This window comes from Carica papaya, chromosome 8 (genome assembly GCF_054855325.1).
Source record: "Carica papaya isolate Zhongbai chromosome 8, ASM5485532v1, whole genome shotgun sequence".
NCBI classification, from domain to species: Eukaryota; Viridiplantae; Streptophyta; class Magnoliopsida; order Brassicales; family Caricaceae; genus Carica; species Carica papaya.
The window spans coordinates 26,256,212-26,400,390 of NC_142316.1; the positions used below are offsets into that span (position 1 = coordinate 26,256,212).

Below are 144,179 nucleotides of genomic sequence, written 5' to 3' on the forward strand. Positions count from 1 at the left end.
TGATCGGAGCCAAATCACCAAAACACGAACCTCGCCGGAGAGCCGCTGCACCCGAGAGCACCGCCGCCGGTAAGCTTCAGTTTTTCGTAATTTTTTGGCCCCCCGAGGGTCCTAGGGTTGTTTTATCACAGAGACCGATGCAAGTGTGGCCGAATTCGACCGAAAACGGCCAAAAACGGCCAACCCAAGTTTCATTTGCAATATTGGCCGAAAGGGGCCCTGGGTCTAATTTGGGATTTTTTGGGACACGTGCAGGTACCAGTAGTGCGTTTTAGTTCCCCGGGAAAAATTCAAGAAAATTAGGGACAGCCTGCAAGCGCACTGTAGAGCCGTATTCGAACCCTGAAACAAGTAAGGACCCCTCACCCTATTTCCTATCACGGTATTAAAGTCCAATAAATGATAAAACGGTATTTCATGAATCAACAGATGTGTGAAATTGTTTAAAGTCGCTAATGGAGCTCGAGTCTGGTGTGCTTGTCTGTTAGCTGTTGTTTGGCCTATTTTACGGCTTTAAATGCAGTATGAGGTCTGATGTTTTCATTTCATAGTTTCGTGTGCATATATCACTGTTTTATTGATTATAGGTTGAATGACTGAGAACCCGATGTTGTATGTTGTCTTGTTTGGCATAAATTAATGGTTTGCTTGTTTGTGTGTGAATTGATGATGCTGACTGAGGAAAAGGAGAATGAGAGGTTATGTAAATTGATAATTGTATACTGTGGTCAGCATGACTAGATATCCTGGGAAATGGTGGACGGACCGGGTCCGTAGGGAACCCTACCGGGATTGTGGTCTCTCATACCGGACGGGGTATGGAGACCTTATGTGTTTTGGCGCCCACACCGGACGGGGTATGGGGACTGTGTAGCGCCCGGAGAAATTGAAGAGGGAAAAAAAAAAAAAAAAAAAACGCGCGTGCCAAGTCAGCAGCCACGTCAGCAGAACCAGTCAGCAGGCCTGGCCAACCAGGACCTGCCACGTGGCAAAACCACGTCGACCGGGGACGGGCCACGTTGGCGATCCGCGTGCGCGCGATCGGACGGAACAGATCAATCGCGCGCACGGACGGCCCAGATTTAATCGCACGGACGGCCTAGATTTAATCAAAAACGGACGGCCCAGATTAAATCAAAATGGACGGCTGAGATCAAAGGGCAAAAGGGTATAAATAAGACCCCCACACCAGACCCCAAACCCTAGCCGCCTGCCCTCGCCGGAGAAGACGAACCAGAAGCCGGCCGCCGCCACCCGCCGCCGCACCGGAGGAATTTTCGACCGCCGATCGAGGTAAATTTCATACCCCCGACTCGTTTTTCCACGCTGATTTTCCCAGTGGTCAAATCGGAGCCAAAATCCTGGCAAAATGGCTGGAAAACAGGGCCGAAAGCCAGCGGCGCCGCCGCGTCCCTTCTCAGTTTTTACCTCCGATGAGGCCCTTCCCGGCCTCCGTTTAATGCAATTTTTATATCACCGTGATCACCATTCTTTTCTCTACATGTTGATCAGAGCCGAATCACCAAAACACGAACTTCACCGGAGAGCCGCCGCACCCGAGAGCACTGCCGCCGGTAAGCTTCGGTTTTCCGTAAATTTTCAGCCCCCCGAGGGTCGTAGGGTTGTTTTATCGCAGGAACCAATGCGAGTGTGGCCAAATTCGGCCGGAAACGGCCGAAAACGGCCAACCCGAGGCGAACCGCCGCCGCAAGCGCCGTCGCCGTCGCCGGAGCACGGCGGAGCCGCCGTGCCGGAGTTGCGATATTGGCCGAAAGGGGCCCTGGGCCTAATTTGGGATTTTTTGGAACACGTGCAGGTACCAGTAGTGCGTTTCAGCTCCCCGAGAAAAATTCAGGGAAAATTAGGGACAGCCTGCAAGCGCATCGTGAAGCCGTGTTCGGACCCCGAAACGAGTAAGGACCCCTCACCCTATTTCCTATCACAGTTTAAAGTTCAATAAATGATAAAACGGTATTTCATGAATCAACGAATGTCTGAAATTGCTTAAGGTCGCTAATGGAGCCCGAGTCTAGTGTGTTTGTCGGTTAACTGTTATTTGGCCTGTTTACAGTTTTAAATGCAGTATGAGATTTGATGTTTTTATTTTATAGTTTCGTGTGCATATTCTACTGTTTTATTGATTATGGATTGAATGACCGGGATATTGATGCTGTATGTTGTCTGTTTGGCATAAATTATCGTTTTGCTTGTTTGTATGTGATTGATAATGCTGACTGAGGGAAAAAGAGAATGAAAGATTATGTAAATGGAAATTGTATAATGTGGTCAGCCTGACTAGATATCTTGGGAGATGGTGGACGGACCGGGTCCGTAGGGAACCCTACCGGGATTGTGGTCTCCCATACCGGACGGGGTATGGAGATCTTATGTGTTTTGGCGCCCATACCGAACGGGGTATGGGGACGGCCCGTTTCACCCTCATACCGGACGGGGTAATGAGGTCTATGGTTTGGCGTCCATACCGAACGGGGTATGGGGACGGCCCTGGAATATGATTTCAAGTGTTAAGGGTTAACGGGTAGTGAGACCCCTATGGATCCCCATAGATACTAGTGGGCTGGTAAATGAGGAAAATATGTTGTGTAACGATTGAATTACGAAAAGTTTGATAGGTATTATCTTATACAGTTCATATATGTGTTTTCATGATGATGATGATGTTATTGCTTTCGTATATTATTTTATGAATTTCACCGAGGTAAGTGAATGGTAAAGGTTTTATTATTAATAAAAGGATTTGTTGTAAATTATGCTCCATTGGTCTTTTTGTGTTTTCTACCCACCTTTACCTCCGTGATGGTGAGATATCATGATGTCTTTACTGGGCTAGTGTAGCTCATTCCTTATTTAATCATTTCAGATCAAGAGGACATTGTTCCAGAGCCGGTTCCGCAGGAGGACGACGAAGGGGACGCCTAAAGACTCCATAGTTATATTCGTAGCTTTTACTTTCAAGTTTTTCCTTTAGGTAGTTTGATCTTTTATATTTTGTGAGCATGTTTTTTTTTTTAGTGTAAGGGATGTTATTCAAATTTTGACTTCGCTTCCGCATTTGATATTTATAATATAAATTCCATTTTAAATTTCCGGGGCTGCTACAGACGGCCCGTTTCACCCTCATACCGGACGGGGTATTGAGGTTTATAGTTTTGGTGCCCATACCGGACGGGGTATTGGGACGGCCTTGGAATCTGATTACAAGTGTTAAGGGTTCACGGGTAGCGGGACTCCTATGGATCCCCATGGATACTAGTAGTCTGGTAAATGAGGAAGAATATGTTGTGCAATGATTGAATTGCAAAAGGTGTGATAAGTATTACGTTATACAGCTCGTATGATTTCATGATAATGATAATGTTACTGCTTTCGTATATTGTTTTATGAATTTCACCGAGGTAAGTGGATAGTAAAGGTTTTTATGTTAATAAACGAGTTTATTGTAAATTATGCTCCATTGGTCTTTTTGTGTTTTCTACCCACCTTTACCTCCATGACGGTGAGATAGTGTGATGTCTTTACTGGGTTGGTGTAGCTCATTCCTTATTTAATCATTTCAAATCAGGAAGACATTGTTCCCGAGCTCGTTCCGCAGGAAGACGGCGAAGGGGACGCCTGAAGACTCCGTAGTTATATTTATAGCTTTTATTTTCGAGTTTCTCTTTTAGTTAGTTTGTTCTTTTATACTTTGAGCACGTTTTTGGTTTTAGTGTAAGGGATGTTTATCAAATTTTTATTCCGCTTCCGCATTTGACCTTTTTAATACACATATTTCATTTCAAGATTTCGGGGCCGTTACAGTTGGTATCAGAGCCGCATTTCCTCGGACCCATCCCTTACACAATAGTGCCTTAGAGAAATACTCACCGATAGATCGTTACTCAACCATTCCTTGTGAATGCAGGTACATGGAAATGAGGAGAGGAAGACCCCCACTAAACCGAGCGGCCTAAGATAATTCGCTTCGGGAGGATTGAGACAGACTATTTGAGATGGTGAAAGCTCTCGTAGCTGCCCAGCAAAGGCGAGAGGAGAGAAGGGAGTTACCCGGACCTCCTCCGCTATCCCAGGTTGAGCCCCAGCTACAGCAGGCTGATCCCGAGCCACCCCAGCAGGAGCCTGCTCCTCTACAGTACCACCCGGCACCACAGCCGCGGTACGACCCGGTACCACAGCCACGGTACCACCAAGCACCGCCACAGCACATTCCAATACCCCCACCACATCAGCAGGTGCCACCACAGGGTCCCCCAGTTCACCCTAAGCCGGCCCCAGTCCCTCTACCTCGGGACCCCGCTCCTTCCTTGATCGACCCCAGCTTCATAGAGAGGTACAGAAGAATGAACCCTTCTACTTTTGCAGGGGGATCCTCTTTTGAAGAGGCCCAATACTGGCTGGCAGAGACTGAGAGAGCTTTCGAGACCTTGGGAGTAGTTCCTGAGCAGAGGGCTGCCATTGCCTCCTACATGCTGGTAGGGGAAGCAGTACACTAGTGGGAGCTCAAGCGGACCACCCTGCCTACACCAGCTACTTGGGAGCAGTTCTTAGCGGCCTTCCACGCAGAGTATCTCCCTAAACACATCCAACACCTAAAGGAAATGGAGTTTGCTCAATTGGTCCAAGGAAACATGACAGTGTCGGAGTATGCCCGTAAGTTCCTGGAGCTGGGCCGACATGCCCCGGAGACATTGATGGATGAGGGCTGAAAGGCCAGGAAATTCCAGTGGGGTCTCCGCCCGGAGATCAGACAGCACTTACTGGTAATGGAGCTCGAGACATATTCAGCAGTCCTAGCAAAGGCACAGATCATAGAAAGGAGCTTCGACACCCACCCTCAGCTAGCGGGGAGTTCCCGACCCTCAGCCCCGCTCCGCAGGCCAGCACCTCTCGCGCCTGTCCAACCCAGTAAAAGGCCCAGACCCGCCATCCATGCCCCTCCTCAGGCTACGGGGGCAGTACGAGGGAAGATCTGCCAACACTGTGGCAGGGATCACGGGGACCGACCCTGCTACCGCCTCAGCAACACCTGTCGCATATGCGGCAATGCCCAGCACTATGCAAGGGAATGCCCGAGGAACCAGAATCAAAGAAGGCCTCCAATCCAGGGCAGAGTTTACAACCTTACCCAGAAGGATGCCGATGCAGACCTGGACGTGGTACATGGTATGTATGCTATCTCTGGCCACATTGCTCATGTTTTGTTTGACACTGGTGCATCACATTCTTTTGTTTCACATGTTCTTGCTTCCAAAATTTGTGTATCACCTGATAGACTTGATTCATTATTGCTTGTATCTACTGCTGGGGGGGAGACATTGCTAGGAGAGGTTATCTACAAGGCATGTGCCGTGGAGATAGCAGATAGGAAACTGAGGGTAGACCTGATAGGGTTAGACACGGGGGATTTTGATGTAATCCTAAGAATGGATTGGCTAGCGACGTACCACGCCACCATAGACTGCTTTAACAAAAAGGTTGTATTTAATCCTCCCAATGAGGAGCCATTTACAAGTTAATAAAATCATTCAGTATTGATTTTCCCTTATGGCAAGTTTTCTTAATTCCCAGTGCTTTAATCTTGTATTTTCTCTAACTAGGTAAACCCAAGAAAGAAGTTTGTATCCAAGAAATTCCAGTAGTCCGAGACTTTCCAGACGTATTTCCGGATGAACTGCCCGGTCTACCAGTGGACAGAGAGGTCGAGTTCACCATAGACTTATAGCCAGGTACCCAGCCCATCTCGGTTGCTCCTTACCGAATGAGCCGCATTGAGATGGAAGAACTAAGGAAACAGATCTCTGAGTTACAAGACAGTGGTTTCATTAGACACAGCGTTTCCCCTTGGGGTGCCGGAGTTACTTTTGCAAGGAAGGGAGATGGAACGTTGAGACTGTGCATTGATTACAGAGGGATAAACAAGGTAACAATTAAGAACAAATATCCTCTTCCCCAAATTGATGACCTTTTTGATCAGTTGCAGGGTGCACAGGTCTTTTCTAAAATAGATCTACGATCAAGTTACCATCAGGTAAAGGTAAGAACAGAAGACATCCCCAAGACGGCATTCCGAACCAGGTACGGACACTATGAGTTCCTGGTCATGCCGTTTGGGCTAACCAACGCCCCGGCCATCTTTATGGATCTAATGAACAGGATCTTCAGAGAGTTCTTGGATCAATTTGTCATCGTGTTCATCGATGATATCTTAGTCTACTCAAAAAGTAGAGAAGAACATGCTCATCATCTGGCCCAAGTCCTACAGGTCCTCAGGGAAAAGAAGTTGTATGCAAAGTTGAGCAAGTGTGGATTCTGGCTCGAGCAAACCACCTTTCTGGGACATGTTATATCGAAGGAAGGGGTATCAGTGAACCCCGAAAAAGTTGAAGCGGTACTTGGTTGGGAAAGGCTGACAATAGTTAAAGAAATTCGCAACTTTCTGGGGATGGCAGGTTATTACTGCCGGTTCGTCGAAGGGTTCTCTAGCCCAGCAGCTCCTCTAACCCGACTCACAAAGAAGAATGCAAAGTTTGAATGGAATGAGGACTGCGAAAGGAGTTTTTCAGAATTGAAGAAGCGACTGACTACTGCACCCGTGCTGGCTCTACCGAGTGGATCAGGAGGGTATACAGTTTATAGTGATGCCTCCTATCTGGGCCTGGGTTGTGTCCTAATGCAGCATGGAAAGGTTATAGCATATGGGTCCAGACAGCTAAAGAATCATGAGAAGAACTATCCTACCCATGACTTGGAGCTTGCCGCAATCATACACGCCTTGAAAACCTGGCACCATTATTTGTATGGAGAGACCTTTCAGATCTATACCGATCATAAGAGTTTGAAGCACATCTTCACTCAGAAGGATCTCAACATGCGTCAGAGAAGGTGGATGGAACTCCTCAAAGACTATGATTGTGATATCCTATACCATCTAGGTAAGGGCAACGTAGTAGCCGATGCCCTCAGCAGGAAAAGTGCAGGCACCCTAGCCCATTTGATGGTTTCAGAATGCAGGTCAATTGGGGCCACGCAGCAGGTTCGACTGCGAGATCTGAAGAGGGCCACATGTTTGGGCCACCTAGCAGTCCAACCCGAGTTAATCCAACGTCCTCATACCCCATCTAGTATGAAGGTGAAGCGGGTCATCCCCATACCCCATTCGGTATGAAGGTGAAGCGGGCCGTCCCCATATCCCATCTGGTATAGGTGCCAAATTACCAAGTCTACATACCCTGTCTGATATGAGACAAAGTTCACGATAAGGTTCCCTATGAATCTAGTTCGTCCACCGTCTCGCAGGATAACTAGTGAGGCTGTTATCTTATCTGTTTACTTGATCACACTCCTTTCCTGTTTTTCCTTAGTCTTCATTACCAAATCAAACATAATCACATAAACAAATGAACATGTATCCGGTAATGCAATCATATCTTAAATCCAAAAATCAAACAGTGGTCAAGTAAGGCAGTAATACATGCATTTAAATCATAAAATAAATAAACCAAATACCATCATACTTTTAGACTGTAAAACAAATCAACAGAAATCAATAGAGAACAATGTCCGGTTCGGACTCCATTAGCAATCCGTAATTAATTATGCACATCTATTTAATTTGTATGAAATACCGTATTATTATTTATTCAAATTTCAATTCTATGATAGGAAATAGTGTGAGAGGTCCTTACTTGATTTGACATCAAAAAGCTAAACGGTTTACTACGCCTACGGGCGGTCCTTAGGTTCCTTGAATTTTTTTTTTGAGAACTGAAACACGCTTACAATACCTACAACTATCCCAACTAAACTAAAAATCAGTCCCAAGGCCTACTCGACCAATTTCAAAAATCCAGCACGGCGGCTCCGTCGTGCTCTGGTGGCAATCTATCTTGAGTTGGTTGTTTTCGGCCGTTTTCGACTGAATTCAGCTAAATTTGCATAGTTCCTGCGAGAAAACACACTTAGAGCCATCGATTGGCCGAAAAAATATAGAAAATCGAAACTCACCAGTGGCGGGGCTTTCTGGTGCGGCAGCTCCTCCGACTCACATTGCGGTTGGGTGTTTTGCTCCAGTCAACCTGTAGAGAAGAAAACAATGATCACAACGGTGAAAAAATTACACAAAACGGGAATCGGGAAGGGTCTCATCGAAGGCAATTTGCCAAATTTCCTGCGGCGCTGCCGCCGGGCTTCGGCGGTATTTTTCGACCAATTAACCGGTTCTTTCACTCCAATTTGGCCATGGGTGGGTTTAAAATTGAATTTTGTGCAATAGAGAAAATTTTTACCTTTTTTGGCGGTCGGCTCCCTGGCGGTTGGGTTGTCTTCTCCGGCGAGGGGTTCTGGCAGCTAGGGTTAGGGTTTGGGTGCGAATGGGATTATTTATACTCATCCACTTTTGATCTGGACTGTCCATAGCTTTTGATCTGGACCACCCAATTGCGATTAAATAGGGAGTGAATATGGGTCGTTCATCACGATTCAATCTAGGCCGTCCGTGCGCGATTTTAATATGGGTCGTCCGTGCACATGGGAATGGACCTCAGTCGTTCGATTGCTCGCACGCGGATTGCCCACGTGGCTCCCCCCACGTGGCCTCCTGCATCAGCGCCTCTGCCATCTGGCGCGTCCTAGTTGGTCGAGGCTGCTGACCGAGCATCTGACATGGCGCATTTTTTTTAAATTGTATTTTGACCTCGAGTTTTCGATTTTTCTTTCAAAATACCTCCAGAACCAAAATTTTTACCTTTTTTTTTCTAAAATTGTTGTCAATTTAATCCTTAACAAATTTTTACCCCTTTTTTTATTAAATTAAAATAAAATAAATTTAAATAAATAAATAACTATATTAAAAAAAATAAAAATAAAAATAAAAGCATATGTTGGGTGTTACAACTCTCCCCTCCCTTAAAAAAAATTTGGTCCCTCAAATTTGTCTCTCACTCTCAATCGAATAGTTGAGGATACTGGGTTTTAAAGTCTGATTCTAGCTCCCATGTAGCCTTCATCGGTGTGTGGTTCTGCCATATGACCTTTACAAAGGAGATTTTCCGATTGCGGAGTAACTTGCTCTTTCGATCCACAATGCTGACTGGTACTTCCTCGTAGGATAAATCTTCCTGGAGTGGAAGAGGCTCATGGGCTAAGACATAAAAGGGGTCCGGGTTGTACTTGCAAGCATGGACACATGAAACATATTATGGACCTTAGAAAGTTTTGGAGGTAATGCTAGTCTGTAGGCGACGATACCAATCCTGTCTAAGACTTCAAATGATCCAATAAATCGGGGGTTCAGTTTTCCCCTCCTGCGAACCTATTGATTCCCTTGAAAGGAGTGACCTTAAGGAACACCCGGCTGCATTCCTTAAATTCTAAATCTCTCCTCCGGGTGTCCACATAACTCTTCTGCTTGCTCTGAGCTGTCTGAATGTTCTTCACGTTCTTAACATTTTTGAATGTAGTCTCCTCTACCAGCTCTGGGCTGAACAGTTTTTTATCGGCCACTTCTTCCAAACAAATCGATGATCTGCATAGCCCATATAACACCTCATACGGAGCCATGCCAATACTCGTTTGGTAGCTATTGTTATAGGCGAACTCTATCAAGGGTAGATGGTCGTCCCAATGGCCCCCGGAGGTAAGAACACAAGCTCGAAGCATATCCTCAAGTGTACGAATTGTCCTTTCTGACTGTCCATCAGTCTGAGGATAGAATGCAGTACTGAGGGACAGCTTCGTTCCCATGGCTTGCTAAAAACTACTCCAAAACTGAGAAGTGAACTTGGGGTCCCTGTCGGACACCATTGTCACTAGGACTCCATGCAATCTGACTATTTTCCGGATATACATTCTTGCTAACTTGTCCAAGGGATCAGTCATCCTGATGGCCAATAAGTGGGAAGACTTGGTAAGTCGATTGACAATTATCCAGATGGCATCATGTCCTGAGCGTGCCTTAGGTAATCCTGTCACGAAGTCCATGGTGATATATTCCCACTTCCATTCTGAGATCGGTAATGGCTGAAGTAACCCGTCTGGGCGCTGATGCTCTGCCTTGACTTGCTGACATACCAAACACTTAGAAATAAAGTCAGCTATATCTCTTTTAATCCCATTCTACCAAAATCGGGGTCGCATACTTTGGTACATTTTAGTACTTCCGGGATGCATGGCAAACTTTGAGCTATGGGTCTCTGTCATGATATCTCTCTTTAACTCACTATCACCTGAAACACACACCTTGTCTTGGAATCGGAGCAACCTATCGGCGGAGACTCAAAATTCTGAGCTAACTCCCTGTCCTGCATCTTTCTTGAGGGCTACTAGGGTGGGATCGGCTGACTGAGTTTCTCTTATTCTCTAGATTAACTCATGCTGAACGGTCAAATGACCAAAACATATGACTCTCCTCAAGTCCTGAAGCCGAACCTATTGTGTAGCCCCAATTTGCCTGCATTCTGAAACCATTAAATGGGCTAATATACATGCACTTTTTCTATTGAGTGCATCGACTACCACGTTGCTCTTACCCGGATGATACAAGATGTCACAATCATAGTCCTTATGAAGTTTTATCCACCTTCTCTGACGCATGTTGAGATCTTTTTGAATGAATATGTGTTTCAAACTCTTGTGATCGGTATAGATCTGAAAGGTCTCTCCATATAAATAATAGCGCCAAGTCTTCAAAGTGTGTATGATTGCGGCAAACTCTAAGTCATGGGTGTGATAATTTTTCTCATGACTCTTTAACTGTCTGGACCCATAGGCTATAACCTTCCTATGCTGCATTAAAATACAACCTAGGCCTAGATAGGAGGCATCACTGTAAACTGTATATCCCCCCAATCCACTTGGTAAGGCCAGCACAGGTGCAGTAGTCAGTCGCTTCTTTAATTCTGAAAAACTTCTTTCACAGTCCTCATTCCACTCAAACTTGACATTCTTCTTTATGAGTCGGGTCAGGGGAGCAGCTAGACTAGAAAAGCCTTCAACAAACCTGCGGTAGTAGCCCATTATTCCTAGAAAGCTACGAATCTTTTAAACTGATGTCAATTTCTCCCAGCCGATCACCGCTTCAACCTTTTCAGGGTTTACTAATACTCCATCCTTTGATATGATGTGTCCCAGGAAGGTGGTCTGATCAAGTCAAAATCCACACTTACTCAACTTTGCATACAGCTTTTTTCTTCTGAGAACCTGCAAAATCTGAGGTAGATGGTGAGCATGTTTCTCTCTGCTTTTTGAATAAACCAGGATATCATCGATGAACACGATAAAAAATTGATCTAAGAATTATTTGAAGACTCTGTTCATCATATTCATGAAGATGGCTGGGGCGTTGGTTAGCCCAAATGGCATGACCAGGAACTCATAGTGTCCGTACCTGGTTCGAAAAACTGTCTTGGGGATGTCTTCTGTTTGGATTTTCACCTGATGGTAACCTGAATGCAGGTCTATTTTGGAGAAGACCTGCGCACCCTGCAACTGATCGAAAAGGTCATCAATCTTGGGAAGGGGATACTTGTTCTTGATTGTGACTCTGTTTAATCCTCTGTAATCAATACATAACCTCAACGTTCGATCTCCCTTTCTAGAAAAAGTGACTCCGGCACCCCAAGGGGACACATTATGTCTGATAAAACCACTGTCCTACAATTCAGTGATCTGTTTCCTCAGTTCCTCCATCTCAACGCGGCTCATTTGGTAAGGAGTAACCGAAATAGGCTGGGTGCCTGGCTGTAGATCTATGGTGAATTCGACTTCTCTGTCCACTAGTAGTATGGGTAGTTCATCCGAAAACACATCTGGGAGGTCTCGGACTACTAGAATCTCTTGAACATCATTCTCTTTCTTGGGTTTGCCTAGTTAGAGAAAACAGTAGGGTTAAAGTACTCGACGAATAAGAAAACTTGTCATCAAGGAATAAGTACTAAATGATTTTATTACAACCTTCTTACTAAAATAATCTATGGTGGCGTGATACGCTGCTAGCCAATTTATTCTTAAAATTACATCAAAATCCCCCGTGTCTAATTCTATTAGGTCCACACTCAATTTTCTATCTGTTATCTCTACGACACAAGCCCTGTAGATGACTTTTTCCAATAGTGTCATACTTTTAGCAGTAGACGCAAACAACATAAAATTAAGTTTATCAGGTAATACATTAAATTTTGATACAAAAACAGGTGCAACAAATGAATGCGATGCACCAGTGTCAATTAAAATATGAGCAAGATAGTTACAGATAGTGTACATACCCTGTACCACGTTCAGGTTAGCTTCAGCATCCTGCTGGGTGAGGTTGTAAACCCTACCCTGGATAGGAGATCTGCCTGATTTTGGTTCCTTGGGCACTGTCTCACATAATGTTGGGCACTACCACATATAAGATAGATGTTGTTGAAGCGGTAGCAGGGCCGGTCCCCATGATCTCTGCCGCAATGTTGACGGATCTTACCACGTCCTACCACTAGAGCCTGAGGGGGAGCCTGGATCACTGGCCTGGGTGTCTTGTTCTGTTGGACAAATGTAGTAGGTGCTGGTCTGCGGGGTGGAGTTGAGGGTCTGAGGTTCCCTACTGCCTGAGGGAGGGTGTGGAAGCTCCTCTCCACCAGCTGTGCCTTGGCCAAAACGACCGAATAAGTCCTGAGCTCCAGCATGAACAAATACTGCCTAATCTCTGGGCGGAGGCCCCACTGGAACCTCCTAGCCTTCCTGCCCTCATCCAATAATGTCTCAATGGAGTATCGGCCTAACTCCAGGTACTTACGAGCATATTCTGACAGACACAGTCATGTTCCCCTGGACCAACTGGACGAAGTCCATCTCATTCAGATGTCGGAGATGCTCTGGGAGGTACTCTATATGAAAGGCTGCTAGGAACTGTTCCCAAGTAACTGGAACAGGCAGGGTGGTCTGTTTGAGTTTCCACCAACGGTCTGCTTCTCCCACTAGCATTAGGTAGCAATGATGACCTTCTTCTCAGAAGTCACCCATAGGATCTTGAAGGCCTTCTCTATCTCTGCCAACTAGTACTCGACATCTTTAAAAGAGGATCCTCCTGCAAAAGTAAATAGGTTTAGTCTCTTGTGCCTCTCTATGTAGCCCGAGTCAATCGTGAGAGGAAATGGGTCCCGTGGAAAAGGGACTGGGCCAGGATGAGGATAGACAAGGAGGCCCTGTGGTGGTACTTGCTGATACGATGGGGGCACTAGATTACATTGTGGCGATGCCGAGCGATACTGTGCCTGGGGCACCGGATCATACTGCGGTGGTGTCGGGTGGTACTGTGGAGGAGCAGGATCGTACCGGGGTGGCTAGGGATCCTCTCGCTGCATTGGTGGCTCAACCTGTGGCAGTGGGGGAGGGTCAGGTGGCTCCCTTCTCTCCTCTCGGCCCTGTTAGGCAATAATGAGTCTCTCCAGCATCTCAAATATCCTGTCAACATCTTCCCTAAGCGAGCCATCCCGGGCTGCTCGATTTAATGGGGGTCTTCCTCTCCTCATCTCTCTGTACCTGCATTTCACAAGGAAGGGTTGAGTGATAATTCATTGGTTTGGTGTTTCTCTAAGTATTATTGTGTAAGGGATGGTTCTGAGGAACGCGGCTCTGGTACCAACTGTAACGGTCCCGAAAATCCAAAAGAAAATATATAATAATTTAAGTGCGGAAGCAAAATAAAAGGTTAAGGTTTACATCCCTTACACAAAACTTAAAAGTACTAAACAAACATCAAGTAATGAATTCTCTGAAAGAAACACGAGAAATGAGAAAAGTAAAAGAAAATATAAAGTATCTATCATCTACTCTCAATCTTCTTGCGGATCGGGCTCGGGAACCAGGTCTTCTTGATCTGAAATGGTTAAATAAGGGGTGAGCTACACTATCCCAGTAAGGACATCACACTATATCACCGACACAGAAGTAAAGGTTGGTAGAAAATAAAAAACAACCAATGGAACACTAAATTTAAGCCAATACATTTATTAAAAATAAAACCATTTACCCTTTTACTTATCATTGGGGAATTTATGAAACAAATTATAGAAGCAATAATATCATATAGATCATAACTTCATGCACAATCAACAACATAGAACATATCATAAATTCACATTTATTAACAATAAACTAAATTATAACTGTTTCTCGTTTCACTAGCCTACTAGTATCCATCGGGATCCATAAGGGTATTTTTACTACACGTGAACTATTTTCCTTAACAATCTCAATTACAGGGCCGTCTCCATACCTCGTCTGGTATGAGCACCAAGACATTAAATCTCAATACTCCGTCCGGTATGAGGGTGAAGCGGGCCATCCCCATACCCCGTTCGGTATGGACGCCAAATTACCAATTCTCCATACCTCGTCCGGTATGAGACAACGTTCACGGTAGGGTTCCCTTTGAATCTGGTCCATCCACCATCTCCTAGGATATCTAGTGAGGTTATCATCTTATCTGTTTACTTGATCACACCTCTTTCCTATTTTTCCTTAGTCTCCATTACCAAATCAAACAGTGGTCAAGTAAGACAGTAATACATGCATTTAAACCATAAAATAAATAAAACAGATATCATCATGCTTTTAGACTGTAAAACAAATCAACAGAAATCAATAGAGAACAACGTCCGGTTCGGGCTCCACTAGCAATTCGTAATTAATTATACACATCTATTTAATTTGTATGAAATACCGTATTATTATTTATTCAAACTTCAATTCTATGATAGGAAATAGGGTGAGGGGTTCTTACTTGATTTGACGCCGAAAAGCTAAATGGTTTACTGCACCTACGAGCGGTCCCTAGGTTCCCTGAAGTTTTTCTTGGGGAACTGAAACGTGCTTATGGTATCTACAACTGTCCCAAATAAACCAAAAATCAGTGCCAGGACCTACTCGGCTAATTTTGAAAATCCGACACGGCGGCTCCACCGTGCTCAGGTAACGGTGCCGCCGCTTGCGACAGTGATCCACCTCGGGTTGGCTGTTTTCGACCGTTTTCGGCTGAATTCAGCCAAATTTGCATCAGTTCCTGCGAGAAAATACACTTAGGGCCCTCGATTGGTCCGAAAAAAATGTAAAAAACCAAAACTCACTGGCGGCGAAGCTCTCCAGTGCAGCGGCTCCTCCAGCTCACGTTGTGGTTCGATTTTTTGCTCTTGTCAACATGTAGAGAACAAAACGGTGATCACAACGGTAAAAAATTTATGCGAAACGGGAATCAAGAAGGCCTCATCGGAGGCGGTTTGTGAAAGTTTCCGCGGCGGCGCCACCGGGCTTCGACGGCATTTTTCGGCCAATTAAGTAGTTTTTTCACTCCGATTTGGCCATGGGTGGGTTGAAAATTAAATTTCATGCAAGAGGGGAAATTTTTACCTTTTTTGGCAGTCGAAAAAGATTCTGGTGCAGCAGTGGGTGGCGGCAGTCGACTTCCCGGCGGCTGGGCTATCTTCTCTGACGAGGGGTTCTAGCGGCTAGGGTTAGGGTTTGGGTGTGGATGGGGTTATTTATACCCATCCGCTTTTGATCTCAGCCGTTCATCGCTTTTGATCTGGACCATCTGATCGCAATTAAATAGGGAGTGAATCTGGACCGTTTATTGTGATTTAATCTGGGCCGTCCATGCGCGCAGGAACGGACCTCAGCCGTTCGATCGCACGCACGCGGATCACCCACGTGGCTCCCTCAGTGTGGCCTCCCACGTCAGCGCCTCTGCCACCTGACGCATCCTAGTTTGTCAGGGCTACTGACCGGGCATCTAACATAGTTCAATTTTTTTAAATTATATTTTGACATCCAGTTTCTGATTTTTTTTTTCAAAAATACTCCAAGAACCCAAATTTTTACCCTTTTATCCAAAATTGTTTTTAATTTAATCCTTAACAAATTTTTACCCCTTTTTTTCATTAAATTAAAATAAAATAAATTTAAATAAATTAAATAAATAAATAACTATATTTAAAAAAAATAAAAATAAAAATAAAAATAAAAGTATATGTTGGGTGTTTCAATTTTAACATTATTTAAGGGGTAAAAAGAAGATGCACCTTATAATTCATAAAATAAGGTAGATTATTCATATATGCTAAGACACATAAATATTGAAAAAAGTAATATCTTTTCTAGATTTAAACAAAAATAATCTTTTTATATCTTGAAAGTCTTTTCTATACATTATTTTCTAGTTATATTTTTTATTTAAAAATTTATTAAGAATTATATTTTCAAAATATAATCTTTGATTTCGGAGAAATGACGTTTTTCAGTAGTACTTATTGTAACATCCTGAGTTCGAGAACAGTTAATTTCGAATTAAAGATATGTTTATTTTATTTACGTAATAAAAATATAATAAATAATAATAATAATAATATATATATATATAATAATCAAAATAATACTAAGAATAATAACAATGACAAAAAAAAATTATTTTTGGGCCACTTAGAAACAAATTTCGAAAATAGGGAAAATTTGTAAATGAAAAGGGGGCTCCCTTGAAAAGTATTTGGAAAAAATGGGGGACACTTTGCAAATTAAAGAAGATGGGCCATATCAATAGCGCGACGAATCGAGACGCACTGCGTGGCAAGTGTGTCAGCATACCCCCTCCCCCGCACAAGAAACCACGCTAGCAATCTGTGTACCTGAGGGATCAAAAGGCTTAGATCCGTTTCCATTCGCATAAACGGCTCGATCACGATCCCGCCCGAATTTGAACGAACGGCTCTGATCGCCCACGTGATAAATCTAACTATCGTGCGATCAACGATCCAGATTCGCATGATTAACAAATCGAACGATCTGAGATACACACGGGAGGGAAATTCGAACGCCCTAAATAAGCCAGATCGGACAGCCTCTGTCACTCCATGTGGCCCCGCGCGGACAACCCTGATTGAAGGAGAGGTATTTAAACCTCTTTTTGCCGACTCCCCAAAACCCTAGCCGACACCTAGATCGGAGAAGAAGAAGAAGGGCAGCGGGAGGAGAAGCTCAACCACTGGAGAGACGTCGACGCCATCGTGCCGGAGACCAAAACACGCCAGTGAGCACGAGTTTTCTTCCTATTCTCCCTATTTTCTTGCCCTAGGTCATTAAGACTAACTCTAATGCAAGAAAAATCAAGGAAGACCGCAACCTGAGAGAGAGAGAGAGGCGACAGAGCATAGTTGCGCTACTGCACTAGCGATCGGAAACTGCCTAATAAGGCTAAAATTTTTCTCTTTTCTTCGTAAAACACCCTCCTAACCACGATTTAAATAAATTTTCACCAGGAACTGGCCAAAATCAATTTGGTCGAGAGGGAGAAGTGCCAGAGAAGGAGGACTAGGAGTTAGAGCTCGACAGCGCTGTTGCGCCGGAACACCAACTTGACCACTCGGTGAGTTGTTTTTGCCTTTTTCATCGTTCTTTGCATATTTTCACTCCGTTTTGATGTGTGTTTCCAAATTTTACCAGGAAAACTCAAAAAATCCAAGAATCGAAAACTATCACGAACTGTATGAAAAAGGTGGTGTCCTAGACATTGACCCAGTGTAAGAATTCCTTACCTTTTTTCCTATTACGATTAAATTAAAGCTAAATCAATAATAAACGACAATTTTTAAATAGTTTGACAATTCTTTGATTAATTAAATACAGGTTATCAATGGAGCCAGTAATCGATTTGTCCAGTTCGTCTTTAGTTTATTTACGCTGCCTATACATTATTTTTGTCTCTATTTTTATTTGATTTTAATTTCTTATTTATATTTCATTTTACTTGGCTTTATTTACGCTTCATTTTCACTTTCTGCTTGTTAAAATCCCACCTTGAGATATTGTTTCATTCTATTGTTCATGTTATTACGACGTGCGGTGCTTTTATCCTATTATGATATTTTAATTCACTTTTATTTAATGGTTCTATTCCTTAGCAATTTCGGAGCATGAATTTGCTTTCTTATATTTTTGAAGTATGGATCTGCATGGCAAATATGCATGCGCAAACTAAGGTCATTAAATAAGAGGAATTACTAGGTGTCATGGAAAAGAGTGTACAAACTCGGTACATAGGGTGAACCCTACCGTTGATGTTACCCTCAATTGTACGGGGCTGGGAAGTCCCATACCGAATGGGGTGGGGAGTTTATATATTTCACTCATACTGGACGGAGTATTGATATGGTTTTTAGTTGTGGCACCCATTAGCAGACGGGGTATTGGGACGACCAATTTAATTACAAAGAAAGTATATGTATTCACATGTAACGGGGATCCCTATGGACACCTAGCAATACCGGTAGGAAAAAGTAAAATGATAGAGTAACAATGGGAATGGTAAGAAATCTGACTTTGGAAAAATAGTGAAGAATGTTATATGCCTATTGAAATGTATACTATTTCTATTTAAATTGTTATTCTGATTTTATCTTAATGTATGACACTTGAGAAGTTAATACTATTTATTACCTCTTTTGCTTTGTCAATTTCGATAAAGGTTAATAATATTTATTTTTAGTATTTTTCCCGTTTCAAGTTCTAAAGCATTCCCATAGCCCCCTATTTGGGCGTTTTAAGTAAACATGCAAGGAATGTAATATCTAAATAGTTAATTCTTCTACTAAATAAAGGAATTTAGTATTATTATGATTATTATTATTATTATCATTATCATGATTGGGGTCAAAACCCTTGAAATTCTTGTTAGGGGTTTTGGGCTTTTACAGTTATATATATATATTATATAGTTACGTCTTCATACTCATATTATCATTTATCATTATGTTGTTACAATTGCGTATTTGGATATTGGGTTACAATTGTTGTAATACCCGGTCCCGAAATTTGGTCCGGGATTAATTTTAAAAATTAAAATTAATATATAAAGATATAAATTTTAAATTTATAAATTTTTATTTGATGTAAAATTACAAAAACAATAAGTGGATGATAAAATTGAAAATAATTTTGAAAAAAATGGGTGAAAATTTGGGTTCAGGGGGTGTTTTTTTAAAAAAACATCGGGAACTGGGGGTTCAAAATATAATTTAAGAAAAATACGCCACGTAGGACTGCCCAGTCAGCATCCCCGACGAATCGGAGCGTGCCGCGTGGCTAGGCACGCTGACTCAATGCCATGCGGGAGGTCATGCTGGCAATCTGTGTGCCCCCGATCGGACGACTGGATTTGTTCCCGCGCGCATGGATGGTTTGGATCTGTTCCCTCCTCAGGCACGATTAGAAGGTTGCAATTAAACGCGATGAACGATCCAAATTTCTTCTCTCTTTAAACGCGATCGTACGATCCAGACCAAATTGGGATGAACGGTCCAGATTTATTCTTTTAAACGCGATCGGACGATCGAGATCAAACGCGATGAACGGTCCAGATTTAAGGGAGACGGATATAAATATCTCACTTCACACTGAACCCTAACCCTAGCTGCTGGCCCCCCGCCGGAAAAGAAGAAATAGTCGCTGGAGAAGGGAGCAGACCGCCACCCACTGCCATGCCGAAGCCACATCCGACCGCCAAAAAAGGTAAAAATTCTCTCATTCACTTTAAATTTAATTTTTGAACACCCCCATGGCTAAATCGGAGCAAAAAGACCGGTGGATGAGCCAGAAACCACGGGTAAAGTTTGGTGGCGTTGCTGTAGGAAAAATAAAAAATTACCTCCGATGAGCCCCTTTCCGATTCTCATTTCGTGCGATTTTTCTACCATTGTATTCACCATTCTGTTTTCTACAGATTGACCGAATAAAAATGCCCCAACCGCGAAAGTGAGTCAGCAGAGCCACCACATTAGAAAGTCCCGCCGCCAGTAAGTTTTTATTTTTCAATTTTTTTCGGCCAACTGAGGCCCCTTAACATGTTTTCTCGTATGGATGGTTTCCAAAACTGGCAGAAACTGGCTGAAAACGGCCAATCCGAAATTATCCATAAAAGAGTTTTAACACCAATTGTGGATTTTTTGGGGTGTCTTTAGGTACGTGAAGTGTGCTTCAATCTCCGCAGGAAAATTTAGGAAACCCGAGGATCGCCAGTAAGCACAGCTGAAAGTTTAGTATTTTAAACACCGATTCGGATTAGAATCCCCCACCTCATTCCCTATTATGGAATTGAAGTCTAATTATAATAATACGGTATTTTGCGTAATTTAAAAAATTTTGATAATTAATTACAGGTTACTAATGGAGCTGAAACCGGTTATTTATTATTGTTTGTCCTGTTTTAACTAATTGTTTAATTTTACAGTTTTAAATGTATGATAATACACTGGAATTGGTAAGATGATTCGGTTGTGTTTTCTTGATGCATGTATTACTTGTCTTGTGTGATTTATAGTTAAATTGTGAAACTGAAAATTAAATGTAAACGAAAAATTGCTTAGTCAAGTGAATGAATGATACGGTTGTCTTACTGGATATCCTGAGAGATGGTGGACATACTGGATAAATAGGGAACCTTACCGTGAATGTTACCTCATACCGAGCGGGGTATCGAGAAAAGATATTTTTTGCGCTCATGCTGGATGGGGTATGGGAACGGCCTGATTCACCCTCATACCGGATAGAGTATTGAGGGATGATACTTTTGGCACTCATACTTGACGGGGTATGGGTGACGCTCGGTTAGTTAACAAGTTTTGTTATGGGTTCACGCGTAGTGGGACATCCCTATGGACCTTTAGAGACACCAGTTAGCAAATAAAAAGAGAAAATTGTTGTTATGGCTAATTGAATATGAGATTATGATGTTGTTTGTGTTATTGCCTCTATAGGTCAATTTTTGAAAATCTCGCTACGATAAATATGCAATAAATGATTTTATTTATGATAAATGAATTTACTTAATTTAAGAGCTTTATTAGTTATTTTTATGATTTTTACCAACCTTTATTTCTGTATCGGTGAATAGTGTTATATTCTTACTGAGTTAGTGTAACTCACCCTTTCATTAACCATTTCAGATCAATAGGACCAAGATCCAGATCCTGATCAACAAGGGGATTGTGAATAGTTCACCACCCGGACTCCCTTCAAAGGCTAGTGAAGGTTGTCCTAGGATACCTAATTGCTTATTTTTCATTTATTTCTTGATTTTTTGCTTGTTCTTTTAGAAGGATCATTCTCATAACCTTATTGGGTATTCTAAATTATTGTGTAAGGAATGTAAACTCTAGCTCTATTATTTCGCTTCTCCATTTAATTTATGACTTTATTTCCTTTTAAGTCGCGGGTCGTTTCAGTTGATATCAAAGTCACATTCTTCGGAACTATTCTTTACATAAAATCCTTATGAAACACCAAAAATAATGAATTATCACTCAATCATTCATTGTAAACTGCAGGTACAGATATATGAGGAGAGGAAGACCCCCACTAAACTGAGCAGCTCGGGAGGGTTCGGTTCAAGAGGATAATGACTGACTATTTGAAATACTGGAGAGACTCATCACTACCCAATAGGCTTGGGAGGAAAGGAAGGAGCTACCTGATCCTCTCCCACTGCCACAGTTTGAGCTACCCCTGTAGTGGGAGGATCTTGAGCCACCCTGGTACGACCCTGCTCCTCTACAGTACCATCCAACACTACCATAGTATGGTTCGGTGCCCCAGCTGCATCACCTGACACGACCACAGTATAGCCCAGTGCCCCAACTGCATCACCCAGCACTACCACAGTACAATCCAGTGCCCCCACTATATCATCTAGTACCACCACAAGGCTATTTGGTCCATCCCTAGCACAATCTAGTCCCTCTTCCATAGCACCCAGTTCCTCCCATAATGGACCTAAGCTACATTGAGAGGTATAAAAGATTAAATCCATCTACTTTTGTAGGGGCATCCTTCTTTGAAGAGGTCGAGTACTAGTTAGCTGAGATAAAGAAGGCTTGCACTACTCTTTGAGTGATTTTCGAACAGAGAGTCATACTTACCACCAACATGTTGGTAGGAAAGGTAGGCCGCTAGTGGCAACTCAAGCAGGCCACCCTACTCGTTCTAGTCACTTGGGAACAATTTTTGATGGCCTTCAATGCAGAGTACCTCCCAGAGCATCTCTAACATCTGAAGGAAATGGAGTTTGTACATTTGGTCCAGGATAATATGATTATATTAGAATATGCCCGAAAGTTCCTAGAGTTGGACCGGTATTCCCCTGAGAGCATGATGGATGAAGGCAGAAAGGCAAGAAAGTTCGAGTGGAGCCTCCGTCCTGAGATTATACAGCAGCTGTATGTGTTTGAACTCAGTACTTACTCGGCTGTTCTAGTCAAGACACAGCTAGTGGAGAGGAACCTTCGCATTTTTCCTCCAGCAGTAGGGAACTCAAGCCCTCGTTTTCATACCGTAAACTAGCACCCATTGCACCTATTCAGCAGAACAAGAGACTTAAGCCAGTGACCCAGGCTCCTCCTCAGATTCCGACAATAGGACGCGGTAGGACTTATCAGCACTGCACAAAGATCATGGGGACCGACCCTACTATCACCTTAACAATACTTTCCGTATATGTGGGAGTGCCCAGTATTACGCGAGAGAGTGTCCGAGGAATTAGAACCAGACCAGACCTCCTATGCAGGGTAGAGCTTACGACCTCACTCAGCAAGATGCAGAAGCCAACTCAAACGTGATACATGGTACGCACACTATCTGTAATCATCTTGCACATGTTTTGATTGATACTAGTGCCTCACATTCATTTATTTCACATGTCTTTACACCAAACTTAAATGTATTATCTGAAAGACTTAATTTTGTGTTGTTTGTGTTTACTCCGTGGAGTAGGATACTACTGGGAGAGGTTATATACAAAGCCTGTATTATAGATGTAGCAGATAGAAAATTGAGTTTGGACCTAATAGAGATTGATACGGGAGACTTTGATGTAATCCTAGGAATGAACTGGCTAGCAACATATCACACCACCATAGATTATTTTCATAAGAAACTTGTATTCAACTCTCCTAATGAAGAGTCATTTACAAATTAATAAAAAATTTTAAACATTATTCCCTCATGGCAATTTTTCCTATTATTAAGTGATTTAACCCGACTGTTTTCTCTAACTAGGCAAACCTAAGAAAGAAATTTGTATTCGATAGATTTCGGTAGTCCAAAACTTCTCGGATGTGTTCCCAGATGAACTACCTAGACTGCCAGTGGACAGAGAAGTTGAATTCACCATAGATTTTCAGCCAGGCACCCAGCCTATTTTAGTTGTCCCTTACCGTATGAGTCGTGTTGAGATGGAGGAGCTGATGAAACAGATCAATGAATTGCAGGCTAGTGGATTCATCCGACATAGTGTGTCCCCTTGGGGTACCAGAGTCACATTTGCAAGGAAAGGGGATGAGACATTAAGGTTATGTATTAACTACAAAGGACTAAACATGGTCACGATCAAGAACAAGTACCCCCTTCCTAGGATCGATGACCTTTTTGATTAGTTACAGGATGCCCAGGTCTTCTCTAAGATAGACTTGCGTTCAGGTTACCATCAGATAAAGATCAAGGTAGAAGACATTCCCAAACTAACTTTTCGAACCAAGGACGGATACTATGAGTTCCTGGTCATGTCATTTGTACTAACCAATGCACCAGCCATCTTTATGGATTTGATGAACATGGATTTCAGACAATTACTTGATTAGTTTGTCGTTATATTTATCAATGATATCCTAGTCTATATAAAAAGTAGAGAGAAATACGTTCACCATTTGACTCAGGTTTTACAAGTTCTTTGAGAAAAGAAGTTGCATGCAAAGTTGAGTAAGTGTGGATTCTGGCTTGAGCAGACTACCTTCATAGGGCACATCATATCAAGGTATGAAGTGTTAGTGAACCTCGAAAAAGTTGAGGCAGTGCTTGGTTGGGAAAAATTAACTTCAGTCAAGGAGATTCGTAGCTTTATGGGGATGGGAGGTTATTACCACAGGTTTGTGGAAGGATTTTCTAGTCTAGCTGCTCATTTGAGTCGGCTCACAAAGAAGAACATCAAATTTGAGTGGAACAAGGACTGTGAAAGTAGTTTTTCAGAACTAAAGAAGTGGTTGACTACTGCACCTGTGTTGACTTTACCGAGCGGGACAAGTGGATATATAGTTTATAGTGATGCCTCCTACCTAGGGTTGGGTTGTGTTCTAATGCAACATGGAAAGGTCATAACCTATGGGTCCAGACAGTTGAAGAGTCATAAGAAAAACTAACCCACCCATGAGTTAGAACTCGACGTAATCATCCATGCCTTGAAGACTTGGCGCCATTACTTATATGGGGAGACCTTTCAGATCTATATCGACCATAAGAGCTTAAAATACATATTCACTCAAAAAGATCTCAACATGTGTCAAAGAAGATGGTTAGAACTCCTCAAGGATTACGATTATAATATCTTGTATCACCCGTGCAAGAGCAATGTGGTAGTCGACGCACTCAGTAAAAAAAGTATAGGTATATTAGCTCACCTAATAGTTTCAGAATATAGGGCAATAGAGGCCGCACAACAGGTATGACTTCAAGACCTGAAGAGGGTTACATGCTTGGCCCACTTGACTGTTCAACCTGAGTTGATTCAGAGAATAAAGGAAGCCCAATCTGTCGAGTCCACCTTAATAGCCCTCAAGAAAGATGCAGAACATGGAGTAAATTTAGAATTTCGAGTCTCTACCGATGGGTTGCTTAGATTTCAGGACATGGTATGTGTTCCATGTGACAGTGAGCTAAAAAAGAACATCATGACCGAGGCCCATCGCTCTTCCATGCATCTCAGAAGCATTAAGATGTATCAAAGTATACGACTCCGATTTTGGTAGAACGGGATGAAAAGAGATGTGGCTGACTTTATTTCCAAGTGTTTGGTATGTCAGCAAGTCAAGGCAGAGCATTAACGTCCAGGCGGGCTACTTGAGCCATTACCAATTCCAAAGCGGAAGTGGAAACACATCACAATGGATTTCATGACAAGATTTCCTAGGGCACGCTCGGGACATGATGTCATTTAGGTAATGTTGACTAGCTCACCAAGTCTTCTCACTTCTTGGCCATCAAGGTGACCAACCCCTTGGACAAGATAGCAAGAAGTATATCCGGGAGATAATCAGGTTACATGGAGTGTCAGTGACAGTAGTGTCTGACAGGGACCCCAGGTTCACTTCTTTGTTCTGGTCTAGTTTTCAGCAAGTCATGGGAACGAAACTGTCTCTTAGTACCGCATTCCACCCTCAGATCGACGGACAATCCGCACACTGGAGGATATGCTCCGAGCTTGTGTTCTTGATGTCAGGGGCCATTGGGATTATCATTTACCCTTAATAGAGTTCGCCTACAATAACAACTACCAAGAAAGTATTGGCATAGCTCCATACGAGGTGATATATGGCCGCCCATGCAGATCGCCGATCTGTTGGGAAGAGGTGGTTGATAGAAAATTGTTCGGTCCAGATCTTGTGGAAGAGACTACAGCCAACTAGTTAAAATCAGGAAGAACATCTAGACGGCTCAGAGTAGGCAGAAGAGTTATGCAGATACCTGGAGGAGGGATTTAGAATTTGAAAAAGGTGATCGAGTGTTCCTTAAGGTCACTCATTTCAAGAGAATCAGTATGTTTAGTAAGAGGGGGAAACTAAATCTCCGGTTTATTGGGCCATTTGAAATCTTAGACATAATTGACAATACTACCTACAGACTGGCACTACCTCCAAAATTATCTAGGGTCCATAATGTGTTTCATGTGTCCATACTACGCAAGTACAACCTGGATCTCTCTCACGTCTTGGCCCACGAGCTCCTTTCACTCCAGAAGGATCTATCCTACGAGGAGGTACCGGTGGGTATTATGAACCGAAAAAGCAGAGTACTCCACAACTGAAAAATTTTCTTGGTTAAGGTCTTATGACAGAATCACACACAGAGAAAGGCCGCATGGGAGCAAGAATCAAACTTTAAATACCAGTATCCCCAACTATTCGATTGAGTGAGAGAGAGACAAATTCGAGGGACTTAATTTTTTTTAAGGGGGGGAGAGTTGTAATACCTGGGCCCGAAATTTGGCCCATAATTAATTTTAAAAATTAAAATTAATATATAAAAATATAAATTTTAAATTTATAAATTTCTATTTAATCTAAAGTTAGGAAAAAAAATAGGCAGAGGATGAAATTAAAAATAATTTTGAGAAAAATGGGTGAAAATTTGGGGTCGGATGGTGTATTTGAAAGAAAAATCAAGAATTGGGGGGTCAAAACATAATTTAAAAAAATGTGTCACGTAGGATAGCCCAGTCAGCAGCCTGACAAACCAGAGCACACCGTGTGGCAAGACACGCTGACTCGGTGCCACACGAGAGGCCACACTAGCAATCTGCATGCCCGCAACCGGACGACCTAGATTTATTCCCATGCCCATGGAGGGTCCGGATATGTTCCCTCCTCAGGCACGATCGGACAGTCGCGATTAAATGTGATGAACAGTTTAGATTCGTTCTCTCTTTAAATGCGATTGTACGGTACAGATTAAATTGCAATGAGCGGTCCAGATTTATTTTCTCTTTAAACGCGATGAACGACCCATATTTAAGGAAGACGGGTATAAATATCTCACTTCACACCGAACCCTAACCCTAGCCGCCTCGCCGGATGAGAATAACTAGTTGCTAGAGAAGAGAGCCAACTGACGCCCGTCGCCATATCGGAGCTACCTCCGACCGCCAAAAAAGGTAAAAATTCTCTCATTCACTCGAAATTTGATTTTGAACATCCTCATGGCCAAATCGGAGTAAAAGGACTGGTGGATGAGTCGAAAATTGCGGGTAAAGCCCAGCGACGCCACTGCAGGAAAAATAAAAAATTGCCTCCGATGAGCCACTTCTCAATTTTCGTTTTGTGCAATTTTTCCACCATTGTATTCACCATTCTAATTTCTACTGGTTGACCAAAGAAAAACGCTCAACCGCGAAGGCAAGCCGGCAAAGCCGCCGTACTAAAAAGTCTTGCCATCGGTAAGTTTTTATTTTTCGACTTTTTTGGGTGAACCGAGGCCCCTTAACGTATTTTCTTGCAAAGATGGGTATCAAACCGACCGAAACCAGCCAAAACTCTTTAAAAATGGCCAGTCCGAGGCAAACCACCACTGCGGGTGGTGGTTTCGTCGCCGGAGCATGACGGTGCCGCCATGCTGAAATTTCAAAATTGGTCAGAAAAGAGTTTTAACACTAATTTTGGATTTTTTTTGTAGTATTTTTAGTTATATGAAGCGTGTTTTAATCTCCGTAAGAAAATTTAGGAAACCCGGGGATCGCTAGTAAGCACAGCTAAAAGCTTAGTGTTTCGGACATTGATTCGAGTAAGATTCCTTCACCTTATTTTTTGTTATAGAATTGAAGTCTAATTATAAATAATACGGTAGTTTGCGTAATTTAGAAATTTTCGATAATTAATTACAGGTTACTAATGGAGCCGGAACTGATTATGTATTACTATTTGTTTGATTTTACAGTTTTAAATGCATGATAATACACTAGAATTAGTAAGATGATTTGGTTGTGTTTTCTTGATGCATGTATTGCTTGTCTTGCGTGATTTACAGTTAAATTATAAAACTGAAAATTAAATGTAAATAGAAAATTACTTGGTCAAGTGAATGAATATAACAATTGTCTTACTGGATATCCTGAGAGATGGTGGACGAACTGGCTACATAGAAAACCCTACCGTGAACGTTACCTCATACCGGACGGGGTATTGAGAAAAGATATTTTTGGCGCTCATATCGGATAGGATATGGGAACGACCCGATTCACCCTCATACCGGACGGGGTATTGAGGAATAGTACTTTTTGGTGCCCATACCGGATGGGATATAGGGATGGCCGGTTAGTTGACAAGTTTTGTTATAGGTTCACGCGTAGTGGGACATCCCTATGGACCCCCAGGGACACCAGTAAGCAAATAAAAAGAGAAAGTTGTTGTTCTGACTAATTGAATATGAGATTATAATGTTATTTGTGTTATTGCCTCTATAGGTTGATTTTTAAAAATCTCGCTACGATAAGTATACAATAAATAATTTTACTTATGATAAATAAATTTACTTAATTTAAGAGCTCTATTAGTTATTTTTATGATTTTTACCAATATTCATTTCTGTATTGGTGAGCAATGTGATATTTTATTGGTTAAGGTAACTCACCTTTTTATTAACCATTTCAGATCGAGAGGATCAAGATCTAAATCTTGATCAATAAGGGACTTGTGAATAGTTCATCACCCGGACTCCCTTCAAAGGTTAGTGAAGGTTGTTCTAGGATACCTAATTACTTACTTTTCATTTATTTCTTGATTTTTCGCTTATTTTTTTAGAAGAGTCATTCCCGTAGCCTATTGGGTATTCTAAATTATTGTGTAAGGAATGTAAACCCTAATTCTATTATTTCGCTTACGCATTTAATTTATGATTTTATTTTGTTTTAAGTCGTGGGTCGTTTCAATTGGACTGGATTAGATACCAAATAGGGATTGTTTCAAGGATGAACCTTTTTTTACCCATATTAATTGGGTTAATTTGTTCTATTTTAAGAAAATCTCTGGGCCTTTTGGACTCCAAAATCAAGTAAGACGATAATGGTTTGAAATTTATTTATAAATTTATATTTAATATGATTAAAAAAAAAAGTGTTTAAATTAATATTATGATGAAAAATCATCGAATGTATGGAGTTTCATTTCAATTGTACATTATTAAAATTGATAGAATGTTCATCATTTACCGTGAGCCTCCATGTAAGCTTCCACATTGCCATGAATTCCCATGTGGTCTTCCATGTGACTTTGAGTTGCACCTTGATTATGAGATCTCATGTAACTTAGTGTAAGTTGCTCTCCCCTTACTCACATCATAAATTCCTATTATTTATCTATCATTGTACAAAAAAATTCATGTATACATTTTCTGGTTAAAAACTTGATATACCTTTGTCAATTTCATTATAGCTAAATTGATATAATAAATCTTTATCAATTGGCTCTCATGTAATAACTTAAAACTTAACGCTAAGTAAAGATTTATTACGTATATTAATTCAAAGCACAACAAACATAGAACAAGAAGATTTTATTATTACTTTATAATGGTGTATGATTTCTAAAATTTAATTTTTGAGAAAAGATGGTTAAATCAAACTCAACATTGGTACAGTATATTAATCCAAAACATAAGCAAATGTAGAATAACAAGATTTTATTTTTACTTTTATTACTTTTTGATGGTATATTATTTAAAAAATCTAACCTCACATAAAGGATGCCTAGGGCGAAGTCTACTAGGCATACTTACTGAGCGCATTGTTTTGTTCATTCCATTCAAGTTCTAATCTTTTTCATATCAAACTGAGGAAGATAGTTTGTAGAGCTAAATTAGGAATTTCATATTCTACTTTACATCAGGTGAGTTGTAGTTCAGTTGATGACTCTATAAAATTATGTTTAACTCAGATTGTAAATTAATATTTCATGTTGTACAAGAGATGAATAACTTTTGTTATATTTTATTTTTAAATTTTTGTGTCGTATTTTCTGATTTAGTTGTGTATGGCGGCGTGATTTTTCGTTAAAGATCTACGAGCCATCACATTATACGTTTTGTTATTTAAATAAAATTATTATGATAAGTTTAATAATTAGCATTATAGTAATTCTAAGTGTCATTGACAATAAAGCTTAATGGTGGAGTTGTAAATTGCCTTCGTAAATAAAACTATTATGTCCAGTTCAAAAAAAAAATAAATGGAGCGATATTCACATATTATACTAAATTCTGGGAAAATTTTTGTTTACAAGCTTTATCTAGAAATATTCATTATATCTAAAAAAAAAATAGATTTCTTTAATAAAAAAAGTTATATTAATTTTTTAACATATTGTAGTTACCCATCTAAAAAGAATTTAACCATCATAAATATTCATTTTTTTTTTTATAAAAATTATAGACGTGTTAAAACTACTGTAATTTTACTAATAAATTAGTTAATTAAATAATTAATTTTTTTTTAACCAAGTATTATAAATATATAATAAAATAATAAGTTTTACATTATTATTTATTTTTAATCGATTATAAAATCACAAAATGACTACCTTTTAAGTTTTTAGTAAAATTAAATTTATAATTTTTATATAAAATGCGAGACTTTTGACCATTAAAACTATCCTAATAATAGTTGATAGGAAGAAGCCGAGAAAGATGAGTCAGGAAAGTTATTAAAATAAGAATGGGCTGGACTTGGGATCTTATCACCATTCAACTCAACTTCTGTAGTTAATTCTCTCAGTCCAAAAGGTATCACTCCTCATGGGCACAAGTTGGAAAAGTAAAGCTGCGGTTGGTGAAGATGAGCAAACCGACAAAACCAGCACACATTTACAAAATTATATATATATATACATTACATGCTTTTTGAAAAATATATAAGTTCATAAAATACATTGTAATATAGAAACTTTTGTTTTTATTTTATATAAAATTTGATAAAAAGATAAAAGAGTCAAAAAAACTCAGCTGACCCAATTTATAAGAAGCTCCTATTATGCCCAGATACTCTGAATTTTCTTTTTCGCATTTTTCACGCCTTCTCTCCCCCACTCTGTTTCAACCACGTCCCGTCCACGCGCCTAATCTTCTCCTTTGTTTAAGATAAAAAAAAATTAAATTAAAACCACCAATTAAATATAATTAAAATATTTTAATTAATAAATTATATAAGTACTCTTGGATGTTAAAGGAAATAAAAAATAAAATGTGAAGCAGAGAAAATAGGAAATATTCCACACTGATTAGCTACCGGAAAAAAGGAAAGCAAAAGTCAAAAAAGGAAAGTAATATACTAATGGTACACAAGAAGAAATCAAAAAGATTACGATTGCAGAAACTCTAGACAGACGACAGTCGACCTTGCTTTTCACATACTACACCAACAAGTAAACAATTATATATGTATGCAATTGAACTGCATACATGTATATATATATGTGTGTGTGTGTGTGTGTATTTGTAAGGACTTAATCTTTGGCTTTTATCCATTTATCTTTGGTAGACGAATATTCTTCATATGAATCAAGAACCAATCTTCAGCTAATTAACAAATGTGTGTTTAAAAATATAATCTTGTGTATAAATATATATGTGTGGACTGTGTGTATATATATTTTTAACTTATTTTTATTCATTTTGACATTTATGTTTCCATAATCTTTGACATTCAAAATTTCAAACTCTTTAATGGGAGTAGTTTTAATATATTTTATTGTCTATGTTAACAATTATATTTGTTACTACATAATTAGCGAATCATCCAATTAATTTTATACATGAATATTTTGTTTTCTAATAAAAAAAAATTATTAGTTCAAAAATTATGTGATTTATGGAGATAATTTTTGTGCTTTTTCCTTCAAAAAGTCAATATTTACTTAGAGATTGACTAGTTGAAGTTGGTAATGATTTACTAAAGATGTTAAATCAAAATCTTTATATATAAAGAATAATTTCTACATATGTATTTATAGTGACAAAATATATTTTGTCCTAAGATGTATTATGGTTTTCTTGTAAATGTTATTATCTGCATCAAATTCTTATGGGTAATAAATTAGAAATAAAATCTTAAATGTATTAAATCTATGTGCATATATATATATATATATATCTGTTCATAAAATTGCTTGAGAAAATTTAAATAAAAAATTACCTTCCAACCAAATTTCTATTTTTCTGCAAGAACATATGTTAAGGTTGGTAAAGATATTTCTATTTGAATATATGGAGCACCTTGACTTTGACCGATTAAGCTGAAATGAACCTTTCTATTTAATTGATCGCAAGACAGACAAAGAAAGATTAATGTGCACCCATATATACGCGCTATATATATGTATATGTATATGTAATTGATAGCTAGCGAGGGCATTAGAATATATATATGTACATATATACAATTAGCAGAAAATAAAAATGTCTTATATGAATAATTAAAAAATAAAATAATAGTAAATTGCACGTCATGAAATTTTCTCTAACTTGCTTTATTAATGCATACGTCTCAACCAAATATTTCTTCTTGGTTTAGAGAAAATAAGTAGCAGAGAAAGAAAGAAAGAAATCAAGAAAGCAAGAAAGAAAGAAAGAAAGAAAGAAGGCCTTGCGTTTCTCATGAACCGTGGTGTCGTATTGGGTTTCTATTGCTGGGGCTGGGAGTTCCTAACTTCCCTCCTTCTCTTCTCCAGCTAAACTCTTCTTCTTCTTCTTCTTCTTCTTCTCCTTCTTTTTCTTCTTTACAAGCTTTTTTTTTTTCTTCTGTAGTTTTTCTTTTCCTGCGTTAATGGAGGTTATAAGCGATTGTGATCGGAATCTAATTGTAAGTCATAAAGGTTTAGTATTGGATCAGTACGTGATGAGAAAGTCAACACCGCCGCCGTTCTTGGTCAAAACGTATATGCTGGTGGAGGATCCGGAGACGGACGACGTCGTTTCATGGAACGGAGAAGGGACAGGGTTCGTGGTGTGGCAGCCGGCGGAGTTCGCCAGAGATCTCCTCCCCACTCTCTTCAAGCACAGCAACTTCTCCAGCTTCGTCCGCCAGCTCAACACTTATGTACGTATTTTTTATTCTCATTCCGTTATTATTTAATTAATCTTCCTAGCTGATTGCTAATTCATCGTGAAGATATCAGTGTCGATAATTTTTTTTTTTTATAAAATTTCTGGTGGGTATATAATTAATTAATTAGAAAAGGTACTAAGTCATGTCTAATTAACCAAACTTGGCTTGTACTTCTTACTGTCTATATTAATGGGTGATCTATATAATGAATTCTTTTTATTTTCATTGTAATTTCTGGTAATTAAAAGAAGTTTCATGGGTTGTCTGTTTTTCTTCCTTTTTCAAATATGAAAGCAAAAAGAGGAAAAGAAGAAGGAAGTCAGAAGTTTCATATATATATATATATATATATATGCGTGTGTATATGTAAATATATATGTAAACAGCTAGGTAGTGTTGAATTGGACCAAGTACACTCATACAGACACATACACATACATATAGCATTAATATTATTCAAAGTTTCATGGTATGAAAAGGTTGTTGAAAATTGGAATTGATGTTCATTTTCCAATACTAATTTGCAAAGTGATCCTCAACTTGGACTGAAGTCAATATATTTAAAACCAAAACTCCATTAAAACTAATAGAACCAAAAACAAAGTTCTCGTGACTCATTATTAATGGGTAATTATTAGTTCATACATAAAAGAGTTATATATACGTATACATGTATTTATGTTAATTTATGACATTAACATCCTTGATTCTAGTAGCTTCATTTTTACCTTATATCTACATATATGTGTATGGGTGATGTAAACGTTATACGTGTATATTTATATATGCGTGTTATAGGGATTTCGGAAAGTTGCAACAAGAAGATGGGAGTTCTGCAATGACATGTTTCAAAAGGGAAAAAAGGAGCTTCTATGCAACATTCGCAGAAGAAAGTCTTGGCCTAATAGCAACAAGCAAGTTTCTACTCCTCCACAAGAACAAAAACAAGAACATCATCATCAGGTTGATGATTTAGATCAACGGTCATCGTCCACTTCATCATCCGGCTACGTTATTCTGATGGATGAGAACAAACGTCTGAAGAACGAGAACGGAGCTCTAAGCTCGGAGCTGACCACGGTGAAAAGAAAGTGCAAGGAGCTTTTAGATTTGGTCAACCACTATTCACATTTTCATGATCATCATGATCATCATCATCATCATGATGTGATCATCGATGATGATGACGAAAATGATGGTGATATTGATGATGAGAGGCCATTAATGTTGTTTGGAGTGAGGCTGGAAATTCAAGGAGTTGATCATCAGAGGAAGAGAAAGATGAATATCAGAAAGAGATCAGCGGCTGAGATTTACCAAAACGCCACCAATGTCTTATTACCACAATCATGCAAATGATTATGCTATATCTCAATTTGATATTAAATTAAAAGTTGAGTGTTCTAATTAGTTTTACTTCAAATGATATTTAATAAATAATATATTAAAAACTGTAGTGTTAATGTTGTGTAATAGTTGGCAAACAAAGCTCTTGTTAGAATCAAACTTTTATCATAGAATTCTTGGTTGGGATAATGTGTGATTGAACACTATCTATTTATATATCTATTTGTCAAGTTTGTAATAATAAAGTTTAAATTATTGTTGTCCACGGCCATTTCTTTTTTCTTTTTTCGAACTTGTATAGTTTATGGGACGATGTGGATTGATGCATTTTGAAATCAATATCTAGAATTTCCATAGTAAAATGCTGTGTTTGATTTTAATATATTACATTTTTGTATTTTATTTATTATATATATATATATAATTTAATTACTATCTATTGCATTTGATGGTAATTAATGAATTCTTTTTATATTCAATTCTATAATGATAAACTTATATTTTCATAAATTCGAGTATTGTAAGAAAGAATTAATTGCTTGGTGATTGCACATATACTCACCACAAAATTGTACTTTGAGAAAGTCTTATTATAAAGTCTCATCAAGACTTGTGAATATGCATTTTGTTTTTAAGATTTTTTATATTTATATTGGGGAGAAAGGTTTTGTTCTACGAAATTGTTATTATGAGCTATGTTTTGGGGTTGTTATTATGATTGTGTTATCAGTTTTTCATATATTTTTATCAAACTTTATATTTTAATATTTTATAACATTCGTGAATGTATAATACATTCTATCAGATTTTGTTAATCTTTTTATAAATAATTAGTCTTGTACTATTTTATAATAATATTTTGTTATTTTTTATTAATAAATTTATTATTTTTTAAAATATTTATGTTATATTTTTATTATTTATTCAAATTAAGATTTGAACCAACCTCTAATTTAATGTTATTATAGTCCTATATTAGGATCTCGTATATAAATAGGTTAAGTTTCAATTAGATTTTAATTCTGTAAAATATATACCAAACATGAAAATTTGAATGAGAATAATATTGTAACTTTTTGTTAATTTAATGTTTAATTTAAATTAAACACTTTTATAATTTATGCTTTGACATATGAAAATATAAATCCATGATTGTCATGAAATTGAAGATATAATTAGTAGAATTGACTTGAGTATGCATCATATTGATAAATAATAACTATACGTACATATTAAATTAAAACTAAAAAATCAAACAAAAATAATGTGATATATTTAAACGGAATGCAATCTTTATGTTTAAATTCTTCATAAATAGAAATATTTGAATTTTATATAAACACAAATACATGAAGGTGCAAGTAAAACCATTCACTATGACCATCTAGTGAAAATACAAATTACTAGTATTAAATTAAAAGTAATTGTAATAAAAGTTGGCAAAAGTAATGGTGGGCATCATCTCATATATGAGATAATTTATTCTTTAAAATAATTTAAAATTTAAAGATAAAAAGTTTTGAAACTTCTCTCTCTCTCTCTCTCTCTCTCTCTCTCTTGTCTCTTTGTAAAAGAGCAAAATTTTCTTTGGTTTAATAATTACACCAAGTCTTAGATAATTGCCAAGAATGCATATGCATGCCAAATATATCTTGACAATAGACACATGACATTATAATATTATATCCATAGTCCATATATTGCTAAGCAACTATTATTTGAGCTTATAATTATCTTATAAAATTATGAAATGATGCATAGAGCATTATATATCTAAACTAATTATTAGGGGGTGTCAATTTTAAAACTGGAATCGACCACGTACGCCTAACTAAGTAAATCACAACCAGGTCTTCATCATAAAATTCAGCTAACTGTGATTACATACAGATTTCATGGGAGATGATTTAATAATTAATTTAGTCAAATTTATATTCAACGCTTTTCACACTGTATTTAAGCTAATGAAGATTTCTTTTCCTTTTTTTTTTTTTTTTTTTCAATTGCAACTAATAATAATGGATTCATTTAAGTTTTATGAACTTCAATTTTGGGGACCAAATATTTTTGCTAAAAAATAACAAGAAAAATTAAACTGTAACTCGATCAAGATAGAAGTAAGCAAATGTCGGCAAGTGAATAATGTAATTAGGAAGAGAAGAGAGAAATTCTGCAGTGACATGAAATGTCAGAATTTTTGAGATCGGGTAAGGAAGTTACGAGGCACCTTGAATGATTGATAAATAATTGACGTTTGAATTCCATCAAATTAAAATAACAACAAAACTACTCCTCTTCACTTCAAATTCATTGACCAAATAAATTTCATTTTTTCTTTGGTGGGTCCAAAAAGTTAGTAACAGGAGCTGCTTTCTGTCGGATTTTTGTTTGTCATGATCATGAACAAATACCATGTCAAGATATTCTTTCCACACACACATATATGTATGTGTACATACACAGACGTAAATATATAATAAAAAGCATTCAGTGTTTGGGTAACGTGTGCAATTGTACTTGCATAAGTTTCTTCGGTCGTTAGTACGCTAAGCAGGAACGTTAACAGGGGTTGTTGGCGACTCTTTGGGGCAATTGATTTCTCGCTTTCCAACAGTAGCGGACGGTCTTAATATACATTTTATATATATATATATATAAATATTTATGTATTCATAGGAAGACCAAACTTTCTCCTTCTCATTTTGGAAATCCCGACAATTGAGCATAAAGTACAGAAAGACAAATACGAAGTCAAACTAAGGAGATAAGGATGAGGTTACACGACTGCCACCTAGCCGAATGTATAAAGAATCAGTTGGCTTTGACATCAAAGTAGATGTATTCACAACCAATTTGTGCTTGATTCAATTAGAAGTTAAGTTCGACTTTGATTGGATCAACTTTACAATCCAATTAAATTCTGGAAGTTCATTTTTTCTAGTGAATTTAAATTGAAATGCCTTTAAAAAAATTTCACATCCAGCTAGAAATTCAAACTGTGCAACGTTCCTAGAAAATATAATTCAAGCTCTGAAATAGTCCACTGGAAGAAAATCGAGTCTTGACTTGGGTTTCGAGCAATAAAAAATTTCATTCTTACTTTTCTGCTCCACCAAAGAATGTCAACGAATATTTTGTAAAATTTGTTGACTTATTATATTCCAAGTTTGTTCTAGATCTAATCCCTTTTTGTCTCACCCAAGAAGCATTCAGAAGTTGAGGGATAAAATTCATGATTCATGCAATCAAGATTTCTACACAAAAATATGTAGACGAGGATATAACATATTCATCAAAGATTTCTATACCAAAATAAGTGGGTGGTCTTTGTCCCAAATAAACTCGGACCAGTGGTCCATTTTGTTTTGGGCCTAACATTAAGTACAATGGACTTGGGTCTAGTAAATTCTGGCCCTCCTAAATAATAGTTCTTCTTGTACGGTTGGCCTTCGGTCAAGGCTCATGACATCAGGTCCGAAAGTCAATTTCCTAGGCCTCACGCCAGCCCATTACTGATCCAACCACGCAACACACGCCCCATGAAATGAATCTTTTATCCCAGTGAGATTAGGCCCTGTTAATAGATTCTGGGTCAATGCACCCAGTAAGTTTGAGCTTCAAGATCATTGTGCATGTGCTGATGCAGTGGCAAGAAGTTATGGGTGATTGCAGGATCATGTCCGCTGTGCCGGCTCATGGCATGAGACTTAGACAATATGAATTTCAATGTTTTAGAACTTCGTAAGTCTGTAGATCCTATGCTTTCTATCATTTACAAGTGGTGAGAATGTTTTTGACAGACGGGAGAAGAAGGCAGCATTTGACGTTTGATTCCTGGCTCCCTTTTCTTGCTTCCCACAAATAATGGCTCGAAAAAAATTACAAGCCAATTACTTGGACAAGAAGATATCATGAGTTGGCTGCAAAATGGTTAAATATTGTTTCCAGAGTTGACTGGCTAATACTGTATTCTGCTATTCCCAATTGATTTCTGTAAAATTTTGAAAAAAAATCAGTTAAAGTAATCAATCACTGTAGAACAGTAAAAGAAGTGAACCAATGAAAAGATTTAGAGAAAATGAGAAATTCTGTGTTTTACCTGTTCCATTCTAGGCATCCAAAAGCATCTGCAAGTGAAAGGCCCTCTCCATATGGCAACTGAAATCAAATTGTAGATAGCTTAATAAAGAGACTGAAGAATAATATCTATATTTTCGTGTATGAACTTTTTAACCAACCGTGCTTTCATTTCCCATTGAATTTCTAATGAATTCTTACTTCTCATAGTAATCATAAAGTGAATCCAACAAACTATTCTGATTATGTATATTAAGGTTGATCTAGAATTTTGGGATTATGAATTGATTAGGAACTGAATGTGCTTTCATTTCCCATTTGATTTCTAATAAACTCTCACTTCTAATAGTAGTCATAATGTGAATCCAACAAATTATGTTCTGATTATGTATATTAAGGTTGACAAAAAATTTCAGGATTATGAATTGACTAAGAATTGAATGGAAAATGAACTGAGAAATGAGTAAAGCACATTTCTTCTTTTTACTTGCGGAGAAATGAAGCAAACTAAGATAAACTTGAATCACAATAGTTGATCGTGAAATAATAGAACTCTTAAGTTTCCCAGTTTAATTCGACATGAATATATTTTTAACCAGCAATAGTACTATAGAATTTCCTTGAAGACTGGAGTTATTCTAAGATATTTCAGCAGGAATCTAACGACAATTCTATGCAAATTTATTATATACAGCTGGAAGTTGTATTGTTTACCTCGTACTTAACACTCAATCCATTGCACCCCCGAAATATTGCACCAGAAAATGAAGATTGGATAAATGAACCTATTGTGGAAAACTTTTCCTTGGCTAGCCACCATTCTGAGAATAACGGCAATGGTATGCCACCTACACAAATCCAGATGGCAAGCAAAAACAGTGAAAAAATTACCCAAAAAGAAAAAGACAAGTCAATAAATGGTTCCAAACAAATTTCTATCTTTAAGGTATGACAGGAACAAAAATTAACACAAACCTTCTCGAATCAACTGCTCTGATAACTGTTCTCCAAACAGCCCATCACAGACAGGTGTTGAAGATATAAGTGTCTTTATTCTTTCTTCATTACCGAGCAAGCGTCCAATAATAGTTAGCATTTCTAGTGACAAACTAATTTCTGCTGCTGATGCATTGTCTGGTGTAATTGAGTCAGTACCCCGTATACAAACTTCAAGATCATCAAGCAAGGTTCTCCGGTGTGAAGGGATGTCAAAAAGCCACTGTTGAATATTTTGGCAAAGGTTGTCTAAATCTGCAGAGCTGACCTCAGTAGGTTTAACCTAAGCACAAAAATGAAGAAAATAAATTAGCAAAGATTTAAGAATGTTGAACATTGGCATTGAACATGTTGAAAGTCACAGTTGACGAAATACCTCTAGCTCAAGATGGTTCCCAAAACGTGTTTTCAAGTGTTGGGGACTCCCAATGCATCTAAGACGGCCTTCAACCTAAAACATACACTGGTTTTATCAGTTGAAAACATGGAATATTTCCCCAATTTAATGGGTCTATATTAAATTTTTACCATTATTCCAATTCTTGTGCATAAAGCTTGTGCTTCATTCATGCTATGGGTAGTTAAAATGACTGCTGTCTTTCCTCGTCTTGTTGATAAGTGGGATATCACTTCCCACATGAATCGTTTGGCTATTGGATCCATACCTGAAGCATTCAACTACAATCAGTATTATATCATTAAGTAAGCTGCTGCAAAAACCAAGGTTGTTTTGGTAGCATTTACGAAGCAATATTCAATAGAATCAATTACAAGTATAATATTAAAACAATATATGAAAAATTTAGACTAATCTCAGAAAGGTTTTGGTAGAAAATAAAAGGAAAAAAATATTTTTCAGTGCCCTTTGGTTCATGGAATGAAACTTCACCAGGGAAGATTGATACAAATGATATTTGGCTTACAAGTTTCCCACAACAACTTAACATGACATGTTTTGTTTCCATAAAAATGAACACAACATCAACAAGCAATTTCACAACATCAACATTCACCCGTGAGATAGAGGCCAAAAAGAATAATTTATTTTGGCCTCCTAAGGAGAATTAGCTTGGCATGAAAATACCAGAAATTCAAGTACCTGTTGATGGCTCATCAAGGATGACAATCGGAGGATCTCCAATCATTGCAATTGCAACAGACAATTTGCGTTTGTTTCCTCCACTAAGGGTAAATGATGGTTTGTTGGCATGCTTCAACAAGTCAAACTCAGCTAACTTTTCCATAACAACCTGTGCATATCATAAAATGGAGAGAGGTTCTTGAAGTGGCAGTCATTTATACAATAGTTATCTAAAAAACAACAAAAAATTGCCACTTAATTAAAAGGAGTAAGGTTGTGCATGAGACAGGGCTCAGATACAATCTTAAACTTCAGCAGAGAACAAATGAGAATGCAACTATACATTAGATAATCCAACTTGTGTATTCAACTCTAGAACCATAAGGAGAAAGAAAAGGAGGAGTCACAGTCTTGGTAGTAAAGCAGTCTTCAACTCAAATCAAATCTGAATCTATTAACAGTAAGACCACTAAGTAAAGAACTTCTATTTTCTCAATTGTTTATGACATTAAAAAGAATGTAAGTAATTATGAACTTAAAAATGAGATACATACATCATTTATTCTATGATCTGCAACTCCTTTTATTCTTGCGTAAAGCTCAAGGTGCTCCTTGGCAGTCAGATATTCCAATAAAGAATCAAATTGAGGGCAATATCCAATCTGTGCGCACAATGATGCAAGAAAACAAGTTAGGGAGGTCAACGATATACCTGAATCTGAATTCAATTTGGACAGAAATATAAACAAGGCAATTAATACATACATGCCGGCAGGCAGGATTGGGATTTGAACGGATATCTTTGCCAAAAATATAAGCAGTGCCATCTGTTGGAGTTTCTTCTCCTGTTGAAGAATATAAACAAAGAAGATTATAAACACACAATAAGCATGGTTCAGCAAAACCACTATAACAGTTAGGGTCAGCAAGAACATAAATAATGATTGGTCAAACTAGTGAGAAGAATTAAGTTAGGTCAGTTGTCTTTAGTTTTTGTATTCAGTTTTGTTTTATGTCAGTTCAGTTTTCTTAGGATAATTTGGAATTTTCAGTTTTGATTAAGAATGTGAGGAGTAGCTTTCACCTACTGTGATGTGGGTCGTCAGTTTCTAAAGGATTGGGCCTGATTACTAGTAGATGTATTTACAGGTCATTTTGCAAATAAAAAATTAAGCAGTATTTTGTTCCAAGAGTTGAGTTTCTCCATAAACAAAAAGACATCAGAAGAATTCTCTCTAATGAGCCTTTACTAGTATTCATAATAGATCATGAAGGTAGAAAATTTCAAAACCATTCTAACCTTCAGCTATATTTTACTCCAACTAGACTAACAGCTAGATGCCAGACTAGGGACCTTAACATAGTTCCAAGAACAAGAAAATGAAGTAGCGACCGAAACCACTAAAACACTGAGACAAATAATTAATGCTAGAACCATATTATCATGCACAAACATAAAAAAAAGTCTAGTTATTTAATAAGCTTTGCACACTCCAACTTTTCCAAACAAATAGTCATCAATTAATGCTTTCTTACCTACCTAATGCTGGTAACTGACGATAATTAAATAAGTGGTATTGCTCCAAAAGACAGTCAATTTGGTATGATTAAAAAACTATAATATGATCCGTGCTGGTTCCATAAGGTTATGTGCATACCAGATAGCATTGATAGAGTAGTAGTCTTCCCAGCTCCATTTGTCCCTAAAAATCCAAAACATTCTCCTGCCTGAACTGAGAAAGTTAACGAGTGTACAGCTATTTTTCCTCCATAATTCTTGCCTCCACAATACACCTGTAGTTGGTACGATGTCATTATAGAACATTAACTAACTTCCTTTCGACAGGAGCACGTGTTGTACAAAAAATATTAAGCACCTTCCGCAGATTATGCAAGTAGATTATGGCATTATCTATAGAACCTGACAGCACCCTGTTTCTCTCCGTCCGGACGTCTATATCTTCATTGAGTTCAGGAGCAACAGGCTCTGAGGAAGATTGTATAAGAGGTTCCAAATAGCTAGAAGAATTCCCAGGCTGGAGAACTTTGACACTCTTCCACCACTCCTTAATTGCAACTCGACTCAATATGTTGGAAGGCAAAGTTTCAAACCCAAGCGTCAAGAGGAAGTAACAAATGCTCTGTCAGAGGGAACAAACTTTAATCATATAAGACCACAGCCATATTCAAAAAGTAATTTCCTCTGTAGTATATGCATTTAAAAGGTACCGAGTGAAATGAACTTATGATTTTAGTGTCCACCACTATGGCAAAGTATACTGCCGTTATTTATTATTAGGAATTTGCATCACCATGCAAAACCGAAAACATTAGAAGTGAGATTCCCTAAATGATTAAACAATGTAAGTTGACAGGATTTTTTTCCCCTTCCGCAGTATTCAAATAAACATATGTTTTTCTTATGAGATTTTGCCTTGTGAGACAGTCCACATAACAAAGATAGCCTCATTAACCCCTATAAACTTGTTTTAAATTTACATGTTTGATTGTAATGGGAGAAAAATAATATCTCATCAGCATGATGTTGACTGAACAGCATGATAATCCACTCATGAATTATAAAATCCACAGAAACTTGAACCAGTTGTTATAAGAAAAGGATCACTAAAAACTGAGGGAAGAAATTTACCTCCATACCAAGATAACAAATAGAGGCACCAGTAACATTCCAATCAAAAACCCCATGAGTTGATTTATCTTTCATTCCTTGCCGCAGAAGAGCCAGCGAAGCAAGTCCATCAGCAAAGCAAAACCCTGGTGATAATCTGAAGAAATTCTGAAAAAGCAGAAACAAGTATTAAGACAAACCAATTTTTGAGTGAGAATAATTGTCACATCCAACATAAACATTCAGAACATGCAACTAAAAAACATATGAACTCATGGCTTATTAACACAAATCCTATGAACATTTTTGCTCTCCTTGTTCTTCTGTGTCCAAAGGATGTCCTATCCTACTCATCTCTCTTGTAACTTCTACTTCTCTTCAGTAATTCTTTTTTATCAAGGGAAAAAAAAAGAAACCAATGAGTTTAGAATGAATCTAAAAATAGAAAAAGTTAAAGCATATCAAATTATGTGCTTCTTAAATAGACAAAAGCTTACTATATTAATCAAGGAATTCCTCACACTAACAAAATTTTGTTCTATAACTTTGAGATCTGTAAAGGAGAAACTCCTCCCTCTAAGATTATGTGCTTCTTAAATAGACAAAAGCTTCCTATATTAATCAAGGAATTCCTCACACTAACAAAATTTTGCTCTATAACTTTGAGATCTATAAAGGAGAAACTCCTCCCTCTAAGACTCTTAAAATGGTTAAAGCTAGCGGTAAATAGACACAGCATGCATTTGAACCATGACAATATCAGTGACCATAAGGAAATTAAAAACAACAAATTCATATATCTAATGAGTAAAAAGGAAATAAGGTTAAGTACGTACTGAAAAACAAGAAAGAAAATCTCATAGGCCTAATAGGACTTAAGATAACATCCTTGCCAATATTTTAGATTCGACATACATAAAGGCCAGATTTAATTGACTTGAAGTATTATCGTACTTGCATCTAGTTCCTGAACCAAGAAAGATCAAAAGCAAATAGGAACCAAACCTTAAGGAATGAATTTGCACTTCTGGTTGTCTCTATAAGACCCATGATAAATGACATAACCATGAGAATCAGTCCAGTGAAAAAGTGAACCAGGAGAACCACATTCTGGAGTTAAGAGTAAAAACATTAACATTCATAAGAAGTTTAAGCTTCAATAAAATTTAAGCTTTAATTGCTTAAAGATCAAGAAGAAAAAGAAAAAAAATTTAATATCCCAACCGACCTGAGCCATGCTGTGTTCAGAAAAAAAGAATGTAAGGCAATATGTTGATGATGCAATTGCCAGTCCATACTCCAAAAACATGAGAATTGTCGCCAAAAAGCAACCCCTTCCAACAAACTGGTCTAAACCTGCAGAAAGATTACTTCCTATGATAAGAAGACCATGAAAGCAAAGAAGAAGGAAAAAAGGCTAACAAAACTAATCAGATATTACTACACTCAACATAAGTCATCTTCATGGTAGAGTCAATATAGCTAGGAGTAGAAACAACAGGTATATATTTCCTCTCATCCTGTACTCCATTTAAGATTAGGGGATGGTTCCATGTTCTCTTTCGAGACGCCCATTGGTTGGTAGCATCTTCCCTGTCCTTTTCCTTCCCTCTGTACTCTTTTCGAGACATGATTTCTGCCTCTTCTTTCATGAATCAATTAGATGGCAATATGTCTTTGAATCTTTAAATGGTCAGGATATGTTAGATTGGGTTGGAAACATTAGAAATGGTGTCCTTAACGGGGAGCGAAAGCATCAATACAATAGAACATGAAAGTAAAGTTGTGACTTAGGCTTAGTCACAAGAAGTAGTTCAATGTCGGAATGTTCATTGATTGAGCTTTTTCACTCCCGGTCATACAACTTGGATTATGGTCTCTCACTTCTTCTCGAGAGTTGGATAGTAAATAGGATTGGGACTGATGATTGCTTTAAGCTCATAGACCTCACGGAGTAAACCCAATGTCTTATGTGCTTGAGAAATACAGTGAAAAATTAGAACTTAGAAGTATACCAAAGATGTAAAAGAGAATTATTGCGAATGTTGAGGGAAATAAGAAGCTGATGAAGTCCCAAATGTAGGTAGATGCCCAGTATGACAGTATAGAAACCTGATCAAGATACATTGTTATGAGATATGTATCATAGGAGTAGAGCAAAACAATGAAGGATCAGCTGCTCTTTCCAAAAGAGAAAAAGGCATACCCCACTAATCAGTTGCTGGTGCTTTGCTTTCACTTCTCGTTCCTGCATCAAATATAATCTTAGAGTGAAGTTTTATGTGAGTGCAGAAGACACTCGGTGTCACAGTCGAATCTTTTCTAGGTCAATAAAGTGGTCAACCAAAAGGAAAAGAAGCAACCAATTCTCTAGTTGAATTGATATCGTCCCCTCCATGGGACTTTGATGACCCATATTCAAGCTCCTTTATGAGCCCATTAGACATTAGGACAGGAAAAAAATGAAAAAAAAAAATGCAAGATGACAATCATGGCATGATTTCGCAAAACATCATAATGGTATTAATAAAATGATGATTTGCATGTATAGCTCACCTCAGGGTACAACAATGTAAAAGAAAATAATGAAACTGAAACAAGCAGTATATATAAATGACATGACATTTAGGTAAGGAGATAAGTTAAGAGTGAATAGGCTACAGTTGGAACAGGAAAACAAAATAATTTTTTCATTTCCTAAACACCCATGCTCCATACTCATGCACATGCGTCACACATATTTATATACTTTTGCATATATGTGAAAGCATATATATTCACACAAATAATTTCATCTATTTTTATATGCATACATATATAACCATTTTGTTTTTATTTTCTAAAATGAAAATGGTAGAGAAAACATATATGGTAGTTGAATAAAAACAAATGTTAAATAAATGATGTTTACATACAGTTTTTTTCTGCTTACACATAGTTATACAGACATATTCATGCATATATAATTTATTGATAGAAAAATATATATATAGTACAAAAATATAAATGTCAATACACAATTACACATAAATGTACACGAACATAACATATAAGCATACATGTCAAAACATATAAGTTACATTCCTCACCTACATATGAATCTACAAGAGATAAAAGTTACGAAATAAAAGCTAAAAAATAAAAAGCTGCAAAAATCTTTTAGGTAACAAATGCAGGCTAAAGTTCTCTACCGGTGCAAGGAGAAGCAAATGACAGGAACAAAAACAAAAAACTGTTTGAATATTTGTTTTCAGTTTATACACATAGATATACCTACACATGTGTGACACAAAATCACATAGGTATATACATGCACATATACATGTATATATTATATGCATATATAACTAGACACGTGTGTACTATATATAATATGTATGAAATATGAATACACAGCTAGAATATGAGTTATGCAGATAACTATGCTTATACATATTGTTTTTTATTTATTCATATATCTACCTCTGCGTATGCACATATACTTATATTTCTTTTCAAAAAATATATACTTACATTGTACATATTTTTTAAACTTATATGCATATAAAAAATTTAAAAAATGAAAACTAGGAAATGGTTTTATGTAATAAACACAGCATGAACTTCTTCATTGTTGCAAGGGTTTTCATGCAAAGACGTCAAAAAGAAGCAAAAGAAAGGGGAAAGAACCCAGAATTAAGGATGCTTGGAAGAGAGGGATTACTTCCATTTATAAATTAAAGCTGGAGGGCTTGGTCATTGTTAAAAATGAAGCAGACATGCCTCCCATGAGAGGAATCCTCAAGATCCAGTGTTAGATTGGTATTACCCAACTACTTTGTTCATTTGCATAAGCATAAATGAATAGATAATGAATTAAAATTTTAAATGCACAAGATTTAAAATGATTATATTTGACCATGAACAGAAATTAAAGCACAGAAAGAAGTACTTTACGAGGACTGCTCCAAACACCTTCATAAGGGACAAGAGGAGCTTTTTTTGCATTTTTTTCCCCAAAAACAATATATAAGAAGGAAATTAACTACTCATGCAAAATAAAAGTTTCATGAGCGTACAATATCCAAATATTAAGTGAGAGAATATGAGCAAATGCATAGCAGAAATGAGCCTGATGATGGATGAGACAAGAGAGAAGTATAGCAGCCCTTCAGAATAGAACTATTTATGATCTATATCACTTTGAAGTGAGTGGAAACAGCTTAGGACAAGAAAGTTTGCATAATGAGCAAGCATCTACTTTACAAAGGATAAAATAATCTCGATCTTTAGTTCTATGACTGAAGACTATGAATTTCAGGTTTATGGAAACCAAGTAAAAATAAAATTCCAATAAAGGTAGATACTTGTGTTAAGGAAAGACAAAATAAACTTGTTAACCAAAATAAAATAAAATAAAGTGAATTCAACCTCATAACTTATAATAAACAAGTTTTGACTAAAGTTTAGATATAAGTACCTTTACAATCGGAATGGCAAAGGAGGCGGGAATAAATGAAAATGCAATGTTAACAATCACTGCTGCAGAGAAGGCATCCAGATCCTATGAAATTCAAGGATTATTCTCTGAGTTTTTGTTGAAAGACTAAAAGAAATAAATGTTACAACTGATAACTGCATAATGATGTCAAGATATACACATGCTGGCAAGAAATTAGGAGAATTAATTGGAAATCCTGTAAATTGAGGAATTAGGAGGTTAAGTTTCCTAATAAATTAGTGTCCTATTTAGGAATGAGTTAGTTTCCTATTTTTTTCTCTTGTAACTTATTACATAATACCATGTATTATCAATTCAGAAATAGAGATTTTTCTTTTCTTCATATCCTCACATGGTATTCGAGCTCTAAGCTCTTTTCTTGGAATTCTGCCTCTTTTCTCTTTAGCCTTAATTGTTGAACGATCTTCCTTTCAGCCTTCATTGCTGATCTTGTTTTTTATTTCTCCTTCTTCTTTAATTCCCGTTTGGGCAGTCTTAATTGCTGTTGATTTCCTTCTTTCATCACGTCAATCTCCCAAACCACCGACACCACTACTTCCAACAATTCAAATTCCCTCGAAGAGTCCAACTCTGTTCAAAAAATTGGAGAATTGCAGAATATTCGGGTCTCCAATAGACTCGATGGGAAAAACTATCTCAAATGGTCTCAATTTGTCTACACATACCTCAAGGGCAAAGGGAGACTTAATCGCCTTCTTGGAACGGGACCGACAAAGGATGACTCGTCGTTTGAAGTATGGGACAAGGAGGATTCCATGATAATATCTTGGCCATGGGATTCTATGGATCTCATGATCAATGATACGTGTATGTTTTTGGCTACAACAAAGGAAATTTGGGATTTCATTCGTCACACATATTCGAAGGCCCATGATGCTGCTTAAGTGTACGAGATCAAGGTAAGAATTGCAGCCACTAAGCAAGGAGACAAATCTGTCACAAAATATGCAAACATGCTGCAAAACCTATGACAAGAACTTGATCATTACCGAGTTTTTAAGATGAGACACCCCGAGGATGCTGTCATCTTGAAGAACTTCATTGAAAAAGACCAAATCTATGATTTTTTGGCTGGATTGAATTATGAATTTGATCAAGTTAAAATCCAAATCCTTGGCAAGGAGGACACCTCTCCTCTAGAAGAAACAATATCATTGAATCGAGCAGAAGAAAGCCAAAGGAGTGTTATGCTTCAAACACAACAAATCGTGAACGAGTCAGCCTTAATAACAAAAATATATCATCAGAAGAAAGGAAAGGGTAATCTAACTCAACAACCTGGTAGAGAAAACCAATGGAAGGAGAACAAGGACAATGTCTGGTGCACCTATTGCAAGAAACCGAGGCACACAAAAGAAAAGTGTTGGAAAATGAATGGTAAGTCACCAAGCCGAGAATGGGGGAGTCGTAGGGGGCAACAAAGGCCTCAGGCACATATGGTAGAGAAACCCAAAACTGAGGAAAATTCAGCAACAGGGGGATTCAACAATGAAGAAATTGAGAAGCTGATAAACCTGTTGGGATCTCTTGGGAATCCTTCTGGAACTTGTTCTCTGGCTCTTCCAGGTAAACCTTCGTTCTCTTTTTGCATGAATGCCTCAGAAACATTATATGCTAATTCTTGGATAATAGATTCTAGTGCCACAAATCATATGACCTTCATACCTCAACTCTTTCACACTTATACTCCATAACCGAATAACAGGAAAATTTTAATGGTCAATGGCTCTTTAGCTACTATCGCAAGGTTCAAAGATATACAAATCACACCTACCCTTACCCTTAAAAATGTCCTCCATGTACTTAAACTATCAACCAACATGGTTTCCATTCAAAACTAACCCATGATCTTAAATGTTATGTAACTCTTTTTCCTTCTTATTGTGTTTTTCGGGATTAGCACTCAAGGAGGAGGATTGGATTTGCTAAGGAAAGAAGGGGTCTTTAACACCTTGAATTATCAAAAAACGGTAGAAGCAATTGGTCATTGGTTTTCTTCAGTTCCACAAATAAAGATGTCATTTTGTTGTATCACCTACGTTTAGGTCATCCATTTTTCAGGGTTTTAAAAGTCATGTTTTCTCATTTGTTCCATGGATTAGATATGTCTGAGTTTCATTGTGACACTTGTGAATTAGTAAAACATGCTCATGTATCTTTTCCTATCAACAATAAAAGAACCTCTCATCATTTTCATTTAATTCATAGTGACATATGAGATCTTTCTACAATATCAAATGTTTCTGGGGCTTGTTGGTTTGTATCCTTAATTGATGATTGCACTCGAATTACTTGACTCTCTTTTTTTAAACAAAAATTTGATGTTAGCATTGTTATACCCAACTTTCACTCAATGGTTCAAAACCAATTTGGGGCTAAAATAAAAAGCTTTAGAACAGACAATGCTAGAGAATACTTCAACCATATTTTGTCACCCTATTTTCAATCACAGGGCATTATCCATGAATCATCATGTGTTAACACATCTCAGCAAAACGGGGTAGCTGAAAAGAAAAATGGGCACTTACTTAACACCACCCGAACCTTACTCTTTCAAGAGAATGTTCCTAAGTCCTATTGGGGAGAGGTTGTTCTTACTGCTACACACTTGATAAACAGGCTTTCCTCATGTGCATTAGACAATAAAAGTCCCATAGAGATCCTTAATAGTTTTTAACCTCATTTCAGAACCTCAAACGGCCTAACACCCAGAGTATTTGGGTGCACTGCCTTTGTTCACGTCCACAATCAACAAAGAGGCAAGTTATATCCTCGAACCATAAAATCTGTTTTTCTTGGTTACTCATCCACTCAAAAGGAATACAAGTATTACAACTCTTCATCCAGAAAATTTTACATCTCTACAGATGTCACCTTTATAGAAAATAAATCGTTTTTCTCACAATCCTGTCTTCAGAGGAAGATTTCAATAATGAAAGATAGTATTTGTAAGTCTTTTAAACCAATCGAAACCCTTGACCTTTCTCAAGTTCCAGCCCTTACTGTTGAATCCGAGACCTTTGACCTAATCACATCTGAGTCACCCAATTCTGCTACTAAACCCGTGTCACCACTTGTCCCTACCAGTGCAAATCAAAAGTTACCAAGGTTCACTCAAGTGTATTCAAAGAGAAAGGCCATTCTAGAATTGATACTAGTCCAAGTATCTAACCCAGACTCTGGAAATGAGATCACAGTAAGATTTGACTCACCTTTACATACACAATCTGTTAAAACACCTGATAATCCAAAAGATGACCTAGACCTTCCCATTGCTATGAGAAAAGGTACCAGAGAATGCACCAAACAACCGCTTTACCCACTATCTCACTATGTCTCTCTTAAGCACCTATCACTATTTCACAAAAATTTCATTGTAAGTTTAAACGCCATTACTATCCCTAACACTGTTTTCAAGGTATTGTCAAAAAGAGAATGGAAGGATGCTATGAGAGAAGAGATGAGTGCATTAGAAAAAATATAAAACATGGGAGATTGTTGATAAACCAAAAGAGAAAAACATTATTGATTGTAAATAGATTTTTACACTAAAATACAAGGCTGATGGATCCCTTGAAAGATATAAAACAAGATTGATGAAGAAATGAATATACTCAGACTTATGGGATAGATTATCAGGAAACTTTTGTTCCACTTGCAAAAATGAATACAGTGAGAATTCTATTGTCATTGGCTGCCCACTTTAGGCGGCAACTCCTACAATATGATGTTAAGAATGCAGTTCTCCATGGTGATTTAGATGAAAAGATATACATGAATATCTCACCGAGATTTAGGGACACAAATAACAAGGTATGTAAGTTAAAAAAGGCCATTTATGGGTTAAAACAATCTCCTAGAGCATGGTTTAGGAGATTTGCAAAAGTCATGAAGGAGTCGGGATATAAACAAAGCCAAGGCGACCACACTCTCTTCATTAAACATTCGGCTGTAGGGGGAGTAACTGCACTTCTAGTCTATGTGGACAACATCATAGTGATTGGAAATGATGAGAGAGAGAAGTAAGAACTGAAACAAAAACTAGCAAAAGAATTTGAAATAAAGGAACTGGGAAAACTGAAATATTCCCTCAGTATTGAGGTGGTATATCCCCCGCAGGGGATCTTCATATCTCAGCAAAATTACGTAATTGATCTATTGACAGAAACAGGGATGATTTGGTGTAAACCAGTCATTATATCAATAGATCCAAACAATAAGTTGGGAGAAACTAAAGAAGAACCAACTATTGATAAAAGAATGTACCAAATGTTGATTGGAAAACTCATATACCTTACCCACACTTGGCCTAACATAGCATACTCAGTGAGCGTGATAAGTCAATTCATGCACGATCCAAAGAGAACCTCATCTTCAAGCTGCTTACAAAGTACTGCATTACTTGAAAGGCAATCTAAGAAAAGGAATTTTGTTCAAGAAGAACAACATTTTTGCTCTATAAGCTTACACCGATGCTGACTATGCAGGTTTTCTAGTGGACAAAAGATCAACTACAGGATATTGTACTTTTCTTGAAGGTAATCTGGTAAGGTGGAGGAGCAAGAAACAGACTGCAGTGGCAAGATCATCCGCAGAATCAAAGTTCAGGGCTATTGCTCAGGGATTATGTAAGGTACTCTGATTGAAGATTATTCTACATGCTTTGAGAGTCAAATGAGAAGGACCTATGAAGTTCTATTGTAACAAGTCAGCTATCAATATTTCTCATAATCCTATATAACACGATAGGACAAAACATATTGAAATTGATAGACATTTCATTAAAGAAAAATTGGAGAAAAAGTTAGCGTATATGCCTTATGTTCTATTAGAACGTCAAGTAGCTAATGTTCTAAGAAATGGGCTAAATAGTTCGAACTTCCATAATCTTGTATTCAAGTTAGGAATGAAAGACATCTATTCCTCAACTTGAGGGGGAGTGTCAAGATATAGATATGCTGGCAAGATATTAGGAGGAGAATTAATTGGAAATCCCGTAAATTGAGGGATTAGGAGGTTAGGTTTCCTAATGAATTAGTGTCCTATTTAAGAATGAGTTAGTTTCCTATTTTTTCTCTTGTAACCTGCTATATAATACTATATATTATCAATTCAGAAATAAAGATATTTCTTTTTTTCTCATATTTCCTCACAAATGATACTGAGATAATGTTGTTTCTAGAAAGTGTGCTGTTATCTCCTTTTTTGGCTCCAATTGAAGGAAAAAATAAGCGATAGTCATGATGTGATACATAATGCTGTATTGCTTTCCTGCAGATGTGTTGTTCTTTTTAAAATTTCTACTATGTTATCCTATACTACATTATGAGGGTCTCAACCATGACGATCAATACAAGACCAAAAAGTTCAATCTAGATAGGATTATAGTTCGAACTGAGCTTCTATCAAGGCCGGTTAAGTAACAGTGAGATAACTCATTAGGATAAAAATGGAAAGCATACATGACGCTGCAAGTGCTGGCTTTTTGTCATTGGCAAAGGATGGTTGCGTGTTTGAATTGTCATGTTCTTGTTGCCAGTAGCAAGCCTAAGAATTGCTGCATTAATTATGTTGATATAGGTTGGAGCTGCATGCTGGCAAGAACTGTTATGCAGAACAGCATATCCTAAACTCCCATCATCGTTCTGATCATCCATCACGATTGCCCCATACCTACAAGGAATATAAAAGAAATAGAATCAAAAAACACTTCTGAGTTTTCTAGGGGTCTCAATGCTCACATCACATATATGACAGATGTAGGCTGTCACATCTAGATTGTTATGCATATGGATCAAGAAAAGAGCTGCAAAAGTAAGGAAGATGGGATCCAGGGATTAAGCCAAACACCTTGACTGGTACGATTCATTGAAGCTAGACATTAAAAATTCACTCATTGACAGTAAAGTGGGTCCAAGAGTTGGACCTGCTGCCTCAACTGCATCAGCTAGTGCTCTTTCTGAATCAGGAAATCTAAATGAGCTCTCTCTGAACCTCTGGATCCACCCTCCTTCAATATAGCCTGCCACCTGCAGAAATGATAGCCTTTAAACCCAAGAACTGCACTATTTTAACCTCACAAAAGATGTTTGATAGCGCAGATTATGTGCCTTCTAAGTTTACAACAACATATGCCACAACTAAAAAAGATAGTGTTTATATATAAACAATAATTAGCGAACCTCCTTTGCAATAGGCCAGGATAGATCAAAAGGAATTGGACCGCCACCACCACCACCACTTAACAGAGGATTAAAATGCAAAGTTGTGAATGTCACAGACAGCTGATCAGGGTGTGGCTTAAGCTTAAGAAAAAGAAGACCGAAAAACAAGAAAACTGCAGGAATTAGAAGTTGAAAAGCAATTGTTTTCTGATCTCTACGAGCTGATATTGCCCTCTTTATAAACAGTGCTTTACAATGTTGCCAAAGCATTGATCTTGACATGAGACAACAGCTGCAGCACTGCATACTTAAGAAGTTAATGAAATTAAAAACTGCACCAATGATCAAACCACAAGCTCTTCCCACTATAATAGATATTACTTCGACAAACTTTGTACAATTTCCAAGCAATTTAGAAAAGGAAATCCTTCTAGGAGATTGTCCATAGGAGGCTTCAGATAGCACAGAATCGGGTGAAATAATTGTTTCTCCCTGCTTAACACATTCAACTTCATCGCAGTCACATCCAGCAACTCTCAAGAATACCTCCTCTAGAGTTGTCACTGATATACCATAACTTTCAATCCCAAAATCATTTGAATCCCTAGTACCAATTTTTCCAGAGCTGCTAACTGATTCTGTCATGCAACTTTCAATTTCCCTAAACATGTCCTCAAAGCAAGATGAAGATGCCAGAGGAAGCTTGAAAGAAATCTCAGTTCCAACCTGGAAAGACAGATAAGAGTTATATTATGACTTCTCTTTTTATCTAAAACAAAAAGATCATATTATGGCTTTCCCTGATTAATTCTTTATTGAAATAAAGATTTTTGTTTTTAATAGAAAACCACAATAAACAATTAACATCTCCACTATGGTAAATACCATTGAAATTTATTGTGTGGAAGTACAGATGCATGTTGGTGAATATTCAGTTTTCACACATTGCAGAATGCAATCAATCCAAAGAAACATATTTTTGACCAGTAAAAAGAAGACCCCTTAAGTTGTAAAGCAAATTAATACCTCACTCACGCAAGTTGCAGATGGAATATGGCGGTAAACAATATCAACAGCTGCCGAAGCAGTAGGTGCAGACTGAAAGAAATGTAAGAAAATAGGACCATCCAGTAGCACATCAGCACTTACTAAATTGAGGCAAAATGCTTATTCAAGGAAAAGCATACATAAAAAGCGATAGGAACAAACCTTAACCAAAGTGAGAGTGTATCCAACTCCATATTGATGCTTCAAGAAAATCGAGCTGTGAAAGAAAAGCGACAGAGTTAAGAATACAAAACTCACTCAGGATGTTCTTTACATGTCAAATGACAATTCTTTAGCTTGCTTGGGCAAATTTTCATATTGGAAAGAGAAAAGGAACACAGTGCAATGACAAGGAATCCTCCAAATAAAAGAGAAAACAAAAGTAGTACTTTTATTATAAAATAAGAGTAATACGATACTAACATTTCAGTCTACGATTCTAGACCTTGATTTCCTTTTTGCTTTTTATATTTTCTAAGTATTTAATTTGCTTCACCTTTTTTATCCTTCACCGTCTTCCTCCCTCCCCTTCCCCCCTCCCTCAACTCAACGGAAATTGGCAAAGCACATAATAGTTCTAAATAAGAAAGAATAAACTAAGCTAAAGAAACAAATTTATTTCAAGAAAGCAATATTAGGTTCATAAACACATACTTATAACAGACAATCACTGCTCATATACAATCATCACTTTTAAAGTAAAAAGGTCTATTAAAAAATTAGAGAAATTATTGACAATTCTTAAGTGATCTTGGTCAACTTTTTAGTGTCAAAAGATTACCAGGTGGGGAAAAAAACTCATTCAAAAGGGGTTCTTCACTTGTGAGTTGGTAAGGGAATGTAGCTTATATATTGTTCATTTTGCAATATCCAAGATTTGGGTTGAGAAAGAACTTTGAAGAAAAATTTTCTGAGGAAAATCTTCATTTACTCAATGGCTATGTTAAAAGAAATCTCTTAATAATGAAGATGCAACTTTCTCTCAAACAAAAACATTACAAAAGAAACAAAGGCTGAATTAGGGCAACAGCTAAAATTAGGGGAAAAAAGGGATTAACCTTCCGCAGCACTTTAAAGAACCGTTAGCCATGATTGCTATTCGATCTCCTAGTTCATCGGCCTCATCCATCGAGTGTGTTGTTAATAGTATTATCCTGCCCTTTTTTATTTTTTTAATTAGCTGCCACGTCAGGCGCATTGAATATGGATCCATCCCACTAGTGGGTTCATCAAGAATAATCACCTGCAACAGAACAAGAATGATGCCACATGCTTCGGAAAGAGAAACTAAAAGAATAGGCCATCAAAGTTTTCAACCACCTTAAGACTACTGCTTCCTTCAGAGATGCTAATTTGGATGGCTTGGCAATGTATTTTAACAATAGATTAAGGGTAGATCTTGGTAAATAGATATTTCTTGTGTTTAATTGAGGCAGAGTCTCTTTGCCGTTTACTTCACTAGTGTAGCTGGGTGGAAATGGTTTCATATAGAAGAAAGTTTGGGCCCTTCTAATAGAAATGGAAAAAACTTTACCACTTCCTATTTTGTAGAAGTTTTGGAGAAAAAGAAACCTAAGAGCTTTTCAAGGAGAGGTTTCTTCTCAACAAAAAGTTAGGATTTTGTGAAGGAATATTTTCTCAAAGAAAGGGATCGTATAGACCTTACAAATGTTGAATTGTAAATCTATCTTTCATATACGAGTGGCACCAATTTGCTGCATTCTATAAAATACACTCATTTTTTTATTAAAAGAAGTTTTCTACGACCTTACTGCCTCCGATAAGTGCAATTCCAAGTGATAACTTCCTCTTCATCCCACCAGAAAGAGCCCTCACAACAGTGTTCACTTTATCAGCCAACCCAACCTAACAGTCACAGACACATAATCACCATCAATAAGTGCATACTGAAGATTAAAAATGCAAATAATAATAATAATAACAATAATAAAATAACCAAATTGAATGTGCCCTTGCCAGGGTAACCATGATAAATACAAGAACAGGTGCATTAAATACTTTCTTAAAAGAAGATTCAAGCATAATAGTTTAAAAAGATTATAAGCAAACATTTGTATATTCAATCACATACAAACTGGATAAGCTCTCTTTTCAATAGAAAAAGAAATGATACTAATTTTTCTTTTCAGTCCCAAACACAACTCTGTTCATTGGATGCAGAATTAGCATGAAAATTCTCAATTCTGAGTATAAGTCTTCCATATACAATATCTACCAGACAACAGTTACCATATATGCAATGACCATCAATGGAGTTTCTAGAATAGACATCATCTTGAATACATTGAATGGATACAAATTAATTGTGGTTGCATCGCAATATTCCATATGCATCCATAGAGACCAAAAACATGGTAAACACATCATATGCAATCAAGTAGATTATATGACGAATTGTAAATAAAAGTTTATTGGATTCCATGTCGAGTTAAAGCTGATTTACTCTAAAAGTAACTGTAAATTGCACATTTGACCATTCTGATGTGGTGGGAAATTTTTGAGGTTCTTTTTTGTTTTTGTTTTTTTTTTCTGCAATATCAAAAGGTGGTGGAACGTAAGGATAGAAGTAAAACTTTGATACCAACTGATATAGGACAAGTAATAGTAGAACTAATATTATCCTGCAAAGTAGAGAAATTGAGAAAAATATGAGGAAGAAAATAGGAGAACATAGGCCATAGGAAATGAGGGATAAAGGTGAATAAATATAGATAGAAGTATAATGAACGAGATAGATCAAAGAGAATAACAATCAGAAGAAAAGGAGAGATAATAGGTAATAAAATCCCATCGATGGAATTCTTAATTATCGTAGTCTTATACTTTTTGTTGGTAGTTACTAGTTTTCATATAGTTGTTGATTACAACAAATAAAGAAAATTATAAAAGACGAAAATCCACAAGATTATAATTGCTATACTATATAAAATCCAATTAAACACAGAAACTAAACTACTATAATACCTAAAAAGTCAAAATGGAGAAATCTAAAAGATGCTAATTCCTATAATATTTAAAATCTACCTAAAAAAGTAATTAAAATATTTTAATACCTGAAAAAAACTAAATAACCTAAAAATATAAGATTTCTTTCATAATTTTTTTTAATATAAGTGTGGAAATGTATTAATGTGTTTGTTCAATAAAAATTTTGTTCCAAATTAAGATCTTATTGTTCCGCATCAATAAGTTAATCTACTACTCTATCAAGATAAACAGCAAAACTTGAAAGAAACAATGAATAGAGTTTTGTAAAGCAACAGAAAATTAATCCAACCTGAGCCAAAACAATTGAAGCAATTATAGAAAACTTTAGAAAAAAGAAATAAACAGAAAAGAAAAAAAAAACACAAATACATCAGTTTCATGATCCTCTCCGCACCAGCAAGGGGAAAGACAGAGCAGGAGGTATGCACCTTGATCGAGATTCCCAGATAGTTTCCCTGAGCTGGTAAAACAATCTACTCTTTTCTAGAAGAGTGGAGAAAACCATGACTGGTCCGAAAATGCTACATCATGCCAATTTCTTTTCTGAGATATTCATCAAGCCAATTTCTATTAAGTGGCACTAAGTGTTTCATTTGTGTTTCATTAATTGTGAACAAATGCAACACTTTGTTTTTCCTCAAAACATCAATTTGTAATGGAAGGTAGATGATGTTATGTGGACGCTTCATACAAAAATTAGAGAATATATGCAACATGAAGAAAGACGTACTTCATCAACCATATCATTTACAGCACTTTCCAAACTGTCTTCCTTAACACCCTTCAAAATGGCATACATTTCCAAATGCTCTCTCACCTGGATTATTACAATATAAAATTTTTCATAAGATAAGAATAATAAAACAGTATTTGCAATTCAAGATATGCAAATACACCACATGATAAAAGAACAGCAGAAATAAAAAAGTAGGGAGCACATTTTAAGTTTAATTACTCCCTATAACTGGGTTGTTCTTTTGGTATACATGTTGGCACCCCCTTGATACTCTTTAATTTTAATTCTCTCTTTCCTCTAATATATAACATTTCATTACTATCTCAGAGATTTTCCTTTTTGTTAATGTTAGTAACTGTAACATTACTAAACTCAAGTTAAATTAGCAAACGTGGTAAGTCTTACAACCCTACGTGTGAGATAAGGTAATATCAATCCCATAGTTAATACCATCACATACATCTTTCGGGGCTCGGCAACAAAAGAACCCATACAAGAATATGGATATTTTTTTATAAAATAAGAATTTATTAAAACCAAGAGAGAAAAGTACAAAAAAGGAGAATGAGACATCCTCCCAAAAGAATGAAGAAAAAACAAAAAACAATAGACCCATTAACAGCAAAATGACCAAACAAAAATGCTAACTATAATGAATATTGATCTTCCAATTTCGTTGAAAATCAGACAAAGTAAATTCCTACTAGCATCCGTGCCCTTTAGTCCATAAAGAAACCAAAAAGATCATCGAATCCCACATTTCAGAAAAGTGAGTAATTATATTATTCAAGATCATCGAATCCCAAGCAAGACAAGTACACCACAGGCCAGCAAATAAGACTCCCTACTACAAAGGCTTGCATTCTTCCTCAGCCCTTCCCATCCAAAAAAAGTAGCAAGGAAACTCTCCACAGTAGGGGGAAACACCCATGCAATACCAAACATATTAAAGATATCAGTCCACAGCTTCCATGCCACCTCACAGTGAAGAAACAAATGTTCATGTGTTTCTTTACCATTAAAACACAACATACAAATATCTGGAGAAAGAAATTGATAAGGACAACAAATTTAACGTAAGTCATTTGTGTTGAACTTTTAATATAGGGTAGTCCAAACAAAGAGATTCACCTTGGAGGGAGCAGGAGTCTTCCAAAAACCCTTGGCATTTGGCGTGCAATGAGGAATGTGTTATTAGGAGAGGCCTCTATAGATGGGTTGGGTGAGATGATCAAATAAGGATTTACAAGAAAAAAGACCGAAAAATTCCAAGTTCTAGACTCTACCATCAGGCTGTGAGGGTGGTAGAATAGGAGTCAAGACGTCCAATAAGGATAACATGTCCCGAGTCTCCACATTAGATAGGTTATTGGAGAAGTGGAGATTCCATGATATTCCTTCCTTGGTGTTAATCAAAAATTGAGAAATTGAGGCTTGGTGTTTGAAGGATAGGTTGTATAATTTGGGAAATTACGTAGCTAATGGTTGGTTACCTAACTATTGATCCTCCTAGAATCTCCAAGCAGATTTATTTCCAACTTGAAAGTGTGTATGGAGAAGAAAAATGGGGTAGATTTGTGAGATTGCTTTCCACAGACTGCGGTGAGAGACATACCTCCTAGCATAATATTCCAAACATCCCGCATTCTTGATGCTTTTGATCACCCTATGCCACAAAGAATTAGATTTCTTTGGAAATCGTCAGAGCCATTTAACCAATAATAATAGATTTTTTAATCAAAGATTCCTTATCCCCAACCCTCTTGAATTCTTAGATTTATAACATGTCTTCTAGTTAACTAAATGATCCTTGAAATCCTCATCTATCCATGACTAAAAAAATCTTCTCGTGTATCCCTCGATCCTCTCTGCTACCTTAACCAGAATTCTAAACATAGATAAGTAACAGAGTTGGATGGTAGAAAAGCATGCCCAGACCAAAGTAACCCTATCCCCAAAGGTGAAGAGACCCCCTTGCAACTCTCAAGGCATTTAGCTATCTTAGTCTCTACCTTCCCAAAAGGGGATATATCTCGAGTTTCCACCCAGGGGAACCCTAATATTGATGTCATAATTTCTGCCCCTCAAAGGTAATTGCATCTTCTCATCTCCTATTACACAACCTTCAGTTCATTAATATGTTCCTCCACCAACTTCCTTAGCTCATTGACCTCTGTGCTTGATCTGGTTTTAGCGGCAGCCTCCACCTTCTTCCATCGGGTTCAAATGAAAGGGACGACATCTACTTATGAAAGGTTCTGTTCACACACAGTTGCAGATTTCAGCCTTCCCTTGCCATCAATTCAACGTTGTGAGTCTCTTTGTTATGTTGAGAACCGGGTGCAAACACTCAAGAATGAGCTAGGATGCAGAGAATTGCAACAGGTGCACAAAGAAGACAATGGAACCGGCAGCAGGAAATCAATAAACAGGGAACAGGAAAGGAAAAATAGAACTAACTGCACAGAATCACGACCTGTAAGGGTCTACATGCATTGTCCATGTGCTCTCCCGCCGAAATTAATACAGGTCACATGGCAGCATCTAAGACAACCAAAGGGACACGTGTCACAATCCGGGAGGTGGTCATTAAAACCCCAAAAACTGAATCGTCAGATCGCTTAGAATTGTTGCTTCCCTTCAGTAAACTGAGCCGACCCTTCCCCCCTGAACCACTCCTTCATGCGTGAACCAGCTCACGCCTGTTCTTCGTCTTCCCCCGTTTGACGTGTCCCGACGAGAAGCAATACTCCGAATGTTGACTTAAGTGAGACAGGATAATCCGAGTAGAACTGGGTCAGAATGAGAGCCTGGGCCCCTTGAAACCACATCTCTATAACTTACACTCAAAGGCTGTTGCTAAGTTGGCTTAAGGATGCACTTCACCCAGCATGAGTAATCTTCAATTGTCTTGTTAATATCCATGATATTCTCTCTCATCAAATCCAATCAGTTATAGCACCACAACAGATTGTGTGGCACGATTTTAGCCTTTTTGAAAATTGAATCTTGCATGCTGCTGGTCCTCCTCTATTCTGTGCCATCAACGAACCTCAGTTTTGTATCCTTCTTGTTGGTAAAATTTCTTTTCATAAAATTTTCATAGTAGATTCCATGGGAAGTTCCTTTGTGGTTTTATGATGAGCATTAGGCGCCAAACTCTCTGTACAAGCATGGAATACTCCTTGATTATCGGTCACCTCTATGTTTAGTGCTTCAGATGCTTTCAACCACCTGGTACCTCACATGCCCTTAAAGGACTCAAATTCTGCAAGATACGGTCGTTCCTTTAAAATGTGCCATCTCCATATACCTCCCATATTCGTTTCTATTGGGCACTGTAATCAAGCACCCCTCATCAACCCTGCACACTGGACTATATAAGAGCCCTTCCTCTACCAATGATATCAGGCAATTTCGCAGCCATTCAATCTCCGCAACCCAAGGCAAAGGAGAAACTTGTGTCTGTTTCGCAGCTTTTGAATTGTCAGTCCTTGACTCAGCATCCTTCCATATTGTAAATACTTTATGTAAAGTATTAGGAAGGAAAAAATATTGAATAATTCTTATGTTTTTATTGAAATGAAAGTTGCGATATATATACATGTAAACGGATTCATATATGATAACCAACATAAATTATCCTAATTGTTTTCTCTCTAATTACGTTTACATATTTGAAAAAATAATTATATTATTATGTACAGAGAATATTTTATAATATTTTAACACTCTCTCTCAAGTTGGAGCATAAATATTAATGATGTCCAACTTATTCCGAATATACTCAATCTGTGTTCCATTTAGAAATTTTGTGAATATATCACCAGATTATTCTTTTGTTTTCACATAATCAGTAGATATAAACTTTTCCTGAATTTTTTTGGGATGAAGTGACAATCAATCTCGATATGTTTGGTTCTCGCATGGTACACAGGATTTAAGATAATATGAAGGGCAGTCTGATTATCGCACCAAAGTTTTGCAGGATATGTGGGCTTCAAAAACCCATTTTATCTAACAGATGATATATCTATAGGAGTTCGCATGTGGACTGTGCTAAAACTCTATATTCGGACGCTGCGCTTGAGCGATATACAATTATTTGCTTCTTACTTTTCTATGATATGAGATTTACACCTACAAAAACACAATAACCTGTAATAAACCTTCTATCAATCTTAAATCCAACCTAATCAACATTTGTAAAACACTCGATGTGAGTATGCCCATAATTTCTAAACACTATGCCAAACCCAGGGACACCTTTTAAGTAATACAAAATCTATTCCAAAACCTCTCAATGTTTGACTGTAGGTGCTGATATAAACTGACTAACAACACTGACATGGTATCCTATATCTGCACGAGTTACAGTGAGGTAATTCAATTTCCCAACTAGTCGCCTGTATTTCTCTGGGTCATCAAAGGGATCACCATCATCTTTTGTAAAACGTATATTTGGTACCATTAGTGTATTGCATGGCTTAGCTCCCAACTTTCCTAATTCTGCAAGTAGATCAAATACATACTTTTTCTAAAATAACAGAATTCCTCCCTTACTTCTTGTTACTTCAACTCCCTAAAAGTATTTTAGTTATCCCAAATCTTTAGTATTAAACTTGGTATGCAAAAATAACTTGAGAGAGAATATTCCTGCATAGCTATCTCCTATAATCACAATATTATCAACATAAACAATAAGAAATATAATACTACCTGTTGATTGTCTATAAAAGACTGAATGATCACATTTGATCTTCTTCAATCCGAACTCACATACTATCTCACTAAACTTGTTAAACCACGTACGAGGACTCTGTTTCAGACCATACAAAGATTTCTTTAAATGATAAACTTTTCTGTACTCCCCCTAAGCAACAAACCCAGGTGGTTGCTTCATATACACTTCTTTTAAGAGATCACCATGAAGAAATGCATTTTTAATATTCAGCTGGTGTAAGGGTCAATCTTAGGAGGCTGCAATAAATATGAATAAACGGATAGAGATAAGCTTGAACACTGGAGAAAATGTATCAAAATAGTCCACTCTATAAGTTTGAGCATAACATTTCACTATCAGTCGAGCTTTAAATCTTACTATAAAACCATCTGAATTCACTTTGATTGCAAATACTCATTTACACCCTATAACTTTTTTTTCTTTGAGTAATTCTATCAGATTACAGGTATGATTGTCATCAAGAGCATTTATCTCCTCAAGCATAGTATTACGCCAACCAAGGCGATTCAAAGCCTCCTTAACTGTCTTATGTATAGAAATTGAATCTATAAACGTAATTAAAACACTCGATGAAGGAGATAGATGGTCATATGATATAAAATTAATAATAGGATAAGTTGGTGCAGGGATGATACACTGACTTTTACCTTTACGGATACCAATAGGAAAATCAAGTTCCTCCGAGACACAATTAGATGACGACGGATCTGGTGTACAACATGTATCATTAATTTATTGTCTTCTGAAATAAACATGAACAATTGGTGGTACTACTTGGGTCAGAGGCACACAAACACTATCATCAACTTGCTCAAGCGTAGCTGGAGACATATCATCTGGAGGAACACTTTTATCTGTTTGTTCAATAAAAGCACTTAATGTGAAAATATAGATGAGTCACTCGTCGTCCACCTCCTGACTTGTAGACTTGGACGATGAAGAGAAGAACGGTATATTCTTTAAAAAAAACTACATCAGTTGATACCAAATATTTATGAGACGTTGAAAGTAAAACCTGTATCTTTTCTGGATGCGAAAATATCTCAAAAATACACAATTCAAGGCCTTTGGATTTAATTTTATCATAATAGGTCGCACATCTCAAACATAACAGATGCTACCAAATATCTTAAATTGCACCGAAACCAAAGACTTGTTTGGAAAAAGAAGACTATAAAGAACAACCTCATCAAGCACAATAGATGTCATACGATTAATTAAGAAACAAGCTGTAGTAATGATATCAGCCCAAAATTGCTTAGAGGCTTGTATTTGGAACAAGAGGACTCGAGCTGTCTCAAGTAAATGTTTGTTCTTTCTCTCAATGACCCCATTTTGAGATGGTGTATCAACACACGAGAATTGGTGAAAGATCTCGTGTTATGTCATATAGTTCTGAAATAAATCTAACATATATTTCTTACCATTATCACTCCTCAATACATGTACCAAAACATTGAATTATGTATTGACTTTAGCACAGAAAGCACAAAAGTGAAAAAATACTTCTGAACGATTCTTCATAAACTATAGCCAAATTATTCGAAAAAAATCATCCACAAAAGTAATGAAATACTTGAATTCAATTTTGGACGGAATAGAATATGAGCCCCAAACATTATAATGAACTAACTCAAATGCAAACTCAGCTCGTCTATCGACCCTTGGACCTGATAGACTATGATGATACTTTCCAAACTGACAAGACTCACAATCTAGTGATGGAATATCATGAAACTGAGGACATACCTTCTTCAACACAAGTAGATATGGTATCTCAATTGACAATGTGCTTCAAATAGAGAGATAATACTAGAACAAGCAACTGATTGAGGGACCCAAGTATCAAGAATGTAAAAACCACCTGATATATTTCCTTTACCAATAATCTGCTTCGCTATAAGATCCTGAATAATACAGTGATCAGGAAAAAATGTAACACAACAATTCTAATTTTTAATAAACTTACTTACAGAGATAAGATTGAAAGCGAGTTTAGATAGACTTAATACAGATGACAGAGTAATAGATGATGTTGATTTTGTGATCCCCGAACTTACAATATTATATGTCGACGCATCAGCAATAATTACAGAAAAGATATTTTGTATGGTTGAAAACTAGAAAAAATATTATAATTACCTGTCATGTAATCTGTAATACCAGAATCAATCACTCATCTGTTTGAGGAGGAGATAAAATATTTTTCTTCTGATTCAGCAAAAGTAGAAAATTTATTTAAAGATTTCCGATACTGAGTGAATTTAGTATTCTTATCAGCTGAAATCATAACAGTTCTTTTGGAGGATGAGCTGCTAGTAGCAGCAACAATATTAACGGTCTGTTTCCTTCGATTAAGATTGTACAATTTCTTACAATATCGTTTTATATGTCCTTATTCACGACAGTAACAGCAGACTATCTTATCATCCATTTCAATTCAGAAATTAAAAATGTCACTCAGAATACCTAAACCTCAATAGTCAGATATACCCAAAAAACACTACAAATATACCAGAAAATCTGAGAAAATAGAGTACCTCTTCACGCAAGGCTGTCAACAATCCTACTAGAACCTCACTACCAATTAGTGGAGCTAACGCACCACTGCACGCGCCGCCGCCAGAGTTCATGCGTCGTCGCTGGAGTTCACGCACTGCTGCTGAAATAACCAAAATGTCTCCTTTCAGCCGGAAATCACCACAGACCCCACTGGACAACCGAAATCCAGAAGGGGCTCGCGAAAACACCTCGAATCGCACCAGAAAACTTGAAAAAAACTTCTTGTCGTGCGATCTACTTCGCAGCGGTTTTCTCTTCTCCGGACTTCTAGTTTCGTGCACAGAACTGGCTGACCAAGCTCTTTGATAGCTTATGTCCGGGAAAGTAAAATGCACAAAAATACCCTCCTTCGGCAAACCCGACGCACACAACCTCAAACCACCGTGCAAACCGTTATCTCAGCTTCTCCCACGTACACCACCATGTTGGCTGCACTTTGAACTAGCTGGAGATTGCTAGTCGACTTCCTCCGGCGCTGGAAATGGGTTGTTCAACCCTTATTTTGGTCTGATATTATCTTACCCCTAAAACTCTAACCCCTAACCCTAACTCTGATACCATGTAAAGGGTTAGGAAGGAAAAATTACTGAATAATTCTTATATCTTTATTGAAATGAAAATTGCGGTATATATACACGTAAACTGATTCATATATAGTAACCAGCATAAATTACTCTAATTGTTTTCTTCCTAATTACGCTTACATATTTGCAAAAATAATCATATTATTATGTATAGGGAATATTCTATAGTATTCTAAGACATTTCTTTTCAGCAGGAATACCACCTATGATCCCACTCGCTTCACCTTTACCACGGACATCTCTTTACCAAGGAGATCAATATAACATTTGTTATTTACTAGAAATAATCTGAACTCCAATCCAGGATTCAGACCCAGCAAGACTAATAGCTACAACGTTCAATTTCATTGTATGGATTAAATGGTTTTTTTCTTGACACCTCTTTGAGTTCTTTAGATGATATGGCATAATACATACTGTTCCAGAACATGGATAGTAGAAAAACTAAGGTGGCAATTTCTTAAAAATATACATGGACAATGAGGTAATGATTCACAAACATGAAATTTTGGATACAAGAAATGAAGCCAAGTTATCACAAACAACTAGTCAGTATACATGTTCAAGAAGTTACTAATGTCGAAGCAAAATTTAAAAGAACCAACTAAAACCACATGTAGCATCAGATCTTGAAACATGATACCACAGATTAGTTGCTTTCTAATCGTGTAAGTTCACAAGTGAAGGTTGCACCATTACAGTGGCTACAGAAACAAAGATAACAAAGTAACTCCAATTATGGATACTAACCGGTCAGCAACATAAAACTAGAAACGAATTCAAAATGAATAATAAGCATGAACCTAGCAATATCATAAATGGTTGTGAATACTAGGACATACATACAACTGAACTTGTAGCAGTTGTATGTTTATCCTATTAATAAAGCCCCATATAAAGATCTAACAATTTCCATAATATATTAAAGAAACGATGTTATATGCTTACTTAGTGTTAGGAGCTGGAAATATAGTCTTATCTAAAAATTACAGCAAATTGAAAAACTATAACATGCTTGTTGCTTACTGTCAATTCTGGAAAAAGGATATCATGCTGCGGGCACACACCCAATCCCTTCCGTATGTCATCCTACAGAGCACATTCTCGCAGTAATCAGAATTTCAGGGCATATAAATCCTGTCAAAAAAAAAGGAAAAAAGAAAGAGGGAGGAGAGAGGGGCAGGCAGGGAGGAGAAAATAAAATAAAATAGAACATACCATGTCTGTTATGATATTCTTCCCAAATATCAAAGCATCTCCTGAGGTTGGGGGCAGAAGTCCAACAAGCATTGATATTGTCGTACTTTTACCAGCTCCATTATGCCCTTCAAAATATTTTTTAGTCGAAGAAAAAATATAATTAAGAAGTGAAAACAAAAGTAGGAAGATAGTGAGGGTAGGACACTCTCGAACAAGGAAAAAAAAAAAGATAGGTCTATACATAGAATAGCCTGTGAATTCTGTTTCAAACTAGATAAGGCGTATTTCCCAATGTGTGCTTTAGATCACAGAAAAATATAAACACTCCTATCCCAAATCAACACATAAGATTGGGTGCACTATTTAAAATTTCTGCTATCTTGGTGTTCCTCTTGGGAGCAACCTCGAACTAGTATCGTTTTAAAATGTCAGCATGACTAGTCTCTTTAAACGTCTAGATTGCTAGAAGGGTGTTCTTTTCTCCCCTGATGTGGGCAGAGAGAACTGAAAGGGTTGAGGTTGGACGACTCCAAGAGAGATTGCTCAATTAGTTGGGAGAGATGTTATAAAGCCAAGAAGGATTGGGGGCTTGGTATTAGATATCTCTATTATAAGAATTTCTCTTTTGGCTAAATGGTTATGGTTATGGCTATTCCCTTGGAATTTAACCTGTGTTGTTGCTCAAGATACTCAAGAGCAAGTATGGTTTGCACCAGAATGGATGAGACTCAAAAACTAATGTTCAGAGGATACATAGGAGCCCCAAGAAAACAATGTTTAGCCCTATGCTTCTTTCTTACACTTGCTTAGACTGAAGTTGGGGAATGGTTCCTGATTTCTCTTATGAGAGGATCCTTGCATTGTACTCTCAGTTTTCTCGCCTTTGTAGTTATAATTCACCAGTTCGCCTTTGTAGTTGTGGATGCTAATGGTTAGAAAATTCCTAGCAGTGGAATTTCAAACCATTTCTTTGACATTGCAACAAACAACTTTTTCTTTGGGCTTTACTTTCATCGCATTGTCTGGATTTAATGTGGTTTTGGGATTAATTGATTGAGCACTTTAGGCTCTATTACTTGGGATTTCAAGGATACGCTGATGAGCTTTGTGTTCCATGGCTCTAAAGTTACTTCGCATGGCATTCCAGAATCTTCATCTTCAATATCATCTAAAATTCATAAAATTTTTGTTAATGGGGGGTGGACCGAAGAGAGAACTTGATCACATCAGATTATATTATTGCTAAATATTTCCCCTGTAGTTGTGAGCCTATATCGTTATCCCCACCTTCAGAAAGATGAGATTGAAAGATAGTGTACCTCCATTCTTCAACAGAGCATCATTCGACCAAGTCAATCGCCATACTCTTCTCCAACTGTTAGTTGGGAGGTGGATTTTACTTGGAAATTTTGTGTGGATTACAAAGCCCTCAGTGATAAAATGGTCGAGGATAATCTCCTATTCCAATTTTTTTTTTTTGAAATAAAAGCGTGAGCTTTGTACATTGATTAGGTGCCAAGAGGGCACTGCTCATGTACAAAATTTATATGGCAATTAGCATATCTACAATGTAACCAAAATCATCCATACAATCAAGATTATGTCCTAAGATAGTAGAGTCAAAATAATGAAACCAATTATCCTTGATGGTATTAAAATCAACTTTTTCCCCTTCGAAAGCACGATTGTTATGTTCTTTCCAGATAACCCAAAATATAGTAAGAGAAATTATTCTAATTAGCTTTTTTTTCTGGCTGCTAATACTTTCCCAGGCCAACAATTCAGAGATATTAGTGCCCGCCATAACCCAAGACATACCAAGGAGACCGAGAACCATGGACCAGAGTTTGTGTGATATAGGGCAACCAAGGAGAAGGTGATTACAAGTTTCAAGATTGTTCTTCAGAGGAAGCATCTGTTAACAGTAGTTAGGCCTTTTTTCATCAAGTTGTCAAGGGTAAGAATCCTTCCTTTGGCTGTCTCCCAAGCAAAAAAGGATATTCTGGGGGGGGGCTCCAGATTTCCAGATTATTTCCGAGGGGAAATCCCTCTGCCTGTTAGTGATTGAACCATTCATGTAATGGTAGAGTGAATTGACAGAAAACAGACCATTTTTCATCAATTTCCAGCATAGTTCATCATCGTGGTTTGAGAGCTAAATATTAGACAAAGTGAAAAAGCAATGTTTTATATTCCTCCACCTCCCAATCTTTAAGGTTCTTAGTAATATTTACTTGCCACAGACCTGGGTTTTCAGAGCTGGTCAGATCGCAGACCGTGCAATTTTTGTTCCTGGCTATAGCATGGATGTGCGAGAATTTGATAGGAGACTCTCTGCACCAAGACCAAGTATCCTCCCAGAACCGAATTTCATGATGCATTTCCAAATGACGTCGTCATTTTGAGCAGTGAAGGAATTTGATAGGAGACTCTCTGCCTCTACCCAGGGTGCATTTTGAGCAGTGAAGGACGTTGTCATTGAGTTTCATGATGCATTTCCAAAGACTCGAACCATAGTTATACTTCCTAATTCGAGAGTGGTTATAAGGATTGCCCTTAAACCATTAGCAACTAATGACCGTTTTCCAAAGGCTGCTTTCCTTGTCCCAAAATCTCCAAATCCATTTGCCAAAGAGAGCTTTGTTTAATTTAACAAAAGAAGGCAAACCCAAGCCACCCTCTTTGAGAGGTTTTTTGACCTTGTTCCAGCTGACAAGGTGAAATTTCCTGTTGTTATCGTTGTCACCCATAAGAAATTGCATTGGATTGTTTTCAGTCTCTTGGCCACTTTAGAAGGAATACTGAACACGGATAAATAGTAAATAGAAAGATTAGATAGCGTACTTTTAATAAAAATCAACCTGCCCCCTTTAGATAGAAGTTTCCTCTTCCAGTTAGCCAATCTGTTGTGAAACATTTCTATAACAGGATCCCAGATTCTGGTATCGTTGTACTTGGCCCCCAGGGGGACCCCAAGATAAGAAATGGGCAGTTGGGACCTCTTGCAGCCCAATACCTGCACTAGAGAGTCACCAGAATTTATATTACCCAGCACCACCAATTCTGATTTGTGCATGTCAATTCGGAGCCCCGAGACAGCTTAAAAATAAAGGAGTATGCATCTCAAGAACATCATGGATCGCATCTCCGGTTGGCAGAAAATAAGAGTATCATCGGCGAAGAAAAAATGAAAAACTTCTACCTAATTCCCATTGCCTCCCATGGAGACACCTTTTAAATGTTGTAATTCCTTGGCTTTTTCAAGAAACTTGTTTGGTGCCTCCATCACAATGATGAATAGAAGGGGGAAAAAAGGATCCCCTTGCCTCAGCCCTCTAGTAGCAGTGATGAAAGAGGAGGGACCACCGTTAACAATGATTGCGAAGCTTGCGGTTGAAATACATGATCTGATCCAACCTCTCCATTTTGCACCAAAACCCATTTTATTGAGCATATAATCAATAAAGTTCCAGATGACATGATCAAAAAAATTTTCCATATCGAGCTTGCATAAAGTGCCAGTCATGTTGTGTCTAATTACCTCATCCGCTATCTCATTAACAATTAAGATAGCATCGGAAATTTGTCGGCCATAAACAAAAGCATGTTCACATTCACCAATGATGTAGTTAAGAACTTTGGATAACCGTTTAGCCAATACTTTATAGAGCAGTCTGAAAATACAGCCTGTGAGGTTAATAGGCCGAAAATCATCAATATGCTTGGGATTACTTTCCTTAGGGATCATAACAAGAAAAGTTGAGTTTAAAGATCTTACAAAGGAGTTGTGCTTGTGGAAATCATTGAAGAATTCAATGATATTGCTTCTAATGACTCCCCAGAAAGTTTGGAGGAATTTGAAATTGAATCCATCCGGCTCGAGGGCTTTATCGCCATCACATTTCCGAAGGCATTTAGCGATTTCGGTTTCTGTAAATTTCTCTTCCAACTGAGCTCTTCCCCTTTCACCAAGCCTACTGAAATTTAGATTATCAAGTTTGGGCCGGTAACAGAATTCTTCAGTATACAATTTCTAGAAATGTATTCGGGCCCCATCCCTCAAAGCCTTGTTACCTTTGATATAATTATCTTCAATGGTGAGCTCTTCCACATAATTGACCCGTATTCTATGATTAGCTAACATATGAAAATATTTGGAATTCTTATCTCCATTTTTTAGCCATTTCTCCCTGGATTTTTGCTTCCAAGAAGTGGCTTTCATCTGAAGACGGTTAGCCAAATCTGTCTTTAAGACATTCTTCTTTTCCCTGTCAACCGGAGAAAGAATTGAGTCCTCTTTTCTGTCTAACAAATCAATCTCCTGCAGTCCTATTCCAGTTATTAAGTAGTTGCTGGAAGAATTACATGGTTCTTCTTACTTTCCCAAGTTGGATCTTTGATCGGGTTATAATCAAATCCTAATAGCTGTCAATGACATAGAGAAAACAGCATTCTGGACCCACCATGATCATTTTGAATTTTTGGTAATAAATTTTTGTCTCATCAATGCACATGCCACTTTTCAATCATTGATGAATCACATATTTCAGTATTATATATGAAAGTTTGTGTTAGGTTTTTTCGATTATACTCATTTACAGAAAGACATGGCTTAAGCATCTTCAACACCTTCTATAACATCCCGCTCACCAATGTGCTTAATTGTATTTGGAAAAATCCTATTTATTCAACACAGAACTCATTTATTTTATTACAGAGTTTATTATCGTAATTCGTAAATTATGCTAATTTTACTTTTATTTAATTTATCTAATTTTATTTTGATTTAATTATTTAATTGTTATTTTTTAAAATAAACGATTTTTAGAAAAAAAAAAAAAAAGGAAAAAAATCTCATGAGAAAATCCCATGGGAAAGGGTTGTCCACATGGGCGCCCGCGCACGATAGGCACAAGACGTGCGCACAGTGCGCACATCCTATCCACGCACAGCCCGGAGGTCAGACCTGCGCGCGTGTCACATCGCGCGCGAACAAGGCAGGCGCCGCACACTGTGCGCATGTCGTCCCCGTAGATAGGCCTAGGTGCATGAGCTGTCCTGCGAGCAGCAGGGTAGCCCTGCGCCTACAGGCTAGGTCTGCAGCGCACGCCGGGCAAGTGAAGCTCACTACCACCTCGGGCAGTGTGCTGCCGCCCACCTTGTGCGGCGTGCCTGCGCTTGAGGTGCCGCCTCCAGTGGAGGAGGTTTTTTCCTCTGTTTTTCGTATCGCGTCAAATCAAGCATCTCCCATTTTTCAACACTCTCTCTCTTCACCGGATTTCGTCACTTGGCGTAAATTCAATGGCTCCCATTTTTTATAAATAGGAGTCCTTCCTCCCATTTTCTCCTCACTTCCATTCTTTCATCTTTCAAGAGTTAGAGAGAGACAGAAAGAGAGTAATCTAGAGAAAAAAGGACAAGAGGAAAAGAAGAACGGTGTAAGAGAAATTATCAAGATTTCGATAAAAAATTTAATATTTCTTTAAACGTTTTAAAGAGTATTTTTAGATAAAATTAAATTAATGATTCTGTGATTTTGTCTGTTTGCATGTTTCGTGTCTGGAAATGTACTTGATCAAATTGTCATATCTGTATCTGCTCTCAGAGATGGAAGTCGTAAGGACTTCGCAAAGTATAACACGAAAATCTGAACATTTCATTATTTATTTGATTTTCTCTATTGTCAGGTATACAGTGTATTTTATCTTGATGATTGTGACTATAATGTGATGTTTTTTTTAAATAAATAAATTATTTTCATAAGATAAGATGGGACTACGACGTAACCTAATGGTAAGTGTTTATATTATAATTATTTACCTTTTAAAACCTACGATATTATCTAAATATTGCTTTCTTTACTGAACATATCGAACTCACATGCCTCCCCTCCAGATGAGGAAGATAGTGAGGTACCATCAACTGACCTACCAATTGAAATCTATGAGGATCCTGTGGATCCACAAACCTTGAGTGCATAATCGTTTCCGCACTCTGATGAGTTCAATAGTATAATGATAGAAGTGGCCCTCTTTTATATTCTGACATTATATTTTGCAGCTATTTCTAGTCTCGTTTATATATATGTAATTGGAACTCATATATTTGTAAGGGATTTATATTAATTTACTTCGTTGTATATAATTTTTATCATGCACTCGTAATCTGTTTCTATATATGATGCCTTCATGCCTTAATTAGCATTTGAGATGTCACAAATGATATCAAAACAGTTACCCGAACCAAATCTCTTACAATTGAGGACGTAAGTAGAAAGACCCTTAGGACATCTAGGAAAAAATAAGTCATCTATTTTAAATTAGACCACCAACTCATGTCTTCCTTTTTTTTAGGAATGACGCGAAGAAGACCTTCCATATAGGGTACCGAAAGACCCGAGGCCTAGGATCATCCAACCAGGGTTGAGTTTGCTGAACTCTTTCAGCTATTTAAGGATTGACTGCAGCTGTAAGACAAAATCAAGCCAACCTTTGTCAACCCTCTGCCCCAAAATACCGAACAGTTGAGAGGTTCATTTCTCATAGTATAGCAGAGTTTAGAAAGCTTAACCCGTTATACTTTGAATGTGGCCTTGATCCCTTAGTAGTCAAAACCTAGATCTTGCAAATAGAGAAGTTTTTCTCTGTCCTAAACCTAACTGAGGAAAAAAGGTTCCCCTAACAGCCTTTATGTTAAACGGTGAAGCAGAACACTGGTGGCGACTTAAGAAGAAAGTCCTACCTACCCCTACCACTTGAAAAGTTTTCATATACGCATTTTTTGATAACTTTTTCCCCGCCTATATCCGAGAAAAAAAAAGATGAGGAATTTCGGGATCTTCGCCAAGGAAATCTAACGGTTGTCCAACTATTTAGATTCGCCCCTCTAATGGTCACCCCTGAAAGTCGAACAGTAAGGAAGTTTTTGAAAGACCTACGTGCCGATATCTATGATCGGGTTGCGATGCTGAGACCCAACTCATACGTGGAGGTGTTAGAACATGCCCAGTTGGCTAAAAACCGCATCTTGACCAGGCACCAACGCATTACCCGAGTCCGCATCCAACAACAACCCCAACAATTCAGAAGAAAATTGTCCGACCCAGTAAGTAGTCATTCCGATAAACGAACCTGAGTGTTCATTCCCCTTACCCTATCTCCACCTACTTGACAGTCTGCCCAACCTACCCAATCCTGTCAGCATTGTGATCGCTCACATGGTGACCTACCCTGTCGGCGTATCAATCATATCTACTATCAGTATGGAAGCACCCAGCACCTCATAAAGAACTGCCCCCAACGACCCAAGGACGTGGCCAGGCCTATAGCCTAGAGTCGTGTGTACCACCTAGATGAACCTGGTGCTCTCCCCACTCCCGTTCTTGTCTAAGGTATATTTTGTATTCATGATAGTTCTGTCAAGGCTTTGATAGATACATGTGCTACTCATTCTTTTATTTTCTGTCCATTTGATTGTAAACTTGATATTAGCCCATAACTTTTAACGAAAATATTAACGGTAGAAACTCCCTCTAGAGAATTACTAGAACCTCACTGTGTATATAAAGATTGTAAGATAAAGGTTTCGGGAATAGAAGTATTTATGAATCTAATACTATTAGACTTTTTAAAATTTGATGTGATATTAAGAATGAACTGGTTAAAAAAATATAAAGCAATGATTGATTGTAAAAGTAAAGTTGTAACCTCGCGAATCCCCGAAAAAGGAATAAAATCTATCGTTATTATTTTTTCTAACAATTGAATAAACAGGAATATGGGTGTTGATTGATCCTGTTGTGTATTCTATACTGGTTGTTTGTAACTTTCCGGAAATCTTTTCCGTCAATCCTTCTAGTCTACCTCCCCCACGAGAGGTGAAATTTCTAATCGAACTGTTATCTGAAACCCAACTGATCTCGAAACCCACCTATCGCATGAGTCGTGCTAAGCTCGTAGAGACAGAAAATTAGCTTTCTGAGCTGCTTGCCCAGAAGTTCATCCGCCCTAGTCATTCTCCTTGGGGCGCTCCAGTATTGTTCGTGAAAAAGAAAGATGGCTCATTCAAACTCTGCATGGACTACCGGGAACTTAACCGAGTAACAATTAAAAGTAAGTACCTTACTTCGAATCGATTACTTTTTTTACCAATTGCAAGGGGCACAGTCTTCTCCAAAATTGACCTCAGAACGGGATATCACCAGCTAAGAGTCAAAGAAGAAAATATTTAGAAGACCACGTTTCGATGCAAATACGGCCTATATAGGTTCAGGGTGATATCGTTCAGGTTAACCAATGCCCCTGCAGCCTTCATGTACCTCATGAATAGAGTTTTTTAACACACTAGATCAATATGTCATCGTATTTATTAATGACATCTTAGTGTACTCCAAGAGTCCGGAGAAATATGTGATCCACTTATCTGAAGTGTTGGGGACACTTCGCCGGAACCAAGTGTATGCTAAACTTAACAAATGCTCCTTCTGGTTGGATCGAGTTTTCTTACTCAGTCATGTAATTTCGAGGGAAGGAATTTATGTGGATCCAGCCAAGGTTGATCAACTGGATTCCACCCATCAATGTAGCCGAAGTGCGTAGTTTCCTTGGCTTGGCAGATTACTACCGACAATTCATCAATGAATTTTTTAAGATTGCTGCTCCATTAACCCGATTAACTTGAAAAGGCGTGTCATTTATCTGAAATTATGAATGTAGCGAAAGCTTTATGGAATTAAAGCATCGTCTTATCTCTACTCTTGTATTGATCCTCTTCGACAACTTTAGAAGGTTTCAGGTTTACTGCGATGCATCTCATCTTGGCTTGGGGTGCATTTTAATGCAGCATGGTAGAGTGGTTGCTTATAAATCTCGATAGTTGAAACCTCATGAACGAAACTATCTTACTCACAGCTTAGAGTTGGCAGCCATCATCTTTGTGTTGAAGATACAGTGTCATCACCTGTTTGGTCAAACTTTCGAGATTTACGCTGACCACAAAAATTTGAAATACATCTTGTAGAAAAAGTTAAATGTAAGACAAAAACACTAGATGGACCTCTTGAAGGACTATGACTGCAAGATCATCTACAACCCCAGTAAAGGAAATGTAGTTGTTGATGCATTAAATCGAAAAGAGTCTGCAGTGTTGGCCTAAACCATGACCTCTAGTTGAAAGTTAATTGATACTATGCAGTCGCTCCGCCTTACCTACTATGGCAAAGGTACCTATCTTACTCAGATCTGAGCCCTGCCGGATCTATTCATGAAAATTTGGGAAGCTCACTCCACAGACCAGGAACTCACCAAAAATTTGGATAAGTTCTCTTCTAACGAATTTCCTGATTTTAAGATCTTAAATGATAGACTGTTTAGATTTCGAAACCAAATTTAGATCTATATCGCTATAAGGGCAGAGGTTCTCAAGACTGCCCATGCTTCCAAGCTATCTATACATCCCAAGAGCACCAAGATGTACCGGGACTTGAAACACTAATACTGGTGGCTGAGAATGAAGAAAGACACAGTCGACTACGTCTCCCGATGCTTTACTTGCCAGAGAATTAAGGCAAAACATCAAAGATCTGGTGGTTTGTTACAGGGCCTCCCGATTTCAAAATGAAAGTGGGAGCATGTGACTATGGATTTTGTCACCGAACTGTCCAGGACCTGTTCTGATCGAAATACTATTTGGGTCATCGTGGACAAACTAACCAAAACCGTCCATTTATTACCCATCAGGATCACTGACACCACCAGCAAATTAGTCCGTCTTTATGTTGACGAGATTGTTCAACTTCATGGTGTTCTCTTATCCATTGTATCTTATCGAGATTCTTGATTTATCTCCCACTTTTGGAACAGCTTTCAGGAAGCTCTAAAGTCTGAATTATACTTTAACACCGCTTATCATCCACAAATGGATGTTCAGTCAGAACGTACAATACAGACGTTGGAAGACATGTTGCATGCTTGTGTCCTTGACTTTGGTGATAACTGGTATGAGTATCTCCCCTTACGTGAATTTGCTTATAATAACAGTTATCATTCCAGTATCGGCATAACTTCATGTGAAGTCTTGTACAGTAAGCCCTACCGTTCTCTCACTTGTTAGAGCGAAATTGGAAACCAGCACTATTTGATACCAGACTTCATCTAAGAGACTATTGAGAAGGTCGCGATCATCCGTAGGAACTTGGCTACCACCTAGAGCAGTCAAAAAAGTTACGCCAATAATCATAGGCGACCCCTGGAATTCGTCATTGGAGACCAGGTCTTCCTCAAGGTTTTTCTCTACAAGGAAAAAATGCAGTTCGAGAAAAGAGGGAAATTAAGCTCTCGGTATGTGAGACATTTTTGAATCGTCGAACGCATTGGACCCGTAGCGTACTGCCTTACTCTACTCCAAGAGTTTACGGATTTACATAATATTTTTTATGTCTCGATACTCAAAAAGTACCACCCTGACCATTCTCATATTATTCATCACAATGAGACACAGGTACAATCCAATATAACTTATGACGAATTCACCGTGGAGATTCTTGGATGGACCGAAAAGGTCTTTCGCAAAAAGAAAATTCCCACGGTTAATGTACGGTAGCAGTATCATACATCAGAAGAGGCGACATGGAAGCTGGAAAGCGAAATGAGGGAAAAAATTTCGGACCTGTTCAAAACAAATTTGGGGACCAAAGTTTTCTAAGGTGGGGGGATGTAACACTCCGCTCACCACTGTGCTTAATTGTATTTGGGAAAACCCTATTTATTTGGGCCTAAAGGCCACACGGAATTCATTTATTTTATTTCATAGCTTATTATCGTAATTCATAAATTATGTCGATTTTATATTATTTTGATTTTATTTAATTTTATCTAATTTTATTTTAATTTAATTATTTAATCGTTATTTTTTAAAATAAACGATTTTCAGGAAAAAAAATGAAAAAACAGGGGAGAAAATCCCACAAGAAAATCCCGCGGGAAAGGGCTGCCAACGTGGGCACCCCCGCACTGTATGCAAGACGTGCACACAGTTCGCACTTCTCATCCACGAACGGCGCAGAGGACAGGGCAGGCGCCACACATTGTGCGCGCGCCTTCCGTGCAGTAGGCCTGCGCGAATAGGCTTGCGCGCGTCGTCTGCGTAACAAGCCTGCGCGGATAAGTCTACACGCGGCAGCCCAATGCGCACAAGCCAGCTCCCGCGCATGGCAAGGTAGCCCAGCGCCTGCAAACTAGGCTTGCAGCGCGCACCGAGCAGGTGAGGCTCACTGCTGCCTCGATTAGTGTGTCGGCGCCCCCCTTGGGCAGTGAGCTGCTGCTCCCTTGGGCAGTGTGCTGCCACCCACCTTGAGCGGCATGCCGCTGCTTGAGGTGCCGTCGCTAGTGGAGAAGGTTTTTTCCTCCATTTTTCATACTGCATCAAATCAAGCATCTCCCATTTTTCAACATTCTCTCTTCACCGGATTTTTCCACTTAACGCAAATCCAATGGCCCTCGTTTTCTATAAATAGGGGTCCTTCCTTTCATTTTCTCCTCACTTCCATCCTTCCACCTTTTAAGAGTTGGAAAGAGAGAGAGAAAGAGAGTGATCTAGAGAGATAAGGAAAGAAGTAGAAGAACGGTGTAGAAGAAATTATTAAGGTTTTAGTAAGAAATTTAGTATTTCTTTAAACGTCTTAAGGAGTATTTTTAAATAAAATTAAATTAATAATTATGTTATGTTGCCTATTTGCATGTTCCGTGTCTGGTAGATCTGATAAATTAAATTGTTACTGATTTCAAGCATACTATGTTGATGCAAACAAGACTAAAAACACTCAAAATACTCAAAGAGCATCAGAATGTGACTTGGAGCAAATTTCAAATGATGTAAACACAAATACAGTTCCAAACCTAGAAAGTTTCAGCGAACCAGTAACAAGATCAAAGGTAAAGAAACTTAAAGAGTTGCTCCAAGTTTTTACTCAAAAACATGTGAATGATGGACTGGCCAATTGTGGAAAGTTCAAATATGAGTTTTTTAAACAGCCTAAATTCGTAACTTTAATTGGATTTAAGTGATTTGGGATAATTTGGGCTTGTTTGAGTCTTATTAATAATGGATGAATAAGCCTTGTGTATGGGCTGGATTAGTTGAGTTATTTTAAGTATTTTGGATTGTTTTATTTTAGTTTGAGTTAATTAAGCCCATATAGTTAAATATAACTCATTTTAGACTCAAGTCTTGTCTTAATGTTATTACAAGAATGAGCCCATAACTATATGGTGCCACAAACAATTAGTGGTGTTGGTTAAGAAAATTGTGTTACAAGAAGTTACATAACAATTAAATGCCTATAATTAGTGTAGTTATTATTGGAGTTACAATTGTAATTATCACATAATTAACCTATTTATTGTGGGAGTTATAATTGTAGTTATTGTATTGTAACTTATCATTGATTTCTTTGGTTATAAATACCAAATGAACTCTTCTTTGTGGACATCAAGAGTTGTAATCAAACATTTCAGAATTGAGTTGAGAGCGTTTTGGCTTTCTTTTCACTTTATGCATAAGGTGTTGATTTGTAATACAATTGTTATCACTTGTATTTCAATTTTGATTTCCTATTTCAATTGTTCTTGGTGCTTGTTTAAATTGGGTTCAAGGGATATCATTTATCTTTCTTGGGCTCTCTTTAACTTCTACCATTTTGGTGATTGAACAAATTTGATTCCTTTTTTACTTGTGATCTAAATTCCGTTCTAAACCGATTGAAAAGTTCTAAAGTTCAAGTAAGGGTCTTAGGGTTCCGCATCATATGTGATTTATACACACTTGATGATTTGCATGTAAATAAATAATATGAAATCGATAAAATTATTTAAAAAACAATAAACAAAAAAAAAGAAAAGAAAAGTAGAATGAAGTATGAATGGTCCGAAGCATACATATGTATTGCATACATAATGCATTAAGTGTCTCGTTAGCCTTTTTATCTCTGAGGGGTATCTATTCCCCTATTCCCATCCAAGGTATCTGTTTTCTCCCTCCCCCATTTAGTCTGGAAAGACATAAGAGAACCACTCCCTTTGAATGACGACATAACCTCTAACGAGAGTGATAACGTGAATATCTATTAGGGGTCACCTTTGGCTAAGTACTATAGTGACTATAAAATATCTTATAGGACCACTATGATTGGTACAGCCGTAATCATAAATCGCACTGTGATTTGGAAAGCCAGAAATATGCCTGAGCAAATTATCGTATCTGTGTATCTGATCTAATTATTCCACATAGGTAGTTGAAAATCTATATCTACCCTCAAAGATAAAAGTCGTAACGATTTCGCGAAATATGACACGAAAATCTGAGTATTTCATTATTTATTTGATTTTTTCTATTATCAGGTATGTTGTGTGTTTTATCTTGATGGTTATCACTATAACGTGATTTTTTTTTTTAAATCAATAAATTGTTTTTATAAGATAAGATAGAATTACAACGTAACCTAATAGTAAGTGTTTATATTATAATTATTCACTTTTTAAAAGCTTACGATGTTATCTAAATACTGTTTTCCTTACTAAACATATCGAACTCACTCATCCATGCACCCCTCCCCAGATGAAAAAGTTAGTGAGGAATCGTTAGCTAACCTACCCATTGAAGTCTATGAGGATCTCCTAGATCCACAAACCATGAGTGTATGATCATTTCCGCACTCTGATGAGTCCAACAGTATAATGACAGAAGTGACCCTCTTTTGTATTCTAACATTTTATTTTGCAGCCACTTCTGGCTTCAGTTATATATATGTAATTGGAACTCATATATTTGTAAAGAATTTGTATTAATTTGCTCTGCTGCATATAATTTTTATCATGCACTCATAATCTATTTCTATATCTGACACTCTCGTGTCTTAATTAGCATTTGTGATATCACACCTTCCTATTCTTTTCAACATCTTAATAGGAATGTTTTATTTTTCAAGAAGTCCAAGTGTACTTTTGCTCAAGTCTTAGTAGCTTATCTTGGCACACTTCTTAACTGCTGTGAGAAGAAGAGTAAACATATCTGAAATTTTATTGTGAATTAAGAGTATGTTTTTACTTTAGGGATCTTAAGGTTTTTGCCATCCAACAAGCCCTAAGTATTTTTCTGCATTTCTAACACTAAGGAAAGTTAGGAAATCAAAGAAAAATGAAATTCTACCAACTGATTCCATTATAAATCGCCTCATAACATGGTCCATCAGTAGGGACTGTAACAGTTTACAAAACCTTTTTTAACAAGAACTTTGTCTTAAAACCCCCCGGTTACCTTTATCATATGCTTTTTCAAAGTCCATTGAGAACCAAATCTTCATGCTCACATCTCAAAATTTCAATGACTACCTAATAAGTATAAGAGGCACATTGTGGACCTGTCCACCTGCTGCAAAGATATTTGGTTAACTGAAACAATAATCTCACTGATAAAACCTTTGTAATAATCTAAGTGCTAGTCACCTAACCTGCTGGCCCATAACACCAACCTTTATAGAGCAGTCTCTCTTAGAAACAAGGATGATAAGAGGAGAATTCATGCTAGCATCTATCTTCCCATTAGGATAGAACTAATGAAAGACTTTGAGGAGATACCTCTCAACAATGAGCCAACAGCTTTTGAAAAAGCTCGGGGTAAACCACCTAAACTTGGAGCTTATTAGCTAATCTCCAAACTGGTCTCTTGATCATCCTCCTTGAAAGGTCTCCCTATCCATTTAGCTTTTTTATTTATCATAGGAAACTAATCCAAACCCTTTAGGAAAGGCTTCCTACCATCCTCCTCATAGTTGTTCTAAACATAAATATTTCATCTTCGGTATCAAAATGATCCCTCATAATCCTACCCCCTTCCACCTCAATTTCCTTGACCACCCTCTTTCCCCTTCTCCCATTTTCCACTCTATAGAAAAGTTCAATGTGTATTTATAGAAACAATCAGTTTGAGATTCTGAGATGATGAGAACTCAACAACATAAACAGAAAAATACATGAAATTCTAACACACAAAAATTCTGGCAGAATGATTCTGAGTTATTTGAATTTCAAAAATCAAGCTTCGCAAAGATAATAAAACAAAGGTCTAAACACAAAATGAATATGGAGAAGAAAGGAAGACAAACACATACCTAGAAGAGCAAGAATCTGATTTTCATACAAGGTAAGCTGCAAGGAATTAACAGCACAACATTCACCCTTTCTACTAGCATAAACCTTGTGGAGGTTCCTAATCTGGATACATCTACAAGTTAAATATGAAATGTGAGCGACCATTCAATCCACAGGGACCAGCAAGCTGAATTTCAGTTTTATATACCTGCCATCTAGCTCTTGCTGCTTCATGTCCAAGCTTATTGCCTCAACAGCAGGTCCAGACTCATTATTTTGATAAAACATTGCCCTCTTAGAAAGCCTATCATTGATTCTGGCTTCCAAACTGGAAAAAGTGTTCTTGATGGTACTTTTCTTGTCCCAAAAGCACTTCATGAACACAAAGTTCCAAGGATAACGCACCCCGTTATCCCTGGGAAGGACCTGACAAAATGAACATATCCAAATTCATCACACAAGAGTAGGAGACATTTATTCCTCACTTTTCTGCTTGTTTATTTTTCTTTTTTCGTTTTTTGGTAGAGCAAAAAATATTATTAGGGATGGAAAGAGATTAATAAAATCACAGAGAATAAGATATCCTCCTCAAAGTATCAAAAAAAGAGCCTAAAAGATAATAGAAAAGAAATACACAAATGAAAAGGGTCATCCTGTGGGAGACCAAAAAATTGTATCCCAATGACAACGGATCTGACTAAGGGTATAATTGGAGAAATTCCCGTGAACTTCGGCCCATAAGATAGCAAGCCTGTCCCACATCTCTGGCATTGATGTATACTGATCATCAAAAATTCTCCGACTCCATTCGAGCCATAAGGTGTGGGTAGTCAATAATTATAAGAATAAAACAAGGAAATAGTTCCTAATTCTGAGAAATTTGAATAACTTCCAAAAAAAATACTACTTTTTTGTTGTAATAAAACATATGGCTGTAATTTGAACAGATTCATGTATCAAGAATATTATCAATTTGAGTACTTTCTTACTTAAAAGATCGTTGAGTTCTCTCTTAATGAGTCCATAAATAGATTAAAGATAAGTAAATGAAGAAAAACTCATAAACATTCGCAAATACTTACTGAATTCATGGTCATCATCCCATGACTAGATCCATTACTTGGGACCCTAACAACAAACTCCCTGCTATTATAGGAGGAGAATTAAGTGGGGCAATACTCATTAAGTCTATAATGAAACTATTTTTTGGCCTATCAAACAGTATACTATTGGCAGTGAAAAAGTTTTAAAATTTATTAGAATTACACGCATTCCCCAAATTTTTTTATTTGACTTACACTAATCCTATATTTCAGTTTTATATTTTAATTTTCATAAAATGAGTTTTTGGAATTATTAATTTAATTCTGGGTCATAAATTAAATTTATTAATTAATTGATGCAATGTAGTTTATTAAATTAAAAACGGTATTGAACTATTTTATGAAATTATTGTAATTATTGAATTCTTTTATTAAATCATCCACATCTGGAAAAAAGGGAAGAGCAGAGAGTCCTCCTCTCCTCCTCGCCACTTGACTGGCTAATCAAGCACCCCATGACCAGGCCTGGCAACAGCCTGTATGCGAAGACAGATCTAGTCATCAAACGCCAAGCTAGGCATTAGCTTGGCACCAGCCTAGTCAAGGAATATCGATGTTCTTATTTTTTTTTTCTTATTTTTCTTTTCAAATATATTTTAGCTTCTTAATAGAAATAATATTAATTGCAATAGCATATGAATTTTTTTGTTATATAAAGAAAAAGAATTAGGAAGAGAAAGAAAGCACACAAGTGGATAATAAGACATCCTCTTCGAGACTTAAAGAATCAAATAAAATAAAAACTCAAAGTACAAAAACAAGAAGCAAAGGGGTGTAGACTCCAGACTCCAAATCCCACGTCATTACAAAATTATTGCTTCCCAATTTCTATGTAACACCGCATATGAATGTTTAATAATTTAAGAGAAAAATTTTGATAAGGGGAAAAGTAAGCTAATTGACAAAGATCAAGATTAGCTAATTGACAAAGATCAAGACTATATATCAAAATTAACCAGACACGCCATAATATAAGTACTTGAAATTTTGATATTGACTAACAGATAAGTATTAGGTTTCATATGAAAGCAAGAGAAGTTTTGTAAAGGACCTTTGTCCGAGATTTTCTTAATCATAACAAATAATTTATTGAGACAACACCAATAACATTATTTCAAATTTGGAGGAAAGTACTGAACCGGAAGCGTACCTTATCCAGATAAAGACCCATCACACAGTATAGCAGTGTGTCAAGCAACATCATCAGGAGACAGAACAAAAAATTCACCCCAGATGATGCCTGTACCAATATTGTCCAGAAACTTTAGAAACATTAAAAAGGGGGATAAAAAGAAATGCAGAGACATTCCCAGGTACTCGAGATACCCGCCATATGTTGCTCCAACGAAGTCCAACATGAGCCCGCTCATAATCAGCAAAGTTAATTGATCCAAGAGCAAACGCTGTGGGTGAAAGCAAAGAAGCAATTATCTTCAACACCCTGTACATAAAAACAGCCAAATGAGTTCTAACAGCAAAAATCTTTTCCAGAAAGACATCTAGCATATTTTTTTTTGCTCTAATAAACACAACCAGCAAAGAATCATTGACAGAACAAGTACTTACATAGAGACAGCCTCATCATTAACAGTATAATAAGGAAAGAAGGCCCCAAGAAACGAAAGGGTTCCAACAGCCACAGCCGTCTTTGCTCGTGTGAAGAACGTAGAAATCAAAAAGGACAGCATGATTGCACTTAGTCCAAACAAAAAGAAATACACGAAAACAACTGTCTTATCGCTGTACTTGAAAAGGCTACTCATTGTACAAACAGTAATAACACCTGAGGAGACTGCAAACTGCAATGAAATATCCGGAAAAAAAAAACCATGAGAGCCTGATGGTTTAAAGATAGGAAACAAAGAGCAAATCAATTTCCAGGATGGAACATTTTCCACTGTGTCATGACTAGGACTCAGGATAAGAAAAATGAGCTTGAGGCCAGAGTAAACAATTCCCTACTGGTGTACAAAAGCTGTACAAGGGCAATGTGACATGGCAATCTCATTCTTTCCTCTTACTTCTTATCTGTCTTCCTCTCTCTATTCCTTTCATCTATTCCTTCATCTATTCTCACAACCTAAATTGTTACTGGTCTACATGTCAAAGGCTCCTGACACACCCGTAGAACTTAAAATGATGTAATAACATAAATAACAGTAAAGATTCTTCTTTCAAGGTTTTGGCTCACTAGTCCTGACAGCAATATGAGGAAACTAAAATTAAAAAGCTTCAACCATTCTGAACAAAACCTATGAGAGCTCCATAGCCACCCATAAAAATTAAAAATAAATAATAAATAAACGAGCAGAACATACAGAATAACTCAATTAAATATTTTCTATTACCAAGAAAAGGGTAAAAAAAACTCAACAGAGTAATCTAAATCGCCATCTCCATAAAACCTAGTGGAATAAGAAAACTGAATTTTGACATGCTTGTGTCTTCAACTTTTTTTTTTTTTCAAATTTATGTTAACATCATCTACGGTAGACATTTTTTTCTCCAGCAATCCAGTTCATCCTCATTTTATGGCAGGTCATGAGACCTTTGAAATATCTGGTTTAAAATTGGGAAGGCAACAAGTTAAATTTAGGAGTATTTGATAATGAGGGTGAGTACTGTGTTGCCATGAAAGCTGCATTTCAGGCCTATTTGACATTTCCACCAAGAGATGCTACGTTGGGACATACTGAGGAGACTATCAGAGATGTTCAGTTGATTCAAAATTTGAAAATTGGGATCTTGAGAAGCTAAAAATCTTTTCAAGTGCTTGCCACTAGCTTGTGTTTGCCCCAACAATCGTGTTTTGCCCGTACTAGTTGTAGGTAAGAATGGGGCCTTCAACATGAAGGCCTTCTATTGCAATTTGGCTTCTAGAATTTCCTTGCAAAGAAATTTGGAACCGAACTGCATTGCTTGTTTACATGCGAAGCAACTTGTTGCCAAAATCTGATTATTGACAACTTGAGAAAGAGGGAAGATTTTCAGTTAAATGAACAATAGCAATTGATCATCCAAATATTAGTTCTTCTGGCTCCTTTTGCTCATCTCAATGGCTACTTCCTTTTGGTTCCTCTGTCTCTATTAGGCTATTGGCAGGTTAGTGATAGCAGCATTTTGGATTTGGAAGGTATTACAGCTGCAAGGGGCAAGAAGATCCTTATCCCTTCAGCTATTTCATGGGTTGTGTGTAGGGAAAGCGAAAGAAATAAGAAATTTATTTTGCCAAAGTTTGAGACCTTTGGTTCTAGATTTTTAGTCCACTTCACCCTCCAGCAGCATACTTGGAGGTGATGTTTCTGTCCAAAACAGAGTCCTTGTTTTCTATTTCAAGGAGACAGGAATAAGTAACATGTACTTCTTCACAAAAGCCAGATCCATGCATGCCTTAGACAAGTTCCGTATGAATAACTACACCGTCCACCAGTCCATAACTAACACCTTTCTTGCCCAGCACAAGAAAATATCTCGTCCTCACATTTCAATATGAGATTTTTTAAACAATACTCACAGCTTTGCAGTTTTGAAGGAAATTTGCATTTAATGGAAGCCAAGAGGATATGCAAAACTCTCAATTCAATAAAAGGCAGGGTGATTTGCAGAAAATCACCTGCAATGCATATGTAATAAACCATGAAAGATGGAATATTCCATCTTTCAAACCCATCATGTAAAGGCCTTCTCTTATCTTCTGCTCCTGAAAATCAAAATTTTGAGTGGTGAGGTTATAAATGAGAATCTAGAACAAATTTTCTCCTAAAAAATACTTTCAGAAAAACAAAACAAAAGACTTGGTAGCTACACTCTAATTACTGTACCAAATTGCAATTAATGAAACATTACCAAACCTTCTCGAACACAGAAAAGCTGATTAAGCGAGAAATCGGATAGAGGAATCCCAAAAGATACCTGCTCCACGAATACTATATCAGCTAAAACTAATTTCGGAAATGGAAATTAATGAGTATTTCTTCTGACAAGAATGTCATAGCCGTGAATAGGAACAAGAACAGAATCATATCATAGAGATGCATACAGTACTCCCATGACTTTCTTGATGATGAACTGGAACTCATCGTCAGTGTATGCACAAGTTGGAAAGGGGGCTATTCTTATCTTTGAAGGGCTAAATTCTGTCCACTGTAGACTAAGTGATGACAGTTCCACAGTTTCGGTAGTAAATCCATCCCCAGTTTGCTGGGCAGCAAATATTATGAATGAATCTAACACTTGCTGAAGCTGCAAAATCACAAAAGCATCACAACATTGTTAACAGATTCCTGTACTTAACCTAAAGTGGCATAAATCAGGCAGCAACTTTCTAGATTAAGGATAAACAAAAAGCAAAGTCTTGCAAGATAAAATCAGAGAATTGCAGAACCAAAAACAAGCATCTTAGAATTTGACATTAAACATGGAAAATGGGGACAAACAGGAGAGAGTGAGAGGCAACAGAGTAAGAGCATATCACAACTAATAATTATGTAGATATATTTATCCATACATGTAAGTGTTTTTCTGTTACATTTTTACAAGAGGAAATGGCTGCCAGTGCACATACAAAAATAAATACATAACTTTCATATATCCTCCTTGGTAAAATTTGAAGAACTTGAGAAAAAGGAAAAAAACTTCTCTTTTCTTCTCACTCTCTTGTTTTTATCCATTGATAATCAGCAACATTTTATAGATAAAGAAAGGAAGAAAAAGACAAAAGTTAACAAACTTTCCTAATGGAAAGGAAAAAACAGCATAACCAGGCAGTAACCATTTTGTTATATTGTCAGGTTGTAAAAGATAAAAAAAAGAAAAAAATACAGAAAAATAATTCTACACTCCCCCTCAATTTAAGTTACATGAATATTTAGTAAGTCTAAATTGAATATTAATTCGTTAAAAAGTCTTTTGAAAAATGTTTTTGTTAAATATCTGCAGTTTGTTAATTAGTGGGAATGTGGAGTATTATAATGGTCTGATCTTCAATCTTCTCTCTGGTGAAGTGCCTATCTATTTCCACCTGTTTAGTTCGATCATGATATACCGGATTTTTAACTATACTGATTGTTGCTTTATTGTCGCACCATACTTTCATTGGAGTAGTGACCTAGAATTTCATTTCCATTAGAACCCTTTTTAACCACATTCCCTCACATATTTCATGAGCAAGTGACCGAAATTCAACTTCTGCGTTACTTCGTGACACAACAGATTGTTTCTTATTTCGCCAAGTAACTAAATTTTCCCAAACGTACGTACAGTACCCAGACGTAGATCTTCTGTCAGTTATAGAACCCGCTCAATTAGCATCTGTGTAGATTTTAATATTCCTGTTCATTGTTTTTTGGAAAAATAGTCCTTATCTTAGAGTTTTCTTAATGTATCTTAAGATCCGATATACCATATTCATATAAATATCAGTAAGTTGGTTCATGAATTGACTTGTAGTACTTACAGCAAAACTGATGTCAGGTCTAGTATGAGCAAGATATATAAATTTGCCCACAAATCTCTGATATCTTTCTTTATCAACCGACTTGCTCTTTTTAAATCTAACTTTTGTAGTTGTTTCCATGGGAGTTTCTGCTGGTTTACACCCGAGCATCCCTGTTTCTTTTAGCAGGTTAAGAACATATTTCCTTTGTGACACAGATATCCCCCTTTTAGAACGATCAAATTCCATTCCCAGAAAATACCTGAGTGCTCTAAAATCTTTTATCTCAAACTCTGTGGCAAGAAAACTTTTGAATTTTTGAATTTCCTCTATGTTATCACATGTTAAAATAATAGCATCAATATAAACAATTATGATAGCTTTCTTACAAGGCACTGTTCTTGACAAACAAAGTATGATCAGACTGACATTGCTCATAGCCCATATGTTTAACTGCTTTGGTAAATCTTTCAAACCAAGCTCTTGGAAATTGTTTTAGACTATAGAGTGCCTTTTTGAGTTTGCATACCTTGTGAATTTTATATGTGGTCTCAAAGCCTAGAGGAACTTCCATATATACCTCTTATTCTTAATCTCCATTGAGAAATGCATTCTTTACATCAAGTTGACAAAGAGACCAATCAAGATTAGAGGCAAGAGAGAGTAATATCCGGATAGTGTCGTGTTTAGCCACTGGGGTGAATGCCTCTTGATAATCTATCTCGTAGGACTGAGTGAAGCCTTTAGCTACTAGACGAGCTTTGTATCGATTCACGCTTCCATCAGGATTGTGTTTTACAGTAAATACCCATTTGCATCCAACTTTATGTTTTCCTGGTGGAAGTTCTGTCAGTTCCCAAGTTTTGTTCTTTTCAAGAGCCCTAATCTCTTCTTGAATAGCACCTCTCCACATTGGCAATGCAAGGGCTTCATGATTAGTTTTAGGTTCAGTGAGGCTACCATCAAGTTTGCTTATATATGCATGATACTTTGAGGACAAATTGCAGAATGAAATGTAATCCTGTATAGAGTGTTTAGTACAAGATCGAGTTCCTTTCCGCAAAACAATAGGTAACTCAGTATCATGATCAATAATGGTAACCGTATCAGAAATTGTGCCTGAAAACTCATTACCTGATGTGTTCTTACTGCTTGGAATTGGAATAGACTCATAGCAATGTGTAGTTGGTTCCAAATCTTTATTAATGGGAGTTTTGTGTCTCCTAATATAGACACGTAACTCTTTGTTGATAGTAGGAATAGGTTTAGTTTCAGACTCTTTGATACTGATTTCAGGAAAATTTGATGAGGATTCGGGAATAGTGAGGGGAAAAAAAGTGAGAGGAGGGGAAAAAAAGTGAGAGGTGGTGTACTTATATCCCATACTTGATATTCTTGATTAGGATTCTCCCCCTGAATATCATTAATGAGATAGAAGGACTGATTTTAAAGAAAGTGACATCCATAGTATTGTAGAAATGACGGGTCTTGGAACAAAAACATTTGTATCCTTTTTTACTTGGTGAGTATCCAACAAAAACACATTTAATGTCTTGTGGGTCAAGTTTACCCCTAAGGTGAGTATGAACATGAACATAGGTGGAACAACCAAAAACTTTATAGGGAAGGGTATGAAGAATATGAGATTGCGGAAATGCCCTGAGGATATCATAAGGTGTTCTAAATGAGAGGGTTCGGAAGGGCATACGGTTTATCAAGTATGCAGCGGTGAGAACAGTCTCTCCCCAATGAAATTTTGGAATGTGGGAAGGGAACATGATTGATCGGGCTACTTCAAGAATGTGTCTATTTTTCCGTTCAGCTATGCCATTTTGTTGTAGAGTATTGACACAGAAACTTTGATGGATAATGCCATGGTCAGAAAAATATTGGCTCAAAATGGTTTCAAAGTATTCAAACCCATTGTCTGACCTCATTACTTGGATGTTGGTGTGAAATTAATTTTGAATCATAATGTAAAATTTTTTAAAAATCTGGTCAACTTCAGATTTTTCTTTCATGAGAAATATTCAGGTAATTCTAGTGTGATCATCAACAAAAGATACAAACCATTTTGTCCCGATAATATTAGTGGCCCAAGAGGGACCTATACATCATTATGAATTAATGAAAAAGGTTTTGTGAGTTTGTAAACATAACTGAAAAATGAATTTCGAATATGCTTGGACAGCTGACATACTTCACATTGAAAGGAAGTTGGATTTTTATTTCGAAACAAAGTAGGAAATAGTTTTTTTAAGTACACGAAATTAGGATATCCTAAACGGTAATGCCATAACATGATAGGGCATTCCATATTTAAGTTTTTTACAGATTCAGGATTAGTACATACTGCATGATGAATTTGTCTATTAAGAGAAGAGTTGTCAACTTGCAGTAGATAAAGACCTAAATCGATACTAGCATTGTCAATCGTCTTTCCCGAGTTCAAGTCCTGAAATTCACACAGTTTACAGTTAAAAGTAGCCACACAATTTAAGTCCTGTGATAATTTACTTATTGACAGGAGATTGCAATCCAAATTTGGAACATACAGCACAGAGTACAAAATTAACTTGAGTGTCAGTACAATTATTTCTATTCCTTCGACCTGAGAGCTAGAGCTATCAGCAATTTTAACTGAGAATTTATTTCTGCACTTATTATATTCCTTAAATAATGAGATACCAAAAAAATTACCTTTGTAAGCTGTAGAAGCATTACTGAGAACCATATTGGGTGAAAACAATTTTTGGAGGAGGCTGATTTGTTCAGGACTAAATAAGGGGCTTCCAGTAGAAACGGTTGCAGTGGATCCCTCCTCTGTTGAGATAAGATTACCCCAACGAATTTCCTCCATTTCCTGCTTTCTAGTTTTCTTCTTCTCAGCCGATTCCTTCTCAACTAGTTTCCCGTGAAGTTTCCAGCATATTCCACGAACGTGTCCCGGCTTTTTACAGTATTCACACCATGGCCGTCCCTTTCGCTCAGTCACCCGACTTGTGAGAGCAGTACCAGTCTCGGGTGAAAGAGATATGCTTTCAGCAGGGTTAGGGTTGAGTTGCGAGTCACCTATCATCACTTTCTTCCTGCTTTCTTCGCATCACACCTCCGAGAACACCTCTCTGATGTTCGGGAGAGATTTGGTTCCAAGGATGCGTTCTCTTACCTCGTCGAGATTTTTGTTCAGTCCGAAAAGAAACTTGAAGATTCGTCTCTGTTCCACGATGCTTCAGAATCTCTTGGCATCCTCTGGCAGCTCCAAGCATGTTCTTCAAAAATATCAAGTTGCTGCCATTTTCGATTAAGAATATTGTAATATTGAGTTACTGTTTTTTCTTCTTGGCACAAGTCGTGAAGGTTTGCTTCGATTTCAAAGATGGCGGATGTGTTGTCATGAGTGGAGTATAACTCACGAGCTGCGACCCAGATATCGTGCGCAGTCTCATTAAGGAGGAAATCTTCGCCAATCTCAGTGGTCACTGAATTCACCAACCAAGACATAACAAGATTGTTCTCAACTTTCTATATCCGAGCATTTGAATCATTCGTGGGAGGAAGTGAGATTTCTCCATTGAGATATTCATCTCGGCCTTTCCCTCGGATGAACATCAACACCGAGGACGACCACTGAAGATAGTTACTGCCATTTAGTCAATGGCTAGTAACGAAAGATGGAGCCTGATCAGCCAGAGCATGGCAGTCAGGCACCGGAAGGTGAGAGCCCAAAAGAAATTCGGGCAGAGAAGGGCTCTGTTCACCCATTGCCTATTAAATGCAAGAGGGATGCTGAAGAATTTGGATCAAGCTTGCTCTGATACCATGAAGAACTTGAGAATAAGGAAAAAAACTTCTCTTTTCTTCTCACTCTCTTGTTTTTATTCATTGATAATCAGCAACATTTTATAGATAAAGGAAGAAAAAGACAAAAGCTAACAAACTTCCCTAATGGAAGGAAAAAAACAGCACAACCTGGCAGTAACCATTTTGTTATATTGTCAGGTTGTAAAAAACAAAAAAAAGGAAAAAATACAGAAAAATAATTCTACAAAATCAATGAAGCTGAAAAGTAGAACTAGTCTTTAAACATGTGTTTCCAAAAGGTTACCTGGCAACAAAATATTAATGGAAAGGTAAGATGAAGTCCAGTATAATGTTTCTGAAAGTTAAAAGTTGGTCATCTATTCAACTTTTTAGGAATTTTCATGGAAGTCTTATTTCAAAAAAAAAAATGGATGACAAAAACAGCACTTAGTGTTCAGAGATTTATAGTAAGGTATATTATGGTTAATAACGCAAAAACCAAAAAACAAACATGGTTGTATTAAATAAAACTAGAAAATTGGCTATTTAAGAATTATTTAGGAAGAAAATAAGATAGGGAAGTTGAGTTACTTAGGAATAGAACAAAAGAGAAATTTGAGTTATTTAGGAATAGATTACAAGAAGAAAGCTGCAGCAGAGATCTTTTGTTTAGAATAAAATAAAATAAAATAGAAAGTTGAGCAATTTAGAAAGAAAATAGAATAGGAAATCAGGCTACAACGAAGATCAGTTACATCTGCAATATTGTTAAACTAGTAGCTATTATCTTCCCTATATATTTGCAAGCTATTTCATCTGTAAGATCATGAATGAATGTAAAATCTATGGAACTAAAAGGTTTTAGAATACTTTCTCTGGAAATTGAAAGTTACCTATAACGACTCCTAAACCCTACTAAGGGCAAGAAAAGATAAATCACAATATTGAATGGTAAAGAAATCCACCTATAGCCTTCTAGTAGAAGAACTCCAAACCATAGTTACAACCAAATCCAACAAAAATCAATGTATTATCATCCCCCACCCCCCCAATTTCTATGTAACACAGAAATAGAGATATCAGCAAATTGCTTGTTGGCCCTATCCCATAAGGCCGCCAAAAATGTGAACTTGAGTCAGAAAGGTATGATCTTTAAAAATCCAATTATTTCCTTCCAACTACAACATCCACAGGCCTGCAAACAAAGCACCCTTCAAAAAATTTTAGCTTCTTGTCTCACCCTCTCTCCATATAGATTTGAACACACGAAATAATCCAAAGGAGGTGCAACCCACATCAAGCCAAACATATGAAACAACCTTGTCCACAACTTTCAAGCCACTTCATGCTAGGAGTCTCCCCTCTCCTGCAACACACAATAGAAATACCTAGTGAAAGAGCACAAATAGGCCTACGACTTTGCAGCAATTTACTAGTACTAAGCCTGTCAAGAACAACGACCCAAGCAAACACCTTAACCAGAGAAGGCACTTTAGCTTTTTGAAACGCATTATTGAAGGGAGTATGATAGAAAGTAAGGTTATGGCTTACGTGGTCATAGAAGGCTATACATGAGCACAATCCCTACAACTTTAAGGCCAAGATCCTGCTATCACAGTGTTGGGAACACCAAAAAGTCTCTAACAAGCTTAACAGGGTCGGCATATTCTTGCTCTCCCAATCATTAAGACTTCTAAAAAAGTGGAGATTCCATGATTTAATCCTTTCTTTCTGATAAACAAAATGGGAAATAAGGGCACTATGATATGAGGGTGTTGAGAAGTCTAAAGTGGAACAAAGTTTGGTAAATGGTACATTAGTAATATACCTCTTGTTATTTCAATATATTTCCTTTTATCATCCATAGAAACTTTTATAAATAGGTTCCTCATATTTCAATCATAGACACATTTCCTTCTCCACATGGATCAGAGCCATAAGTTAAGAAAACCTGAACTCTTTGACGAATGTTATTTGAGTTTTATTACTGAAATAATATAGAATCTAAAGGGGATCAGCCTTCATAGTCGGCACCACAGCAGCCACCATCACCACTGGCCTTCATAGCTGGACAACAGCCAGCTGCATGTTCCACTACAAACTGCGATGCCAACCTATACAGGTGCCTCCTGCTGCTTCTAATTCCTGGCAAAGGGAATATTATAAAGACGAGAAAAATGATTGGCTAATGGACTCCCACCAAACCAAATATCCTTATAAAGCAACACTCTTGTGCCATCTCCTACTCTGAGGTGTGTAAGGTGAATATATAGGTCGTGCAAAGGAGAAATAGCCTTCCATAGATTCTTGTGGGTAATGGAGTTACCTGCTACAACATCTCATCCATTTCTATGACCACCATGAATACTTATGATCACCTTGTGCCAAAAAGAACAAGATCATATGAAAAATGTCAATCCATCTTGAGTTCTTTTGTCAACACATCTGCAAATTGATCATTAGTTGAAACATAAAAAGTAAAAAGTAATCCACTATCCAACTCTTTCTTCGAAGTATCTATCCACTTCAATGTACATTTTTTTATCATTTTGCAAAGAATCTTGAGCAATATAAATGGCAACAAATAGAGATGGCAAACTGAGTAGACCTGTCAAAGACCATTCCAATTACTTCCTAAAAAACAATATGGGTTGTACCAAATACTGTATATAATATATATATATATATAAATATTTTGAAGTTTTAATTAAAGATATAGTATAATATACAAACTTTAAAACTAAAAACCTAACCCTTTAATACAATCAACACTTAAACCCGTTGTCATCGTCCTAATATCCTCCATCACCTTTCTATTGAAGCTGCCGCTGTCATGTCCATCTTCTTCAACAGTTGCAGACAATCAATATCCCCTTCCAACAGTGCAACGTTCCTTAAATAATAGGTAATGTTTGGGAGGGTTTCATTTTAGGACAGAGCCAAAGGAGAGTATTAGCTAGTCTTTGTAATGCAATTTTTTTTTCGAAATCAAAGAATGGGGTCTGTTTTCGCATTTTCGTTCTTTTTTTATATGTTTCCCCTTCTTAGAACTGAAGTTTTGGGTCATGTTACCTAGCTTGTGGATCTAAACATGAGTTGGCTTTGGTTGCCTGATTAGAAGGTTTAACCCCTTTAGTATATGGTAAAGAAATTGAATTAGGTATATGATGATGGTGACAATGAAGAATTTGTCTATTGTCTTGTCTTTCTTTTTTTTTTTTCTCCTTTAGGAAAAATTGGAAATCTGCATTTGATATATATTTGAAGCTTATTGTTGAAATTTCTCCTTATAATATAAACTTGAGTTTATTGCTACTGAAACCCATATGACCCTAGAGTAGTGCCAGTTCAATGAACCTGTGCCCTGGATCCAGGTTTTTGACAAAGCATCATGTATACACATAGTAGAGTAATCTCACAGGATGCAGAAGAACCATTCACCAAAAACACAAAGCTAGGCAAACTTCATAATAGTCCCATAGAAGAACTTAACTGAAACTAACAAGTAAAAATTCCAAAATACTTGAATTTTTTTTCTACTCTAGTTAATTAGTCCCAAGAACCGCTTTGTTGAAAGAAATGGAAACCCAGTTCCCCAGAAAAATTAGTTTATCCATCTCAAGTATCATCTTTCCCTTTTCACTGAATTTTTATTTTTTAGCAGCTGCGAAGACCAAGAGAAAATAAAATAAAATAAAATAATCATAACAAAAAGAGAAAGAAATATGTGAACATACAGTTAAAAATCCACTGAAACTATACTGCAATGTGGGTATAATATTTACACCCAATTCCAGATCATTAAGGTACGGGCCATTCGTGTCCATGATGGATTTGACATCAGGAAATCCAGAGAAAGCCCAAGTGTGGTTGAGGCGAATACTATAATCAAATGACCGCGGTCCTTGTTCATGAAATATAATTGCTCCTTTAATTTTTGGATTCAAACAATTCCTGAGAAAAGATAAAGATAATTCAATTTTTGCCAGCACCATGATCTAATATCAACGATATCTTAGGGAAAAAATCAGAGACTAAAATCTTCAATTTTTAGGGCTGTTTGTAACAAGAAGACATGACTAATAATAGATCATATCACAAACTGCAAATCCCATAACCATGAACAATGAACAAAACTATATATGAATATTACCAAAACTACGAAGCATAATTTACAACCATAAATTGGGGCAAAAGTAAAATCTATAACCAGACAAGATGCAGCTTGCCTCAAGAAATTTGTGGAAAAAGAACGTGTCTGTCAGTTTCTAGCAAGACTAAATCTTGAATATGAATAAGTAAAATTCAAATATTGGGAAATGAGAAAATTTCATTACTCAATGAAGTAATTTCCTTTTTTAATACAGACTGAGCAAGAGAGGGGTCATGTTAGAAACTCGCTCTACTGATAATTGGAGTTTGTCTCACAAGGCTTCATACGTCTAACAAATAAAAGAACTGAGTCACACTAGGAACTCATCTCCTGGATTAGATAAGAGGTATAATCTTTAATTTTTGCAAGAAGCTCAGACAAGTCAAAGAAAAATGTTGAAAACTGTATGGCAAACTTAATACCTCCAGCAAAGAATGAGGATACAAAACTACCTCTCAAAAGACTCCTAAACAAGTTTGTATGGTCAAACTAGTAGGAGAAAGAGAAATCTGCTGACTTCATTGCTTTCAAAGCTGAAATTGAACAACGAAATCAATTGAAGGATATTAAGAAACCCATAGTTACAAGTGTAATAAAGCACTCAAGTTTGTTTTCCTTTTCACATGGTTTCAATGCTTCAAATAAAACATTTGAAAATTCATGAATTGTAGACTCAGGAGGCACTGTTCATATAATCAATACTTTTTAATACTTTCATACATATATTCTCTATCCAAGTAATGAGAAAATTGTTATTGAAATGGTTCTCTCAATATCATTACAGGTAAAAATAACATTAAATTTAGTCATATCCTGATCTTAGAAAATGTATTACAAGTTCCTAAACTATGTACTAATCTTATGTTATTCAATAACTTATCAGAAGATTTGAATTACAAAGTAAAATTTATCTCTTCTCATTATAACTTTCAGGACCATAACTTGGGAAATATGATTGGACATACTAAAGTCAAAACTGAGCTTTACTACTTGAATGCATCTGGAGTGATTTTTCTCTGCTATTAGTACCAACCCTGTACAGAAGTTTTAGCTCTACACTAAAAGATTTGGACACCTTTTTTCATTTTAAAGGTTACCTTTCTCTTATTATTCAAAATTATCATTAACAAGTTGAAGATGGATAATATCTATTCCCAGTTTGAGAAGGAGTGTTAAAGAGAGTATACTTTATGAAATTAGGTTAATTAGTACAAGGGTAAAATAGACCTTATGTAATTAATTGTCTATTTCTATTTCTATTCTACAAAATCTATATATATATATATATACGGTTATGATATTCAATGAAATGTGTATTCAACCATTCTTCACATACACTTCTACCAGTTCGCGCTCAATCTCCCACCAAGTATCCTGCAATCAGTTGCCGCCTAACTAATTTCTGTGATGGCCCGACTTTTCTATTCATGCTTCTTACATTAATGGTAAATCTTCAACAATTTACTTACATAGGCTATCCCGCAATCTAGGAATAAGTGAAAATGTGTCTCCCCACCATTATAGCAGATAACTCAGACATCAGGTAACAAAGAGCGATCAAGACTACAGACTTGAAGCATCTCATTATTATTAAGCCTTTAAAAAATAGCAGTCCATGTTTGCACCTTTACTTTCAAAGAAATTTGAGCATTTCGAAAGAATTGGTTATTTCTCCAACTAATCTAACTAACTAATTCTTTTTCTTTCCCGCATTACTATAGATCCTGACAGAATGCTTTGCATAGCATCTCTATGGGCTAAGGCACATGTTTGTTCTTGGGGATTGCCTTTGTCGATTCTGCAAATGAATTGGGAGGCTGTCATATTAAGAACAGCAATCTTTTCCTATTTTGTTTAATTTCTTGGTTTTGTTTCTCGTTTTTGAAGATGATATCTTATCCTTGTTCTTTACAATCCCTGTCCTTCTTCTAAAGAGAGAGACATGTGGAAGAAACCACGTTACAGCTTGAGTTTACCATTCAAAACCACTCAGTTTAACTTCTGCAACATAAATGGAACAACTGACAGGTAAAAGAACATTATAATAAACTCAAAAAAGTGCTGCAAAATTGTAAAAGAAAAAAAATCTCCTAAATAGCTTGATATCAATAATGAGATGCTGAAAGAAAAAGTTCTGACTACAACATACTGTCTTCATGTCAATACCAGAGACCAAAAGTATGACTTACGTGACATTACTGCAAGAACCATAGAGATCAGATCGTATGTATGTTTCCAACTCCAGTTCGTCTTTGTAAATTCTAGAAACTAGCTGCAAAGATGATTCAAACAAGTTTTGTTCAGGCATTGAAACTCCGCAATCCAATAAAGTTCAAAAGCAACTGATTGCTCAAATGCAACTACGACATATCCCATCAACCCAATTGGATGGATAACTTATGGCCTTTAAATATCTTCAGAATCTGGCCCATTCAAGACTCGTTAAAAATGAAAAGAACCCAAAATTAGTTAGGAATAAGAGAAGCCAGCAGTGTTTCCATGTCTGAATGAAAGAACAGGAAGTGCAAACATGGACATGCAAATAAAGCACGTTTTAACAATCTGACTTTAACAATTGAAAAGCAGGCCAAACGTAGAATATTTAAAAACAAGAATAGAAAGTAACCTTCAGTTTAGGAAACTTTATTGACAATATATTAATCATCTTCCATGTTTCTTCTGTATCTGGTGCAAAAGCTAAATATTCTCCTTTAGCCAACAACAATTCCAGAATTTGTTGGAAATTCGGCGATATACCCTTTCCCACCTCCACAAACATGTCTTTCCGGATATATCTGCATCAAATCAGTATAACCACAGTGCCAATGGCTAAAGAAGTTAAAATTTTAATATTCCCACAATGGTATAAAATTAAAAATTTTTAAAAAAAATGCTTGTGGACCTAAATATTTCAGACTATTACAAAACTAAAGATAGACTGTCAAAAGAATTCTGTATATCTTCTTTTTTTGTTTACAACTACAGTTCCTTTTATAATGGAAGCAGAGGACTAGAATAGTAAAATACTTAAACAACAAAGAAACAGAACAAAGTAATAACAAAACTAACGATCTAACAAATTAGTCAATCAAGATAACTAACTTAATACTCCCCCTTAAGATGGAGAGTATAGATTAATAGTACCCATCTTGCTTAGAAGAAGGAAAAATTGATTTGGCAAGAGTGCTTTGGTCATCATGTCTGCAAGTTGATTCTAAGATGATACATGCATGATCTTCAATATTCCAGATTGTATTTTCTCTCTAACAAAGTGACAATCCAGTTCTATATGTTTGGTTCGTTCATGGTAAACCGGATTTGACGCAATATGTAGTGCAGCTTGGTTGTCACAATATAGTAGTGCTGGTCCTTGATGTTTTTGTTTTAGTTCCTGTAACAAGCTCATTATCCATACAATTTCACAAGCAGTGTTAGCCATGGATCTGTATTCTGTTTCTGTAGAGGATCTAGACACTACCTGTTACTTCTTAGACTTCCAGGATACAAGAGAAGAACCCAAGAAAATGCAAATCCTGTTAGTGGACCGTCTAGTATCGAGACAAGTTCCCCAATCTACATCAGAGAAACCTTTGATTTGCACAGAGGATGATGAAGGAAAATGAAGTCCTTGCCCAGCGGTTCTTTTGATATACTGCAAGATTTGTAATGTAGCTTGAAGATGTCTTGTTCGTGGTGCTGCCATGAATTGGCTTAGTCTGTTAACAGAGTAACACAGATCTGATCGTGTGATCGTCAGGTACAGTAATCTGCCAACTACTCTTCAATAACTTGTGGGGTCATCAAGGAGATCTCCATCATCCTTTGATATCTTCAAATTTGGTTCCATGAGAATGGAGGATGGTTTGCATCCTGTATATCCAGTTTCAGCTAGAAGATCAAGGGTATATTTTCTTTGACATAAGGAGATCCCAGCTGAATTTCTTGCTACTTCTAAACCAAGGAGGTATTTGAGTGGCCCTAAATCTTTCATTTTGAACTTGGTGCTTAGGGCACGTTTTAAATCCTTGACTGCTTCATCATTATTGCTTGCGATAACTATATCATCAACATAGACGAGAAGAGCAAGAAAAAGACCATTGTTTACTTTGATGAATAGTGAATGATTACATTCAAACTGCTTAAAACCTTCTTGGAGTAGTACAGTAGAGAACTTGTGGAACCATTATCTCGAGGCTTGCCTTAAACCATAAATTGATTTATGTAACTAACATACGACATTCGGTGGTAGACTCTCCCCCTCTCCAGGGAAGTACCCAGGAGGCATTGACATGTAAACTTCCTCTTTGAGATCTTCGTGTAAAAAGGCATTGGTCACATCTAACTGAGTCAGATTCCACCCAAAAATAGCGGCAAGAGAGAGTAAGATTTTTACAGTGACCAGCTTGGCAACTGGGGAAAAAGTGTCTATAAAATCAATTCCATGTTGTTGCGTGAATCCCTTAGCAACAAGTCGAGCTTTGTGTCGCTCTAGGGTGCCATCAGCTTTATATTTGATCTTGAAAACCCATTTACAATCAACAGGTCTTTTTTCTTCTAGAAGAGAAACAATGGTCCAAGTCTTGTTGCTTTTCTAAGCGTCCAGTTCTGTCCGCATTGCTTGCCGCCAAACCGGAGAGGCAAGTGCTTCAGAAAGAGTGGTTGGTTCTTGTTGGGAGGAAATGGCACAGACATAGTTTCAGTAATGGGGCTGTAGTTTGTTGTATTGAAGGTAGGAAGATATGGGATGTGCGGTGCTATTGGTATATGCAGAATAGCAGTGATAGTCAGCCAAGTAGGGTGGAGTTTTCTTGATCCGAGAAGGTCTAGAGTTGGATAGGTTGTTGGACTGTTCCCGTGTGTTGGAGGTAAGTGAGGTAGAATCAGGGGATGAGAGGAAAACAGGAAAAACACGATCATCAAAGATATCAGGAAGATGAGGTGTGTCGTTTACTTCGGTAAAGAAACGAAAGATGGACTCATAGAAAATGACATTCCTAGAAATGTGAATTTTGTTTGTTTCTAAATCCAACAATTTGTATCCTTTGTATCCAAAAGGATAGCCAAGGAAAACGCAAGCTCGAGTATGAGGGGAAAATTTATTTCGATGAGCAATAAGTGTGGAGCTATAACATAGGCAACCAAAAACCCGAAGATGACTATAGGATAGTTTGTTGTGGTTTAAAAGTTCGAATGGTGTTTTATTTGACAACAAGGCAGAAGGAGTTCTATTAATGAGGTAGAATGCAGTTAACACACAGTCTCCCCAATATGTAATAGGGACATGAGATTGAAAAAGTAATGCTCGAGCTACATTCAATATATGTTGATGTTTCCGCTCCACAACAGAATTTTGTTGTGGAGTTTCAATGCAAGAATGAAAAGGCATGATCCCTTTAGATTGAAAGAAATTTCTAAAATCCAATTCATGTGCGTTATCGGATCTTACGGACTTAATTGAGACCTTGTATTGGTTTGATATAAAAGCATAGAATTTAGGGAAAATGGAAAGGACTTCGGATTTAGTATGAAGCAAATATACCCAAGTGGCTCTTGAATAATCATCAACAATGTTAAAGAAATATTTGTGTCCTTCGGGAGTTGCAATAGAAAATGCTCCCCATATGTCTATGTGTAGTAAATCAAAAGGATGTTTGAACATATTATTTTGTGAAATAAATGGTAATCTTTTCTGTTTGGCCAAATGACATACTTTACAATGTGATTGCAAATCAGAATCCAAAATAACATGAGGTTCTTTATTGAGAAATTGTATTTTCATTTTGGATGGATGACCTAATCTAGCATGGCAAAGGTTCTGTCTAGATACTATACTGCTGGAAATAAAAGATTTATTACAAGAAATACCGAAGTCCAGAAAATAGAGATTGCCTTGTCTTCTACCCTTCCCAATCATTAAGTCCCGTGTAAGGTCCTGAATAACACATGAATTAGATAAGAAATTAAGAGAACAGTGATGACTCGAAGTGATCATGCTAACACTCAGGAGATTAAATTTGAAGGCAGGAACGAATAAGACATGATACAGAGTGAGTAGTTCGGTGAGCACAATAGTGCCTACTTGGTTGACTATCACAGTGTTTCCATTAGGTAAGGTAATTTCAATAGGATTAATCTTTTTAAGCTCTGTTAAAAAGGAGAAATTACAACAGGTGTGATGCGTAGCACCAGTGTCTATTATCCATGTACTCAGCGAAGGTGATTTATCCGAGAAGGAAAGGAAGGTTGGTGAAGGTAACTTACCAACAACATGGGAGATATATGGCTCGTTGAGGGAGACGGGTTCGGCTGTTGGCGAGTCAGCAATGAACGGACGAAGCTGGACACTGAGATGAGCGATCAATTCTTGGATTTGGTCGGCGTTGAGGGAACTGGAAGAAGTTGCAGCTGAAGCTGTCGAAGGGGAGGTAGAAGCTGCAATGTGCCCTATCCTTCGTGAAGAAGGCTGAGAGTCATAAGTGGGCTTAGGTCATGCATCATTCTGCTGTGGTCCAGACTGGGCCTTGGGCTTGGGCTTGGGCTTGGGCTTAAGGCCTGGGGGAAACCCATGTAATTTGTAGCAACGGTCCACTACATGACCGGTCAGCCCACAGTGGGAGCAAACAGGTCTGCTTCTAGATCTTCCTTGGGCGGCCGCGACTGTGGAGCCAGGAGCAGTTGCAAATGTCATTGGCTCTGTTCGGCCTTCACTGCTAATGGTGCGTTGTCGTTCCTCTTGAGCAACAAGATTGTATACTTTTGAGATGGAGGGAAAGGGGTCTAACATCAAGATCTGTCCCCTTATACCTGTGAAGGATTCATTCAACCCCATAAGAAACTGCATAATTTGTTCTTGCTGTTGATATTCTATCCATGTCTTCATGCCACCACAATTACACACTGGAATCGGTTGATAATTTTTTAGTTCATCCTAGAGGATCTTCAGCTTCGTGTAATAATTATTAATGTCGAGAGACCCTTGTACAAGATTTTGCAACTGTTGTTTGATTTGGAAAATGCGAGGTGCATTGCTCTGTTGAAATCGCTCTCGCAAATCGGACCAGATCGCTTGCGCAATATCTAGATAAAGAAGACTATCCGCAATTTCTTTTGAGACAGCGTTTAGGATCCACGAAGCTACCATACTATTGCAACGAGACCATATACCAGCCAACATGTTAGATGCATTTGGCTGGAGTATTGTGCCGTCAACAAAACCGAGCTTGTTCTTTGCATTAAGAGCCATAGTCATTGCTCGACTCCATGTGTTGTAGTTTAGGCCTGTGAGAGTGTGGGAAACAAGGATGAGCCCCGGATGGTCTCCATTGTGGAGAAAATATGGGCTATGAGCATTGTCTGTCACAGCCGCTGTGTTGGACGATGCCTGAGCAAAGGAGGAGGCAAGCGGCTGAAATTGATTTTTGTTATTTTGGCCTGAACCACGAGCCATTTTTAGCAATTATTACTGTTGATGAAGTCAACGGAAAGGTATCGCTCTGATACCATATTACAAAACTAAAGATAGACTGTCAAAAGAATTCTGTATATCTTCTTCTTTTGTTTACAACTACAGCTCCTTTTATGATGGAAGCAGATGGCTAGAATAGTAAAATGCTTAAACAACAAATTAACAGAAATAACAAAATAATAACAAAACTAACGATCTAACAAATCAGTCAATCAAGATAACTAACTTAATACAGACTAAGTTTTTTGCTTGCTAAAAACTTCTTTTATGCTTCCGCAATGATTGTAAAATAAACTTTCCTCAGAAAAAAAAAGTCGGATCACGTAAATTGCTGATAAAATTTTTGATTGCCAATAACTTCTTGCAGTCATGTGCTTCGTATTTTTTAGGTTGTTGTAATTATTCTCAAAAGATTAATATAATTTTTATCCTTTGAAGGAGCAAAAATATTTACCCTGAGAGAATGATTGTTGGTTTACAAAACAATAATCTACTTGATAAATCTAAATATATTAATTTCTGCATAGCACGATAATGGCTTAGACTCCATGTTCTCATGAAGAGTCTGCAAGCAATAACAAGATTTACCGTGCAAAAAGAAACAGAGGAAACTTTTTGCTCCTGTTGAATTCTAACTTCCCCAGAAATCAGACAAAATCATTAAAAAAAATACATAACTTCAAAAACTGCTCCACGAGACTTACGGTTGAGCTGGGTGAATCTGCGTGTCAACTCTCGTCCTGACCGCAATTAAGGCTAACATGACAATTGCAGGAAGCAAAATCTGACGAATATGAAATATTAGCATTACAATTTTATATCTTCACAGGCCGTGAATGCATTCTAAACCATCAACACTTAAAAAAATGTTCCTTTAAATGGATTTTATGACAGTGATTTGAAACGTTAATTTCGTTTAAAAAATTGAGACCTAATATTTTTCTAAATAGCACTGCAAAACCAGAGGCAGAAAATTCTCGCATCAGAGAAGGAAACAGATTCTTGAGAGAGAGAGAGAGAGAAAGAGGGAGGAAGCTGAAAAGAAATGCTTCAAAGGTAATGTCAGGAACTCAAATACAAATAAATCAGATTTTCAAAATGATCCAAATTCAAAAGAAAATGAGAAAAAAAAAAAACTGAAATCAAAATCAAAATACAACGGGAACCCGGAGCGGAGAGAGAGTAAAAATGTTTAGAAAGCAACGTCACCAACTCAAAGTTAAAGGAAGCAGAAACTAGAAATAATCCAAATTCAGAAAAGCAACTAAAATGAAAATTGAAATACAACATAGCCAAGACTAGTGTGTGTGTGTGTGTGTGTGTGTGTGTGTGTGTGTGTGTATGAGAGAGAAAAGGAGAGTGAACGGGAGAGAGAGCGACCTCAGCAGCAGTAATAAAAGGATGACGAGCCTTGAGAAGCCAATTCTTCCGAAGCATGGCTTTCAACTGCCTCGTTGAAGTTCCCATAGCGAATTCGGACGTGAACAGGAACCCTAGACAGAGAGAAAGGGAGATTGCTTGCAGAAAGAGAAAGCGATATTAGAGAAGGAAAGACGAAAGAAGTTGAGAAATGGCCATAAGAGGCACAGAAGAGAAAGCAGAAACGGAAGAGTAAGATTGAAGATTGAATGTTATTATAGTTATACAGGGAAGATGACAAAAGCGAAAAAGGAAGGTGGAGACTGGAGACTGGAGCGGAGATGGCAACTGTCAACAATGGATGTTAGCGTCTGGACATATGGAAATTTTAACTGCAAACACCACCAAACCTATATATACATACAGAGTTCAAATATATATGTACCGATGAAAATGTATATATAGACGTTTTGGTTAACAATTTAATTTAATTAAATATATATATATATATATATATCCCCCATCAATCTCCCGTAAAAAATTAACTCACAAAAATTAATTAAATTTTAAATTTCATATGTTTTATACTAATTAACTAAATTATTATTGGTCAAAGAATAACGTTTTCTAAATATAAGGGAAAAAGAACTCAAAACTTTAATGATTAAATCTTATTATAACATTTGATTACGTACTTTGACAATTAATTATATGATTATACTATAAATAATATATACATATATGTATATGTATTACGTGACACTCAATTTTTAGCACATTATTTCATTATTTTGATTGTCATATTTTCACTTTGCACATGCAAAATAAAAGATTTGGTTGATTTTTGATTACTGCTATAAGAGGCTTTATTTATTTATTATTATTTTTTGCTTCAATATTAAAAGAACGTCATGTGTATTATTTATAATCAAGGTTTTTATTTTTTTTCTAATATTTACGTACTATTAATTAAATTGTTTGTTTTATCTATGTAGATAATGCTCAGAAACATATGTTTTAAAAAGTCTTAGTTAATAATTAATACATGGTTAATGCTTTACGAATGGTATTGGAATTTGGGATAAAATTATTATCAAGAGTAGCTAATGGTAACATTTGACACAATAATTTATGTTTGAAAGCAACCACCACATTGGTTTTCTTTTGAAATTAATATTTTATTTCTCATTAAAACACGACATGTATAATTTATAAATTAGAGTTAAAAAATTTATTAATTTGTAAAAAGAGGTTAATTTTTAGCTGATAAACTATTTTTTTAATGAACTAAATTTGAGATAGTCTGAATCCTAAAACACATTACAAATTGTACGTGTGTGTGTGTGTGTGTGGGTGGGTATATATATTAGGTAGGTAAGAAAATATGTGTATCTTTTACTCATGGTCTCTTTGGAATTGGAAGAGGCAACTTATAAATTGATTAATTTTTTCAAAAAACCATGGTTGAAAATAAGAATATTATATACATGGACAAAGGAATAAGAATGATTAAAGGTGGGTCTATTACGTGTCTATCTATGCTTATACGAACTTCACTTGCTTTTTTCTTTTTAATTTAAAAAAACACAATAGTTTATTAATTTAATTATAAGATTAAATGTAATTCATTAAAATAAGATCAAATTTCACTTCCCGACTCCCTTTATTATAATTTTTATTTTTATTTTTATTTTTTTAAAAATGTAGCTTTAATTGAATGATGTTATTAACCAAAAAAAAGAGGGTGGCGATCGGTTGCTTTCTTTTTTGTTGGTGTATTAGTTAAAAAAAGTTTCTTCCCACAATTTCCATAAACAAAATTGTTTTAAAAAATCATTTTCCATTGGTTATTATTGTTGAGATATTTTCAATTATTAGAGATTTTAAATTAATTATTTAATGAAGAATGAAGAATGAAGAATGTTTTTTAACAGAAGAAATAATTAATTAATTAATTATAATAATTATTCTCATAGAAGACTCAGCACCAGCACATGCCTAAATGCAGGTAAGTCAAAACAGGCGGTTTAGAAGCTCAATCCAAGAAGCTTCATTGTGGGTCCACTAAGGATGAATTATTTTGGTTCCAATTGAAAAGTTTGATGAAACTAAGAACAGAACATGAGTGAGGCTCAATGATTTTGTTTACTATCAAAATGGATTGAATTATTAATCTTAAGTACATGGTTTCCTATTTCTTTTTTAATTTAGATTAAAAATCAAACTTCAGAAAATTATCTTTACTGTCCAAAACAAAACAATTTATGAAGCCAACTCAGCAGAGAAATTATTTTTTGTGGTACAAAGGAGTTCATTCATGCTGTTGTTACTCTGTACATAAGATATATTCATGAAAATAAAAGCTATATTATCCTGTAAAATAAATTTTTTATTAAAAAAAAAAAAAAAAAAAAAAGAAGAAGAAATAGACAAGTAATGAGACCTAGTAGACATCTCTGGAATGCCAACAGATAAAGGCAAGATTCTACTGGCAGACTAGTTGATATACTTTTCCTTCAGATAAATAAATAGTTAAGTAAATGCCAAAACCCTAACCTTTATCAGTCAGGTAAACTGCGCAACTTTTGCCAAAAATCATTCCTCTGGCTGGAAGAATGTATATGTTGAACTGGTCTCTGTCTTTGTCACCTGTGTTGCAACGTGCAATTCCTTTCTGATTAGTAGTTTACACATGAAAGAGCAGTATGTCTGACCAGTTGTTGATTGTCAGATAAAAATTATATTTATAAATCAAGGGATAAATACTTCATGTAATTTAACGCTACAAACTACGTGATTCAATAAGTCAATTGACCAAGGAACAAGTTCTATAGAAATTAAACTGTTATACGTATATTGTGTGAATTTCAGCTCTAATAACAACCTCTTCCAGAAAACATGCAGAATATATGAACTTCATGATGGTAGCTGAAGAAAACCAATTTATTGGTCTTGTAAGAACTTCTGCAAGCGGAACATGACTGGTTTTCTAACAAAAATATCAGGAAGACTAGCTTGACTTCTACAAATTTTACCTATGTGGCCTTGATGAAAGTTTTTCCAAAGAATGAACAGAAGTATTGTTGATTGATAATTTTATTGAAGAGTTAATTTTCCTCCTGAACCACGAAATCCTGAAAAGAAGAATTTGTTTCCCCCATATGACTTAGTGTTCTTAAGATTAGGAAACTCCCACAACGCATTTATATACAACTACCAATATTAAAGAGAAAAGCTTGGGTAGAATGGATACGAACCTCTGGGTTACGAGATGATCCAGTAGGAAGAATTGGAACAAGAGATGTCCACAAAATGGGGTCTGCCAGCGGATCAATGGTATTATAGCTGGTTACAAGTGGAGCAGACAAGATAGGAGCCAACGGATACATATTTCTCTGAAGGGGCAATCCTCCACCCATTCCTAGTGCAGCTCCAAGACTCTCATTCCCACCTTCATGACTTACTGATTTCTCAACTGCCTTACCATAGTCCGGCCTATTAATGGTATTTTTGTTTTCATTATCTTCTTTATCAGAGTCTTTTTTTTCCTTTTTCAATGCTTTTTCTTGCAAGCTCTTATAGGCAGCTGACTGAGACAAGATGCTCAAGGCAGAGACTGTTGATCCTTTGGGGGTTTTCCCCTTGATGAACATACCCAAACGTGGCATTTCATACGGTTCTGTTGCCTGGACTGCCCAGTCCAATGTTTTGAGTTCACCACCAATATCTTCTGCACATCCATGTTTTGTTTCTTCTGATGACTTACTCGAACAATCTGCTTGACGAGTTTTATTGGTCCCCCACCACTTAATGTAGCTTGTAAGATCTATCTTTCTCTCAATACAAAAATTACTTAGAAAATCACTCTCAGTTCCTGGATCATCACCTGCAACTTTTAATTAAGTTAAATAATAGTTATGGTGATTTTGTGGAAATGTTTATATTTGAAACTCAATTCTCCTCCAGAGACACAACTACTACCTTAGATTGAAAAGTTAACAATAACTCACCGTAATGAATGCTATTGAAGTATTCAGGTGCAGCCCCACGACCAAATGATGAGTCCCATCGACTACTTCATGATGGCCAAAAAATAAAACCAAAAGCAGGAACACAATATCAATAATAATCATTCATATATACAACAAATATTGTACGAATATGTCTATTGGAAGATTTCAATAAAGATAAGAAGTCTTCATCGAAAGAGAAATGAAAAATGGAAGTATGAAAACCATAACCACTAAACTTCAGGTGGGAGACAAGTAATTAGAGAAAAATGTCAATATTCTATTTTAACGGACTATTTAGCTGAGAACTCAACAGACCAGAGGACATTCTTTTGAAATTAAACATAAGAGTATTAACCACTAGACTACCATGTTGTTGGTCAACGGACCAGAGGACATGAAATGTTGATTTGTCATAATTAACAGAAAATGAGCTAAGTTAGTTTTCTGTTACTAAACAAAATGCCATGGGCATTTGGAACTCATTGAACAAAAAAGATGAAGCCATGAAGCATATCTGATACCTTGTAAGCCCACGATATTTAGAGATTCCTCTAGAGAAACCACTGCTTTTTCTGCAAAGAACAGATACGCTAATCAAAGGGGCGGTTTTTGTCAATGAGTCAAAGCACATTTTTCCAACCTACACACCTTCGAAGAGATGCAAGGTATTCTTCCCTTGAAACATTCTGCATTTCTTCAAGATCCCTTGTATAATCAGTAACCTGCAGCAGTATTAAGGTTTTGAGGTAAGAAGTATTCCGATAACTTAAGAGTAACCCAAGAGCAAGAAGTATTAAGTTTTTGAGGTGAAGATTCTACCAAACAACATCATTGACAGGCTGCACCCCAAAAACAAAATGTAACTGAAGCAAGCGTCAAGAAAGAACTGTTTGGATGCTTCAGCATTTTTTCAGTTAATTGCTAAAGCAGATTGAAAGACCACCAATTGAATGAATAACCAAATCTTCGACTAGAAAATGGACCACCAATAGACCACATTGTAAAAGAAAAATAAATTTCTTTCCTTTCAATTAGTTGAGACATGTACCATGTTCAGATTATATTATGCTTAGTAGGGAAAGAAAGTTTGGTTCTTTTTGTAAGAAGGCTAACAAATATCAACGCATAGGATATATTATGCAGCTAGGCTATCCAAAAGGTCAAAGCGTAAAAAATGAGCAATCTCTTACAGGAAAATTTATCAGTGTCCCAGGGCCCCAATATTTTAAGGCAGCAAGGTCATATGCTCTAGCAGCAGCCTCCTCATCGTCATATGCTCCTGTCAAGAAGTCCTTTGTACATAAAGACAACTCATACGAGGGAAGAAAATTAACAAAGAATGTACCGCATCAAGTTACAGACTTACCCAAATAAACTGCCAAAACAAATTGTGCACCAACCACCACATGGACAAATAACAATAAAAACAGAGTAAGTGAATCAGTAAATTTGGGATTTCACTGTTATGCCTTTTGAGAAGCATGTACAATTACTGGATGTTTATGTTGCCAAAAAGAGATACCTTGCTTTCCTTTCTTGTTCTGATTTTGGTTCCACGTACTTTTATCCCAAAGATGAGCTTCGTATCGACCAGTCCATCTATGCCTGATACACACGAAAATTGAAACCAAAGATTCTGAATATCACTAAACAACATGATGTACAATTTACAGGAATCTTTGACGATAAAAATAGTGAAGAACGCAGCAGACAAGAAATTACAACTTCAAGCGGTTGCACTTCTTAAAGAGAATTTCTCCAAGTCATACATGTTGACAGAATCACACATGTAGTCGTGTGCGTCAGCAGCAGGTGTTTATAAGTATTAGACTATTTGACACATACATATACATACCGATATACGAGTGTAGGTGATTACCTGGTAACTCCACGGTATATGGAACTCCGTTTACCGGCAGTGCAGGGAGGCATTTTACTGATGCGTTCCTTGGCAGTGCAACCTCTCTCTTTCTTTGCCTTCTTCAGACCTCTGTACAGCAACAGCTGATCGTTTGCAACCACTGCCTCTGAGGTCTCTCCTCCTCCTCCTACACCGAGTTCCGGTTTCAGCCCAGGATCCGAGGACGATGCCGACGCCATGATTCGAATCCACCAAAGCCCTAACCCTAGGAGAGAGGAAGTCAAAAGCACAAATAGTGTATTATAGCAGCGGAGAAGCTGCAGTGAGAGTGATAGTTAAGAGTGAGAAGGCAGCGAGAGTCTTTTTTTTTTTTTTTTTTATTTACCGTGGAGGAAAGGTCCGAAAGGGAACAGGGAAGAGGCCGGAGGATTTTAAATTACGGAAATGACCTCGAAGGGTTGTTGAAATGATATTCGGTGATTGGGAATCGGAATATGTAGAGCGGCTGTAACGGCTAGGCCGGGGTCGAGGGTAGTTATGTAATTCTCGATTGTTTGAAAGTTGTGGGCTGCCATATGGACGCAGAGCGCTACTTGTCACCTGTTGGTCAATTTTGGTTGTGATAGGTGTCAAGGCAAGGGGCGTCGGACCCGCAAACGGCGTCGTTTCCCTTTTGAGAATACTTCGGAAAGACGGGAGGGCAATCATAACATTTAAAACGTTTAAGACCAAAAAGGGCATTTTGCTTCTCTTTACCGTGACAAATATAACATGATGAAACTTACCATTTTATTTTACCGTTTCAATATAGTTTAAGTTTCTTTTGCACTCTTAAAAATGCTAAAAAAAAGCCATGATTCAACTATTTCTGGTATTCAGGATTTATAACAGAAAAAGAACTAATTCATAAAAGAGGTACAATTTTTATTCATCAACACAATTAATCCTTGTGAACCGAAGGCTGATTCCGACCATAGCATTCTCAATATTTAGGTATGCGCATGCATACCGTCAAATAGTAAATTTGATTGTATTTACATTTATTTTACATTTCAGAATAAAATTATTTTAAGCTCACTCGGGAAGCATGCTACCATGTTCTCGGCAATAGCCCACGCCTACTCATTTTTCCATTTTGAATTAACTTACAAGGAAATAATTCCAGCAGTCACTGCATGATAATATACCTGCTCCATAAGATTATGACGGGAGTAGATATCTAAGATGTTGACCCTTTGCAGTCTGGTGTGTCAATTGAGTTAAACAGTTCTTAGATGGTAGAATTATACTTCTCCAGTCGTTGATTCGGAGATGATCTTGAAGTGAGCTGGATATAAAACAGGTGTTTGCATCTACCATGTACATCTTCTGCTCATCTTCAATGATGAGTTTTGAAGTCAAGAAACTTCCCCAGATCAAGTTTGATTTGCTGATTTCCTTCTCAAGGATTCTGTACGTCCCAACACAAAAGTGTAAGTTCTAAATAAATAATACTTTGCACAAGTAACATTACGATTGCTGTAGCGTGCTAATGCACACCCTGTTTGTTGCAGATATAAATAAACAAAATATAACTTAAACAATTCCAAAATGGGTAGAAAAACATCTCAAAACAGCACAATCATGGTTAAAATATTTCTAGATCTAAGGAGAAGCTCTTGAACAACCATAATAGCTGTCTTTTGGTTTTTGCCTTTGGTTCCTTGAAAAGATTAGGAAGTGAGGATGGACAGGAAGCACCCTATTCAAGAAACAAGTTCATACCAACAGTTTGAGAAAGTACCAAGATAAGGGATAAATGTATGCTAGGGAGTGAGAAGAATTTAACATTCACATGCCGTTATTCTCTACGGACCCCACACAGATATTATGGGCATGCACGAAAAAGTTAATACAATTTTGATGGACCCCACTACAGTAGTCTACAACCAAATGAGTCATTCAGAAAATATGATGAGCATCTGCCATTTAAACATCAAGTTCCAAAAGTGTCTGGCCAATGAACAATTGTCCTTCACATAAAACATTCATTATTATAAGTTTTGATAGCCATTCCTCAGGTTTAATAAAAGAACACACGTAATATTGTGAAAGATAAATGTAGAAATCATAATTTATTTTATTTATTAATTTAAATTTAAATAAAACTTATTTTTATTTAGATTTAGAATATGTTTATTTTTTAAAAAATCATGTTATTAGTAAAAATTTATCTTTTAACATATTTAATTTATATTTATCTCTTAAATAGTGGTATATTATTTTTAAAAAATTTAAATTTGATATAAATCTATTAAAAAATACTTTAAGTTGTTAATTTTAGAGATGAAGTGAAATCAATAAAAATTTAAATTTTCTTTATTTAGAAAAAATCCCAATAAGTGGCATCAGAGCTTTCTTAGTCATGAATATATGAGAAAAAAAAATTATAGAGAGAAAAGCAATGAAGAAAAGAAGAAAAACAAAATTATGAAGAGAGTCTTCATTGCCAAGATATCAAACAAGTCTTCATCAACATCAAAGAGAAGAAAATTTCCACCATACAGAGTACACAAGAAAAACAATCACAATAAAAAAAATTGCTACCATAAAAGTAAATCACAATATTTTTATTGTAAAACATTTGAACATAAATAAATAAATAAATAATTGCAAGTGTTAGAATGAGCAAGCAAATGTTGTTGAAGAAGAAGAAGAAACTCTTATTAAAATTTAGCGAGAAGTGCATCAAATAGTTGAAAATTGATGAGAAGTGTATCAATAATCGGAGATTTGTGAAAAATGCATCAATAATTAAACAGAAGTGTTTCAGAATATGAACATCAAACAAGAAATATTGGAGAGAAATACTCCAACAATATAAATTTAGTGATTGTAATTTCTACATTAAGAGAGAATGTTGAAAATAAATGTAGAATTTATAATTTATTTTATTTATTAGTTTGAATTCAAATAGAATTTATTTTTAATTAAATTTATAATATATTTATTTTTAAAAATATCATATTATTAGTAAGAATATATCTTTTAAGAAATTTTATTTATGTTTATTTTTTAATTAGTGGTAAATTATTTTTAAAAAATTTGAATTTGATGTAAATCTATTTAAAAGCACTTTAAATTATTAATTTTAGAGATGAAATGAAATCAATGAAAATTTAAGTTTTCTTTACTTAGAAAAAATCCCAACAGAATCCACGTGATATTATAAAAATCATAAGAGGAATAAAACATTCTAGCCAAAGAGATACTCTAGTCCAATTAACTATATTGCAACAAATAAGTATCAGCTTACCAACTCTTTCACATATTATAGGTGCATACTCAGCTCCACCACTTTTTTGTGCAAATGAGAATATATCATGGAACATCCCATTTGAAGGCCGAATTCCTGCATCCTCCATCCACTGCAATACCTGCATAAAAATATTCTTAACTATTCTTAGCATCTGCGAGCATGTGGGTAAAAAGAGAAAACTTGAGAAAAGAAAAAGGAAAAATGTTATCATTTTTTAGTCCTTGAACTATTCACTATGTAACATAATCTATGTTACAATTAGATCCCAAAATCTTTTTCTTTATAATTTGATCCATAGACTCACAAAATTTGTTAACATTTATGCTATGTTTATACAATTATGAGAATTTCGACGCAAATTAATGTAAATATGTTCTGTTCTACACGTTCTTTTTATTGAATTTGAAAATTGTAACAACTAGATATTAACCTTAATAAACTTAACAAGAACAGCCACTTTGTTTTATTTAAGCCATGTACATGATATTAACAGGCATTAGAGAACAAAAGAAGATCTATAATTATCATTTTTGGAATTTTCTTTTCAATTTATAGTTCTAGATTGAAAAATTATATTTTTAAGCCATTTTTATGTCAATTAAGCAAGACAAGAGGAAATTTGCATTTTTATAAAAGGTTACACAAAAAAATCATGTTAAGGAACAATTTTGTAAGTTCAGCAACCAAATTGGAATAAAAAAAGTTTGACTAAAATGCAATGTAGTCTATAGTTCAGGAATTAAATTGGTAATTTACCTAGAGAAAAACTTATAAAACGAGCTTCAAACAACGTTTAATAGCCCAAAACCTTTTGAAGGTAACAGGCAAAGTAAAATCATATTATTATCCATTATAACAATCAGCAGAAGTTATGTGGCAGCCAATAGCAACGACATGAAGATGACAAAGATGTCCATGGATTAAAACATGAACTCATGATTGGATCAGCTTTACCTCGATGTCCTTGCCTTTCATGGAACAATGACCATTCACTTTTTGCCATTTAGATAACTTATATTTCTATTGGATTAAAACATGGTACTTTTCAATATGGCAGATGAATTCTCTTTCCTAGTTGTGCATCTGCCAATATTCTTATAGCAAGATTGGAGTGCTTAAGGATGTCTAAGGAAAAAAAAAAAGGACCAACATACATTACCAGCAAGGCCATATTTGCTTTCTTTACTTAAGAACTTCATTGTTAAAAGAAGAAACTAAAACTTCATGAATGGGTTAACTCTGCAACCTGCATGCCATATAACTTTAAAAAAAAAAAAAAGAAAAGAAAAGGTTACCTCAATGTATTTTCTCCAATTTCCAGCACCCAAAAGATTTTTTAACAAAATCGAGTAAGTGCTGAAATTCAATTCAGCACCAGATGCTATTAACTTGTAAAACAACTGCATGCACAATGAAAAAAAAGGAAAATTATTGGTGATCAAGACATGAAAATCAATTAGTTGGAACAAGCATATACATTGGGTTAGCATTGTTATAAATTTGAAGACACCCGCAGGTAGAAAAAACATCATAAAAATTGTCACTAAGTGCCTAAAATACCTTCATCATTGGTTCAATTTTTCCACTTTTTCCAAGAAGATTAAGAAGCTGGTTAACAAGTCCAATGGAAACCACAGGAAGTGAAGGCTCCATCAAATTGATAAGGTCTATTGCTGTTTTCCAATCTCTCAAGCTTCATTCAGAAGTACAATGGTTAGTTAAAAAAATAAAACAATTCAACCCTAATAGATACAACATCATGAATCAATAAATAAAGGAGTTGAGACAAAGTAGTACAAATTGGATAACAAAACTTGCATAAATAATGAAATATAAGGTAATAATTTTCTGTTTCCTTTTGTCGGTCCTCATACTGTGTACAATCACTTTGATCACTTTAAACATGGATTTCCTTTTCTGGAAGAACTATACCATAGTTAAAAATTTCTGTCAATTAAGGTAGCTATACCAACTCAGTATAGTTCAAAGGTTGGAAACATCTAATGAAAAAGATTTATAAGGGAGAAAAAGTACATTGAGAATATCTTTATTAGCATTGCAATATACTAAATTCAATTAAGACAGCTATACAAATTCAGTATGGTTCAAACATCTGGAAACATCTAATGAAAAAGATTTATAAGGGAAAATGTACATTGCGAACATCTCTATTAGCATTACAATATACTAATTATACATTTGGAACTTACATGCTGCAAGCTGACAGCATTTCAAGGAAAACAGCATCAGAAAAGGGGATTTCTTTTTCTCTCATAAATGCTGCCAGCGTAAGAACCTTTGATGGTTGACCTCCTTTGTTGAAAGCTCTCATCAGAGCTGAACAAGCTATAGTGTCTGGTTGGATATCAGTTGTTTCCATTTCTAGAAATAGTGCACAAGCTTTTTCCCAATTTTCTGAATAATTATTATAAATAAGAGAAAAAGAAAAAAAAAAAGAAACCTAGAAATATTAGTTCCAAAGGAATTACTTCCAATTATTGTCTACTCATCTAAGCAATTTAACATACAACCTGACCTGAAGAATTGTAGGCATGCAGCATTGTAGTATATGTAACAACATCAGGACTACAACCAGCCATCTTCATCATGTTGAACGTCGATTCTGCCTCTGCAACTTGACCCTACAGGATCATAGAAGAGATGGGGAGAGAGAGAGAGAGAGAGAAAGAAGTTATAAATCCCTTCTGGTCATACATTTATAATAACAATTAGCATCCTGTTCTCTTTTTTTTTTCTGAAATAACAATCAGCATCCTGTTTAAAAGGGGGAAACTTTAGCACTTACCTTTTTGCTGTGAGCACAAATCACACATGAGTAGACCTCCTTTGTCAAAGAAATCTTTAGATCCATCATTTCATCAAAAAACTCAAATGCTTCATCATATTTTGACATATTACAGCAACCACTTATAAGCACGGTATAAGTAACAGAGTCAGGCATGACTTTCTTTTTTCTCATAGTTCTGTACAAAGCTATAGCTTTCTCACATTCACCCACATTCATATAGCTCCCAATAGCTGAATTATAAGCAATTGTGTTCAGTTTTATTCCTCGTAACTCTGCTGCAGAAAGAACAGCTTCAATTTTCACCTTTTGATCACAACGGCCACAGGCAGCCAGGAGAGTACATATTGAGACGACGTTTGGCTTAATACCATCTTGCTCCATTTGACGCAATACATCTACAGCTTCAACTAACAAATCATTTGACCCATAGGCATCAATTAGTGCATTATAACTAACAAGATTGGGTTTCCAATTATCTCTCTTCATCAAGTCAAATACTTCTTTCGCTTTCCCAGGTTGATGTGATCTTCCATAAGCATTAAGTAAGCATGTATAAGAAACAACATCTGGGCGAAGGCCATTTTGCTTTATCTCACTGAAAACTGAAAGAGCCTCTTTACTCATTCCACGTGAAGCATATGCACCCATTAATGCATTATAGGAAACAACATTAGGTTTCAGACCTTCAGCAAGCATTGTACTGAAAATGACTTTGCAGTTTTCTATCTCTCCACTCACAGAATACAAATGAATGATGCTAGTGAATGTTACAATATCAGGCCGACATTCTGATCTCTTCTCCCTCATGGAATTGAAAATATCAATAGCTTTCCCATATTGCCCAAGCTTTACCAGGCAATAGATTACAATATTAAGTGTAGTTGTGTCAGGACGAATTTTTGTTCCTTTCATAAGCTCAAAATAAGATAACGCTTTTGCATACTGAGCTCCATTCTTAAATGCAGACAACATAATATTATGGGTGACCAAATCAGGACCAACTCCATTTTCCGTCATTTTCTTGCATACTTTCACAGCTTCCCTCCAATTTCCACTAGACCCACATGCATTGATCAAGTTGTTATAGGTTGATCGACTAGGAGGGATCTGTACACATATAGTTATTAGCATTAAATTGATGCCAAACCCCTAGGAAAATAAAAAGAATCAAAGAAATGAAGAAAGAGGTGCATATGCATGTTTATCCATGAAAGCATATAAGAATCACATATTTATGGAACAATCAAAGTAAAACCAAACGGTTTTAAGAAAATACTAGGAATAACAACGTAGAATTTTCTATCTCCACCATCATTTTCAGTATTGCTATTGTTCTCTTCTTTGGTAACTAATTTATATGGATTTATGAATGAAGTACATTTACATCTAGGGGATCAAATTTGAAAATCTTATGTACCAAAGGGTGTCTAAGCTTCCATTGTAGTACAAGAAAATTATTTTTCTTTTCTTATTAAGAAAAGGATTAGAGTTATTATAAAATTGAGGATCGCAATGTTCAAAATCAGAAAACACTATTTGACAACCACGTTACAGGTCAATGAGATGGCTGTGATGACTTGGACTTTTAATAGTGACTTAATCCAAAATAAGTTGTTCTATTTCGAAAAATCAATACTGCGCAAGAAGAAAATGAATAAACCAAGAGAAGAAGGTAACTGGATAAGTTAGGTTCCTTCCCTCGACCATCTACTGCAAAACATTGAACAGAAATGTTTATATTTTCCTAGAAGAACAGTACCACGAAAATTTTAGCGTTTCCTCAATGAATCTCTCAAACAGTCACAACCACATTCCTCATGTTGTGTGCTAAACTTAGTAGTTCACGCTAAATGAAGATTTCTGACTACCATCATCAGACATTAGTGCATATCTCTCACCCAGCGACAATACTATGATAATCAGACATAACAATTCCAAAAATTCCCTCCTTACTCAGGTTCCATTTTTTAACTTGAAAAGAAAGAAGGATGCTCACGTGAAATAAGACCCACTAAGATTGATCAGTGAAAAGAAATACAAGTACACACAGCTGCACGTAGCATGTCTTCCAAAATATTCATAGCCCAGCGCCATTGACCAGCTCGACCATGTGCATTGATAAGAGCATTGTAGGTTTCGGCATCTGGCTTGCATCTAGCAAGGAAACTCTTATGAGTAACCTAAATCATATGAGAGACAGAAGTAAAAGGAGAACAGTACAAACAGTAGATTTTCACTACAAAGTATCATAACAATTAAAAAAAAAGTTAATCATACCTCCATTTTTGCATCTCGAAAAACAATCCACGAGCCTGATCTGTCCGATTATGTCTAGCATGCAACCTGATCATCATGTTATACATATCGCTCCGAGCACAATAGTTCTTCTGATTTTTCATCCACCGAAAAACTTTAACGCTATGCTCAATAGAGCCCCTTTGTGTCAGCTCCTACGGGAGGCAAAGAAAGCCCCAAAAACGAAAATTCAAATTTCCTTTCTCCAACAATTTCAACAAAAATCAATATTACGATAATGTAGGAGAAGGGGAATGAAATACCCTAATTAGAATAGGAAAATTCTTTCTAGCGAAACGCCCAATCCAGCGATTCAAGACGGCTTCTACATCCTCCCAATGGTTGAGCTCCATTAGTCTTTCTACTACCTCAGAGATCGTCCAGTCCATCTGGAAACGGTGTCCCTGAACGCGTAACCGGTACCGTCTTGGAATCTCAGCTTTCCTGAGTCCACTCACACGAGTGGAGACCTCGTGCTGACCCTTGTCGTAGTCAACCAGCACTGACTTTTTCTCTTCGAATGCGGCAGTGTTGTTGTGGTTTTTGCAGATGATTAACGTTCTGCGAGTGGATTCTGTGTTTGGCCGAGTTGACTCGGAGGGGATAAGGGGTTTGAGGAGAGCTGGAGGAGCTACAGTAGCCATTTCGGCGGTCGATGAAGTACGAAGGGAGAGAGAGAGAGAGAGAGAGGATATTATATTCTCTTGGATTTAAAAAAAAAAAATCACATAAATATTTTCAATATTATATAAATATAAAATTTTAACTCTTTATCACCAAGGAAAAAGAAGTAATAGTTTGCTTTTTGTAATCTGTTTAAAATAATTTGTACTTTGTGATTATTCAATCTTTTAGTATCTGTAAAAACTGTTAATTTATCTGTCATTATTTTATAAAAATTAAATTATAATTAGATCAAATTAAATATGATGAAAATGTTATTTAAGTTATAACGTAATAATGTAATTAAAAAAAAAAAATTGTTGACATTTATCAAACATAAAAAGGGATAATAAAAAAATAAATAAATAAAAAGTAGGAAATTAAATCCCTTATTGGAGTGGGTTAAATGAATTGTTTGTTTTATGGTATTTTCATATATGATCTTATTATTAACTACATTATTATTTGTTTTTTTAATTTGAAATGTTATATTTAATTTCAGCTCTTAATCGTAGTATTAAGAGGAGATTAAACTCAACTTAGTATCACCATAATAATGAAATTATATCTTAATTTTATGACTATTGATGTTGATATTTGGGTTTAATATAATTTAAAAGAGGTAAGAAGAAGGATTTTAGTAGCAGAAGATACATCATCTGCCCATCCATCTTTTATCATGGGTCTATAGCCAGGTGTCTGCATCTACCCATTTGGAAGAAACTTACCCATCTCAAAGTTTCATTACCGATCTCCTTCTCAAGGATTCTGCTGCACATACCCACAGAAGAGAGTCGGTTTTAGAAAAACAAAAGTTTGCACAAGGAACGAAATTGTTACAAGCTTGCCAACGCACTTCCTGTCCATTGCATATAATAACTTGGTACTCAACGTATGGAAAAATATTTTTGCCTTTCTTTGTGTTCAGGATTTTGCTGAAAGCAAAACTCAAGGGTAGGATTAGAAGGGAAGCGCCACTTTCAAGAAATAAATTCCTACTAATAGTTCAAAAAATACGTAGATAATTTATTACATATGTATTCCAAGAGTGACACATGCCGATATTATAGCTTTACAGACCAGACCACTATAAATGTAATACGCAAACATAAAATAGTTTACTCAAAAACTTTTTTTAAGGACCCCATTAGAGTAATCTATATGACCCACTCGAGAAGAGGTTCTGCCATTTAGACGTCAAGCTCCAAAAGTTTCCGACCAAGGCACAATTGCCCTTTCCGTATGACGTTAAGTTGGAATTTCATTCAAGTTTTTGTAGTCATTTTACAGTCCAATAATCATGGAGAGAGACGGAACACGCTAGTTAAAGAGGAATATACTATGGTTCAGTTAAATAAGTTTTAATTTTCTCTCTTTATTGATTTTGAAAGTTAAAACAAATACTACTATCTTAATAATTTTAATAAGTAACAGTTAATTTATTTTATTTAACCTTAATAAAATTACAACAATTCATTTGTTCATAAATTTAAATGAGAACAACTTTTCTCCGAATTTTTATATTATCATAAATAATTATTATCATCTCAACAGTTTAACCTAAAATCTCACCCCAAAACTCTAAGCATGCAGGCATTGTAGCATATGAAGAAACGTCAGGATTACAACCCGTCATCTTCATCATGTTGAACACTATCCTGCCTCTGCATTTGACCAAAACAAGTGCTTCACCATATTTTGACAAATTACAGCAACCACTTATCAGCGTGGTACGAGTAAGAGAGCCAAGCATGACTTTCTTTTTTCTCAGACTCCTGAACAAATCTAAAGGTTTCTCAAATTCACCCACATTCATGAGAGCTCCTAATAGCTGAATTAAAAAACAACCATGTTCAGTTTTATGCCTTGTAACTCTGCTGTAGAAAAAAACAGTTTTAACCTTCACCTTTTGACGACAACAGCCACAGGCAGCCATGAGAGTGCATATCAAGACAGATGTTTGATTCACTACCATCTTGCTCCATTTGACGCAATACATCTATAGCTTCAACTAACGAACCATTTGACCCATACGCATCAATTAGTGCATTATCATTGTAGCACCCGGGAAAAAAAAAAAAAAAAAAAAAAAAAAAAGAAAGGGGGGGGCCACGTCAGCAGGCCCGGTCAGCAGTCCCGGCCAACCGGGGCCTGCCACGTGGCAAGACCGCGTCACTCCGAAAGCAGCCACGTTGGCGATCCGCGTGGGTGCGATCCGACGGCCCAGATCAATCGCGCGATCGGACGGCCCAGATTCAATAAAAAACGAACAGCCCAGATTAAAACGAAATGAACGGCTGTGATCAAAAGGCAAGGGGTTATAAATAGAACCCCCACACCAGACCACAAACCCTAGCCGCCCGCCGCTCGCCGGAGAAGACGAACCAGAGGCCGACCACCGCCACCCGCCGCCGCACCGGGGAAATTTCCGACCGCCGATCGAGGTAAATTTCATACCCCCGACTCGTTTTTCTCCGCTGATTCCTCCTATGGCCAAATTGAGGCCGAAATCCCGGCCAAACGGCCGGAATACGCGGCCGAAACCCAGCGGCGCCGCCGCGCCCCCTCTCGGTTTTTGCCTCCGACGAGGTCCTTCCCGGCCTCCGTTCGATGCAATTTTTATATCACCGTGATCACCATTCTTTTCTCTACAGGTTGACCGAAGCCGAATCACCAAAACACGAACCTCGCCGGAGAGCCGCCGTACCCGAGAGCGCCGCCGCCGGTAAGCTCCGCTTTTCCGTGATTTTTTGGCCCCCCGAGGGCCCTAGGGTTGTTTTCTGACAAGGACCAATGCGAGTGTGGCCGAATTCGGCCGAAAACGGCCGAAAACAGCAAACCTGAGGCGACTCGCCGCCGCCAGCGGCGGCGCCGTCGCCGGAGCACGGCGGAGCCGCCGTGCCGGAGTTGCGATTTGGGCCGAAAGAGACCCTGAGCCTAATTTGGATTTTTTTTGGAACACGTGCAGGTACTGTTAGTGTGTTTCAGTTCCCCGGAAAAAATTCAGGGAAAATTAGGGACGGCCTGCAGGCGCACTGTGAATCGTATTCGGATCCCGAAAACAAGTAAGGACCCCTCACCCTATTTCCTATCACGGTATTAAAGTTCAAAATGATAAAACGGTATTTCTTGAATTAACGAATGTGTGAAATTGCTTAAGGTGGCTAATGGAGCCCGAGTCTAGTGTGATTGGTGATTTACTGTTATTTGGCCTGTTTACAGCTTTAAATGCAAAATGAGGTTTGATGTGTTCATTTTACAGATTTGTGTGCATATACTACGTTTTCATTAATCATGGGTTGAATGACTGAAAAACTGATACTGTATGTTGTCTGTTTGGCATGAATTACTGTTTTGCTTGTTTGTATGTGAATTGATGATGCTGACTGAGGAAAAGAAAAATGAAAGATTGTGTAGACTGATAATTGTATTATGGGGGTCAGCCTGACTAGATATCCTGGGAGATGGTGGACGGACCGGGTCCGTAGGGAACCCTACCGGGATTGTGGTCTCACATGCCGGACGGGGTATGGAGATCTTATAGTTTTGGCGCCCATACCGGACGGGGTATGGGGACGGCCCGTTTCACCTTCATACCGGACGGGGTATTGAGGTTCATGGTTTTGGCGCCCATACCGGACGGGGTATGGGGACGGCCCTGGAAACTGATTATGAATGTTAAAGGTTAACAGGTAGCGGAACCCCTATGGACCCCCACGAATACTAGTAGGCTGGTAAATGAGAAAAAGATATGTTGTACAATGATTGAAATTTCAAGGGGCGTAATAAGTGTTATGTTTTACAGCTTATATTATTCAATGATTATGATAATGTTATTGTTTTTCTTATATTGTTTTCATAAATTCCACCGAGGTAAGTGGAGGGTAAAGGTTTTCATGTTTATAAACGAGTTTGTTGTAAATTATGCTCCATTGGTCTTTTGTGTTTTTCTACCCACCTTTACCTCCGTGACGGTGAGATATCGTGATGTTCTTACTGGGCTAGTGTAGCTCACTCCTTATTTAACCATTTCAGATCAGGAAGACATGGTTCCCGAGCCTGTTCCGCAGGAGGACGACGAAGGGGATGCCTAGAGACTCTGTAGTCATACTCATAGTTTTATTTTCGAGTTTCTCTCTTAGTTAGTTTAATCTTTTGTATTTTAAGTACGTTTTTGGTTTTTTTTTCGTGTAAGGGATGTTAACTGAAAATTTTGATCTCGCTTCCGCATTTGATATATTTAAATACTCATTTCATTTTAATATTTCCGGGGCCGTTACAATCATCATGTTAAATAATTCTCTTGCCTCCCTGGGTTGATGTGATCTTCCATAGGCATTAAGCAAGGATGTATAAGAAGCAACATCTGGGCAAAGGCCATTTTGCTTTATCTTGTAAAAAACTTAAAGACTCTCTTCACTCATTACTCATTTCATACATTCAGCATATAATTGTTATTACTAAATTGATGCCAAACAACTCAGGAAAAGAAGGAAAGTAATAAGGAATAAAGAGATGCACTAAATAAGTACAAGTTAAGATTTCGTTTAGTATTTGAACATTCACAAATATATAATTGTTACTCCTCATGAAAGTGTATAAGAATTATATCTCTGTGACATAATCAAAGCACAAGAAAATAATTTCTTAGTAAGTAGTAAAATTAATAATAAAGCGGTGCACTAAACAGGTAAAAGTCAAGTTTCTGTTATTTACGTCACACAGTATTTATTTCACGAATATATAATTCCTACACCTAATGAAACTGTGTGAGAATGATATCTTTGTGATATAACTTGTAACGCTCCGTTTTTTTTTCCTTTTTTCCTCTTTTCACGTCTAGGGCGTAATTAAAAACAACCAATTCCATAATCAAATCAGTCATGCACATAGAAACGCCATCATGATCTCATATTCAATGGTCAAGATAAACCTACAATCATGCACGAGACATCGCATACAATACAACTGTATTCACTATCTACACTACCATCAACTTTTACACACTCAATTCTGTCAAAAGAAAAGAAAATCTTTATCATGTTGCTCTATACACTAGGTTCGGACGCCATCAACTTCGATCCGAACTCCATTCCTACATCATCTGTAAAGAGTAAAGAGAGAGTCCATATGACTCAGTATAGTAAAAATCAAATTACATGTGTGAGATACAACAATATAAAACCCCATACTTCTACCATTACTTAACTCAAGCCCCACCCCCCCCCCCCCCCCTTACTATCACTATGAGGCTACTCAAGGCTAAAGCTCACCCCGATATCCCAACGATCATACCTATCCAGGGTTACCGTCCCCCAACGCCACCCCAGGCGTGTAACACCCAAAAAAAAAAAGACCTTTATTTTATTTTTCTTTTGGAATTGTATTTGATTTTTTCTATTATTTTTATTTTAATTATTAATTAATTTATAAGGTTATAATTTAATTTATTTTTTTATTTAATGGGAATAAAAATAATAATAATGATAAAAATGGGTAAAATTATTTTTGAAAATTAATTGAAAATGATTTTGTGAAAAAGGAGTGAAATTTTGGATTCTGGGAGTGTTTTTGAAAGGAAAATCGAAAATCGAAGGGTCAAAACACAATTAAGAAAAGTTGTGCCATGTCAGCAGCCCAGTCAGCAGCCCCGGCAAACCAGGACATGCCGCGTGGCAAGGACGCTGACGCGGGAGGCCACGCGGGAAGGAGTCATGTGAGTGATCCGCGTGCATGCGATCGAACGGTCCAGATCTCACGCGTGTGGATGGCCCAGATCTCACGCGCACGGACGGCCCAGATCTCATGCATGCGGACAACCCAGATTGAATCATGCACGGACGGCCCAGATAGCATCACGATGGATGGCCCAAATTTATTCCCATTTCAATCGCGATTGGACGGTTCAGATTAAATCGTGATGGACGGCTGAGATTAAAAGGGGAATGTTATAAATAACCTCACTCACACCCAACCCGAGACCCTAGCAGCCAGTACCCTCGCCGGAGAAGAAGACCCAGTCACTGGAGGAGCCGACCGCCGCCGCACCAGAGGATTTTTTGACCGCCAAACGAGGTAAATTTTCTCTCCTTGGCTCGCTTTTCGATGTTGAATAAGCCTATGGCCAAATCGGAGCCAAACCACCGGCCAATCGGCCAGAAAACACCATCGAAGTCCAGCGGCGCTGCCGTGGCTTCTCTCAGTTTTTGCCTCCGATGAGGCCCTTTCTGGTTCCCGTTCGATGCAATTTTTATACCACTGTGATCACCATCCTTTTCTCTACAGGTTGACCGGAGTAAAACATCAAATCGCAACTCGCGCTGGAGAAGCCGCCACACCCGAGAGCTCCACCGCGGATAAGTCTTAGTTTTTCGTGATTTTTTAGCTCACCGAGGGTCCTAGGGTTGTTTTATCGCATGAACCAATGCAAGTTTGGCCGAATTCGGTCGAAAACGGCCAACCCGAGGTAGATTGCCGCTGTGGGCGGTGGCGCCGTCGCTGGAGCACGGCGGAGCCGCCGTGCCGGAATTCTGATATTGGCTGAAAAGGCCCTAGGTCTGATTTTGAGTTTTTTTGGGACATGTGTAGGTACCGGAAGTGTATTTCAGTTCCCAGAAAAAAATTCAGAGAATTTAGGGACAGTCCGTAGGTGCAGTGAGAACCCGATTTCAGACGCCGAAACAAGTAAGGATCTCTCACCCTATTTCCTATCACGGCATTAAAGCCTAATAAATGATAAAATGGTATTTTATGAATTAATAGATATGTATAATTAATTAAGGTTGCTAATGGAGCCCGAATCTGGTATATTTTCGGTCAGTTGTTGTTTGATCTATTTTACAATTTTAAATGCAGTATGGTACCTGATATGTTTATTTTATGGTTTCGTATGCATGAATCCCGATTTCATTTATTATGGTTTGAATTATGGTGAACCCGATGTTATGTTGTTTTGTTTGGTCTTTATTACTGGTTTACGTGTTTATGTTTGATTAGATAATTGAGACCAAGAAAAATAGAAAAAGTTATGTGAATTGATAAATAGATAACGTCGACAACCTAACTAGATATCCTGGAAGATGGTGGACGGACCGGGTCTGTAGGGAACCCTACCAGGAACGTGGTCTCTCATATCGGACGTGGTATTGAGACCTTATGTGTTTTGGCGTCCATACCGGACGGGGTATGGGGACAGTCCGTTTCACCCTCACACCAGACGCGGTATTGAGGTTTATGGTTTTGGCGCCCATACCGGATGGGGTATGGGGACGGCCCTAAATCAAGTTATCAATATGAATGGTTCACGTGTAGCGGGGACCCCTATGGATCCCCATGGATATTAGTAGGCTGATAAAAGAGGAAAATCTGTTGTCTGGTGATTGAAATACAAAGGTATGATATGTGTGATGTTATAAAGTGTGCATGATTTCATAATATTATAATGTTATTATTTTCTTATGTTGTTTTCATGAAGCTCACCGAGATAAGTGGACAGTAAAGAGTTTTATTATTGATAAATGAATTTATCATGAATTATGCTCCATTGGTCGTTTTTGTTTTCGACCAACATTTACTTCTGTGACAGTGAGATAGTAGGATGTCTTTACTAGGATAGTGTAGCTCATTCCTTATTTAACCATTTCAGATCAAGAGGAATTGGTTCTCGAGCCCGTCCTGTAGGAAGATGGCGAGTAGACGTGTAAGGATTTCATAGTTTTGTTTATAGCATTCATTACTAGTATTTACCTTAGTTAGTTTATTCTTTCATACGTTTAATACGTTTTTGGTTATTGTGTAAGGGATATTAATCAGAATTTTTATTTCGCTTTTGCACTTAGAACTTTTTAATACATACATTTCATTTTTATTTCCAGGGTTGTTACAAGGCGTGCCAGCATTCTTACCCACCACCAAACTCGGCGACCACCGTCCGCCTCTCGACCCCTACTAGGCCACGTACGCACACCATTATCATTCACTCTTGTCACCAACATTGGCGACCATCATCCACCTACTGACCCCTATCGGGCCACACACACACACACTGATCATTCTCTCCCGTCACCAACATCGGTGACCATTAGCCACCTCTTGATCACTAATGGGCCACACCCGCATACAGTTATCATTTTCTCTCGTCACCAACATCGGCGACCATTAGCCACCTCTCGACCACTAATGGGCCACACACGCACACAGTTATCGTTCTCTCCCGTCACCAACATCGGCGACCATTAGCCACCTCTCGACCACTAATGGGCCACACACGCACACAGTTATCATTCTCTCCCGTCACCAACATCGGCAACCATTAGCCACCTCTCGACCACTAATGGGCCACACACGCACACAATTACCATTCTCTCCCATCACTAATATCGGCGACCTAGCCCCCTGTCTGTCGGAATCTCCCGACTAACACCACTATTGGTGACCAACCTACTCTCTCTACTTGTAACCACCAAGGTCGGCATTTCCCTCTATAGTGTATCCAGTAATACTTAACCTGCGGACAACGACAAATTCTCCTTGTCGACCATTAAGGCACGGCCACTTATGTGTAATTTTTCACCATGCACGCTCCACAAGTCTCCCTTTTCTACTCTCAAATGTCCCAGCATAACTCTACTCCCAACCCCGTTTTCCTTTCCCATGCTTGCATTAATCCCAACCTCCCACTGCTCCTCGTTTCCCCCTCTACCTACGACATACTCTAAGTGTTCCCACTCACACCGCCTTCCCCCCTCTGCCACAGACTCCACTCACGCTGCCTACTCCTTCTCTTTTTCCCCCTTGCTGCTCACCCGGTCCTACTCTCTCCCAAGGCTCCACCAATCACACTCTACTCCCTCATAGACCTCACTCATGCTGCGAATTCTTCTCTCTCCCGGCCTTCACTCACTCCGCCTCCCTACCTCTCTCTCGGACTTCACTCTTACCGCCATGAAATCTTTTTCTTTCCTCCCGCGATGCTCACGCAGGCTAGCTCCCTCTCACGCCTCACTCACACCACTACTCTTTCTCTCTCTTCCCGCGATGATCACACAGGCCAGCTCCCTTCCACACACCTCACTCACACCACAACTCTTTCTCTCTCCTTCTGCGATGCTCACACCGACCAGCTCCCTCTCACACATCTCACTAACACCACAAATCCTTCTCTCTCCCGGCCTCCACTCACTCCGCACCCCTATCTCTCTCTCGGACCTCACTCGCACCGCCATCCTCCTTCTCTCTCCTCCTGCGGTACTCACGCGGCCAACTTCCTTCCACCTACCTCACTCACCGTACACTCACACCCTGCACGGCCTCCTCCGTACATCGCCACCTCCATAAGCATACACCAATCCACACCACACCTCCAAATTTCTCATTCGCATTTCAAATCCTAAATCTACACATGAAATTGAATTTTTACCGTACCTTCCGTTTCCATCTTCCTTCCTCCTGCCGATCGCGCTATCACTGTTCGCGGTCTCCTTTTCTCTCTCATCTCGCTCCTCTCCGCTCCGCTTCCTTTCTCTCTCTTTCTGGAACCTTCCTTCCTCTCTTCTTTCTCCTTCCCGCCCTCTTCTTTCTCTGTTTTTTTTCTCTTTTCTTTCTTTTTTTTTCTTTTCTTTCCTTCCCCGTCCCCTATTTATGTCCCACCATTTTTCTCAAAATGACGTCGTTTTTCCCGTTTCAAAACGATGTCGTTTTTCCGCTCTTCAAAATGACGTCGTTTTCTCCTCTTCAAAACGGCGTCGTTTCCCCCCCTCGTTCTTTCTTTCTTTTCTTTCTTTTTTTTTTCCAGTTATTACATAACTAAAGAACAAAAAAATAGTTTCCTAGAAAATATGAAAAATGACATCTTAAATATTTTTCTATATCATCATTTTTACTATTGTCTTTTATTTGGTAACTAATTTATATAGTTTGTGAATAAAATACATATAAATTTAGAATATAAAAATTTGAAAACACTTCCATATATCAAATGGAACATTAGTTTCTAGGTTAGCCATTAATATTATTCTACTTCTTTTCTTATTGTAAAAAGATATAGCTATTACATAATTAAGAATTGCAATAGTTCAAAATCAAAAAGCTAGATTTTGCAGCTATGTTCCAGGAGAATATAATGCTATGACTGCTTGGATTTCTAAATTGAGTGAAAAGGTGACTCGATTCGAAATAAATTGTTTGATTTAGATTAATGAATACTGCATAACAAAAAAAATTAACTCAGGAAAAAAAGGTAACTGGATAAGTTAGATTCCTTGAGCATCTATTACACATCATTGAAAAAGAATATTTACATTTTGGAGAAAAATAATGTCGTAAAAAATTAATATTTTTTCTATAAATCTTTCAGATAATCACGATGGTATTTCTAACGAGTACTAAATATATTAGTTTATGATAAATAAAAAAAAATTATAACTCAATGGAAGTACACACAAGAATTTCAAACATTTCCTTCTTACTCATATTCTAATTTTAATATGAAAAGAAAAAGAAGGAAGCTCACAACAAATAAGACCCACTAAGATTGATAGTTAAGAAAAACATGTGGCATGTCTTTCATGATATTCATAACCCATCACCATTTACTAGGTTAACCATGTGTATTGATAAGAGCATTATATATTTGAACATATGACTTAACATATAGTAAAAAACTTTCTGAGTAACTTAAAATGATACTAGAGACGCAAATAAAAGTTGTTATGTACAAACATGAACTTTTTAAAATGAATGATGATAACAATGACAACAATATCCGTACCTCTATTTTGCATCTTGAAAAATAAAATTCATGAGTCTGATCGGTTCGATTATATCTAGCACACAACCTGATCATCTTGTTATATATATCGATCCAAAAATAGTAATTCTTTTGATATTTCATCCACTAAAAAATCTTAACGATATGTTCAATAGAAAAAAATTCAAATTGCATTTTGCCACCAATTGCAACAAAAATCGATATTACTATAATGTGAAAGAGGAGCAATGAAGTACCTTAGTAAGAATAGAAAAACTCTTTCTAGCGGAATGCACATCTCAGGACGGCTTCTACATCCTCCCAAAGGTTGAGCTCCATTATTCTTTTCACCACCTCAGGCACCATCATATCCATCTGGAACCGGTCTCCCAGAATGCGTAAAGACTACCGTCTTGGAATCTCAGCTATGCTGAGTCCACTCATCCGAGTCGATACGTCGCGCTGACCCTTGTCATAGTCAACCAGCACTGAATTTTTCTCATCGAATGCGGCGACGTTTTGGTGGATTTTTGCAGATGTTTGGCTAAGTTGCAGGAAGCATAAGGGATTTGAGGAGCTGCAGTAACCATTTCGTTAGTTGATGAAGGAAGGAGAGAGAGTAACGGCCACGTTATCTGGTCTATATCAAGTGGCTGTGTTATCACGCCCTCTTAGAGAAAATAAAAGAACAAAAAAATACTCTCTCTCGTCCACTTCCTCTACCTCTCTCCTTATTTTCTTCTTCTTCTTCTCTACCACCCACCCTCTGTTCTACAAGAAAACTCCACTAACTTCCTCTCTCTGTTTCTTCAACTACACCCACTATGGATTTCCGCGCCGCCGGCATGGCGAACTTAATGTCATTGCTCTCCTTGCGCAGGTTCCACCCGAATGATCATCAGCTAATAAGCCATTTCTTGAGCCCCAAAGCCATGGGCCTGTCGTTGCCTTACAACAGAATCCAGACGGCCGCCATTGACAAATGGACGAATCCTGAAGAACTCGCTGGTGAGACTTCCTTTTTTTTTCCTCTTAGATTTCTGTGTTTAAAGATTTCGTTACAAAAGAATGCTCGCTCTCTTTGTTGCGGCAGATAAAGTGCCTCTGGGGAGAGATTTAGAGAGGTATTTTTTTGCAAGAACAGGGATTTTAGTTGCAGATGATCATCGAGATGATGCAGTTGGTGGAAGGGGATACTGGAAACCACCGAGTGAAAATGCGGAGGAAATTGTTTTTAATGACGACAAGATTGGTGAAAAAAGGGAACTAATCTACTTTGCAGCCGATGGATCGGAAACCCAGTGGGTCATGTATGAGTATAGGGCGTTCTTGACTGATGAACCTCTTTCTCCTTCCGCTGAACCGGACAACGTACGTGAGTATAAACAAAGAGAACTGGTTATCTTAAAAACGATAAAGAAATTAGAATTTATCATTTTGAGGTTAATCACAATGATGATGGGTATGAAACTACTGTTCTTGGATATTGACAATCAGGTTGAGAAATGGGTGGTGTATAAGCTGATAAACAAAGGGGACGTTGATGTCTATGATACAGAGGAGGCAGCGGCGGGAGGAAGGCAACGAAACTCAAACATAGCTCCCGAGAGGGTTCTGGATGAATATGATGATGTTCTTCGCACAGCAGCAGCAGAAGCAGCCGCCGCCACAGCTCTTTTCTTTTCTAATAAGCTAGATAGTAAGGAAGAGGATAAGCCGCCGGCGTCATTGACGGACCCATTGGAAGATCTCCCAGACACTAAGCGAAGAAAGGGAAACACATCTGGTGTGGTCGTCGCAGATAATTCTGATTGTGATGATGAGAATAAAAAGAATTAAGAAGCGTTTCATATTGAGTTCTGTTTTCTTTTTTCTGTTTTTTCAGTCTGAATCTGCCAATGGAGATACTCGGTTTTGTTGGTCAAGTAGAATGAATCTGCAAGTGCTGTTTCTTCATTAATGGTGGAAGGAGGTCATTTAGAACAGTTTGTTTTCTCTGCAACTAATCCAACTGCAGCAAAGTTTCCCGTAAGAACTGCAGTGGAAATAGTAATACCAATGCAGTGTGATTTTTAGGAAATTAATGGCCTTAAAGAAACAAGGAAGCATAAGATTTTTGGATGTTCAATTTGAGTTTTGGATGGTACATCCCGGGTAAACACTCACAATAGGATAATGGATTAAAAAAGTTGATGAATATATAGTTTTTATATTAAATTAATCAACTAAGTGAATACTTGCTTACTTAAAAATTCTCTATCAATCCATTTATGCCAGTTTAGGGTATAGGTATTATTTTGTTGATGGTCATTAGAATCGTTCTTAGTAGGATAATTGATTTCTTTAGTGTCTAGTACTCAAACATTAGGTCACTGTATTTTTTTTTTTGTTGGTATACCATGAGTTTTTTTGAATTTTTCTTAAAGATATAACATAAATTATTTTAGCCTTGCAATATTTAGTACTTATAAAAATAGTAATTATTAAATAAGCTAAAAAATTTTATCATAAACTTCAAAATTGAGTTATTTTATTATTTTTTTTAAAGTTCATAATACCCAATTTTCAACTCATATATTATTTAAATAGAATAAATAATTTATTTAATTTTGCTGAAATTTTAAATGATATAAATTTTTCGTTAAAAGTTAACATTTGGGTTCAAATAATATTCTCCGCTGCCCCAAAGAACATCAAATTTAATTTATTATTTTCCAGATATAATACAAGTATATTAACTAAAAAAGTTATGTTCTTTCAAAAAATTAATAACTTAGATTATTGTCTAATAATTTAATTAAATTTAAAAGATTTTATTTTTAGTTTATATTAAGTTAGATGTTTAAAAAAATAAATCTCTTCATTTAACATATTTTTTTAATCTAAAGTTCTAATTAAATACATATCAGAGTAGAAATTTTTTTTAGGTCCTAAACTTGATATATATATATATATATATGTTAAAATATAGAGAAATATGCATTAAAACCAAAACCAAAACAAGTTCATCCAAGTTGAACTTGTCAAATCTTGAAGTTGACATTTATGTGGCAAGATTCAATCAAGAAAGAAGCCAATGTTAACGAACTTAACCGTCAACAACTGAATAATCAATTTCAAAATCTCTCTCACAAGAAACTATTATTATGTACAATACGTATAATAGCAACAAGCTCAGGGTCATAACCCATCAACTCTAGGGTTAAACCGGACGATAAAGATGCACTTCAAAATCTCAAATCTTGAACCACCATTTTTGCCTTCGTTTTCAGGATTTCACCGAAAAACTCAAGGGTAGGTAGGGTTAGAAGGGAAGCATCATTTTCAAGAAATAATTCCTACTAACAGTTTGAAAATACATGGATCTTACATATGTATTCCAAGTGTGACAAAGAAATTAAATTTTACATGCCGGTATAATGTACATTAGGTACGCACAAAATAGTTTACTCAACTTTAAAGGATCTCATTAGAGTAATCTAGGGCCAAATGAGCCACTCAGAAGAGGTTCTGCCATTTAAACACACAAGCTCTTAAAGTTTCTTACCAAGGCACAATCGCCCTTCCCATATGAAGTTCAGTTGGAATTTCATACAAGCTCTTTTAGTCATTATAAGAATCATGGAGAGTGACGAAACATGCCAGTTAAAGAGATATTCTAGTCCAATGAAATATGTTGCAACAAACAAGCATCTGCTTACACACTCCTTCTATTACAGGTGCATACTCGGCTCCACCAGCCTTTTGTTGCAAATGGGATATATCACAAAACATTCCATTCAAAGGTCGAATTCCTGCATCCTCCATCTACCGCAGTACCTGCAAAAAGATATTGTTAACTTTTCTTACCATCTGCAAGCATGTAGGCAAAAGGAGAAAGTTGGAAAAAGAAAAAGAAAACCCCATTGATTTAGTTCTTGAACTATTGGCTAAACTTACAAATTATGTCTAAAAATATTTTTCATTACAATTTGATCTATAAACTCACCAAAATTGTTTCAGTTCATGATCTCTTCATATAACTGTGAGAATTTTGCCAGAAAAATAACAAAAATTCTTTCTATTTTCGTACATTTTGTTTTTTATAGATTTTTCATTACAACTTCATCCATTAATTTACAAAATTTAAGGACGCGAATACACCTCCTTTGTCAAAGAAATTTTTAGATCCATCATTTCATCAAAACTGAGTGCTTCACCATATTTTGACATATTACACCAACCACTTGTCACACTAAGAGATCCAGGCATGACTTTCTTTTTTCTCAGAGTTCTGAACAAACCTAGAGGTTTCTCACATTCACAGAGCTCCCAAAAGCATTAACTCTGCTGCAGAAAGAATGGCATTAACTTTCACCTTTTGACGACAACGGCCACAGGAAGCCAGGAGAGTGCATATCAAGACAGATGTTTGATTCACCGCCATCTTGCTCCATTTGACGCAATACATCTACTGCTTTAGCTAACGAACCAATTGACTCGTAGGCATAAAATGCATTATAACTAACAAGATTGGGTTTCCAATTATCTCTCTTCATCATGTCAAATACTTCTTTTGCGTCCAAGGGTTGATGTGATCAAGAATGTATAAGAAACAACATCTGGGCAAAGGCCATTTTGCTCTATCTTTTAAAGGACTGAAAACCCTCTTTACTCAGTACACGTGAAGCGTATGCAAATTTAATACATTATACGCAACAGCGTTAGGTTTTCAGACCTTCAGCATATAGTTGTTAGTTTTAAATTGATGCCAAACACCTCAGGAAAAGAAGGAAAATAATAATGAATGAAGAGATGCACTAAATAAGTAAAAGCTAAGATTCCATTTAGTATATGAACACGGTTTTTATTTCACAAATATATAGTTCTTCCACCTCATGAAAGTGTGTAAGAATTATACCTCTGTGTCATAATCAAAGCACAAGAAAATAGTTTGCTAGAAGGTACTAAAAGTAATAATAAAGATGCACTAAATAAGTAAAAACTATCTCTTAAACCTCATGAAAGTGTGAGAGAATGATATCTTTGTGATAATCAAAGCAAAGCAGAGTAGCTTCCTCGAAAATATTAAAATTAACATCTTAAGTTTTTCTCTCTATCGTCATTTTTACTATTATCTCTCATTAAGTATTTAATATGGTTTGTGAATGAAATATATATAAATTTAGAAAATGAAAATCCGAAAATACTTCCATGTATTAAATGAGCCCTAAGTTTCTAGGTTACATACGGGTATTGTTCTACTTTTTTTCTTATTATTAAAAGATATAGTTATTACATAATTGGGGATTACAGTAGTTCAAAATCAAAAAACTAAATTTTGCAACTATATTAAAGAGTAAACGAGATGGGTGTGACTACTTGGATTTCTAAATAGTATGAAAATGTGACTCAATCAAAAATCAGTTGTTTGATTTAGATTAGTCAATACTGGACAACTAAAAAAGAATAACTAAAGAGAAAAAGGCAATTGGATAAGTTAGGTTCCTTGAGCATCTATTACAAAACATTGAAAAAGAATATTTATGTTTCGGTGATATTTTAATTTTTTCTATAAATCTTTCAAATAATCACAACCACATTCTTAATGGGTACTAAAATTTGTAGTTTATGATAAATGAAAAATTCTAACCCAAAAAGAATTTCAAACATTTCCTCCTTACTCGGGTTCCACTTTTAACGTGAAAAGAAAGACAAGGAAACTCCCATCAAATAAGCCCCACTAGGATCGGTAGTGAAGAGAAATAAAAATAGCATAGCATGTCTTCAATGATATTCATAGCCCAGCACCATTGACCCGCTCGACCTTGTGTATTGATAAGAGAACTCTAAGTTTGAACATAAGGCTCGCATATAGCAAATAACTTCTTTAGTAACCTAGAATGATACAAAAGTTGTCCTATACAAACAGAAAATTTTCTAAATGAATGACGACAACAATAACAATAATCGTACCTCCATTTTTACATCTCGAAAATAAAATTCACGAGCCTAATCAGTTCGATTATATCTAGCATGGAACTTGATCATCTTGTTACATATATTGAACCAAGCATAGTAATTTTTCTAATTGTTCATCCACCGAAACAATTTAAGTTATGCTCAATAGAGAAAAATTCAAATTGCATTTTGCCACCAATTTCAATAAAAATCAATATTACTAAAATGTGAAATACCCTAATAAGAAAATGGGAATTCCTTCTAGCGAAATGCCTATCTAGTGATTCAGGATCGCTTCTATATCCTCCTAAAGGTAGAGCTCCATTACTGTTTCTACCACATCAGACACCATCCACTCCATCTAGAACCGGTCTCCCTGGATGTAACGACCCCGAAATTTTTTAAAAAAATACATATAATAATCTGAGTGCGGAAGCGAAATAAAAGATTAAGGTTAACATCCCTTACACAATAACTTAAAAGTATTAAACAATATCACGGAATAAGTTCTCTAAAGGAAATATGAGAAATGAGAAAAATAAAGTAAACTATAAAGTATCTAGTATCTACTTGTCGTCTTCTTGTGGATCGGGCTCGAGAACTAGGTCCTTCTGATCTGAAATTGTTAAATAAGGAATGAGCTACACTAGCCCAGTAAGAACATCACACTATATCATCGTCACAGAAGTAAAAGTTGGTAGAAAACTAAAAACAACCAATAGAGCACAAATTTTAAACAAATTCATTTATCAATAATCAAACTATTTACCGTCCACTTACCGCAGTGAGATTCATAAAAACAACCTACGGAAAATATAACATTATAAATATCATGAATTCATATAGAATCTGTAACATAACACATATCATACTTTTATATTCAAATCATCAAACAACAATTGCCCCTTTTTATCAGCCTACTAGTATCTATGGGGATTCATAGAGGTTTCTGATCGAATTCAGCCACACGTGAACTATTTCCCTTAACAAATTTAATTTCAGGGCCGTTCCCATACCCCTCCGGTATGAGCGTCAAAATAATAAACCTCAATACCCCGTCCGGTATGAGGGTGAAGCGGGCCGTCCTCATACCCCGTCCGGTATGGGCGCCAAATAATCAAGTCTCCATACCCCATCCGGTATGAGACAACGTTCACGGTAGAGTTCCCTATAAACTCGGTTCGTCCACCATCTCCTAGGATATCTAGTAAGGCTGTCATCTTATCCATTTATCAAATCTCATCTCATTCCTATTTGTCCTTAGTCTCCGTTACCAACTCAAACATGAATGCATACACAAGTAACGTTCATCCAACAAAGCAAGTATATCTTAGATTCTCAAAATCAAACAGTAGTGAAGTAAGCAGTGATACATGCATTCAAAACTATAGAATAAATAAACTAGATACCATAATGTATTTAAACTGTAAAATAAATCAAACAGGAATTTATAGAGAAATATGTCCGGTTCGGGCTCCATTAGCAACCGTAATTAATTATGCATATCTATTTAATTTGTACAAATTATATTATTATTATTTATTTAAACTTCAATTCCATGATAGGAAATAGGGTGAGGGGTCCTTACTTGATTTGACGGCGAAAACTAGATTTTTACTGCGCCTACGGGCGATCCTTGAGTTCTCTGAATTTTTTTCTCCGGAAACTAAAACGTGCTTACAGTACCTATACATGTCCCAAATAACCCAAAAATCAAACCCAGGGCCTACTCGGCCAATTTCAAAATGTCGGCACGGCAGCTCCGCTATGTTCCGGCACAAGCAGCGGCGATCCACCTCGGGTTGACTATTTTCGGCCGTTTCTGATCGAATTCAGCCAAACTTGCATCAGTTCCTGTAAGAAAACACACTTAGGGACCTTGGTGGGCCGAAAAAATACAGAAAACCGAAACTTACCGCCGGTGGGGCTCTCCCGTGCGGCGGCTTCTCCGGCTCACGTCGCAGTTGGGTGTTTTGCTCCGGTCAACCTGTAGAAGAGGAAACGGTGATCACAATGGTGGAAAAATCACATCGAACGAGAATCGAGAATGGCCTCATCGGAGGTAAAAATCGAGACACCCCGCGGCGGCACTGTTGAGCTTCGGCGGTGTTTTTCGACCGATTGACAGGTGTTTTCGCTCCGATTTGGACATAAGTGGGTTTAGAATCAAATTCTGAGCAAATGGTAGAATTTTTACCTCGTTAGGCTGCCGGAAGGTACTCCAGTACGGCGGCAAGTGGCGGCGGTTAGCTCCCCGACGGCTGGGCTGTCTTCTCCGGCGAGGGGCTCTGGCGGCTAGGGCTTGGATTTGGGTGCGAATGAGGTTATTTATACCCATCTATTTTTTATCTGAGCCGTCCATTGTTTTTAATTTGAATCATCCGATCGCAATTAAATAGAGAATGAATATGAACCGTTCATCGCGATTCAATCTGAATCATCCGTGCGCGATTCAATCTGGGTCGTCCGTGCGCAATGCAATCTGGGCCGTCCGTGCGCGCTTTTGATCTGGGTCGTCCATGCGCGCGGGAACAGATCTCAGTCGTTCGATCGCGCGCACGCGGATCACCCACGTGGCTCCCTCCCGCGTTAGCATCTCTGCCACCTGGCGCGTCCTGCTTAACCAGGGCTGCTGACCGGGCAGCTGACGTAGCACAACTTTTCTAAATTGTGTTTTGACCTCCGGTTTCCAATTTTTCTTTGAAAAATACTCTCATAAGCTAAATTTTCACTTTTTTTTTCAAAATTATTTTTAATTAAATCCCTAAATAATTTTTACCTCTTTTTATTATTATTATTATTATTATTATTTCTATTAAAATAAATTAAACTTTATTAATACTAAATTATATTTATATAAAATAAATTAAATTAAAATAATATAATATAATAATAATAATAATGGAAAGAAATTTGTTTTTTTGGGTGTTACACTGGACGCGTAAAGAGTACCGTCTTGGAATCTCAGCTTGCCTGAGTATACTCACCCGAGTCGAGACCTCGTATTGATCCTTGTCGTAGTCAACCAGCACTGAATTTTTCTCTTCAAATGCGGCGGCATTTTGTGGTTTTTGCGGATGATTAACGTTCTCCGAGTGGATTTTTGCAGATGTTTGGCCGAGTTGCAGGCAGCAGTAGCCATTTCATTGGTTGATGAAGGAAGGAGAGAGAGAGAGAGAGAGCAAGCGTAACGGCCAAGTTATCTTGTCTATATATAAAGAGACTGTATTACATGCGCTTTTAAGAAAATAAAAGGAAAAAAAAAAATCCCTTTCGTCCATTTTCTTTACCTCTCTCCTTATTTCCTGCTTCTCTACCACCCTCCCTCTCTTCTACAAGAAAACTCTACTAACTTCCTCTCTCTGTTTCTTGAACTACACCCACCATGGATTTCGACCCCGCCGACTTGGCGAAGGCAATGTCATTGCTCTCCTTGGGCCGGTTCCACCCGAATGATCATCAGCTAATACTCCATTTCTTGACCCGCAAAGCCATGGGCCTCCCATTGCCTCAAAACAGAATCTACATCACCGCCATTGACAAATGGACGAATCCCCAAGAACTCACTGGTGAGACTTCATCTTTTTTTGTTCCTCCCTTAAATTTCTGTCTGGGTTTGAAGATTTCGTTACAAAAGAATAGCTCGCTCTCTTTGTTGCGGCAGATAAAATACCGCTGGTGGAAGATTCAGAGAGGTATTTTTTTGTAAGAACAGGGATTTTAGTTGCAGATGATCGTCGAGACGATGTGGTTGGTGGAAGGGGATACTGGAAACCAGCGAGTGAAATTGCGGAGGAAATTGTTTTTAATGACGACAAGATTGGTGAAAAAAGGGAACTAATCTACTTTGAAGCTGATGGATCGGAAACCCAGTGGGTCATGGATGAGTATAGGATGTTCTTGGCTGATGAACCTCCTTCTTCCGCTAAACCGGACAATGTACGTGAGTATAAATAAAGCGAACTGGTTATCTTAAAAACGATAAAGAATTTAGAATTTATCATTTTGAGGTTAATCATAATGATGATGATGGGTATGAAACTACTGTTCTTGGATATTGATAATCAGGTCGAGGAATGGTTGGTGTATAAGCTGAGAAACAAAAAGGACGTTGACGTCTATGATAGTACTGATCTGGATGAATCTGATGATGTTGTTAGCCAGATAGCAAGAGAGGCAGCCGCCGCCGCAGCTCTCTGCATTCTTTATGAGCTACTTGACAACGAGGAAGAGGATGCGCCGCCGGCGTCCTCGACGAGCACATCGGAAGATCTGCCAGACCCCAAGCGAAGAAAGGGAAACACGTCTGGTGTTATCGTTGCAGATAATTCTGATAGTGATGATGATAAAAAAGAGAATTAAGAAGCGTTTTATATCGAGTTCTGGTTTTTTTTTTTTTTTTTTTTTCTTCTATTTCACAGTCTGAATCCACCAATGGAGATACTCGATTTTGTTGGTGAAATAGAATGAATCTGCAAGTGCTGTTTCTTCATTAATGGTAGAAAAAGGTCATTTAGAACAGTTCGTTTTCTCTGCAACTAATTCAACTGCAGCAAGTCTCCTGTAAGAAGGACGAGAATTTTGGATGTCAATTAATGGTAAGTACTTCTGTTAGCTACCAAATTAAAAAATCGCTGAATATATAGTTTTTACATTAAATTAATTAATAAGTTGTGTTAATTTTGGGTACCGATCCTATTTTCTTGAAGGTCATTTGAGTTTTTCTGAAAAATCTTGCATGAGTTTCTTCAGTTTTTATAACATCTCATGCGACTTTTTTTAGGGTTATTTGAGTTTTTTTAAAAAATATTGTGAGTTTCTTCTGTATTCATAACGTCTAATACTTGAATACTGGTTCAGTACATTTTTTTGAAAATATAATGTGAGTTATTGGAGAACTCTAATATTTGATACTTGAAATTTGATTCATCATATTTTTTTTACAGTTCTTTATCATAAAATAGTACAAGTGCTTTATGTAATATGTGATGACTTGAACTTGTAAGGATGATTTAATCTAAAATAAGCTGTTCAATTTAGATAAATGAATGATGGACAATAAAATAAATAAATAACCCAACAGAAAAAAGTAATTAGGTTTCTTATGCTTAATCTAAATCTTACAAAAAACAAAAATAGAAGTTGGTAGATTTTCAATATTAAGGAAGATAAGAACAAACAAAGAATAAGCATACCTCCATTTTTGCATTTTGAAAAACAATTCACGAGTTTGATCTCTCCGATTATGTCTAACATGCAACCTAATCATCATGTTATTCATATCACTCTGAGTATAATAATTCTTTTGATTTTTCATCTACCAAAAAATATCATATAAATATTTTTGGATTGCTTTATTATATTATATTCTCTTAAATTTTAAAACGTTATATAAATATTTTTAATATTATATGAATAGTTTAAAAAGTATAAAATTTTAATTTTATTTTGAAAAAAGAATAAAAGTTTGCTTTCTCTAATCTGTTTAAATAATTTATAATTTGTGATTCAATTTTTTATTAGAATAGGTTTTGAGGGGTTTTTGCTCTATTCAACTGTCTATTTTCTAATATAATCTTGTTATTAATTATATATTTTATAAATTTAAAATTTAAGATTAAATTTAAGTTGTTAATCAAATTAAGATAACTTACTGTTCTCAAAAAGTTAATTTCTAAATAAAAGGTTTGATCTATAAATTTGAAAAATTCTTTTCAATTCATCATCTCTTTATATAAACTGCCAAAATTTTGCTAGAAAAAGTAACAAAAATTCTTTCTATTGAACTTACATTTTGTTTTGTTTTTTTTTTATAGATTTGGAAAGTTAAAAACAAATAGTATTAACGTTAATAATTTTAACAAGAACAATTAATTTGTTCACAAATTTAACAAGAACAAGTTTTTTTTCAAGTTTCTTAACTATCATAAATGATTACTATTATCTCAACAGTTTAAAATAGAATCTTACTTGAAAAATTGAAAGCATGCAGCATTGCAGTGTATGTAATAATGTCAGGACTACAACCAGCCATCTTCATCACGTTGAACACTTGTTCTGTCTCAGCATTTGTAATATAATCAGAATATAAATAAGATAGTTTTATAAAAAATATTAAAAATAACATTTTAATTTTTTCATAAATTTTTCAAAAAGTCACAATCATATTCCTAAAGGGTTCTAAACTTAGTAATTTATGATAAACAATATATTATAACTCAATCCAAGTACATAAAAAATTTCAAATGTTTTTTTCTTATCCAGATTCCAGTTTTAACAAGAAAAAAAAGAGAATGAAACGCACATTAAATAAGACGCACTAAGATTGATATAAATATAAATACACACAACTGTACCTAGCATGTCTTCCATGACATTTATAGCCCAACGGCATTGACCAGCTCGATCATGTGTATTGATAAGTTTGAACATATAGTTCGCATATAGCAAAGAACCTCTAGATTAACTTAGAATTATAGGAGAGACATCAAATAAAAGTTATTTTGTACAAATAGAAAATTTTCAAAATGAATAATGATGATAACAACAATAAAAATAATAATACCTCCATCTGTGTATCTAGAAGAATAAAATTCACAAGCTTGATTGGTCTGATTATATCTAGAATGCAGTTTGATCATCTTGTTATACATATCGATCCGAGTAAAATAGTTTTCTTCCGATCTTTCATCTAATGAAAAACTTTAATGCTATGCTCAACAGAGTAAAATTCAAATTGCATTT

General features: G+C 36.9%; 6 protein-coding genes across 14 annotated transcripts; 3 read left to right on the plus strand and 3 right to left on the minus strand.

Moving 5' to 3' along the window:
• The first annotated feature begins 32,235 nt into the window (after nucleotides 1–32,235).
• Nucleotides 32,236–34,283, plus strand: HSFB3 (heat shock transcription factor B3). The gene is made up of 2 exons (XM_022031169.2): nucleotides 32,236–32,662; nucleotides 33,470–34,283. Exons 1-2 carry the CDS (start codon nucleotides 32,390–32,392, stop codon nucleotides 34,028–34,030), a joined length of 834 nt encoding a protein of 277 aa, XP_021886861.1. The 5' UTR covers nucleotides 32,236–32,389; the 3' UTR covers nucleotides 34,031–34,283.
• A 2,951-nt stretch (nucleotides 34,284–37,234) lies between these two features.
• Nucleotides 37,235–106,227, minus strand: ABCA1 (ATP-binding cassette A1). The gene is made up of 40 exons (XM_088210073.1): nucleotides 105,831–106,227; nucleotides 105,155–105,234; nucleotides 99,612–99,780; nucleotides 99,175–99,257; nucleotides 96,570–96,786; nucleotides 87,634–87,836; nucleotides 87,446–87,506; nucleotides 87,208–87,294; nucleotides 85,161–85,393; nucleotides 84,921–85,035; nucleotides 84,745–84,834; nucleotides 82,700–82,917; nucleotides 82,512–82,624; nucleotides 67,367–67,473; nucleotides 67,175–67,237; nucleotides 58,253–58,339; nucleotides 56,281–56,379; nucleotides 55,572–55,756; nucleotides 54,676–54,730; nucleotides 54,493–54,564; nucleotides 53,485–54,192; nucleotides 53,153–53,331; nucleotides 52,765–52,975; nucleotides 47,261–47,344; nucleotides 45,008–45,049; nucleotides 44,817–44,913; nucleotides 44,030–44,157; nucleotides 43,807–43,911; nucleotides 42,823–42,969; nucleotides 42,050–42,313; nucleotides 41,831–41,966; nucleotides 40,938–41,017; nucleotides 40,727–40,834; nucleotides 40,191–40,341; nucleotides 39,620–39,756; nucleotides 39,468–39,542; nucleotides 39,071–39,374; nucleotides 38,810–38,943; nucleotides 38,118–38,176; nucleotides 37,235–38,009 (listed from the first exon to the last, which is right to left on the minus strand). Exons 1-40 carry the CDS (start codon nucleotides 105,915–105,917, stop codon nucleotides 37,928–37,930), a joined length of 5,655 nt encoding a protein of 1,884 aa, XP_088066199.1. The 5' UTR covers nucleotides 105,918–106,227; the 3' UTR covers nucleotides 37,235–37,927.
• A 1,857-nt stretch (nucleotides 106,228–108,084) lies between these two features.
• LOC110806359 (Integrase-type DNA-binding superfamily protein) lies at nucleotides 108,085–112,189 on the minus strand. 6 transcript variants are annotated; one of them, XM_022031177.2, is made up of 9 exons: nucleotides 111,702–112,189; nucleotides 111,345–111,427; nucleotides 111,189–111,197; nucleotides 111,013–111,101; nucleotides 110,471–110,544; nucleotides 110,344–110,394; nucleotides 109,820–109,881; nucleotides 109,067–109,701; nucleotides 108,085–108,458 (listed from the first exon to the last, which is right to left on the minus strand). In XM_022031177.2, exons 1-9 carry the CDS (start codon nucleotides 111,920–111,922, stop codon nucleotides 108,405–108,407), a joined length of 1,278 nt encoding a protein of 425 aa, XP_021886869.1. In that variant the 5' UTR covers nucleotides 111,923–112,189; the 3' UTR covers nucleotides 108,085–108,404. The 6 variants fall into 6 exon arrangements, with proteins under 6 accessions (XP_021886869.1, XP_021886871.1, XP_021886868.1 ...); XM_022031179.2 differs by having other exon boundaries at nucleotides 109,067–109,695; nucleotides 111,702–112,184; XM_022031176.2 differs by having other exon boundaries at nucleotides 109,820–109,884; nucleotides 111,702–112,180.
• A 397-nt stretch (nucleotides 112,190–112,586) lies between these two features.
• Nucleotides 112,587–120,790, minus strand: EMB2654 (Tetratricopeptide repeat (TPR)-like superfamily protein). Of its 2 annotated transcripts, none has more exons than XM_022031171.2 (10): nucleotides 120,349–120,790; nucleotides 120,068–120,240; nucleotides 119,839–119,944; nucleotides 117,788–118,897; nucleotides 117,518–117,623; nucleotides 117,192–117,396; nucleotides 116,542–116,674; nucleotides 116,277–116,381; nucleotides 114,979–115,099; nucleotides 112,587–113,133 (listed from the first exon to the last, which is right to left on the minus strand). In XM_022031171.2, exons 1-10 carry the CDS (start codon nucleotides 120,727–120,729, stop codon nucleotides 113,099–113,101), a joined length of 2,475 nt encoding a protein of 824 aa, XP_021886863.2. In that variant the 5' UTR covers nucleotides 120,730–120,790; the 3' UTR covers nucleotides 112,587–113,098. The 2 variants fall into 2 exon arrangements, with proteins under 2 accessions (XP_021886863.2, XP_021886864.1); XM_022031172.2 differs by having other exon boundaries at nucleotides 119,839–119,933; nucleotides 120,349–120,489.
• An 11,046-nt stretch (nucleotides 120,791–131,836) lies between these two features.
• On the plus strand, nucleotides 131,837–133,632 carry LOC110820435 (NAC transcription factor 25-like). Of its 2 annotated transcripts, none has more exons than XM_088209473.1 (3): nucleotides 131,837–132,503; nucleotides 132,640–132,866; nucleotides 132,993–133,632. In XM_088209473.1, the coding sequence occupies exons 1-3, from the start codon at nucleotides 132,320–132,322 to the stop codon at nucleotides 133,332–133,334; spliced, it is 753 nt and encodes a 250-aa protein (XP_088065599.1). In that variant the 5' UTR covers nucleotides 131,837–132,319; the 3' UTR covers nucleotides 133,335–133,632. The 2 variants fall into 2 exon arrangements, with proteins under 2 accessions (XP_088065599.1, XP_021905628.1); XM_022049936.2 differs by having other exon boundaries at nucleotides 131,843–132,503; nucleotides 132,589–132,866; nucleotides 132,993–133,622.
• A 7,028-nt stretch (nucleotides 133,633–140,660) lies between these two features.
• Nucleotides 140,661–142,095, plus strand: LOC110817090 (NAC domain-containing protein 83-like). 2 transcript variants are annotated; one of them, XM_088209399.1, is made up of 3 exons: nucleotides 140,661–141,004; nucleotides 141,151–141,374; nucleotides 141,504–142,095. In XM_088209399.1, the coding sequence occupies exons 1-3, from the start codon at nucleotides 140,821–140,823 to the stop codon at nucleotides 141,795–141,797; spliced, it is 702 nt and encodes a 233-aa protein (XP_088065525.1). In that variant the 5' UTR covers nucleotides 140,661–140,820; the 3' UTR covers nucleotides 141,798–142,095. The 2 variants fall into 2 exon arrangements, with proteins under 2 accessions (XP_088065525.1, XP_021901179.1); XM_022045487.2 differs by having other exon boundaries at nucleotides 140,664–141,004; nucleotides 141,100–141,374; nucleotides 141,504–142,092.
• Nucleotides 142,096–144,179: the final 2,084 nt, after the last annotated feature.

What these genes read in the sequence shown, in the direction of transcription:
- HSFB3 (XM_022031169.2), top strand. Translation starts at nt 32,390, where the DNA reads ATGGAGGTTATAAGCGATTGTGATCGGAATCTAATTGTAAGTCATAAA. An exon ending in TCCGCCAGCTCAACACTTAT is followed by an intron (nt 32,663 to 33,469) that starts GTACGTATTTTT and finishes TGCGTGTTATAG; the next exon opens with GGATTTCGGAAAGTTGCAAC.
- ABCA1 (XM_088210073.1), bottom strand. Translation starts at nt 105,917, where the DNA reads ATGGGAACTTCAACGAGGCAGTTGAAAGCCATGCTTCGGAAGAATTGG. An exon ending in CTTTTATTACTGCTGCTGAG is followed by an intron (nt 105,235 to 105,830) that starts GTCGCTCTCTCT and finishes CATATTCGTCAG; the next exon opens with ATTTTGCTTCCTGCAATTGT. An exon ending in ACTTGCATAATCTGCGGAAG is followed by an intron (nt 41,967 to 42,049) that starts GTGCTTAATATT and finishes TACCAACTACAG; the next exon opens with GTGTATTGTGGAGGCAAGAA.
- LOC110806359 (XM_022031176.2), bottom strand. Translation starts at nt 111,922, where the DNA reads ATGGCGTCGGCATCGTCCTCGGATCCTGGGCTGAAACCGGAACTCGGT. An exon ending in TACCTTGCATCTCTTCGAAG is followed by an intron (nt 110,395 to 110,470) that starts GTGTGTAGGTTG and finishes TGTTCTTTGCAG; the next exon opens with AAAAAGCAGTGGTTTCTCTA. An exon ending in CTTCAATAGCATTCATTACG is followed by an intron (nt 109,702 to 109,819) that starts GTGAGTTATTGT and finishes CTTAATTAAAAG; the next exon opens with TTGCAGGTGATGATCCAGGA.
- EMB2654 (XM_022031171.2), bottom strand. Translation starts at nt 120,729, where the DNA reads ATGGCTACTGTAGCTCCTCCAGCTCTCCTCAAACCCCTTATCCCCTCC. An exon ending in TTCGAGATGCAAAAATGGAG is followed by an intron (nt 119,945 to 120,067) that starts GTATGATTAACT and finishes TTTCCTTGCTAG; the next exon opens with ATGCAAGCCAGATGCCGAAA. An exon ending in AAGACATGCTACGTGCAGCT is followed by an intron (nt 118,898 to 119,838) that starts GTGTGTACTTGT and finishes ATATGTGTACAG; the next exon opens with ATCCCTCCTAGTCGATCAAC.
- LOC110820435 (XM_022049936.2), top strand. Translation starts at nt 132,320, where the DNA reads ATGGATTTCCGCGCCGCCGGCATGGCGAACTTAATGTCATTGCTCTCC. An exon ending in GAATCCTGAAGAACTCGCTG is followed by an intron (nt 132,504 to 132,588) that starts GTGAGACTTCCT and finishes TTGTTGCGGCAG; the next exon opens with ATAAAGTGCCTCTGGGGAGA. An exon ending in CTTCCGCTGAACCGGACAAC is followed by an intron (nt 132,867 to 132,992) that starts GTACGTGAGTAT and finishes ATTGACAATCAG; the next exon opens with GTTGAGAAATGGGTGGTGTA.
- LOC110817090 (XM_022045487.2), top strand. Translation starts at nt 140,821, where the DNA reads ATGGATTTCGACCCCGCCGACTTGGCGAAGGCAATGTCATTGCTCTCC. An exon ending in GAATCCCCAAGAACTCACTG is followed by an intron (nt 141,005 to 141,099) that starts GTGAGACTTCAT and finishes TTGTTGCGGCAG; the next exon opens with ATAAAATACCGCTGGTGGAA. An exon ending in CTTCCGCTAAACCGGACAAT is followed by an intron (nt 141,375 to 141,503) that starts GTACGTGAGTAT and finishes ATTGATAATCAG; the next exon opens with GTCGAGGAATGGTTGGTGTA.